Source organism: Pyrus communis, chromosome 1 (assembly GCF_963583255.1).
Source record: "Pyrus communis chromosome 1, drPyrComm1.1, whole genome shotgun sequence".
In the NCBI taxonomy this organism is placed as follows: Eukaryota; Viridiplantae; Streptophyta; class Magnoliopsida; order Rosales; family Rosaceae; genus Pyrus; species Pyrus communis.
Window position 1 is genome coordinate 16,862,213 of NC_084803.1, and position 139,840 is coordinate 17,002,052.

Genomic DNA, 139,840 nt, shown 5'->3' on the forward strand with positions numbered 1-139,840 from the left:
ATTTTAAATAAAAAATATCAAATGATTTCTGACTGCATGATGAATGACTAAGATGTGAGGATCTCTAGGATCCCCACAATTTGAATCTGGATGAGACCCAAATCCCTAATAAAAAATAGCCCTTCAGCCTGATGATTTCCTTGGAATCGGATGCTCTCCGGACCTAAAGGAACTGAGCCCACTCATCAAATGATTCGGACCACTAAAATTTGATCCACGACTACAAACATGGAGCTCCTCTAAAAGTTATAATAATTATAGTTGTTTGATCAAATTTCAATGATCCAGATCATTTGATTCTTGGGCTCAGTTCCTTTGGATCCGAAGGAGATTTGGTTCCGAGTTCCTTAAGCCACAAGTCTGTCTCCACCGACATAATAATAAATAATGCACGTCTCTATGAAAATTTATGAGTCCGCACTTGATTATTCTTAGTCTGCATAAGAGCTATTAGTTCAAGTGGTAGACCATTTTTTTATGACACTAGCTTGATTCTTGTCCTTAATTATTTTGAAAGAAAAAGAACGACATTTCAGTACTATGACGTTAAATGTTGAGTATTGATAAATTCCATATTTTTGTACAGACCTTGTAGCTCAAAATTTTAAGAGCATTTGCTCTTTTAGAGGAGAAATTTTGGGAAGATCTTGGAGACTTGGTGCAAGGAATTGCTCAGACGGAGAAGGTATTTATAGGAGGAGATTTAAATGGACACTTGGGCAAGGAGATAGGCAACTATGGAGGTTTTCATGGTGGCCATGGTTTTGGGGAGAAAAACGAGAATGGGGAAGCCATCTTGGATTTTGCAATGGCATATGATCTTTTCTTAGCCAACATCTTCTTTAAGAAGAGAGAAGAACATGTGATCACCTACAAGAGTGGGTCGTCAAAAACACAAATAGATTTTCTTCTAATGAGGAAAAGGGATCGTATAACTTGTAAGGATTGCAAAGTTATACCAGGAGAGAGCTTGGCTAATCAACATCGCTTGTTGGTGATGGATGTACATATCAAAAGAGAGAGAAAAAAGAATAAGACTTGAAGTGCCCAAGGACTAGATGGTGAAATCTAAAAGGAGAAAAACAAGCCATTTTCAAAGAGAAAGTAATCACCCAATGCGTGTGGGATAGAGAGGGGGAAGCTAGCCAAATGTGGGATTCCATGGCTAGTTGTATTCGAAAAATAGCAAAAAAGGTATTAGGAGAGTCCAAGGGCTTTGCTCCACACCAAAAGGAATCTCGGTGGAGGAATAAGGAGGTACAAACAAAGGTAAAGGCTAAGAAGGAATGTTGTAAAGCCTTATACAATGATATGATCGATGAAAATGGTGAAAGGTATAGAATAGCGAAGCAGAAGGCGAAGAAAGCTGTGAGAGAAGCTAAGCTAGCGGCTTATGACGATATGTATAAGCGACTAGATACTAAATAAGGAGAGTTGAATATCTATAAACTAGCTACAACAAGGGAAAAGAAGACAAGGGGCCTAAACCAAGTGAGGTGCATCAAGGATGAGGATGGAAAGGTTCTTGCTACAGAGAACGCGGTCAAAGATAGATGGAGAGGTTATTTTCATAATCTTTTCAATGAAGGACATGAAACGAGTACTTCTTTGGGGGAGTTGAGTAACTCAGAAGAGTGTAGAAACTACTTATTTTACCGCCGAATCAGGAAGGAAGAAGTGGTTGTAGCTTTGAAAAAGATGAAGCATAGAAAAGCAGTGGGCCCAGATGATATATCGATCGAAGTGTGGAAAGTCTTGGGAGAGACGGGTATAACATGTCTCACGTACCTTTTCAATAGGATTTTGAAAACGAAGAAGATGCCAAATGAGTGGCGAAAGAGCACTCTGGTGCCTATCTACAAGAATAAGGGTGACGTACAAAATTACATGAATTATAGGGGTATTAAGCTAATGAGTCATACAATGAAGCTCTGGGAGAGAGTCATTGAGCATAGATTGAGGCAAGAGACATGGGTTTCGGACAACCAATTCGGATTCATGCCAGGGCGCTCAACCATGGAGGCAATTTATCTCTTACGAAGATTGATGGAAAGATATAGAGATAGGAAAAATGATTTACACATGGTCTTTATAGATTTGGAAAAAGCATATGATAGGGTCCCAAGAGACATCCTTTGGAGGATTTTAGAGAAGAAAATAGTACGAATAACATATATCCAAGCTATAAAGGATATGTATGATGGAGCAAAGACTGCTGTAAGAACTCATGAAGGACAAACTGAAAGCTTCCCCATAATTGTAGGGTTACATCAAGGCTCATCCTTAAGTCTTTACCTTTTTGCATTGGTAATTGATGAGTTAACGAGACATATTCAAGATAATATTCCTTGGTGTATGCTTTTCGCAGACGATATAGATGAAACTCATGAAGGGGTAAATATGAAGCTTAACCTTTGGAAAGAAGTGTTGGAATCTAAAGGTCTTCTAAAGGTCTTCACCTAAGCCAATCAAAGACATAATATATGGAGTGCAAGTTCAGTGCAAATGAAGGCCAAAATGAGTTAGGGGTGAAGATCAGAGATCGGGAAGTCCCAAAGAGCGACCGCTTTTGCTACCTAGGATCTATCTTGAAAAAGAATAGAGAATTAGATGGAGACCTCAACCATAGAATACAAGTTGGATAGATGAAGTGGAAGAGTGCATCCGGCGTGTTGTGTGACCGTTGTATGCCACTGAAGCTCAAGGGAAAATTTTATAGGATGACAATAAGGCCGGCGATGTTGTATGGCACGGAATGCTGGGTGGTGAAGCATCAACACGTACATAAAATGGGTATAGCGGAGATGAGGATGCTTCGTTGGATGTGTGGGCACACGAGAAAGGATAAGATTAGGAATGAGGATATCCGAAGTAAAGTAGGAGTAGCCGAAATTGAAGGAAAGATGAGAGAAAATCGGTTACAGTGGTTTGGACATGTACAAAGAAGGCCTACTGACACTCCAGTTAGAAGATGCAACTATAGAACAAAGGTCCAGGGCTGAAGGGGTAGAGGAAGACCTATGAAAACTTTGGAAGAGACTTTAAGAAAAGACTTAGAGTACTTGGATCTAATGGAGGACATGACACAGAACCAAGCGCAATGGCGTTCTAGGATTCATATAGCCGACCCCACTTAGTGAGAAAAAGGCTTTGTTGTTGTTGTTTGCTCTTTTAGAGAAATTTTTCAGTGTGATCGGTATATAGAGTGGTACAGTATATGTCACTATACAAATAGTGGGATATATGTGTTAAAAATTTAATAACTTAAAAAAAAGAAATTTCTTACTACTTATAAAAACACGTGCTGTACCACCTGCTCAATACAGTTGGAAAGAAAGGGAAAAAAATGAATTCGATATTTTGAAAGCCAATTACGTGAGCCTGGGTCTCATTGGGATAAATTGCCTGTTTGACCCGGCCCGTTATTAGGCCTGCTCTCGAAGCTAGAGCGGGTAAGAACTTTCACCATCCCCGTCTCCCAGAGCTTTATGAACAAAAGAGATCACGAGAGCCAATCGTGGAGCGGCAAGAGTCGTAAATCCATCGGCTTCACGAAACCCTAACTCCCTCGCCAGGTAATTTTCTCTCTCGCTGATCCTACATTCTTTTTTGCTTGATTTAGCTTAGTCCGCAGTTAATTTATTCAATTCGTTCACTCATTTATGCACAAGGACAATCTGTAGCTTCCTATTTGTTTACCGAGAAAATGGCGATAGCAAATTTCGATTCATACATTTTTTCTCAATTCTGATGTTCTATGTTGAGCAAACAAAAGTTAGTTTCTAAAAATGAAAAAGCAATCATTTTTGTTGCAATTTTTTGGTAGAATCCGGATTTGATGGAGGGAATTGGAAGTGAGGGCGGAGCAGCGGCGGCGCCACTGGCCCAATGGCGGAGCGATTTTGCGAGAGCATTCCAGTACTATTTGGATCGGTCAACGCCTCACACTGTGAATAGATGGCTTGGAACCCTAGTTTTGGCTATGATTTACATTCTGCGTGTGTACTATGTTCAGGGGTTCTATGTTGTCTCCTATGGCCTGGGGATCTACGTCTTGAATCTCTTGATTGGTTTCTTCTCGCCGAAGGTTGACCCGGAGCTTGAGTCCGTGGATGGGCCTTCATTGCCAACAAGTGGTTCTGATGAGTTTAAGCCTTTTGTTCGCCGCCTTCCCGAGTTTAAGTTCTGGTAAATTTCTTTCATCCTTTTGCTTCTTATGTGCAGTGATGGTGTTAAAACAATAGTATTGCGTGGTTCAGTGTGATTTCTTATGTTCGGGGTTATTCTCGTTTTGATGGAAAACCCCCTTTCCATATGCTGTGTATGTTAAAGGATGTGTGAATGTATCTTGTAGTTGTAATAAATGCTTCAAATGTCATCTAGTTATGTCCGCATGCTATTTTTCCTTTGTGTAGTTGGTTCAACTTACGTAGAAATGTATGAAAGCCATATATTTCCAGCTTTGCAGAAGGGTTTTCATGGGTTTTACTCTAGTGGTAGAAAACTGTTTCTGAATAATGACGGGAGTAGTTCTTTAACTACTAAAGGATGGTTTTGCTGTTGAAGTATCGGCACAGTTTATAGGAATTTGGATATAGAAGTTATTGAATGCTTGAGTAACTGAGTCAACTGGGTGTTTATCCGATGGCGTATCAGGTAACATAAATCAGTAAGTGAATTTCAGATTTCGTGCTCCCATCTGATTCATGTGTATTGGAATTATACCAGTGGACTGGTTCAATACCTAGTTTCATGACTAAACTGGCTCACCTCACAAAATGAAGAGCAGCAAGGAAGTTGAATTATCTCTAATATTAATATCACACTTCTTTAAAATCGCGAGGAGTTTTAATGTACTGATGTTGTATTGATAACGAAGTTTTTATTGTCATGGAAAATGAATGTGTTCATTGTTTTTCAGGTATTCCATCACAAAGGCATTTGTTGTTGCATTCATCATGACCTTTATTTCTCTGCTGGATGTACCTGTTTTCTGGCCAATACTGCTATGCTACTGGATTGTTCTGTTTGTCCTCACAATGAAACGGCAGATCCTACACATGATCAAATACAAATATGTTCCATTTGATATCGGGAAGAGGGTGAGTAAACATTTCTCATTCTTTCTCCCCATCTTTGTTGTAGGCCCTTGTATGTAGGTCGGTGAGTCATTCCTTATCATGAATGGAAACTAATTACATACTATCTCCGTCTGTTTCTGCAGCGATACACTGGAAAAAAGTAGTCTGAATGGGAGCGGCTTTTCTACAAATCTGAAATCAAATTCTGCTGATTTGTAGAACCTTGAGTGAAAGCAAAATGATAAATTTGGGCTTTTAAGTATGTTTGAAGGTAATGTTCACTCACTATACTTGAACATGTGTTAGACTCTAGTTTAGAAGTGGATGCCCTAATAGTTAATCATAGTTCAAGTTGCACTCATTTTTCTTGAAAACATTTCCTAGCAAATTAAAATATACATTGTTGAAGACACAGCTAACAGCAGTCTATGTTATATTGTTCAGTGTATTTGTTGCAAGTAAAGCATGAGAAGATGTTCCATGTTCAGATGGGTGTGTTTACGCTCTTTTCATACTAAAATATTGTTCACATGCTTTTCGTTGTTCATTTTAAAAGATATACGTAAAGACCGAACCGAGAATGTGTAAGCTTGTTTTATTCCTTTTTGTCTAAACAAAGATAATCATGGCTTTGTACCATATCTAAAGCTTAATGATCATCTTGAACCTAGGAAAAAAGCTTCAGGGCTGTTTGTCTCTGTCTCGTTCTGTTTTTTCCCGAGTATTAGACTGCAGTAACACAATGTTGAAAAAAAACATATACATAGGCGGAAAGTAACGATCAACTCTCAACGAGGGCATATAAACTACACGTACTCCCGGTGGTTGGAACTCTTCCGGTGTATGCTCATGAACTTGGCCACAAATTCTGCATAAAAAGTGCATGATTAACCTGTAAGCTGACTACAGAAGTGGATTTGTGCCAAATTATTGAATGCTTATATAATTGGATGCAGAATTTTAGTGGTTTGCATATGTTACCTTCTAGTTTCAGTAATGCACTTGCCCCTGCGGGGAGTCTTTTCTCCTGCGAGGACAAGATTTGAGTCAGTTTATCATCCATCTCTGAGAGCGAAAGAAGAAATGAGGGAGAGAACTTACGTAGTAAGCATGCCAGTAATAGAGTTCCCTCTTAGAACTAGATGCTACTCCCTTTAGGAACTGTTCCACGAGCTTCTGCATTTCGGAAAATGCGAACTCCATCACAAAATTATACTTTGGTGACTAACTAGATATGAACAAATTCGAGGTATCGATGCAGTACCAGTAGAATCAGTTTCGGATGGACAAAATCTATAAGAAGCTTTTGAAACTTTCCCCGGATGAAAAATAATCTGGCAAAAGATTAATGCGGAAAATCAATTCAAGCATAGGGGGATGCTGTTAGATGAACGGTGTAACTGAGTTAGGTGTGACAACTCTCGTGGGTTTCACATCGGTGAATGACTTTGAGATTCACATCATTCAACGGATGCCAATAAAATGATTACCTCTCTCACAGTCATTCACCGGATGCCAATAAAATGATTACAATGATTACCTCTTGGGTGACGGATCGGCTAGGATTTCTGAAGCGAGTTCAAGCAGCACCTCTTCCCATCCAAGTGGAATTGGTTGTTCATCTTCAAAAGGATAGCTGCATGGGCAAAGCTCTTTGTAAGTTGACTTTACAATAAACTCAAAATTCCCAACATTTGTATTGCCATATGTTCTCACTTGTGTGCTTTGCATGCTTCAAGACCCATGACTGCTTCTCTCAGATTCTGCTTTGATTCATTTGCAATCTTACTAGCAAAGCTCATAGGTAGGTCAAAGTCCTCCTTGCTGGCTATCTGAATAAGAACTTCCATAATCTGGCAAAGAAAACCACGTTGGCTGAAAACGTTGTGTTTTCTCCATGCACGCGAGTTTGAATCTCCCTCTCCGCAGTTTATATTAGTTTAAGGTAAAATTAAAATAACATCTCAGGAACTCTACGGTCCATGTAATACTTACTTCATGAGTCGCAGGAGCATCAACCTTGATGACCATGCACCGGTTTTTCACCAATTCAATGACGCGGGTGTCATTTTGGCAGCAGAGTATGAGCTTCCACGATTCCGAGTAACAGTCCATGATCCATTTGATCAAATGCTGAATGTGCGCTGTTGCTTTGTCAACACCGTACAGAACCATCACTGGAACAAAAAGGAAAAACATGTTGGGGTTTTGAGAGAAATAGTTCAAAAGTGTTTGGAAGGGATTTGTGGGTGTGTTGAGAGAATTTTGACCTCTATGATTTGCCTTGGAATTTATAGAGCTGACTTCATGAGCAATTTCGTTGTTATTGTTTATTTCCTTGACTAAACCCATTAGGGCATATCTGGCATTTGGTTCCAGTTGTACATTGAGTTCTACATGGTGAGGACTGGATGTCAATGGAACCACTACTTGCATTGGCCTTTGTTCCTGTCACCATTGGGTTATGTAAGAGAGATTGGAAAACGCTCGTTCACCCATACAGATGAATCACAGTCTGACACATGCACATAAGTTTTTTCCTTTGTGCTTTTGGTAAGTTATTTACGCATATGTGTCAGCATGTGATTTCTAAGTAAGAAGAAACGACTCGTTTAACTGTAAGAACATTATGAGCATTTCACAAAATGTAAAGCATTATTTCAATATCTCAAATGTCTACTCAAATGTCTAATTCACAACAGAATACCTGAACCCGGAAGTATCTTAAATCATGAGAAATCTGCAGAGAGGAAAACAAAAGTAAAAAAACCAAAAACAGATCATTTTAATCCATCTTCAAGGAAAAAGATTCGAACTTTATTGTATTTGATGTAAAGAAACATACTTCCCAGCTCGCATCGCCGTATGTTTCCCGTAGATATGCCATTGTTAGAGCTTTCTTCCCAGAACCAGTTGGTCCAGTAAGCAAAATAGGGGGACGGACGTTATCAATCACCTACATATTCAACAGAGCATGAGTAAGAAAGCATGAAGGAAACCGAAAACAAACATGCACAAGGCCTGCAGATGTTACGTATTTGCGTATGCAGCTAGAAAAAATACGCAGAACAAACGATCAAAATGGGTGAAATACGCACAAATGGAAATTGTTATAAAACAAAAAACAAAACCGGAGGGACGCCAATACAATAAACGGCTGTATTGTCTGTTTAGTGTCTTGCAGTTTTATTTTCAACTGGAACTTTGTTATCAGTTCTGTCTGCGCATATTTAATCAGAAAATTACTCACAAGTTGCTTGAGAACTTGAGCTTCTTGTTTGTGGCAAGTGAATCCGTTCAATGAACTAGGGCGATGCTTATCAGCCCATAACTGCCTGAGACTTTCCACCACGAACGCTTTCTCGATGAATGCAGCTTCATTGAACGCGCTATGCTCAGGTGATAATTTTTTGTTCTTGCAAGAACTCTTTCTCATACACGAAAACCACGCCTGACTTTCGCTCTTCCTCCTGTTGTCTGTGAACTTCCTCATGCTGGCTGTTGTCGTCCTGCTTGCATCACTCGTCTTGCTGCTAGCCATGCTCAGCTTCCCACTGCTCTGCCTGCTCACCGCAGAGCTGGAAGTGGTGGTGGTTGTCTGTGACAGACCATACGGGGACAAAAGTCCGCGGACGTTCACATCCTGATCAAAGTTACTGTTTGATCGAGTGGTACTTCTCTGTTGAGAGGCAGCAGAGGAAACCACTTTCGGATTTTGTAAGTGATTTCGAGGCAATGCCATGACATCGCACTCTCTAGAGAAGAAGATATCACCTGCTGCAATAGAATCCGAGCTTTCGTAAACCGGAGCAGCTTTGTTATTCAACATCGAGTTTGGAGAAGTTCTAGCAAGCTTTGCATGGGCAAGCATTTCGTTAATTTCGCCAACAGACGGCGTGCTCACTTGCCTTTGCTTCTGATGAGCCATGCTTTTGGATAACGGGGATGGAGTCCTCTCCCCTTTCGTAGGCGTGATCGAACGATTCCTCTGCTGGTTAGTTTCTCTCGGTGATCTATGCTGCGGAGCAGCTGTTGATCTTCTGCTGTTCCTTCGCTGATGTTGTTGGTTTCTGTTTGAGCCTACAATCTCATCACCATCGTCGTTCATATTGCGCTCTTCTCGGTCTGTTTGAAAAGGTGAAACGTGTCTCCTGCGCTCGGACTTTCCCAAGGGGCTGATGTTCCTATGAATATCAGAACCCGCCATTGGCAAAGTTCGAGCATTGCTGTCATCTCTTCTGGGCTTGTAGGGCGACTTGCTGCTGGTTCTTCTTCGAACCGGACTTACCACGGAGGTAGTTCTTGGAGTAGGGCCGTCATATTCAAGCCTCGAAGATCTCCTGCTCTGCTTCAAAGGGCTGATCGTTCTTCCCAAATACAACTCAGGTTTTGCCCCTTCAGACTGCCATTCTCCACTTGGCCATTTGTTTCTGCCGTGCCAAGGGCTATCTGGGATGTCTGTCTCGGCATAAGATGGCTCATATCCACTCTTCCTTTGCTTCACCGGCGTCAGAGAATTCCTACTGGGCCTTGACCAATTATTCTCCATTTTTAACTAACCAAGTTGATGCAATGGTTAGAAAGTGACTCAACTCCTTACAAGTTCTTGCAAGGTTTCTTAACTTTCAGATGAAGTGGCCAGGCTTGGCCAGTAAGGCATCGGCGAGAGGGAAAACAGCGCGGATCACCAGCTAAGCCCCCTAAACGACTGCTAATTTGAGCACCACGAGCTTACAAAAAACCCAATTGAACACCAAGGCAGGCATCAAAGGGTTGATTTAGAAGGAGAAGAAATTCGAGAAGCGAATTACATAAATTTAATGTAACGAAGGAGACAATGAGAAGAACAAGGAAAAGGGTATCTGAAGGAAGTGAGGAGGAAAATCCGATGCTTACAAAGAACAGAAGACATTGATGATGTTAACTTTGTCGATGTTATGCTCCGAGTGTTAAGTTTACAGCTGTAATAAGAACAGAGAGACAAATAAACCTTGTTTTCTGTAATTTCTAAGCTCATGTTTTTGTCTTCATCTTGTCTCTGTTTTATCGGACTGGAAGGTTACAGCGTACCGACAAGGATAGGGAAATTTAAATGGAATAACTTCGCCGCATCGGCATGGCGGCTATATCGGCACATGTCCAGAGGCTGTCATCTGCAATGGAAGTTCGTTTGGATTCTTTGGAAATAGGATTCATATTAGCAGATAATATGTCACTGGTATCTTATTACACGTCGCAAACAAATTACAGTTTGACAAACAAGGTGGTGATTTGTCAATATTATTATGTTCACGTCTCGTCGTCTGAAGCCTTAGGAGTCTCGTCTGCATAACAAGTTGTCACCTTGTCTACTACTAAATGAACAATAACACTGTTATGTATGTGTTATAGCATGAATGGACGACGAGTTTATACTTTTAAGATATAATGTTAATAAATGTACGGCGTGTTATAGTCAATGTATTTTCTTGAGCTACAAGTCAATGTATTCTCTGGTTTCTCTTACTCTGTTGAGGAATTAAGTAGGGTTTTATGGGTACATGGAAGACGTTGGAACTCTTTAAGCAGTTTAAAAAGCTTCTTGCTTGTAGCTCAAGCAATGCACAGAACTTATCACTCTCTCATTGTTTTCCTCTTCCACCAAAAGAAGCTTCAAAACTCTTTTATGCAACGGAGAAATTCTTCTGTGAACTCAAAAGCTCAGAAACGAACACGAAGGAAAGCTGACATTAAGTAGTAATTTGATAAATGAATTTACAATTGTACATTCGAATTGAAAGTATGCTCCTCATATCAAACATGAGGGGTGGGCGCTACAGATTTCTATTCGTTCAGACTGTTTGGAGAGAGGCTTTGAGTGGCGAAGTTGATAACCAATCTAATAAAGCCGTATTGACAAGCTCTGGAACTTCATCGTGTGGACAGTGCCCGGCCTGCAGATTTACCAAAGTTGTGTTCGGATAAAACGCTTTGATGCTGTTAGCCTTGGCAGGACCTACCCACGGATCCAAGTCACCCCAGACCAACAACAGTGGACAAGACATCTTGCTTAAGACGCTGTCCAGAGTGTACTTGGTCTGGTTTGTCATGAACCGGGTCATCAATCTGCACAAAACAATCAAGAAACGTCATACTTACTAATGAATCAGACATCAGTTTTCATAACCAAATCTTCAAGATATCACTAATCTACGTCACTCGTTTTCAGGGGATCTTTATTATAGAACAGATCTACACCTACCTGTAATACACTTCTCCAGCGTTTGGGTCAGCGGCTGGCATTATTATGGACTCCACCAGATAGTCATCCACATTGGCAGTGTTTTTATACACCTGCGCCAGCAAAATTAAGTATTTAAAACATATCGTAGTAAAATTTTGTTACGAATTTGGGAGACTATTGTATAATGATTGGAATATCAAGGTTGACCTTACACTCAGACTTCACGGAGAAGCTTTAGAAAGTAACTTACGCTCTTTAAGACGGATTCAACACGTGCTGGTTGCTTTGCTTGCCAGAACAGAAATCCAAGTACCACTCGCTGGAACACTTCCTTCAGAGGCTTTAGGATGAACTTCTGCAGGGCTGTTTCCTCCTCAGACTCCTTGGCTACACTATTAGGATTTCCAAACTGTCCCGCAGAATTCAGAAGTGCAACTCCAACTACTTGCTCAGGCAACCCAGCTGCTGCAACCAAAGCAGTAAAACCTCCGAGGCTGAAAATTTACAGTGAGTCAAATAGTCATTATCTCAAAAGCCATCTGAAGAGAAAACATGAGATACACACAATTTCCGTTTGCAATGATCAACTCAAAGAAAATTACCCCTCTTAATTGAAAAAGTTAAAAAGACCTCAACTCAAGGTTTATGCCTGTAGAAACACTGTTTGATGTTTAGAAAACACAATTTTCCACATTTTACAAACCTTAAGTTATGTAATGTTATACATGAAATATTACAGATTCCATAAGTAACTAATTAAAGTTTAGATTACCTGTTTCCAACTAAAACTGTCGGTTCTTTCACTATCTCCTTTAAGAAATCCTCCACTTGATCTCTCCAAACCATGGCATCATAATCAATAAGTGCTTTCTCACTCCACCCGAACCCCAGCAAGTCTATAGCGTAAACCTTATATTTTTTAGCCAACTCTGGAATATTGTACCTGTAACACGGGGAGCAAATAAAAACTTACCAACTTTAAAAGTATGCTAAACTTACAGCCAACAGAAGCATGAATGTTTACTTCAAATAAAAGTTCACATAGGAAACTTGAAATCGAAGGGTTAAAAGAAACCCAAAACCCCTAAGGCATGTCGACAACAACTGGGTTTTAATCACAAAAGCAAAAGAAACAAAAAGGAAATCAGCCTCAGTTTCTTCAAATTTCGTACTTGATCAGATTTCAAAACCTCTCACTCTCAGTTTAGATTTTCTCCGCCACGGAGCTTATAGGAATTTGCGAACAACCATGCCATTGCCAATGCATACGCAAGTAAATGTAAACTCTCATAAAAACTGAAGGGAAAAATAGAAGGTGATGGGCACAAAGTAGCAAACCTCCAGTGAAACGCAGAAGCACCAAAACCATGAATAAGAACAACAGGAGGCCCTTCTCCTTGTACCACATAATGAATTTTGTGACCCCTCCATGTCCAAAAATTGTACCCCTCCGGCTTAAATTCCAGTCTTTCAACACCTACAGAGTAAAATAAAATAAAATCCCACACAATCCAAAACCCCTTTGCCTAAAAGCAGGAAAATTTGCAAAGACATTATGAACTAAGATGGTAAGTAAAGAGATTAACCCTGAACTGGCTGAGCAGTCAACGAAGAACCCATGACTGAGAGTCCTGCAGCTGCAACTCCTCTGAAAGCAAAACTCCTCCTGTTCATCACACATTTGCTTCCTTCCAAGTAAATGCAACACACACTAGTCAGTACCCAGAAAAAGAAATTTGAAACGTTTCATTTTCCGAAATTCTAAACAACTCTAATCTACGCTAAGTTAAAACTTGGCCGCACAAGGCGGGCTCACTAGCCAACTAGCCTAACCCACGTCAGTAAAATCGAAACTTTAGTAAATTAAATGCAAAGATAGAGTGGATGAGCTTACTGTTGCAATTAAATGGTCTTGTGAGGCCAATGAGCCTGGTTTCATGAATTGGGTTGAAGAGCTCTGTTCTCGCTGAAGGCAGTACGGACGACGACATCGCAATGGCTGTGAATACCTCTCAAATCTTTGGGTGTAAAATGGGAAAGTTCTCGACTTTTCTGTGGCTGGTGTAAGTTATGCGTCGTGGAGGGAGGAGATCCCGCATGATTATACGGTCTGTCGTTTCTCGTGCTTGGATATACGATGTCGTTTTGTTTGATAATCTCTAGGTGATCACGGTCGTGCGCTCTTCCTCTTCGTCTACAACCCAACTGCTCCAACCGAAAATTTTCATTTGCTCCATGGAAGCTCCGGCGAGAATTCTCAGTCTCAATCGCCAGCTCTTTGCCAGAACGACGCCGTTCGCCTTCGCTTTCTCCCCAAAACTCCGTCGGCCCGCAAATTCGTCGCTTATATTTCACACTCTCGCTCCAAACGGCGTCGGCAAAAGAACCCCCTTTTCTCTTTCGCTCGCGCAGTCGCACTCCTCGTTCTGCTTCAATCCGAACCCCTTCAAATCCCTCCCCCTTTCTCTCTCCTCTCAGTCGCCGTTCATCAGCTTCAACCACTCTCTCTCACCCTCAAACGACGACGTTTCCACCTCGGATCGGGCGTTCCACGGTGACGTTGACGGAAATGTGGGTTCTTTCGGGACCCACAGCCGTGAAGTGAGAGTGGTGTTGCTCGGCTGGCTCGGCGCCAAGACAAAGCATCTGAAGAGGTACGTGGAATGGTACAACTCCAGAGGCATTCACGCGGTGACCTTCGTCGTTGCTCCGAGAGAGGTGCTCTGGTTTGATTTGGGCCGCCGGGTCGAAAATCGGGTTTCAGACTTGGCCCGGGAGCTGGCTTCGTGGGTGGAGGATGGCGGAGAAAGGTCTTTGCTTTTTCACACTTTCAGCAATACGGGTTGGTTTGTGTAGGTACTCTTTGTTTGAATGTGATTGCTTTGTGTTCCTGCTTTCATGGGTTGCCAATTTCAGGTTTTTAGAGGTTGCTTATGGCAGTTAGTTTGTTGCAGGTATGGTGCCATTCTTGAAATTCTGCAGAGGAGGCAAAACCTGATGGAGAAGATTAAAGGGTGTGTGGTTGATTCAGGAGCAGCTGAACCTTTTAATCCTAAGGTTTTTTTGACATGGTTTAATCGGATTTTTAAGTATCGATTGATTGCTATCGAATAACATAAGAACTGTTTTTTGACATGGTTTAATTGGATGGATTTGTTTGCTTAGATTGAATTTAGGATCTGCTTTTGATTGGATTACCTATTTTTTGGAATCTGAAATGACTTACTGCTTATTAGAATGCAACAAAGCACCCTGCAATGCAAATTCGCTTTGGTTTCTCTGCATTTTGATTGAATCTGCAATGTAATCTGAGGAATGTTTTTGAATCTAATTCGCCAAATATTTCAAATATGTTGGTTTTATATATTTGTTTTTGTTTTATGGTTATACATCAATGTGAGTTCAACTTGAGCTATATGTTATGGATTCAGAAGGGCATCGTTGTGCTTTGCATTTATGGTGCTGTGTGCAAATGATAACCTTCTCTAACCTTAACAGGTGTGGGCATCGGGATTTTCTGCTGCGATTTTGAAAAAACGCAGCTCTTTAACAAGCGCTGCAATTGAGGCTGGAGAATTAAATGAGTCGGAAGATGCAGCAAGCTTGTCAAAGCTGCAAGAAGAGAAGCCTCCACTAGTCGAAGCCGTGGTTTTACTGATATTAGAGAAGCTGTTTTCAGTTGTTCTAAAGTTTCCTGATGTGGATAAGTAAGCAATGTTTGTTTTTGATTTAAATGCTTGTAAATCATAGATGATATATAACTTGATGTTCAAGATAATGTGCAGAACTTTTCAATTAAAAGGTATATGATTGACTTTTGTATTGTTTTCGTGCAGGAGGTTAACGAAGGTAGTTTCTATTCTTTCAGAAAACAGTCCTGATTGCCCACAGCTTTACCTATACAGTACTGCTGATAAAGTCGTTCCACACCAGTCAATTGAGTCGTTCATGGCTGAGCAAAAGAGGAAGGGTAGAATTGTACGGTCCTTCAATTTCAGCACAACACCTCATGTGGATCACTTCAGGAATTTCCCTGACATATACTCTTCAGAGCTCGACGGTTTCTTGAAAGATTGTTTAACTACAGTCAAGACGATGTAAACTCTGCAAATGCAGATTATTGTGTAGAAGTCATTCTATTTAAACATCGGCTGGTGTGTTGTCAATAGGAACACGTCCGAGGTTATAAAGTGTCGATGCGTTCAGTTCTAATGCAGCAAATGCCAATAATTTTGCAGTCTATTAGTTCACAGCAAAGATCTGCTGGGCTGGAAGGACAGTCTAACATACTGTGTTTAACTACCGATGGGAGATAGAGAGCTTGTTTAAAGAACTCAAATGTCCTTGTTGGAAAGAAAAGTTATCTAACGCTTCTTTTGAACTTTGCAGATCTTACCGGTTCTTCATGCTTGCATTGTTAGAGTAGTAGATATATTTTTTACAACCCGATATTATTATCTACTCAATTTACGAGTAAAATGATCCGATTGGGTCAAGGAGGCATGCGCACTAGCACAAACAACTAATTTAACTCACGTCTACGTAGTAGACTAGAAGTAAATTTGGAATGATGATTCAACCGTTTGCTACCAATTTATTGATGTAAGGTTGGGGCATGTAACACTATAGATGCCAATAAATGAGCGCTCTGAGGTCATGTTTTCAAATAACTCTGTTTCTGTAATTTTTGTATTCAATTGTCACTTAATACTACGGTTTAGTGGTATGTTTTCTTCACTTGTAAGTGAGAGGTTTTAGATTCGAGTTAAAGACGAATTTGAACCACATTATTGTTAGCTCATTATAAGACTAAACTCACTTCCTCTCTAGATAGGGTAGACAATATTGTTTGTTAAAAAATAAAAATAAAAACTCTCTTCAGCAGCTCAAGGAGCAAGAACACATGGCCCTACTAACCAAGATTTGAAAACCCGACCCGGCAAATACATAAGCAAGATGTCCAGGTTCTTTATCTTCCTTAGCCGACAACCAAAAACATCAACGCTTTCAGGCTTTTTCTGAAAAAAAGGATTCTAAAAAATAAGAGATACGGAAAGAGATAGACTTTTGCTTCTGCTGTTCGGAGTTGCGCATCAAAAATGGCGATTTTGGAGGATTCGCTGGTGAGCTCCAAGCTCTCTCCGCCCAATACATACGGAGCCGTCGTTCTCGGCGGCACCTTCGACCGATTACACAACGGTCATCGCCTGTTTCTCAAGGTATGTTTCTTCATCTTTTCCCTTATATATACTTCTTGCATGTGAATTTTAAGATTAATGGTTTGATGGAAATGGAAGCAGGCGGCGGCGGAGCTGGCAAGGGATCGGATTGTGGTCGGAATTTGCGACGGACCCATGTTGACTAACAAGCAGGTTCTTAGCTTTCATCCATCATTCATTCATATTTTACGAATTTTGTGGATTAATTCGAAGTGGTTTAGTTGGTGTTAGCATTGATTTTCCCGAAAGGCTTTAAAATTTTAACTATTGTCTTGATAAGGTAGATTTCGATGTTAATGTTGCGGTTTATGTTCCGAATATGGCAGTTTGCTGATTTGATACAACCCATTGAGGAAAGGAGCAATAGTGTTGAGAATTACATCAAGGTATTATGCTCCATGAATTTGTTTGTATTGCGATTTAATTGGTGTGTATTGCAAGAAGAGATAGAAATGGTTTGATGACCTTTCGGAAGCATAAAATTTGGAAAGTATGGAGGATTTCAAATACTCAAAGGAAAATACGGTGTTATAGTTCACGTGGAAAAACTTTCTTCTCAATCCGTAATAAAAAAAAGTATCGGAATGTTCTATTTTTATGTTTTTTAACATTTGATCCAACACAATTAAGAATAAGTTGCAATGCAGCTCATTCTGTTGTAGCTGTTGTTGTGGGTTTGAACAGGTTCATGTGTTTGGCCACCGTATGTATGTCCATACCGCTTTCATCTCTTTATATCTCAATTTTCAGGGTGACATTTGCTAGTATTTCAATTTTGGTAAAGGTTACAGAAAGTAGACTGCGTGGCGGTATTTATGGACCATCAACCCTGCTATCTCAGGAGGATAATGCATTCAATAATTTCTGTGTTGTTTTCCTGCGCCGTTGTTGTGTCGTAGAAAATGCATACTTCTCTTATGTTCTATAATGATAATTTCAGTTCTCAGTTTCTTACGAATATTTGCAGTCTATCAAGCAGGGGCTGGTAGTGCAAGTTGAACCTATTACGGACCCCTATGGTCCCTCAATAGTCGATGAGAATTTAGAGGCAATTGTTGTCAGGTTTGTTTCAGATTTCCATCTTTTTCTTTTGGTCTTTGCTTCAGTCTTGAGGTCCGGTAGGTTTCAAGGACAAATTCCATGTGACCATGAATTGTAGATCATCACCCGCTTTAAAATTCAAAATGTTGGTAGAGGTATTTCTTCACTAATTATGTAGATTTAATTTCTGGCAGCAAGGAGACTTTACCGGGGGGACTGTCTGTTAATAAGAAGAGAGTTGACCGAGGTCTCTCACAGCTTAAGGTAGTTGGTCGCTGCAAATTCGATATCTTCCCGACATTAACATATTAAAAGTAGACTATTTTCTATTACTTTGAAAACCTTTGTGGCGGTTAGGCCTCAATTTAGTCTGTTTCGTGCAGATTGAAGTTGTAGATCTAGTGTCCGAAGGATCTAGTGGAGATAAGCTTAGTTCAACATCATTAAGGAAGCTTGAGGCGGAGAAGGCCAAGATCCGACCGCTATGATAAGTTGTTATTTACCGAAAAGTGTACGTGAAACTATGCAAGTGCAATCCGTCCCGTTCGAAGACTTGAGGCGGAAAAATTGTACGAAAATAAGATTTAGAAGAGTGTATCTGTGCCGAAAACAATCAAACTGGATCGTGCAGTGATCCATAAGCCAATTGAGCTGTTCGTTGCAGAGCGAAGAAGATGAGTGAAATGGTAACGTCCTTCAATTTCGGCTTATCAACGCATGTGGATCGCTTCGGGACATTCCCCCAACATACACTCTTCAAAGTTAGACCGTTTCTTATGTAAAAATTCTGCAAATGCAGATTGTGTTGTTTGATTTACTGCTGGTGTTTTATCAATAGGAACATGTCTGAGGTTTTAACCGAGTCCTCAGTGCAGTAAATGTCAATAAAATGTCTGCTTTTTTTTTTTTGGGTCTCCGTAAAAGTTTCAGAAGTCAATGTCCATATCCATATGTTCTCCCATGACAAGGGAAGAGCATAAACAAAGGATCCAAGGCCAGGGGTTCTGTAATGTGCTTACCAAACAAGGTAATGCATTTAATATCGTTTGCTATGTAAGACCCTGATTTTATTATTATTTATAATTAGATATTTATAGAGTGATTTTGTTTACATTTAGAACTCGTGTTTATAGATAGAATCTCTTGTATTTATATAAAGTCGTCTCATTACTAAGTGGTCCAGCTTGAGAACGAACCGAATCTTTGATGGGCTGATTTTAAACGGGTCAATGAGGTTGAGTCGACCTGTTTAATATTTTGAATCTGTATACTCTCTCTTTTTATTAGTAGAAAATTTCCAAAATTCGAATCTCCTTTTAGATAATATATTTTTTATTTTGCAGGATTGAACAGAACCTAGGTCTAATTGGTACTTGAGATGTCACAATTTTTTCTGTTGGTCTCCTTTTCTCAAGGTTTCAAGCCCCATTTTTCACCCTACACAATTCTAGATGCTGTGCCTTGAAAGGATATGCATGGCCGAACACCGATACAAATCCAATTGAGACATTGCCACTTGGTATGTGTCATCTCATCATGCCTGCAATTCTAGCCATGTGACACATCATCTGCCCACTCACCACTTGTTGCCGACTCTGCTCCCATATAAGGGGTTTAGGGTAACCTAGAGTCTTGCTATAGCTTCGGGATCCAGGTATTTTTTTCGTGTTCTATTGTATATTTTTACCGTGATTTTTTTGTTTATGATTCAATGTTTACATTCATTCCAACTGTGAATTGGTAATGTTTACTGTTGAAAATGTATTAGCACTCTAAGTCCGCACTTCACCTTTATAAATACACAAGGGAAAAAACTGTATTAGTAAAATGGTATTTTTGAAGCGTCAACTTTCCGTTGAAAATTGTTCTTGGGTTTTCTTGGTTTGCACATTTGATAACCTTTTGTTGTTGAAAGATGCTCTCTCCTAATCCTCAATAAGGAGCGAGGAAAGTCCTTATTCCTCCCTTTCATCGTGCAAACATCATAATCATAATCGTTTAATCACTCCCTAAGCTGTTGATAACTGTTCTGAAGATTGTAGATCTTGTGAATTTGTTTGTTTGACAGTGTTTATATATATATATATATATATATATATATATATATATGAGCATGGGCTCAACTGCTGGTTATATTGGTTGGTTATCATGCATGCATCCTTCTGGAGTTTTTTTTGTTCAGTTTTCCACTTCTATTTGCTTGTGATTTCGCTTAAACATGCGCAGTTTTGAAACTGGCTTTATATTATCGTAGGCATTTTATTTAACTTCGAACCTAGTCGAAGTGAGACGTGAGGAAAGTAGTGGTGTAAGTGTTGCTGACCCCTTAAAGGTTTTTGCATGCAAGTTATCTTGAGGAGCTGCTGCAGTGAAGATGGCGACTTCTGATGTTATGGCGAATTACAAGCTCTCTCCGCCGAATACTTATGGAGCCGTGGTTCTTGGCGGCACCTTCGACCGCTTACACAACGGCCATCGATATTTTCTCAAGGTCTCTTCTCCGTTTTAGTTTTTGTGTTTTCACTTTTTGGGTTTGTGGATTTTGAGATGATGAAAAATAATGGTGGTGGTGGAAATGGAACCAGGCCGCGACGGACTTGGCTAGGGATCGAGTTGTGGTTGGAATTTGCGACGGACCTATGTTGGCCAACAAACAGGTTTATATTAATCATCCTTCAGCTTTTCTGTGATTTCATGTATTTACAGTTTAATTCCAATCTTAATCATAATTTGTTTTCAGTGTGTTTAATGTATCCATTATTTATTTTTAAATTTTGGCAGTTTGCTGAGTTGATACAACCCGTTGAGGAAAGGATGAATAATGTTGAAAATTACCTCAAGGTATGTACTTGGAATTTTTTAATATTTATATTGGATTTAATGTACAAGTACTTACAAAAGAGATTTTGGGTTTGAATTTTAAGTAGAAATTAAGTGTTGAATGAGAAGATATAAACATTTGATGTAGTTAGAGAATATAGTCAAAGAAAAATGCTTATTTACAACAATACATCTGAAATTCAACTCAAGTATTACTTAACCTCTTGAAAACATCAAATCTTTTTACTTAACCTCTTAAAACTCAATTTGTGGCTCAGTTGTGCTATGCCGTTAAAGTTTGTCAAAACTGTTTACGTGGCACAGATCTGACCCCCATTGTTAAGAAAAATTTATGTATAGATTTTGAGATTAAGGACAAAGTGAGACGTGAGTTGATGAGTTGAATCTTAGCGGAGTTAAGTAACAACTAGCAATATTTGAGTTTGAAGGAGTTAAACAAGCTCGAGTTAAATTTCAAGGAATGTAATTGTAATTAACCTTTCAACTTCAGTTCACAAAGCTATAAAAGTAAACTCACTACTTTCATGTCTTTAATCTGTTCTCATTTTTTTCAGAAATTTTGTTTTTTGTTTTGTTTAATGTCGTGGAATGACACTCTTAGTCCTCAAATTTTTGCCAAAAATTGCAGTCTATCACGCCGTCGCTTGAAGTGCAAGTTCAACCTATTACGGATCCCTATGGCCCTGCAATAGTTGATGAGAATCTGGAGGCAATTGTTGTCAGGTTCGTTGCAGATTGATTACATCCCTGTGTTAACATTTCAATTCAGTTACAATGTCCCCGAGTAGCGGTTTATCGAAAAAATGTACTGTAACCCTCATCACGCTCGCCTTTGCTACACTCTTGAAGTCTATAAGGTGGCATAATGTGCATTTTCGGGTCTCCGTCTTACTGTTGGCAGGCGTTATTTCTTCCCTAGCTAATTTTGTAGATTTGATTTCTGGCAGCAAGGAGGCGCTAGACGGCGGACTGTCTGTTAATAAGAAGAGAGCTGAGGAAGGCCTTCCGCAGCTTAAGGTTTGAGTTGGCTGCCGTGAACTTATCATTTTATGATATACTAATCGTAAAAATGTAGACTTCAATTTCTTTGAAAAATATTCTTTTTTAGGCCTTGATTTTTTGGGTATTCTGCAGATTGAAGCTGTAGATCTGTATTCTGGATCCGGCGGAGATAGGCCGAGTTCATCATCGTTGAGGAAGCGTGAGGCGGAGAAGGCCAAGAACTACCAGCCAGCATAATTAAACCAAGTTCTTATTTCTAAAAAAAATAAAACTACTCAAGTCTCACATTAGAAGGGTTGAGGGTGGAAAATGTATTAAATAAAATGTGTAAAAGTGTATCTGTGCAGAAAATAGGTCGCACTTCTTCAAGAAGTTGTCTTTCTAGCAATCTTGAGTTATGATCTCCACTTGAGAAATTAATAAAATGCTTTCAGACGAATACTTTGCACTTCTTTCTAGCAATATTAAGTAGAGAAATGATTTCTACCCATTTTTACACGCTCCAGTTTATTTCTATATTTCAGATTCTAATAGACCAAAATTCGTAGCTATAACTATAAGCAACTTCTTTTGGAGGATGACATCTAACCCAACTGAAGAAGCATAGCAGGTGGTGAAGCATTTGAATTGCCCATATGATACTCTGCAAAGACCCTTAACTCCCCATCATAGCAGCTAGTGAAGCATTTGAGGCCATCACAGGAGGGCTAAAAGGTCATGTTTAGCTCTATAGTCTTGCAAGAAATTATTTTATAATGAACAGTGTCATACTATATTTTATATCATATTCAACTGAGGAGGCCAAAGAGTTATAGATCAAAACATAGCCTTTTGACAAAAAAATCCATCTCCAACCGAAGGGGCTATTTTTAAGTCTCCTCAATAATTTATTATTTTAATTGAATTAATATGGTTAATTAAACTAAACAACCATATTAAAATAAGGTTTCAGACATATTTTGAGTGCCACTTGTCGCTAAATTAATAAGCATCCAGATTTCTTATCTTTATATAATGAAAAGGATGTGAAAAATTGGTAAATAATTGAAATAAAATGAAGTAAGATAGTATGAAATGGTGAAAAAGATGTGAGAAATGTGGTAGAAATGACTTAGGTATTTATAGAAAAAAATTTCGTCTAAAAAAAATCTAGCAATAACATGATGTCAGGTTGCATCTATTTGGGGTGGGTTATAAGACTGGCTGCTCTTGGCCAACTCTTTGGCCGGTTCTCCAATTTTTAGCATGGTGGGGCTCACGAGCCTTTTGGCCTAGCCATCGGTTGGAGATGACCTGAGTTGCCCATTTGACACTCTGCAAAGACCTTTAACTCCTCATGATGATAAGTGTGACTCTATAATATGAATGGTAACAGTTCGGCACTGAGACGGAAATGTGTGCTCAGAAATGAAATGTTCCAAATGTTCCTGTAAATTCTTGGTCCAATGGCCATTCTCATAACCACGAAAATTAATCATATTCATAACTGCAAATTTATTAACCATTGGAGATCATCCATAACCATACTCATGGGGTAACAGATTCCTCATCAGTTAAGGGTAACAGATTCCCCATCAATTAAAGGTTATATCTATCTTCGTCAATACAAAAAATATATTAGTTCAGTTGACGCACTATAATTTTGTAGAGACTAATTTTGTCATTAAATATTCACCAACTTCTTGATTGTGAGACTCTTGAAGAGAGACAATAAACTTGGAACATTTTATGTGAAATGATTTAATGAACGGATCTTGTAGAGTATAATTATTAAAGTATTGAATTTAAAGCATTGATGATGTTGGCTAATCTTCTATATCTCTCATAAGTATCATTGAATTCTCATTGATTTTGATTCAAAACTTTGAACTTTCTCACAAAATGAAACTTCCAGAAAGCAACTTTTGTATTCCCAAGATGAAGGGTTCCACGAATAATGAATATAAATAATATATATATATATTACTATTATATTTTATACAAATTATGTTACATACAATATAATATTTGGGTCGTATTTGGTGACAAATATATGGATCGGAAGCTCTTATACCATATCCAAAACCATAACAGAATGATATTCACAGTATTTCATCATATCCAAAATATAACCGATTTTTATCTCAAAATCCATTTCATTCGGACGAATATCTACGGTTATCGAGTTTAATGGTTTGAATTGCCACCCCATCATTTGGTATCACTAATTCATGTGTTACAATGATGTAGACGACATGATTGATCATGGACCTAGGTTACAATATCAATAAAATGTACGTGTCAAACATGAGTTCATAGTAATAATATATAGCAATGTTATTACACTGAAAAATTGCTTATGGCAAATAATTAAGAGAGTAATTAACTAGTCTATCGCATCAGTGCCTCAAGTTAATCACATTGTATGCAGTGCCACGTGAGCTATTTACGATTGCATGAGAGAATTCAAATGTTTAATTTATAAAAATGACACATAATGGTAAGTGATTAATTTAAGCAGACATGACATGTCATGTGCATGCCCGTGAGTCTCCCTCATCAAGAACCCTTTAGCAGTACCATTACCATATTCATTAAGCTATGCCTTTCCCTTAACAGTAAAGATTAGCACTGCATTTAGGGTTTTGGTTGGCGTACACTGTACATGTATTAAAAAAAAAAAATGTTCCTGTCAAAATACATCCTTTATCCATTTTACAAATCTGAAGTTTCTGAAATCTGAAATCTTGTCCCTGGTTTTAGCAATCCCAACCTTAAAGTCAATCAAGGACAATCCGAGTCCCCTTCAGAATTTTGCTTACAAGGTTTCATGTCCAGCACAATTCCTACCTAATTATTAGTTAATTAAGCCAGAAGCCCCTTAACAAACTTGAAAAAACAAATGCAAATTTTGCCTCAACACATTCATATAAATATTTGGCATCTTAGTCTCCATGCCTCAGTGCCTCTTCACATAAACATTTAAGAAGCTGTGATCAAACGAGAGAATCGAAATGGCTAGCAGCTGCCTCCGGAAAAGATTTTTATGCGCGTTCTTTTTTGTTTTTTGCGGTTTTCTTGGCTTAATCACTTCTCCAGCTGAAGCTGCTATAAAGAAATACCAGTTTGATGTGAGTTGTTTCCATGCATTACAAGAAACAAAGAAAAAAGAAGAAGAAAAAGTATTACTCCGTGCATTGTTTTTGATTCAATAAATTAAATCCTCATCTGTGTGCTTTTACAGGTTCAAGTAAAGAAAGTGAGCAGATTGTGCCATGCAAAACCGATTGTTACTGTAAATGGCGGATTTCCGGGGCCTACGATCTATGTCCAGGAAGGTGACAGACTTCAAATCAATGTCACAAACCATGCTCAATACAATATGTCAATTCACTGGTAAGAATTAACCTATACTAACCAGCCATTTTTTTTTTATCACAACCTTTTTTCGTATCAAAGTACTAATTACCGGTTCTCCAAGAAAAATATGTTGGTTTAGCAGAAACATTTAGAGGGTTTAATTTGATCTTTTCTTTGCAGGCATGGATTGAAGCAGTACCGAAATGGTTGGGCAGATGGACCAGCTTATGTGACCCAATGTTCGATCCAGACCAGAAGTAGCTACACATACGTCTTCAATGTGACAGGGCAAAGAGGAACTTTGTGGTGGCATGCACATATTCTTTGGCTAAGGGCTACTGTCTATGGAGCAATTGTGATCATGCCTAAACAAGGAACTTCATTCCCATTCCCACAGCCGTATAGGGAAACTGAGATTTTACTTGGAGAATGGTGAAATGTGGATGTGGAAACCTTTGTCAACAAGGCAAACAGATTGGGATTGCCACCAAACTTCTCAGATGCTCACACCATCAATGGCAAGCCAGGGCCACTGTTTCCTTGCTCTGAGAAACGTAAGCAAGCCTACTTTTAAAAACTACACCAAGACTAAACCTAATCTCTAAGCTTGAAATGACGATTTTACAACTAAAATGTTCAACCGTTTCAATAAATGGAATTATAATTGAAGAGTATAAGTGAGGTTTTCTCAGCATATCCTGTCTTTAAAAAGGACAGAACGTTCTGTACATAGTCGAAATGCTAAAATTAAACCCTATAAAGCCAAAATGTTTAACTCCAAACCCCCAAAAAAAAAACAAATTTATAAACACAATCACACTTTCAGCTTCAACATAAGCACAATTGCAAAAAATTGTAATTTAATTTTGTTCCATTTTCTTTGGTTTAGATACTTTTGCAATGGAGGTTGAGCAAGGGAAGACCTATCTCCTCAGAATCATCAACGCTGCTCTCAATGACGAACTTTTCTTCGGCATTGCTGGACACAACTTGACAGTGGTGGAGGTCGATGCAGTTTACACCAAACCCTTCACTACTCAAGCCATACTAATTGCACCAGGCCAGACCACAAACGTTTTGGTCCAAGCCAATCAAGCTCCAGGCAGATACTTCATGGCTGCCAGGCCTTTCATGGATGCTCCAGTTCCCGTAGACAACAAGACAGCCACTGCCATTCTCCAATACCGAGGAGTTCTGAACACCATCCTGCCAAGCCTTCCTCAATTGCCTAACCCTAACGACACGCCCTTCGCTTTAAGCTACAACAAGAAGCTCAGAAGCCTAAACACTCCAAACTTTCCGGCCAATGTGCCTCTCAAAGTCAACCGGAAACTCTTCTACACCATTGGTTTCGGGAAAGAATCGTGCCCTAGTTGCATCAACGGAACAAGATTTGTTGCTTCCTTGAACAACATCTCTTTCGAAATGCCTCAGGTCGGTCTTCTTCAAGCACATTACTTCAATCTCAAAGGGGTGTTCAAAACCGACTTCCCCGATACGCCTTCAACTCCTTTCAACTACACTGGTGCACCACTCACAGCCAATCTTGGGACATCAACTGGAACTAGACTGAGCAAGATTGCCTTCAATTTGACCGTTGAGCTTGTTTTGCAAGACACAAATCTCCTAACAGTGGAGTCGCATCCGTTCCATCTCCACGGATACAACTTCTTTGTTGTTGGAACTGGGATTGGGAAATTTGATCCTGCCAAGGACCCTGCTAAGTACAACTTAGTTGATCCTGTTGAGAGAAATACAGTCGGTGTTCCCACAGGTGGTTGGACTGCCATTCGGTTTAGAGCTGATAATCCAGGTACAATAATAGCAAACTTTAATTTACATGTACCACAGGACATATAGACTTGTTGGTTATTTACTACTATAATCTTTGGTTCATTTGTATGAATTTTTAGGTGTTTGGTTCATGCACTGTCATTTGGAGCTTCAAACCGGGTGGGGATTGAAGATGGCGTTTGTTGTAGAAGATGGACCGGGATCAGATCTATCGGTCCTGCCTCCGCCTAAGGATCTTCCACCGTGCTGATGACGCTTGGACCGGGTTCAGATCAAACTGGTGACATTGGTGTACCACCTACTTACACTTTTTGCCAAAGTTGCAGAAGTTTCTTCAGAGTTGCAAACAATTATCAATTTACGAAAATCAATTTGTGCGATACTGATGAAAATGCAACAAATTACACCGTACTATGTAACAATTGTTTTCTTTCATTATATATTGTCAAAATGATACTATTGTTTTCTTTCATTAATATTTTTAAAATGATACTAGAATCATTTATACTAGTCTCTTGCCACACGCTTATACCGATTGCAATTAAAATCTTGGTTATTGTTTTACTTTTTTTAATTGTACTTTTTTTTTGTCAACTTTTTTAATTGTACTTATTTTAGATATTATTGTTTTTTTTATTAAAATATATTTTAAAATAATGAATTGTTTTTTTTTTGTTTTTGTTTTGTGATTTTTTTTTTGAAATCCTGAAGGCAGAAGGATAATTTGGGTATTAGAAAGCTTGGTCCTCTTTATCTTCTCTTTTTATATACTAGTAACTAGCAGAGATACACCCACATAGTGTGCGAACAATTTCTTTTTATTTATTTATTTTATTATGAAGTGTGATTAATTTTTAAAATTAAAACAAAAAAAATGTTTACGAATTGGGATAATAAGCCTTTTTTCTATTATTTAATTTTATTCTAAATTTTTAAATAGAGCATGCTATACTAACTTGGCTGTGAGGGTGCTGTAAAAAAAAAAAGAAAAAAGAAAACTTTACATTCATATAATTACTAAATTGCCCATATGAGTTAAAATAGTAATTTCATAGAATCTTAGTTGACAACCACGATTCTATTAATAATTAGTTTAGATATAGATAAACAATAAAATGTGCCCACTACATGGGATTCTTTTAGTTTTCATAATTCTTAATTAATTTATTTTAACTCAATATTGACACACCCCAACCCGAAAAGTCCACCTGGACTTCGAATCAAGTTGTGCTAGCTGACAACAGAAGGGTAACGAAGCCATAAAGTGAAGTGATGTGGAAAATGTGAATAAATTTAAACCTAAAAGTGCCTAAATATAAGAGTGCGCTTGTGAGCGGAAATGAACCCATTTCACACGTATAGTATGAAAGTAATTACCGTAGCTTGCAATATCTCAAGAATTCAATACATTACAATATATTTTGTAAAGAACCATCTAACGTTCGACAGTCACATAATCTCACATAAACAAATGTATCATATTGAGTGCTCATCGACATATGCTGACACAGGAGTTCATGCAGAGGTATTCTGACATGAACATGATTGGGTGTAATAATGATTTACGCTCTAGTACTACAATCACGTGAAGACTGGTGCTATGTGTAGCACATACGAGTCCTAATTGCCTATAACAATCTTGGACAGGACTTCACCTACAATGGATCCAAAGCGAGCGTACGGTGTGATGTGCACATACACGTGAAAGACTGGCCCTGGCCTTGGCCGAGTACTAACACTGGTGCAACAACGATGAACATATAATGTAAATATCATCATGCCACATCAATTCAACAATTCTAGTCAATATAATACCATTCATGGTCATAAATATAATTAAGGCATCCCCTTATAGTAAGCTTACATGTGCATCCCGTAGAATTATTTCATAATTTCTCAACAATAAGACATTTCTTATAAACATTAATTTAATTATGGCAATCATGTAGAAAATTCATTAATATATATATATATATATATATATATATATATATATATATATGTACACACACACACACACACACACACACACATACAGGCCTTTTAAGGGAAGAGATCCCCATTTAAAAAAAAAAAAAAATAGGGACACCCTCTTGACTATTAGATTTGACTTTAATGAAATTCTGTGGCTAAGAGTAAATCATAGGCCACAGAATCTAAACCACAAGATTTCATTAAAGCCAAATCTAACAGTTAAGAGGATGTCCCCATTTTTTTTGAAAAATGGGGATCCCTTTCCTTAAAGGCTTCCTATATATATATATATATACGGAAACTAACCAATATATATACACTACATAAAAGAAAAGACCCACTCATAAGTCATGTTGTCGAGTCGAACTCACTTCACAGGCATCAAAGATCTTTGCGATGCTTTTCACCTAGAAGTGAGACCATTTACGTAAATATAACGTATTAACGTAATTACGCATTTTCGTACAAAGTACGGCTAATAAAGGAACTATTTTAAAATGATCGAACTTTGAAAAATGGATGACGGATTCAGATTTGGCACGTCGAGAAACCTAAGGAGGGTCATCGGGTTCCTCCATGCGCCACTGCACGTGCCGCCACAAGACTGCGGCCTGGAAGGCCACGCGCCACCACACGCGCCTAGTTGGGTCGCTGAAAAGTTCACCAAAAAAGTTGTCGATGCCGTCATAAACGGCGGTGGAGCATAGTACCTTTGATGGAGGCGTGTGTGCTCTACGTGCCGACCATGATTCGCACCCATGCGCGGGCCCAGGAAACTGGAACTGGGTCCAGGTCATATCTGGGCTTGGGTTGCTCAGTTGGGTCTAGCCTACATGGGTTGGATGGGGTTGATGGGCCAAGGGTCATTGGATTGGGCCCAATAACTGGGTTAGGCCAGTTTTGGGTTGCGGATCGGGTCGACCAGGTTTCAAGCTATGGGTTAGTCAGATTCCATGAAGAAGAAAGTTGGAGCTTTCCAAGCTTCGATCATCACCAAATCTTAACAAAAACTAATCATTCTATATACCAAAATGAAGCCCAAGGAACAAGGATTTGAAATGTACCATTAGTTTCCTTGATAGTGGTCGGAGTTGGCCGAAAAACGGCTCGAAGCTGCCGAAAATCTGGGATGTTTTCCCCGCAGAGGTTTTGTACCAAAACCCATATCAAGACCCTTAAGAAAGCTAGGAACATATACTAAAACATGATCCAAGACGTTTTGGGTGGTTTTTGGAACTTACCTTGTTAGAACTCGAGATCTCATTGGAGAAAATATAAACAGTGATGGTGTCATGGAGTAAAAGGTTTCTGCCAGTAGGAGATCACGGCTGAGGGAGTTTGGGTGTTGCGGTGCTTGTCGGAACTGTGATGGTATGGTGATGGTGGTGCTCCGGTCTTGGTGCTAGTGGTTATATAGAGAGAGGAAAATGCTAGAGTGAGAGAAACGGGAGAGAATGGAGAGGAGAAAGAAAGTCCTGGTTTGTGGTGGAAGAGAGCAAACATGGCAAGGAGGGAGTAGGGAGTTTTTGGGATGTGTGGGTCCCACGACCCCAATATAAATTAATAAAATATTCAAAATATCTAATAAAAAAATATTAAAATAATAATATAATAATATAATAATTTTTCACGAAAGTATTTCTCGGATTCGTAGTTCTGTAAAATCTTCATCGTAGCTCCAATTTCGATTACCCTTACGCCTATGCGTTCATACCATCGAGTACTTCGAAAATACGTAAAGTAATAGCTCAAAAGCGTCACGAGCTAACGGTCAATGAAAGTCAATAATCTCACCTTTAGGGTATTTTCATCAATTCACTCTTCTAAAATTAATAAAATCTTAAAAGTAGGGATGAGTTGTCACGATCTACCCACCTTAAAAAAATTTTGTCCCCAAAATTTGGAATAAGTTGATATACATAAAATACTCAAAGATAGAAAGAAATATATGTAAAGAAGAATTCAAGCCAGAGTGGTTGCATAAAAGAGAATGCCATTCCGTCGCGATCGGATTGCAATAATTCCTCTTTCATGCCTCCAAACTCAAACTTTCCTTCTCCTTCAGTACATTACTAAAATATACTACTTTTGATAAAAACATAAAGTTGAAAATATTTATATATGTATAATAACATCATGTCAAAATACATACATACATACATACATACATACATACATACATAAAATAACATAAAGTTAGAATAATTTTACTGAAAATAGAAAATTTTCCACCTACACATTCGTAACGTCACGTACTCCGAGAATAAGAGCGTAGTATCTAAAAATGCTAATGTACTCCGACAATAAATAAATAAATAACTAAAATGCCAACGTAAAAGGACCTACTTGTCCACTTGCTTAACAAACCCAATGAATAAGTTATTAATATTACGGTCTGTAGCCCGTTATATCGACAGCTCACTGTTGTCTTGATAAGCAAGCAATAAATTTCTGAGGGTGCAATATTACCATTTTGCCCCTCATTGGGAAATACATATAAATCGTCTTATTAGCGACTCGACCGCTATGTGAGCGACAATGCTAATAGCACACAATTTCCTAAATTGTAATCTTGATTATTCAAATACTTGTTTGTAATACTCCTATGTCAATCATGTGCTATGCATAAAATCTCCATACTACATCTAAGCGATGTCATACCTAAAACCAAAAATTGTAACCGTAGTTACATGCAACTAAAATAAAGATAACCATATGTTACAACCATGCTAATTGTAGAACGGACAAAATGCGACACGTCCACTAAGGTCTGGATAGTTCGTTCAAACTGGCCGTTTGTCTGAGGGTGAAAATGTGGTACTGGACAAAAACTTAGTACTCATAACCTTTAAAAAGGCTTCCCAAGACTTGGAAATGAAACGTGTATCACAGGGAGATACAGTAGTGACATGCACACCAAGTAGCCAAGCAATGTAGTTCACAATGCTTTAGCGAGCGGCTTCATATTGAATTTCCCTCAGATTTAGCGAAAACTATGTCGAGAAAGATAAAAGAACAATTAAGAATTTAAGGGTCAAAACAAGTCCATCAAATCTAGAATACAAGGTAACTGAAATTAATGCATGATATCTTGCTACAACTGTAGCTTATGGAATATTCAATCACCAATGGTAAAGATTCGTTCAGCAGAGTATTTGTTGGGTGATTGAGAAATTAGTGGTCACAATTATAATTTCAATGTCAACGGTCCTTCTAGACAGTCTACTTGCCTTAGAAATAATACGAAGTGCAATAGGGTAGACATGTACCCAAGGTCGACTGGAATACCTTTCGGCACATAGGGGTGAATATGGAATCATGTTAGAGTAAATACTGATCGAAACGTCAGAAAATTTGATAAATTCAAGAATGAGTGATTTTACCAAGTGGTAAAAAACGTAGTCTCTCTAGACCAACATAAACTAGGTTTGTGAGACCTTGAAATTTTAGAAGTGTTTTTATGAACTTTGGAGTGTCTTCGAGTTTTACAATTTACAATTCCTTTTGAATGGGTGACAATTTTACATGAGATCAAGGGTTATTTTGAGGTGATAGGTTGAAAGTAGGCGAGATCACGAGTTTTTAGCATTTTGCAAATTAATTTTCGGAGCTTGAATAAATTTTTTATGAGATTTCAAGTTGGATAAATGTTGGAATGCCATGTTGCGGCCAAGGTATGGCTGACTTACCATGTGGATAGCAGCTGGAACGACCAGCAATGAGGGACTAATGGTGGTGTCAATACACCATGACAACACATATGTATGTAAGGACTGAAAGAAGAGAACAAAGCAAAAGAAAAAGAGACTAGATATCCATCTTGCTTGACACATGGCAAGCACCTATTGGACCTTTGAAATTGAAGAGGTGAGGCGGCAAGCTTGGAAGATTGTAAATATACTTCCTCATTTAGTGTTCCAAGCTAAAACGAAAACAAAAAAAAAGGAAAAAATTTCCTTTCAATCTTTCTAAATTCATAACTTTCAATCCGGGAGTCCGATTGAGGAACGGTTTTCGCCTACATGCTCAGTGAATCGAACCCAACGTTCAAAGGTAAATTTTGAGGATTATTACTTAAGTTTGAATAATTCATTCAAATTGGGATTCGTGACTAATTAGACCCAAATCTTCTATTTCAAGCTTGTTCTTCCACGGTTTGAGGGCTCTAAAGCCTATTGGATGATTGGAGGACAATTTCTAAGACATTAAGGTAAAGATTTACACAAGATCAGATTTCTGGGGTTTTATACAAGTTTCATATGAATGAGATATAGAGAAATATGATGATTGATTCGAAATATTTCAAATTTGGACTTTAAAGGACGTTTGTATCGAACAAATGAGTTGTACTATTGATGGATTGTGTTTTGGCTTGAAGGATATGTTGAATTTCTGGGAAAACAGACCTCAAAGCCGTTGGTTTCATACTAGGGACTAAACTACAAAAATTGTTTCACTTTTGGGATATTTTTATAAATTACCAAAAGTTCAAGGGCCAAAGTGTAATTATCAAAAGTTTGGGGACATATTTGAAATAATAAAAAGTTCAAATACATAATTTTTGTTCCGGTTAAGTAAAGGTCCCTATTGGATATAATTGTTGTTATGGGAATAAAGTTGAGTCATTATATATGGACATATAGTGACATATTGTAATTGTTGAACTAGTGACTCCAAGTACTCGCGGTGCTTGCGTTTAATTGAGGTATTGGTGAGGAATATTGCTTGCGTGGATTGAAGACCAGGTAGGGGGATCCTCACTTACCCTAGTTATGGAATTTTGCGAATGTACGTATATGTAAATATACAAATGCCTGTGAAATCTGCATATATTTTGCTATGATAGAACCATGAGGAAAAATGGTTTTGTTTTATATCATGATATGCATGTTGTTTTATGCTACAAATTAAAGTGATGACTTGAGAGTGAAGGGGGCATAGCGACCACCTTATGTTTCGATCCCCTAAACCTCTAGAGGGGCTACTACGAAAGGATTAGTATCGCTACTTTTCTAGGAGAGGTACTAGGATATCTAAGGGTAGAGCATTAAAGGACACTCTCACTATACCTTACCATAAATATGTTCGTTCGGAGTTGGTCCAAGTAAGGTGGTAGTTGGTCATTAGATCGGTCATCAGGCATGTAGCGATTTATTAGGATCCCTGTTTTCTTTTTAAAAGGAAATTGTGTGAACATACAATCTATTTTCAAAACTAAACAAAGCTTTTGTTGTGCATCAATCATTTTCCTATAGTATATATAGTGTCGTATACTATTTTCAAACCTAGCTGGGGTGGATTCCCTGAGGGGGAGCGATGAGCGTTTATGATGCTCACCCCTACTTTATTACAAGACCGAAGGACCTACAAATAGATGATCTGAACTAAAGTCGGGACAAGCGTTGTTTATTACTTGTCAACTTCTTAGTCGCTCATTGACTTTCCATAGGTTTTTGGTTCGCACATATGCTTGATTTCCTTACCTTCTTGAAGGAATCTTTTGTAGCCAAACTTAGCGCTTTGTACTTTCCAAATCGTACTAAAGAGTTGGTTTAGTATGATAATTACCTTAAACTCTTTAGTTCTATTGTAGATTGTGAAGTTCTTTTCCCATGTAAAAATTTTATCCAAATTCAGTTGCCTTTTTATTCTTCATTTTATCAAAATGATTTCCTTTTCCATATTGCTTAAAAATAAATTATTTTATTCCCCTCAAATAGTCTTACGTTCTATTAGGAATGTAGTGCTATATTGTTGGATTTTAACACTATAATATTGCGGTACTAATAGAGCGTGACATTGTTACATGTCCCTTTTTGGGGCGTGACAGGGTTGATTGATCAAGTCAGTTGATAATCACCGAAGCATCATCATAATCTCCACATGCACAATATACCTCTCACATGGAGCTCATGGTGATATTTCCCAACTACATTTGAATATAGGAAGTGATTATACTTGAACGATTTCTTGATGATTTGTAGGTAACGTCATATCAATACTCATGAATTCCAATTGAAATGAGGTGAGGTAGGCTGAAAGGGTTCAAGGGTAAATATAACTTTTGTTGCGGTAAACCGTAACTACGTTTGTACAATTGAGGTGATACATGATATTGTAATCATAGGCGTTAATTTGGTTCTTTTTTTGCCATTGTCAGAAATCTAATTCTTTTCAAATGAAGATGTAATTGAGAGGTTTAAGGTTGATAAAGATTTTGGACACGTTTCTCCACAGAGTAGTGTTATTCGGTTTACAAGTAAAGATGGTAACTATTGACTCTAAGTCATGCATAAGGTGGTTCATTTCATACGGTTCCAACCGTTGGGAAATATAAGCTATACCTCGTCATGCTGCATCTACCCAGCCAAATCATCCAGATAAAATGTCATTGTGGATTTCTAAATTATCGATGTTGTCGAAAAATGTAAGCATAATGCTTGGGAAGAGACAACACTTATGTTGTTAGAAATTTTATTCATATCCAACATCCTAAACCAAACTAACTTTCCTCAGTCGATGAGTGAGGAAAAATAGTATAGTCGAAAAATCGCTACAAATTGTCGATACGTTGTGAGAATTTCAATTTTCTTCCATTGCAACCTTTTGGGAAAGAGAAAAGAATATCGTCTAATGAGATCACATCTCCTAAGAAAAGTACCAATTTAATCAAAGTTAATAGTTAATGAATTTGGTATAAAGCTGACTGACGGTTGTGGATGCAAATTTCCGCTGTCTTCTCCTTTGACGAAAATGCACCGGCAAAATAATAACACCTAAGATTAAGGCCAAAAGCCTCATGCATTCACGATGAATGGGGGGAGGTTTTGGCCGAAGAATCTTCGATGCCAAAGTTAGAATTTGAGAGAGAAAGTGTTTAGGAATTTTCGGGGAGAGAAATGGCCTATCATTTTAGTGGGAAAACATGGCTATTTATAGGGGAGTGACCATCCCTTTTTGCAGAATAGGGGCCGACCACATATGGTCAAATTGTGAGTGTGATTGCAAGATATTATGTGAAATAATATCTTGCAATTAACTTGGCAATTAATCCCAAATTGAATAGGAAAATTAGGAGTTACTTTTTGAGTGAGGATTTGATAAGGAGTGAGAGGGTTTTGAATAAATACCATTTTTATCAGCTTTGACTTTTCCCAAAAGTACATGTGTTGCCTTCATAATTTTCTTGATTATTTTTGGCTCCACAATTGTGTTTAGAAAATTTGCTCTCGTTGCTAGGGTAGGTGAGAAAGTCATCGGTAAGACCACTACGAGTTTGACAAGCTACGGAAGAAAACTCAAGCTCAAAGGTTAGTTGGGCTGACCATCAACTTGAAGTAGAGCTAACAGTTTTTCGTCATCACCTGATAGAGTTGCTAAAATCTAGGTATGATCCTAAGATTTGGCCTTTCTCCTTCACAGATATGTTTGAGATTCCCTAGATAAGGTGTTTGGTTGGATAAATTCCTAATCGGTAAACTTTAGTAACTCAGTTCTCTCGATGATGTAGGACTTGTTCGAGAAGATGCAAGGAAAACTGGTGTAGTACAAAAAAGTGGATCGAGGGTGTACTTTACTTCACCATTTGGTGATATCCCAGGTAAAATTTTGAGAAATGACGCCAAAGGTATACGCCATTGGAACGTACAATACTACTTCCTTTCTCTATGACACGTATTACAATTCTAATTTTGCCTGTGGAAGTGATCTGAAAGGTGATTGGTCAAGAATGTTCTGGTTACCTAGATAGGTAAAATAGTTAACACAACTGCAAGTTTACGGTCCTCCTACAAGGCTTGCTCCTAATTTCCACGATTTTGTTTCTTCGGCTCAGATAGTCATTATTAATCAATCTATCAATCGCAACACTAAGTAACGCATATATGATAACTTGGTATTGTTCGTTACCCTGAAACTGTGATCTGGTGTTTTGGCACAAAGGTATCATTCCTAGATAGTAGCATGTGTTTGGTATCAGAAATCATACCGCCTGAATACCGGTTGACAGTTCTTGGATATCAGACAATATCGTCAATTAGTAGCACCATCATAGGTTGATTACAAATTAGAGCCCGCTCATATGGATAGTTTCAGATGACTGGTAAGGAATTGGTCCTATGAGTTGGTTTTGTTGATTCTAGGGAAAATTGATTACTGCTTTTAGGATTTCTGCTACCCGAATGTATAACAACTCGTACTCTTCTGCCTATACTCATCGAAATGATGAGTACAACATCTAAAGGAAATCTGGGAACTAGTGTTGGTTGGAATGTCCTAAGGCTGCAAAAAAAAAAAAAAAAAAAAAAAAAAAAGAATTTGCTAATAACTCACCTTAGAAAGAACTTAAAGAGATTCAATCTTCCTCCTGAAGATTCGGAACTGTACTAGTACATTTGAAGGGTAAATGCCATCAGGGACCAAGAATGATTGTCCCCCAGAAGTTCTTTCATTGAGTGCTACCACTTTAGCACTAGGTTGTTGCTTAAGACATTTCTGGAATCTTGACGAAAGTAAACTTCCTAGGAATTCTAATAGATGGTATACTAACGAATACTGCCAAGGAATCAAAACTGTTATTGGTTTCCTAACTTGAAAGGGTTGGTAAAGATGACAAGATAATAGTAGTGGAATTGATGAGTAAAGTATTCGGTGGTACACAATTTTCGACACAATAGCCCAGCTTCAGGGCCACAAACTCGTCTCCGAATAGGGATTTTCCTTGGCATGAAGGTTTTTGTAAAAAAAAAAAAAATTTACGTTCATATAATTACTAAATTGCCCATATTTTTTTTATTTTGTTCAGTTTTATTGAGGGAGTTAAAATAGTAATTTCATAGAATCTTAGTTGACAACCACAGTTCTATTAATAAATAGTTTAGATATAGATAAACAATAAAATGTGCCCATTACATGTGATTCTTTTAGTTTTCAGATTTTTTTTAATTAATTTCTTTTAACTCAATATTGACACACCCCGACCTGAAAAGTCCACCTAGACTCTGGATCAAGCTATGCTGGCCGACACCAGGAAAGTGATGAAGCCATAAAGTGAAGTGATGTGGAAAATGTGAATAAATTTAAATCAAGTGCCTAAATATAAGAGTGTGTTTGTGAGTGGGAATCAACCCATTTCACACGTGATGTCAGAGCATAAGTAAAGTACAGTAAAGTAGGATGAGAATTATACAGTCGGAAGTATACACACAACAATGTTTTGCTAAAAATCCTCGTCGACACGAAAGCTTTGCCACTAATACCTGGAGGGGTGAAAAACAAGGGTGAGTGGGCCTCAAAATAAAGTTTTATAAAAACCTTTTTGAAAACATAATAACCCCTCACCTTAAAATAAGTATAGTTTCCAAAATATACATACTACGTATAGTATGAAAGTACTTACCATAGCTTGCAATATCTCAAGAATTCAATACATCACAATATATTTCGTAAATAACCATCTAACGTTCAACAGTCACATAATCTCACATAAACAAACTTATCATATCGAGTGCTCATCGACATACGCTAACACACAAGTTCATGCAGAGGTATTTAGGCACAATTTGAATTATGTATGTCATTCATGCCCTTTAGACAAAAGCAAGAAATTGCCATTTCCTAAATCAAATTCAATTTCGCATTTTCCTTTACAACTTATTCATTCAGACGTATGGACATCCCCAACTTTGTCAATTTCCGGATTTCATTATTATGTGATTTTCATTGATGATTATTTGCGATATACTTGGCTATATCCATTAAAATTAAAATCCGATGTGTTTCGTACTTTTATTAAATTTCAAATTGAAATGGATAATAAATTTCAAAGGAAAATTCAAACCTTTCAAACGGATGGCAAGGTGAATACATCAACAAAATTTTCAAAACTTGTAAAAACATGGAATTCACCATCAATATACATGTCCTCACCATTCTGACAAAACGGTATGGCAGAACGAAAAACATCATTGTTTGGTGGAAATTAGACTCACTCTTCTTACTCATGCATCCATGTCTCAAAATTATTGGGATGAGGTTCTCCATACAACTAATTTTCTAATAAACCAACTGCCAACCAAAGTTTTAAACTTAATTTCTCCATACACAAAATTATTTCAATGTGAACCATCATATAAATTTTTCAAAGTCTTTGGGTGTGCCTGCTTTCCTTATTTACGTTCATACACGTCTAATAAGTTACAATTTCATTCCAAGAAATGCATATGGTTATTCTCAAAATCAACTTGGGTATAGGTGTCTTGATCCGTCAACGGGTCATGTTTTCATGTCTAAGCATGTCATTTTTGATGAAACTTGTTTTCCATTTAATGAACAGTCCAGTGCTACTTCTCACACCTCCTCCTTGCATGATAGTACTCCCACTGCAATTGGGACTCCTGAATTACTCTTCCCCTCACCATCCGACCCCACAATCAACCCTCTCCATCCACCACTTCCCATCTGCACTTAAAGACTATCTCTGACTCAAATTCCTTTTTTTTTTTTTTTTTTTCAGCACCTTTATCTCATCCCTCACTTTTCTTACCCCACACATCACCCACTAGTTCGCATCTAACCCTTCCTAACCATAACCTACAATCTTTAGTTTCCACCCCCATGTATCCCATGGTAACCCGTGCAAAAGATGGTATTCACAAGCCAAATCCTAAGTATGCCTATACATCCACCACTAACGTTTTATCTAAGCCTACTTGTTATAGTCAGGCACATAAATTTCAGGAATGAAGAACTGTAATGGTAGATGAATTTAACGCCCTCCAGCGGGCTGGCACCTGGTCTTTGGTCCCTTACCATCCTTCCATGAATGTGTTTCCCAAGGTTTTCAGACTTAAATGAAAACCAGATGCGTCTATAGTTAGATTTAAAGCTTAGCTTGTTGCGAATGGATATCATCAACAATCTGGACTTGATTATGGAGAAACATTTAGTCTCATGGTTACTCATTCCACCATTCCAATAATCATTGCACTTGCCGTTCAGTTTTCTTAGCCCATACGGCAACTGGATGTTCAAAATGCCTTTCTCTATGGCTCCTTGTGTGACGAAATATATATGAAACAACCAATAGGCTTTGTTGATCCTCAATTTCCAACCTCCTTGTGTGATGAAATGTATATGAAACAACCAACAGGCTTCGTTGATCCTTAATTTCCAACGTATGTTTGTAAATTGAAACATTCTCTCTACAGTCTCAAACAAGCTCCAAGGGCATGGTTTCAATGTTTTTCCAACCACCTTGAACATCTCGGTTTTGTGGCTTCTCAGGAAAATTCATCACTCTTTGTTTACTGCCATGGTTAGTTCGAATTTATTTACTAATCTATGTTGACGAAATCCTTATCACAGATAATAACATCCAGTGCATTAACACTTTGATCAAAGACATGGGCACATCTTTCTCCATAAAGGATCTTGGTCCTTTGAATTTTTTTCTGGGCATAGAGGTTCACCGTTCTAGCAATGGGGTTCATTTATCACAGTCCAAGTACATCATGGACTTACTGAAATGGACAAATATGATTGATTGCAAGCCCGTTTCCACACCTACAATTAGTGGCAAATGGCTGAGTCTTTACGATGGCAAACCATTGTCTGACATCAATGAATTCTGAAGCATGGTATGTGCTTTTCAATATCTCACATTCACAAGTCCACATATTGCATTCTCTATTAACCAAGTTTTCCAATTCATGCACAAACCTACCACTACAAACTGGATTATCGTTAAGAAAATTCTACGTTATTTAAAATCCACACCTGATCATGGTCTTGTGTATAAACTTGGCCCTCTCACTCTTACTGCCTTTGCTGATTCTGACTATGTTGGAGACCTCGATGATCGCATATCAACATGAGGATATTGCATTTTTCTTGGTTCTAATCTTATGCCCTGGAGTTCCAAGAAACAAAAAGGTGTTTCTTGTTCTAGCACCGAGTCCATGTATCATCAACTTGCCATTACTGCTGCCACAATTTCATGGTTTTGAAAGTTATTCCATGACCTTCATCTCTAGCTTACTCCTCCAAAGATGTGGTGTGACAATATTTCTGCAATCTCCATGGCTTCCAACCCAATTTTCCATGCTCGGACACGCCATGTTGAAGTGGACTACCATCGTATTCGAGAGAAGGTAACTCGACGTGAAACCCAAGTGGGCTACGTAGCTACCCAAGATCAAGTTGCAGATTTTTTTAACAAAAGGTCTATCCACTTATCGGTTCAACTATCTTTTGTCCAAGCTTCCCGTTTGCCGACGATCACTCAACTTGCGGGGGCGTGATAAACCAAGTTTGAAATCCAAGCTTCCTGCCACAAAACTCCCTGAAGATCACAATGGAATCAGTCAATAGGAAGGCTTAGCTACAACTTATCAACAGTCCAATCCTTTGGCTGTTAAATGATTTTGAATTCAAATAGATTATTTGTTAATTATGTTATCTGTAAATTATCTTTGGTTTGTTTTGAAGAGTTTGTTCTTCACTCAAACTCTCTATCTGTAATCACTATAAAAACATTAATACAATACACTCAAACTATCAAGCACAATTCTTATACTGAATACTCTCTTCTACAAGTATGTGGTTGATTTTCAACCATAGATCATGAGTAGTAGAGACTAAATTAGAAAAAAATATGATCGTTAAGGTCAGTCACATGTGGATGTGTAGTAAATTCTCAACTGTAGATCTATATGAGTTTGCACATCGAAGTCCATACACATCAATGGCCATGGATTCAATTGCGCGCCCACTAACCCTAGCATTCTCCTCCTAAGAATTTTTAGATTCTCCTCGCGGCCGTCTTTCTTGATTGAATATTTTAGTCCAGAATCAATTAGGTCAGCCATCATATTCTTCGGAACTTTTAACTTTTTTGATTCCATCAATATTTTAAAAGAGATCACTATCTTTTAATTAACATTATATGTTGATGCTGACGATGTAATTATGCCAATAGTCATATCTTATGTTCCTTTTCAAACTCGCATCGGTTTGCATGGTTTGATTGCCGTATTGCTCAAGTTTTTTGTACCATGCAGTGTAAACATACTGTTTGGGGCACGGATCTCATTTTCATCCTAAACGACGAAAGCATTTGTCTTGTAACTGGTTGTGTAATATTTGCATTTAAAGTATTTATTGCGAACTATAACAGCAAAGGGACATACAACCGTGTAGATTCTCGCCTAAGGATGGGGAATTCAAGCTGGACAACAATGGGGAAGGGATGAGATCGGGAAAGGGATAAGACTATCCCATCTGTCTCCCCATTTATAGATAACCAGATTATAAAACGAATATGCTTTTTGCAAACGTCATATATAATTGTACGTAGTAGTATTGAATTTCATAGACCCAATAGATGATACTTCGTACACTGATCGAAATCCACATCAATGGTTAATTTAGCTGCATAAAACCCAACTGCTTTCTTTACATACATACATACACATTTGCATTTGCTAATGTTTACAACTTTGCTTCTCGAACTTCATGGAGACGCTAGATATCATAAACTTCAAGAGCTTGCTTGGTGGAAGAATAGAGAAACAGAAAGTTTTAGTATGCAGAGAAAACTTAAACGGTCTGCAAAAACTGTGAAGAATGCAGTATTGTTTAAATGCAAGACTTTCATATCTAATATCATAAAATATTGAGTTGGGTTTGCGAGAGAATCCTCGTGAGGCCAATGTATCTCACATTGCATTTGTTTCAAGTGGGGAGTATTAGGTCCATATAGGACGAAATGGCATATGAGGGGTGGGATTAGATCACATGTGGGCATTTCTTTGTCCTAGAGAGAGGATAAGAGGTTGAATACAGTGTGGTCACGTATTTCCATTTTGCATTAAATACTACATTATATAATGATAAGTAGTTAATTGAGTATATAATATAAGGGTAATGCTAGGAAGACTAAATTTGTTGACAAAATTTTACAAATTAAAGGATATGGAAGTTAATGATTGATTTATTACTTAAGTGTTGATAAACATGCTCATTCCTATTGTTAACACATCATTTAGTTTGCAAATTTTATTTCCCTAACATTATCCTTAAAATAAATATATAAGTTGCAGAAACTGATGTCCACACACTGAAGTAGCCCTTCACAAGTACTTCTCAGTTTCACTTTCCCCGACTTTTCTATTGTCCCCACAAAAGAAGTTTTTGGGGGATTATGAAATGATATGGAGGCAGTATTAGATACACACAACTAACCTATCTCAAAAATGGTGATGCCCACCTTGTTCATGCTAACTGGAAACTACCAGCGTTCTCTGATTAGATTCAAAAGTCATGGTACAACATCTCAAAAGTCATGGTATTTGCTCTTCCTTTCTCTCTCCTAATGTGATTCGCTCTTCATATAGTATAATATCATCTAAATTCAATTCAGTATTGGTACCAAATTACCAATGAAGATGATTTGGTAAAGCAAAATGCTTTAAAGAAAAATATGAACAAAAGTAGAAGGGGAACTATGAATTAGTACCTTTGTCATTCAAACTCCAAAAGAAGACTTAATATTATTCCCTTCTATAATCAGGAAACGGAACTCTGCCAGACTCAATGTGTTTGACATCTTCAATGAGGATCTCATAGTGCCTCTTCACCTCCTCAGCAGACTTCCCACCGACCGCTCTCGCAACCTTCTGCCAGCGGTCAGGGGTGTCCTTGTCGTACAAAGCCAGGGCATTTTCAAACTCTTTGTTTTGCTCAGGAGTCCAGGAGGAGCTAGAGCTTCTCGAGGAAGTGAGTGAGTTGGATGCCATCATAAGGACTTCTAAAAAAAAAAAAAAGCCTAAAAACACTTCTTAAGAAAGGAAAGGAAGGGCTGTGTTTATCTCAGTCAAGGAAGACTAAGGTCGAGGAATGGCTTGAGAAATAGATAAGCAAATAAGCTCCTTATAAGCAGGAGGAGAAGCACCAAAAAAGAGTGGTGGGGTTAAGCCAGTTGGCCGAATATATCATCAAAACGGGCGTAATTTGAAGTGACTTGTTCCCTCAAGAGCCACAAAATGAAGATGCAAATGGTAGAAGAGAATCCAGTACGAAAGGGCTGGCCCTTTATTTATTTAGTTTTTTTCCTTCTACCACAACTATATTCCTTGATCGATTGACCACCAAGTTGGACCTCCTTTTGTTGCAATTACTCTTCTTAATTATGCAGTGCTGGTAACTTTGCAGCAACTGAAAACACATAATGTATCAATACTTGCTTGGCTGGCATAAACAACTAAACAGGAGAACTTCCGTGTAATCTGTTGTATCCTTTCTGTCTCTCTCTCATCAAATCTTCGTCATGTGATGAGAGGAAGATATGGGTATACAACATAGAATATGTAAATTTTTCTTCCATGCAAATAGATGTTTCTTTTTCAATTTCTTTTGGGAAATTGAAAGAATGCCATATATATTATGTTTTACTTTGTAGTTTAGGCTTAATTTTCGCTTTTAAGTAACTGTTTTCTCTATATATGTGATAAGGTCTTAGCCACCTAGGGCGAATTGCCTTTCTGTGTTTTTACCTTTATGTTCTCCATCATGATCCCATGTCTGAAAATGGGCAAGGCAGGATATTTGAGATTGTGTTAGTATAAAGGGTCCATATCTTCCCCTTTAGGGTTTTGGATTCCAATGTTGTTCGATAAGCTCATGTACAAAATGGTAGTGAACAGCTGTTATACATGGTACGTTAAAATTAAGCTCAAATGCATGCCGATAGCAACTCAATATTTTAGGTCAATGTGCATTCATTTGGACCACATTCGAATCTTAATTAGACGATCTATCCTTTCTGATGTTTCCTTTCGGAAATAATTACACATTTTTTCTCTTCATCCATTCCCTTGTTTATAGCATTTGAATCGAATAAAATAAAGAAAAAGGGTAGTTTTGATATAGGCTATTCTTTTTTTAATTTCTTGGATTAAACATTTACTCCTTTTAAGAATTTGATTAAACATTCTTCCTACAATTAAGGTGCCACTTATTTTATAAGTAACATTTGTTTAATGCCATATTACATGATTTGCCATTATAATGTACCTTTAATTAATTAATAATTATCATGTTAATATCCCAAATCTCCTAAAATGTAACGTATTAGTTTTAAAAATCTTAACACATCAAACCTATCAAACCTAATCTAATTATGCTTCTAATGTGCATTTTATTCCTAACTCCACACCATACAAGTAATTAACGTGTTATCTTCTTCTACAACCATTAGCAATTTTTTCATGTCATTGCTTTCCTCGATCGGCTGATCAAACCCTCTTTCGTTCTCCCTTGTTGGTCATATTCATTTCCTTCATATTTCATTTTATGCACACCTCTTGATCTGAGTATCCATATCAAAGGGTATGCTTTTTGTTTTAGCGCACTTTTTATCCATCTTTCCATCTTTTTCACGTACCATGGTACATTTGGGAAATAGAATTTAGTGGTACATTTTCTTTTAAAGGATAATTTGGTACGTTTCAAACCGGTATATTGGTATATTTTAGGTTAGAATGGGTATGTTTCAATTTAGCATCAGTACGTTTCAAGTTGTTATTGAATGTTTCAAGGTGAAATGGGTACATTTCAATTTAGCATAGGTATGTTTCAAGTTGTTATTGGTACGTTTCAAATTGATTTCAATTTAAAATTCACATTTATATATGGGTACGTTTCAATTTAGCATTGGTATTTTTCAAGTTGTTATTGAACGTTTCAAGGTGAAATGGGTACGTTTCAATTTAGCATCGGTACGTTTCAAGTTGTTATTGGTATGTTTCAAATTGACTTGAATACGTTTCAAATTGATTTCAATTTAAAATTCACATTATATATTTCATGCTGAATAGCATTAATCTCAGTCCAAAGACTCCAAACTCATCCTTTTTATCAACAACTTTTATATTTCAATAATAATTTTATGATGTGAACGAGCTAACAAAAGGGGTATAAACCCTGACGCCAAAAAAAAAATTTCAAAATTCAAAGTTTATAGATAATATTGGTGATTTAGTTAATAGCCATTAATAATAAGGAAAACTAATGAAAATTGCTTAAAATTTTTGAGTTTTAACAATAAGGACAAAATAAAGGGTAAAGTGAATAGTACCAGGTTTGACTTTTTAGTGTAAAAATGTGATTTTTCGTTAAAGTGAACAGTACCGTGAACTTTTCGTTAAAACTCCCTTAATAATATCCCTAAAAGAAAGGTATAAATCCTGACAAGACAAAAAAATTCCCCTTATCAACTAAAAGGATAAAGTGGGAAATCAACTTATAGCATTTTTATTTTAAAAAATAAACTAATGACATGTAAATAAAATAAATTTAAAAATGATTAGGTGGACACTAGTTAAAGCGTCTTAATCAAAATTTTAAAAGAAACAAATGTTTAATAAAAATTATGTAAAAAAAAGTGGGGGATTCTAATTTTCTCAAAGAAAAACTAACGAACGGAAAAGCATGAGTGTGCAAAAGGGAAAAAAAAAAGATAAAGTGTGCAAAAATGATTTTTCTTTGTTTTTTATCATGTATTGTTGTGCTTATTATCTTAATTTTCTCTTCTCTAGTAAAACATATATTTGGTGATGATCTTGATTCTTCCATTCCACTTGCTATATATTCTTCCAAACAAAACAAGAGATATGGATTCATTTTCTTGGACCAAATAAATCTATGGTTGCTTGGAACGTTTGGGATATTCTTGAGATAGAAACGCAATTGGCAGATTACCAAGAATTCACTTCCCTAGCTAGTTATATACCAAGCAAGTTGGTTCAATCGACCGCCCCCTGTTTGTATGCAAGTGGCATATATTTTAGGTCCATTGCTAAAAAGCTTAGAATCTGTGATTGTTTAAGTTTTGGCTTACAAAACTGAGGCTAGGAATAAGAGTCTCAAATTTCAACTTTCTCAACGAATCATTGATATATAGCTATATATCCTAAATTAATTACTTTTACAAGGAATTATTTTTGTGGTTTGTTGGTTGATGATGCATGCATAATGTACATTTTTGGAATTTGACCATGTAAACAACAATTATGAAATATTCATCGAACACAAGCTTGTTATACTTAAATAGTTTGCACTAGTAAAAAAAAATTACTTGGGCGACATAATTTTAGGAGACGAAGAAAATTTCATCTACCAAAAAACATTTGCACGACCAAAAGTACCTTTCATTGTGCAAAATGTCTATGACACAAAAAAAAAAAAAAAAAAAAAACAAAACAAAACCTTTGCGTGACGAAGAGTTTCATCGTGCAAACTATAGTTGCTCAATGACTGTTTGTGTTTGTTGCACAAGACCTAGAAAAATTCACAGTAAATGAGAATTTGGCATCAATTTTGTGCAGTAAACGAATTTATTGCACAACGAAACATTTCATCGTCTAGAAAAAATGGAATGACAAATATCTTGAAGGCTTTGTAGCGGAACACCCAAGAATCTTAGATGGCACAACAATGGCAGACATTTATTGGGGCACGAAGAAGGCACTTAGGGAGACGAAGAGCTTCGTCGCGCAAGGATTCATGAGATTCTAGGTTAAAATTCCAAATCCGCACCCTTGTCCTCATTTCCTATCTTCCTCTTCTTCTTCACTAAATTCGCAAATTTCTTTCAACCCCAAATCTCAAAACCTATTTCCTTTAATAATAAGAGCGACACTAGGCTATTGCCAACAAAACTTTATTGAGCATAGTAATGTCCACACTTTGATAATAAGATCGATTAATCACAACAATGTGGCCATATAGATTAACGTTTCTTTTCAATTTTGTAAATGTGAGGGAACTATTATATGATGTTAAAATTAAGGTATCACTATTATATTATCAATGAGGTTTTATTATACATATTAAAGCTCATACTTTGACCATGAGATTGCTTAATCATATGGCCATTGAAGATGTACCTTTGACATTTGCAAATGTTACGACACTATTAAATGATTTTCAAACTGCATAAGTGATATAATGTGATTGACATTTTAGAAAAGTCAATTTTAAAATCCGAACCGTTCAATATTTAGAGCTCTCCTTCAAGATTATCCTTGAAAAAATTACTTTATTTAGAAATGAATAAGTTTTGGAAGCTCAAAAGAAGAACATCTTAGAATTAATTAAAAACTTTATACAACAAAATCAGGATATTTATTGCTTTAGGTATGTTTAGGCGACAAAATGTTTTTAGTTCGTCGCCTAAATAATCTTAAAGCGACGATTGGGAATTCGTCAGCTCCTAATCACCTAAAATACGAGCGGGTTTTTAATTTTTTTAATGCTTGTTGTGCTACGAAACTTTTAGTTTGTTGCCTCAGGTCTTCTTAAGCAACGAATAATTTTGTCGTCACCTGAAAAGTATTTAGTCGATGAACTTTATTTAGGCTTTCATCACGCAAACTGTGGAAATTTTGGCAGTGCACGAAAAATAGGCTGAGTTTTTAATTTTTAATGATTGTTGCGCGGCGAAGCTTTTGTCCTAAATTAAAACCGGGGCCCCATTTTCTTCTTTCTTTTCCTCTCCTCTACTCTCCGCCCCTGTCTCCATCTGACCTTAGCTCACTCTCTTTCCGATCCTATCTCCCACAGTCTCTCATTGTCTCTTCAACCTTCTCTCCCTAAGGTAATTTCTCCTAAACCCTTGATTTTTTTTTGTTTATTAATTTTCAATTTTGGGTTTATTGGGTTCGAGATTAGGTGAGTTGTTGGGGTTCGGGACTGGGGGGTGGGTTGTGGTAGGTTGGAGATCGTGGGTTGTAGGTGGTGGAGAAGGGTGGTCATGGGTTGAAGGTGGCGAAGGAGGGTGGGTGTTGGTTGAAGGTGCCGGGGAAGGGTGGGTGGGGTTGTAGCTGGCGGGGGAAGGCGCGGGTTGTAGGTGGCAGATTAAGGTTTAGGATGTTTTGCAAATTTTAGGTTTTTTTTTTTTTTTTTTTTGGCATATTAGGATTAGGATTTTATATTTATTTCTTAATTTTTTCCTGATTTGGGTTTTTTGTTTTTATTTTATTTTTAATTTTAGGTTTAGATTATAGTTTTATATCTTAACTTTTTGCATATTAGGTTTTTAGATTTAGGAACATTTTTTTTTTAAATTTAGGATTAGAATTTTTTTTTTATGATTAACTTTTTTTTTTTTTTTTTTTTTTTCAAATTATGGTTTTAGTTTAATTTTTTTTTAATTTTAGGATCAAAATTTTAGTTTTATGAATACTTTTTTAATTGTAGAAATTCAATTGATATTTTTGTTGTCGACAAATTTTACAAATGTCATGTTTGATTTCTTCTCATCGTCGTTCATGTGCTAGTGCATCTCCCACACCTCCTGTTCTGGCCAGTAGTGCTCAACTTATTGTGAGGCCTACACCAGTTATACCAGTTATTTCTGAGGTGCTCGCATCGTTCAATACCTCGGTGACGCATCCATAGTTAAGCATACGTCGAACTCACCGACGACGTCGTGCAGTTGACCATCCATCTCAGATTCCCTCAACATCCATAACTAAGGAAGAAGGATCGTAATGTGGGACAAGATTGGGGTGAATTTCCACGAGGATATGTAAAGAAAATGAAGCGTTTTAAAATTGACAAAACGAAGGGACGTAACATGAAGTAACAAATTTCATGTCTGCTCTCTGATTTGGGCCCATTTTACCTTTCTAAAAAGAAAACGACGTCGTGGTCCAAGCTCAGTGATTTGCATAGATATATGACGGATTTTAGCCCTCCGGGGCTGTTTAGGCTTCCAAAAGTTTCGTAATAAAATCGTACCTTTTGGTTTTCATCAATTAATGATGATTACTTTTTTTTTTTTTTTTTTTTTTTATTTTATTTTATTTTTTTTTTAAATATCAAAGTCTTTTGAGCTATTCCAAACGGTTGTAATTTTTTTATTTAAATCATTATATGTAACAATTGTAATCATTCAATTATTAATCAATTTTAACCCTTTGGAATTTCTCTTAAACTTCTGGTGGACTCCAGACCTTATTCTTCAAGGGACTATGTTGGTAACCCTTTTGATTAATTCGTGTTACGTCAATTGGTACTCAAGTAGACCTAGATGCTCGGAATGCATTTTGCAAACTGAATCACTCAATTCAAAGAGCTTCATGAGGTGTTACTCCAAGCACTCGAGCCAAATAATAGAAGGGATGCCAAAAGCAATAAACAAAGAGGTTAGAGGCCTTGTGTTCAAGAAAGTGAATTAGAGGAAGCTGCGCAGCCGCCCCTGGATAATAATCCAAATCATCAAAATCACAAAAACTTTGATGATTTTCAAATTAAGGAAAACTTGCTGGAGGCTGACGGGAAAAATGAAGAAAAAGAAGTTAATGATGACGACCATGTAGGAAAAGAAAGTGATGTACCTGTTGAAATTCCAAATTTGAAAGATGAAACTGGGAATTAATGGAGCACATATAATCAAAGTAGAGGTGTCTCAAATAAAAGAGAACTTGTGGTCGAGTTCATCTCAAATGGAGAAGAATACGAGAAAAAAATAACCAAGCCAATTTAGCAACAATCAACCAAGAGAAATTAATGGACAAACTTGACCATTAGAGGGAGTTTGTAATGCAAGAAACATTATGTTGAAATATCTCACATCGACCATATCTCTGAGTAATAAGAGTTTAAATATCCTAACCCCACTCCAACTAATATCGAGGCCTATTATGATAAAACCTCACACCTGACTATGTAGGTGGTAATTAACAAGTTAAGGGCAATATCGATGTTGTTGGATGCAATTCTTCGGCCTGTCTCTCTAATAATTCAACATGGTATCAAACCTAAAAAGCGGGCATGTATTGCCACGTGATAGGTGAGTCCCTTTGGCCCGTCGTGATGATGTTCGGTCCCTTGGCCCCTTGTGTAGGGTGAGTCGCATTGGCTCCACATAGTTGTCGATATGTGGATCTCCCATGTATGACCTACTAATTGGGTCCCACATGAGGGGTCATGCTAAAATATCACACATCAACTAACCTCACTCCAACTAATATCGAGGCTTTTGTGATAAAACCCCACATCTGTCGACTTGTGCATATGGTAATTAACAAATTGGGGGCAATATTGGTGTTGTTGGAAGTTGGCCTTTTGGCCCGTTTATTTGATAATTTGACAAATTATGCCGACTTGAAGTGTGAATACTAAGTTGCTAGCTGTGAAGTCAAGATTCTTGGGTTTGGTTTTCCTTGTCAAATATTGTAATTGAACCTCACACATGCTCAATTTAGCCTTAGGATATACTCTGATTATGGGTTTTTGCTGCAAGAGTAAATGTTCAAGATATGGCACATTTTACCTCAAAAGGTTTGTTCATGCATGTACATTTCATATTTATATATGTGTTGCATTGTATCTAGTTTGATTGTTTAGTCAGCTTTGCACGCTGACTTCTAGCTGTATAGGCACACAAATTAAGATAGCCTACATGGGCTGACTAACACCTTTTTGCTGGTGGTCAGTTTCTGGCCATTGAGCTGCCTATATCTCTTTTGCAGCCGACAAGTGTCCTTGACACAAGTTGGCTAATGGAAATCAAATTTCCTTGGGTATAATTGTTCCCTAGGGTTTCAATTTGTTGCTCATGGGTTTAGAATTTATTTTAGAGTGAGAGAGTTGCCTTAAAAGCTTTAAGCTTGCCTTTTCTCCATTTATGAAACCCTAATTGCCAAACCTTCTTCATGCATTAAACACCAATCATTAGGAAGTAGGTTTGCATTTTTTTCATGGTCTTGCATTAAGTTTCAAATCGTTATATAGACTTGTTTTAGGATTCTCATCAGTTTCTTCCTTCAAATGTTTGACTAGAGAAACTGAATGGTCATTGAATCCAGATTTCACATAACCTTCATTGTCATATCATTAGCATTGGTTGTGTTAGTTATCAATGCCACAAGGTGATGAGCTTAGAAAGAGCTGTCACTTCGTGAAGACCGTAAGAGTTCATCTCGTGTAAGCAATGTTGCACAAAGGTAAAACTGCTTCATAGATAGGGTTCTAAGAATTGAGCTTTGTGTGGATTTTTGTATGAACCTTTGTTTACACTAGTGGATTAGACTCAGTGGTGAGTCCCTGGTTTTTTAACCTAGATGTGGGTTTTTCTTGCCAAAAACTCCTTGTGTTGATTATTATTATTATTCTTGCTCACATATCTTGTTAATTTGCATGTAGCACATTGACTCTAAGGTTTACAAACAGATATGTGCTTTCAGCTAGGTTTAACAAAGTTTAAATTTCAGCTAGGTTTAACAAAGTTTAAATGTACACTGAATTGGACCTTTGTTAACTAGAGTTAAGTTTGTAAACTAGGTATAATTGTTTATTATCAGTTTTGGTAAACTAACAAATTTGATCTTAGTTAACTTGTGATGTTGACTAGTCAGTCAAGCATATATCGAATTTTAAATTACAAGATATTCTATCTAGTACCAATTTCACTAGCTAAAATCATATGTGACATAGGGTTTAGAATCGTTCTGTCAAGGTATGATGAAACCAAGGCCCATATTGACCAAGAGATGCAAGAGTCATCACTTAAGAAAGAATTCAAATATTAAGTTGCATGTTCTAATCTTGTGTATGGTATTAGCTCCATTGTAAGTCCAACCATATATCAAGAACATTGGGCTATTTGGGTTGAAGAATTTATTTACACATCAAGATCCTTACCATTACTGGTTCGATTAAAGATGAACTCGAGGTTGAGTTTTTTCCAAGTGAAGTTAACTGATGTAGAAGAAGATTGTTGTGAATTTATATGAGGAAAGGTAAAGAGCAAGAAGCGCTTTAAGATTGACAAAGCGAATGGATGCAATATAAATTCAGAAATTTGGCATCTGAGCTCTGTTTGGGCATGTGATACCTTTCTCAAAAGAAAACGACGTCGTGGTTCAAATATAATACTTTGCAAGGATATATGACAGACTTTTAGCTATTCAAGGCCGTTTAGGCTTCCAAAATGCAATTTAAAGTTTCGTAAGAAAATTAGGCCTTTTGGTTTCCATTGGATTAATGACGATTAATGTTGTTTTTAATTCTCAAAGTCTTTTGAGTTGTTCCAAGTCGTTGTAATCTTTTATTAAGTCATTGGATGTAACAATTGTAATTATTCAATCATTAACCAATTTTATACCTTTGAGATGTCTCACAAACTTCTAATAGACTTCATACCTTGGTCTTCAAATCTAATATGCACTCCTTACAACTATATTTTTATAGAAAGGATGAAGTGCAAAATGAGATTTTTGGACTACCAACAACAATTCCCTAAAAATATTTGATGATGATTATGTTTTGTTGCATGCTACAAATATTGGTTGGATATGGATAATAGATGAATATAATTGTTGAAAATGTTGGTTGGATGTGAATATATGTTGTATTATGTTTGCAGGTTATGGAAAATGTTTTACTTTTAAGGGAAGCTCTTTGATTTTTCAGTAGAATTCTAGGTTGATATTTTACCATAAATGTCTTTTTTTTTTTTTTTTTTTTTTTTTTTTTTTTTTTTTTGTAGTTAAAAAAAAAAAAAACCAAAAGGTCACATGTCTACAAAGTCTGTGAAGGTCACATGTGTGTCGAATGCACATCACCATTACTTATGATCTCCGACATTGTGATGCTTTTACGTTTGACCATCACAACATGCTAGTCCATGACATATGATCAATAGTGGAAACTCATTGCCATCTGCAATGGTAAACCTGGGCAAAAGTGTTGAAGGACATGAAGAAGGTGATGTGGCATGAGCTATAAGCAAGTGTATTCAAATTTTAATAGTACTTTCTAAATTAAGACTATTATTATTAATATTTTAATACTATTTGATTTTTGCAGCTGAACTTTAATGTTGAAAACCTTGATCCTGACCATACAACCTACATAGAAGAGCTCTTCACGAAGTGGTACACAGAGTGGAAGAGCGACCTCCACCACCATTTTGAGGCTTTTCCAAACATAGAGTCTGCTTTCGCCAAAGGCTGCCTAAGGAATTGGTGAAGTGGCCAACGGATTGAGCGTGGCTGTGCAAACATTTTCAGAACCCTAAGTCTTTGGTATGTATAATAATATTTTAATAATTATATTCAAGTATTTGCATTAATAAATTTTGTGTTTAACATAAGAGATCTCAAGCCAACAAAATCAATATGTTGTAAAAGAAAATTTTCCACCACTCTGGTTCGAAGCCCTTCTCCTATAGGTTGAGAAGCTACAAGAGGTAAAAGTATATTATTTTCAAAATTTAATATATAGTGATTTTTATTAAGATTATTTGATTATTTTTTTAACATTTTTTTCTAAGACGGTTGTACGTTTCTAGAGGTCGACATGTAGTTTATATTCGACCAAGGCCCAAGACAGCTGAGCAGCTCCATAGAAGTTCTTTAACTTTGCTTTTCTTTCATTTATAAATATTAAAAATATTAATATGTATTTTCTTATATTAGGTTGTTGTGGTGGAGAAAATGTGGCATCTTAGCTTCCCTTAAACACCCATTGTGGATGCAAATTTCCGCCATCCTTTGACAAAAATGCACCTGCAAAATAGTAACACTTAAGATTAAGGCCAAAAGCCTCATGTTCCCATGATGAATAAGGGTTTTGGCTGAAGAATCTCCAATGCCAAAGTTAGAATTTTGAAAAGAATGTATTTATGGAGTTTATGGGTAGCCAATGGCTAATTTTTTAGTGGGATAATAAGGCTATTTATAGGGGAGTGGTTGGCCTTATTTGGAGAATAGTGACCAGCCGTATATGGTGTAATTGGAGAATAATTGCATGATATTACGTGAAATAATATCTTGCAATTAACATGGTAATTAATTCCAAATTAAATAGGAAGTTTTGGGAGTTAACTTTTGAATAAGGATTTGATGAGGAGTGATAAGAGGGATTTGAATAAATACCATTTTGATCACTTTTGACTCTTCCTTGATTGAGTCGTTATTGTCTGTTGCACGAGCGTGGGAATCCTGGTGTGCCTCAAGGGTAATTTTGTCCTTTTAACGCAAAAGTTCTCGTGTCACCTCCATAATTTTCTTGATTATTTTTTGCTCCACAAATGCATCCACACCTACTGGGCTACTCACAGGAAAGGGCAGCAGGTGTAGTGATCTCCAACTTTGATGCAGATTCTTACTTGGACTTGGAATTAGATTCTTCTAGGAAAGGGAAATAAATCACCTCTAAAGCTTATTTAAGCTTACCTTAAGTATGAGATTAAATCAACTTCGGAGGGCAACTATTTATCCCTACAAGAAAGAGAGAAAGCTAGAGGATATTTGTTCCCCCTCCCCTAGCATTCTTCTTCTCTTGCCCGTGCAAAGAACCGTTTTCCGTTAATTTCTTTGTCTTTTTCGCGCTGCACCAATGTAAGAAAAACTTCATTTTTTTGTCTTCTTCTTAAGTTGTGCTGTCGCGGGGTAACTGTGCGGTGGTGCATCATGTCAGCTGACAAAGGCCAAGAGTTGGCTCGGTATAGGTTGAGGAGGTGGTGTGGCAACGGCCACCGCTTGGGTTGCTCGGCATAGGCCGATGAAGTGGCGTGGCAGAAGCCATGGTTTGGGCTACCACGGTTGTGCTGCTTGTTAAGAAGGAAGAAACTGCATGAGTTTGATTTACCAGCTATTGTAGATGGAGTAATCGAAAATGGTGCTGCCAAGATCGGAGCTGCTGAAATGAAGAGTCGGGTGAGGAAATTACTGAGTGCGAAGTGGCTGATGAAGGCAGGATGACTGCTAGAGAACCTAAGGTCATCCAAGCTGCTAAATGAGTAGTCTGCTATGTTTAGCTTGTGTCAGATTTCGGTGACCTTCATATAAGTTTATCAATTTGCTAAAATTTAATAAACTGCTTTACTCCATCTTTGTTTTTCTTCAAACTTTGCTTGTTTGAAGCGTCTGTCAAAACTTTTAGCCATAAAACCGTAGGTTGAGCACGCTGCTTCAAAAAATGCTAACGATCCCATGTAGTCACTATGGCCTTGAGTTTTGTCTTCTTAGGACGTTGAGCTGTTAAGTTCGTTGTCGACCGCTGCCCCCTGACCATTTGCTGCTTAACTGGAATTCGAGTATTTGATCCTTTGAGTTGTGTGGCCTGGATGGGTGTGGGTAATTGGTTTTCCCTTACACTAGAGAGTTTACCTAGTGTCAGCGAATTGGTTTATCATCTCGCATTGGAAAGCTTACCCAGATAGGTGTTAGGGAATTAGTTTACCCTCTCGCATTGGAGAGCAATTAGTTTTACCCTCTCGTACTAGATAGCTTACCCATATGGGTGTTAGAGAATTGGTTTACCCTCTCGCACTAGAGAGTAATTAGTTTACCCTCTCGCACTAAAGAGCTTACCCAAATGGGTGTTGGGGAATTGGTTTACTCTCTCACATTGGAAAGCTGACCTATATCGGTGTCAGGGAATAGGTTTATGTTTTCGCTCTGCAAAGCTAACCCATATGGGTGTTGAAGAATTGGTTTACCCTCTCACACTAAAGAGCAGACCCATATGAATGTCGAAAAATTAGTTTACCCTCTCTCACTAAAGAGCAGACCTAGATGGGTATCGAGGAATTAGTTTACCTTATCGTACTAAAGAGCAATTAATTTATCCTCTCGCACTGGAAAGCGGACCCAAATGGGTTTTGGGGAATTAGTTTACCCTCTTACACTGAAGAGCTTAACCAGATAGGTGTCGAGGGATTGATTTACCTTTTCGCACTAAAGAGTATGTAAGTTGTTGTTGTGAGCGTAGCTGAGGAAAACTGAACTGCTAGACAATTGAAATAATCCTCAGCTTGTGAGGTCTTGTTCGGCGATCTACTTGAGACTTCGAGCTACTTGTGGAACCCGCATAAGGGTGTAAGTGGGAATGCAATGAGATGCTCCTGAACCTTCTCCAAGTACTGTTCATCCTTAGATGTTTCATCATGTGTTCCTCTAAGGTTTAATTAGTGGTCAGCTAAGAATCTGAACGGATTGCAAGCTTATTCACCACTAAGTTTTTCGCTAGCAGGGGCTGTTAGTAAAGCCTCATATTTTACTCCATCATTGGATGCTTCGAAGTTTGAAGTACCGTGGGCTTGGTCGGCGCGGTTAGGAGCTGCGTGGCAAGATTGGCAAGGTTGGGAACAGTGGCGCAAAATCAGCACAGCTGGAAGTCATGGTGATAGATTGAGGGAGGCTGGGAGTCGTGAAACAGGCAAGCATAGCTGTGAGCGTGGAGCCGGAGGTCAACTTGGGCTAGGTTGTGCGTAGTAGGCGGAATTGGACCATTAAGTCTGTGATGCTTAGCTACCGGTGATGTGCTGCTCCAGTATTGAATCGTCTGGAGTGATGAAAACAAAACTTGCCCCTGGTTCTTGGTGGTTGGGTTGGTGTGTCCTTCTAGTAACCGTTTGCCCCTAACGCGCCATTAGGTTGAATTGCTTCATTTCGAAACAAAAGTAATATTTGTATCCTCCAGTGTATGTGGGATGGTTCTGTTTGCTCAATCTTGTCAATGAAATATGACCTACTCATGTTGGTCATGTCTCGTCGGAGCACCTCATCAGTAACTTCATTGTGCTGGAAATCGCGCAATTGTTTGGTCGGGAGTTTCTTAACTTCTTCTTGAATTTGTCTCTGCTGGGGCAGTGAAGTTTCCGACTACCCTCGGTTGTGACATGTTGATCTAATATGTTCTTCCCTGTGTTATTCCTAGCAGGCGAGCGGGTTACTTGTAGGCTGCCTGTTGAACTTGAGCTAAATTGAGTGATTACTTCTCTCAGTTCGCTGTGCTACCTACTCCAATGTAAGGTGGAAGATGTTCCTTGTGGGCCTAGCCACAAATGAACACTTCACCTGGAAGATTGTCCATGTTGATAATCGGAATGTGCCTCAATCGTGAATGTATGCTTGTCTATGGGCTTAATCGGGAGTGCACACTGATTCGCCCACTAAAATGAATGTATACGCTATCTCGAGGGCTCGGGTGAAACACTCGGTTCATAGCTGGTTGAAAGGTTGCTTGTCGGGACGCTGCTGGAGAAGTTCATCGTCTACCTTTGTCCTACTTTGAGACACCTCGTCTGGGGCGCGCTTCACCTTGGTACGCTGCAAAAGCTGATTCACCAAAGTTATCTACTGGGCGAAGGCGCTTGTCAACTCTATGACTTGTCGGGACAATTGCTGTTCACCATGAGGGATGTAAGAGCTTGGATGGTAAGTTTCTCCATAGGTGGTAGAAGAGTAGTGGACTCTGTGTGCAAAATTTTGAGCCATGATAGTTAAACCCATAGAAACTCAAGGTGAAAATACCCCAGGTTCAATCGTCGATCCAAAAATCTAAAGCCAAGACAGTTGAACCGGTCAGGATCGCCAAATGGACCACGGGAGCATGTCAGGTTGCAGAAATAGGTCGAGCCATGTGTAAGGTGTATGGGCGCGATGCGGCGCTGAGAGCATGTTGAATCTGTACTGCTGGGGCTACAGCTTGGGCCGAGAAGATTGTTGGCGTGACTCGGTCATGCGCTACTGAGCAGCGCCTTGGGCTGACTCGTGACGGGCCTGGCTCAGCTGCCTTGCAGTATGGGCTACTTGGGCCGCCTCCTAAGCTGCTAAAGTAGCTGCTCCTTACTCTCAGTAGGCTTGCTGCCATAAAGCTGGCCCACTCCCTATTGCCAAGGTGGTCCCCATGGCTGCCATGGTGGTTGTTTTCCATGGTGGCAAAGTTGCTCATCTTGCCATCGCGTTGAGCCTCATGGATCGTCATGGTGGGGCTACATCTCGTCCTCCATCATTCGATCTAGATCTTTAAATGTAGGAAGTTCGGTTCGTCGTGGTTCCCGAATTTCCCTTCATTGTATTTTTCCCTTACCTCTATTCAATGAATTAAAAAATTCTAGGAATAAGAAAGTACGAAAAAATTTACATATGAATGAGAAATGAGAAACTTTGAATGCGAGAGTCTTTTTCGAGCATGTGAATCACACTCTTAATGAAAGCACCAATTTATGGATGCAATATATGGTGTAATAGGGCTATTTATAGGGGAGTGGCCGACCCTATTTGGAGATTAGTGGCTGGCCATATATGGTGTAATTGGAGAATAATTGCAAGATATTATGTGAAATAATTTCTTGCAATCAACATGGTAATTAATCCCAAATTAAATAGGAAGTTTTGGGAGTTACCTTTTGAATAATGATTTGATGAGGAGTGATGAAAGGGATTTGAATAAATACCATTTTGATCACCTTTAACTCTTCCTTGATTGAGCCGTTATTATTCGTTGCATGCGCGTGGGAATCCCAGTGTACCTTGAAGGTAATTTTCCTTTTAACCCAAAAGTCCATGTGTCACCTCCATAATTTTCTTGATTATTTTTGGCTCCACACCCATCAAGGAGGTGACTTCGACCTATGATACGGGACTTCAAACCTTGACTGAGACGCTAAACTAGTCGTAGGCCTATTAGGGTTTATTGGGGATGGGAAATGTGCAATTATGTGACACTGGTGCTTTCATCTTCCAGATAAGCTAGATCTTACACGCCCTTCAATTGTCAAACATTAGATTTCTAATGTCATCATCTGATTGCCAGCCACCTCAGCCATCGGGTTCCCAGCTGCCCCACCTAGCAGATTCCCAATCGCCACCTCTATAGTCATTTTGTATTAGCATAGTACAATATTTTATTATTATTATTTATATGTATATTTCTATATATAATATTAATAGCTTTTGTACATCGTTTATTATTTTTATTGTGTTTAAATATAAAATAATTAAATAAATTAAAATATCCAATTTAATTAAAAATAAATAGAATTATTTTTTTTTTAAGAAAAAGTTTGCACGACGAAAGTATTTCATCACCTAAAACTTAAAGCTAGTACATGTTTCGTCGCTCAAAAGTACGTGTGATGAATTAATAAAAAAAACTCGAAAAGCAAATATGTGAGGAAAGATTTCGTGCGGTGATGCGAGAATTATACGCACACAAATTAAACCCTCTTTTTGTCAAATTGTAGTAAGTATGTAAGTAGGGATTGTTCTGGACCGGGGATTAGGAGGGATTGTTAATCACTTGGATTTGACTCAAAAACGTAAAAACACAATATAAAACACTATACTAGACTCAAAGAATGCAAAATTAAACTTTAAAACACCAAAACAAACCAAAAGACTCAAAACAGCACCAAAACACAAACTAAATTGATTTCTAACTAAATTGGACAATAAAGTAAAGGGGGATTTAGATTTTTACGAAATTAAACTAAATGTACAGATTGTAAATTAAAGCAAAATGTAAATGTGAATGTGTGATAGAATTGAATGGAATGAAGGCTAGCTAAGGGGTTCATCTCCATACATGTTATACTTGCATAATAAAACGATTTCCAATTGCATTTCAATAAACCATTAATTCTCAACACCCCAAGTTAACCGTGATGCACTAATTAACCTTTAAATCTTCCTAACGTTATTGAATTGGATGATTGCATACGACAACCCAAAACATTCCCCACAAGTCCCCTACATGATTGCATAATAGAGATACAAGCAAGAATCATTACGCTCTATGAAAATTATAAGTGTTGACGAGGCATTCGTTACTATGATTGCATGAAACTTATGCCAAGAATTCGTTTAACGCGATTGTTTATAAGCAACCTCCACTACTTGTGAATATAAGTTCGTAACTATTAGGTGAAACTCACTTATATTCTAGCGTCATATTCATGCATGAAAATTAAGCGTGCACTCTCAATAAACATACATAAATAAGTTCTTAATCAAACAGTTAAACAAATTGAATCCACAACTTATGAAACGCAATTAGAAGTAATCAAATCAAAATGCAAGCATAAACATATATTTCGAATCCCCCCCTAGCCAAGGGGGGTTTAGTTCCTCATGGTACAAAACAAAGAGAATTGAAATTAAACATTGAATTCGAAGGAAAAGAAACACCTAAACATTCCAACAACTCAAACTTGAATTGTATGAACGTTTAGGCCCGCTTCTCTTCCTCTTTGTTGTAGCACAAGGTCTAAGGTGAGTTTTGGGGATTATGGATGATGTAGAATGGAGTGGGGTGTTGTGGAAATGGTGAAGGAAGTGATGGTGTGAAGTGTTGGAATGGTGTTTGGATTAGTAGGGAAGTCACGGCCAAAGGGGAGTTTGTTGGTGTGTGAATGAATGGATTTCTGAATATGGAAGAATGAATGAATTGTGGCTGCAATGGATGCTTATTTATAGGTGAAAAAGAGGGAATATGGCAGCTAGAAGGGTGGTGGAAATCTGGAATGGTGATGGGAGATGCATGTGGCTGATTTATGCATGTGATTAAAGGATGGGAGTGCATGTGCTTTGACAGAAATGAAAGGGAATGCACGGCATGGTTGGAGAATTCTGTGAATGATGGCGTGATTGAATATGTGGCTGCATGTGGATTAAAGGGGTGTGAATGATTATGGGATGCTGGAAATCTGGAGTGGAGATGGGTTATGCACGGCATTAAGTGGAGTGAAATGATTGAATGTTTAATGGTTGCATGTGAATGAATTGGTGGTGCATGTGTTGGCTCAATTATATTGTTGGGAAAGCATGTGGATTAGGTGGAATGTAGGGGGAATATGCACGGCAATGATGGAGAAAGAATGCATGTGGCTGATTTAAAGAATAGGAATGCATGTGTTTAAAGAGTGGGAGATGGAATGGGATGCACGGCAAGGAACTTTGTTTGTGTGCATGTGGCTGAAATTGGTACAATGATGAAAGGCAAAGTGCATGTGGCTTAAAGGGGGAATGCTAGGTTGCATGTGGGTGAATGTGTGGCTGATTTGTGGTGCAATGATGAAGGAATAATCTGGAAATGCAAGGTGAAATGAAGTGGAATGACAATGAGTGCATGTGAGTTGAATATGTGGCTGATTGTTTATGTTGAGAAGTGAATGAATGCACGGGTTGATGAATGGGAAAAATTGTTGAATGATGAAGAGTGTCACGGCTTGGGGAGTGCATGATGATGGGTGCATGTGATTGAATTGTTTGTAGGGAAAGAATGGGAGTGACACTAGGTTGAATGATGATGAGTGCATGTGAGTTGAAATGCATGTGGAATGAATGAAATGCATTGATATGCACGGCAAAGGAAGTGGATTTTCTACAATGGTTGAATGGAATGAATGATTAAGGAAGTGTTTAAGTGTTTAAAATAGGGAACAAAGCCCTTCCTTGCATGGCAAGGAAGGGAGACACAAGGAAACACACGGCATTGTCCTAAGGTTGCAAGGAATGTTGTTTTTGTTTCTAAAATGCGTAGGAGTCTTCAATGTTGCTCAAACATGAGGTCTTTTATGATTTAACTTTCCTACTTCAAGTCTTCAATTTCGTCCATCCTCTTGGCTCCAAGCATATGATATCCAGTACAATCTCTAATTTGCTCCAAAAGGCTCCAAAAGGCATCATTTTGCATACTTTGCCCTTAGAACCTGAAAACACACAAAAGAAGCATAAAGGACTAAAATAACTAAAGAAACATAACGTAAATGCACGAGAACAAGCCATTTAAGTCGCATGAATATGCTCCTATCATGCGGATTAGTTTACACGACGACATATCTAGTTATGGAATGTTTTCTGAGACGAAGACCTTTTGTTGCCTAAATTTAGTACAATGAAGATGTGTCATCGCGTTAAACTTTCACAATGGAGAAGTTTCGTTGCCTAAATTTTAGTGCAACGAAATATTTTTTCGCGATAAGTTTGCGTGACAAAATTTTTGTCATGTTTCTGACCTAAATTTCGGCGGATAAACACTATTGCACAACGAAGCTTGATATTTCGTCGCGAAAATGTTTACGCTTGAATTTTGCCTAAGTACACAAGAGTGACAAAATTTCTGCCGCCTAAAGTTTTACATGAAGGATTTTCACTTTGTGCAACAAATGGTCTTTCGTCGGGAAAACACCTTTTTTATGATAATGGTGCTAGAGAAATGTTTATGCTACTGCGAATTTAGCATAAGTAATTTAATCGATAATTTAAATTCACACATAAGTAATTTGTATATATATGTTGCATCTGAAAAGAACATTTCTTCGCAGGCATAGCTTACACTGAATCTTTATATATAAAGCCAACAACCCCTTTTGGGGTCATAAGCTTCACCAAAATGTTTTGGACAAAAATGCCTCCAAAACAAAAAATGTCAAAAGCAACCCAAAATAATGCATAGGTATTTTCGTCATTTTAAAAGTATTTTTTAATAATTAATTCTTTTTGTACATTTTTTTAATTAGTATCTCACAATAGGCTAGTAATAATGTGATTCAATCAATTGTTTATTAAATATTATTTTCTCTATTTTTAAATACATTCAAAACATCTTAATAGGCGTGTAATGCCGGTTATAAAAATGTCTTTCACACGCGCATAATAATATGATTAAATTAGTTGTTAAATGATTGTTATTATTTGTTTTTTAACAATTGATATTATCTACACTAAGAGGGATGAGGTGGGCTTAGCCTCACAATGGGCTAGCAATAATGTGATTCAGTTAGTTGTTTATTAAATATTATTTTCTCTATTTTAATGTAAATTCAATATAATGTAAATGAAAATTGAAAGACCGATTTTATTATATGAATTCAGCTGCTTTAATTGATTTGTGAGGAGTTTTTTTCTAGCATGATCTAAGATTATTCATTTACTTCAAATATTTGATTTTTTTATTATTAATTTACGCATATAAATATATTTAAAACGTGTAAATCGCGTGTAAAATATATAATTAGCTGATCAAGTCCCTCAGATGATAACCTCATAAATGCCACAAAAATCTAGATATTATGTTCGACTTGATTTTGTTGAGATCAGTTGATAAATATATGTATTATATTATATATATGATTGGTTGAGAGAGACTTTTGGAAAAGTGGCGATGGAATCTGTACTCATGTAGAGTACCAGCACTGGTCCTTGCATTCAAAATTTAATTAAATCATAATTTGCAGATAGATATATATTTGGAATCTTTATCACCTTATCTCAAGTCTACGTCCATCAAAGCAATATGCACGCCTGTGGATTCCTTTTTCTTTGACCCTTGGATTGTTGCATCTCCATCAGCTTTTTTTAGAGCATATTCAAAGAAGATGTCAAAATGTCTAAATCAGTAATAACGTTAATAAAAAATATCATTAATATTTTCCAACCGGGAAGTTAAATCTGATGTAGCATGACATAAAATGACATATCTCTCATTTGCTGCCAAATTTGACAGCACCTTCAGATTTTTTTAATTAATTATTAAAGGATTTTTATTAGTTTTTTTTATTGGTTTCAAGCATTATCCTTTTATTTCTTTTCATTCCCAATGCAAAGAAAATACAAATGAATTTTTATTTTATGTTTAAAATTTGGTATATCAGTTGGAGAGTAAAACTTATTTAAAAGATGTCAAAGTACCACGTAAGCCTTCAAATTTAAATTTTAGGTTTAAAATTTAACATCTCCTTTGTAGATGGTCTTAGTATGACATCCCACATCGCCCAGGGGAGTAATCCTTAAATATATATTCTCATCCCTACCTAACACGAGGCCTTTTGAGAGCTCACTGGCTTCGGGTTCCGTAGGAACTTCGAAGTTAAGCGAGAAGGGGGCTAGAGCAATCCCATGATGGGTGATCCACTGGGAAGTTGCTCGTGAGTTCCCAAAAACAAAACCATGAGGGAATGGTAAGCCCAAAGCGGACAATATCGTGCTACGGTGGTGGAGCGGGTCCGGGAAGTGATCTGCCCTGGGCCGGGATGTGACAATTTGGTATCAGAGCCTAACCCTGGTCGGGTGTGTGCCGACAAGGACGTCGGGCCCCTAAGAGGGGTGGATTATGACATCCCACATCGCCCAGGGGAGTGATCCTTAAATATATATTCTCATCCCTACCTAGCACAAGGCATTTTGAGAGCTCACTGGCTTCAGGTTCCGTAGGAACTCCGAAGTTAAGCGAGAAGGGGGCTAGAGCAATCCCATGATGGGTGACCCACTGGGAAGTTGCTCGTGAGTTCCCAAAAACAAAACCGTGAGGGAATGGTAAGCCCAAAGCGGACAATATCGTGCTACGGTGGTGGAGCGGGCTTGGGAAGTGATCCGCCCCAGGCCGGGATGTGACACTTAGTGCTCCATGAATTTTGATGGTGGTTAAATGTTTAATCAGTATATAGAATATAAATGAATATATCTCCATAAACCCTAGATTAGTCAATTTGATTTATTTTTTTTGCTTTAAGCTGTGCAAGTTGCTCATTAAGGCATCTTATGCTAAGCAAAGCGTAAACATGAAAATTAACAACTTTTTAAGGGGATAAAATTACATAAAAATAATCCACTAGGAATTTTTCCAGTGAATTTAGGTTAGCAATTGGTTTCCTAATCATATCAGCAGATTCGTTGAAAAGTATGTGTGTTAGCATATATTAGTCCCATCATTTCGTCTTTATGACGTGAGGGGCACACTATTTTTCCGTAAGCTAATTAATTTTTCGGCTATGAGTTTAACATGTATGGTACCAAAACAAATGTATCATAGGGGGTCTCTACAGTACATTTGTCGATACATTTGTTTGATACATGTACAATGATCATGCCATGGTTCGGCATCCGCAAGTATCGCTTGCTGATCACATGTTCTATATACATACCCTTGGAGACCACTGTGTATATTTGCATGATATTGTACTACATAATGTGTATTATTATGCTGCTGCATACACGATATGTAATATGTATTTCTAGATATATAAGAGTGTGTGTGTGTGTGTATTTATATATAGTGAAAGTTTGACGCGACAAAAGTTTTGTGGTTTGAATAAGTTGACCAAGATACTACATAATTATTGTGAGGATATATGTTGAGAGGCCTGACTTGATTCATCATGATGCAGCTCATGCTGAGAACTAAGCCGAAAGCTCTTCTAAGTGACTCCATATATATATTATCAAAATTTGCTTCTGCAATGGTAGTGTTTGTCGAACCATGCATATATTGGCTTTTTGGAGTTGCTGATTTTGGTTCTGAGGTGAACCGAGGTTTGATTTCCTCCTGTAGCCAGCCTGCGTGCATGTGTTGATTTGTGGAACCATGAAATTTTTGCTACGACATTGCCGATCGAGTCGGTCGACTAGACAACCAGATAGATTCTTTTAATTAGGTATAGAAGCTTTGTTCTGCTAAGCATTAAAAAGATAATAAAGAACGGATTTAGTTATCAACAAATAAAAAACGAATTTAGTTAAATCTCAACAGTTTTTATAAAAATTAATGTGCGGGAAAATCATTCTTAGGTAAAGTCCGTTTAATGTGGGGTCCTACATTTTTCTTCAATTTTTATTTTTCTTTGATATTTTCTTCAGAAAACTTTATAAACATGAACTGAAAATCAAAACGTCATTTTCTTGGGCCTCAAAAAGGCCCAAACCCATTTATTTATCTTGCACAATCGATGCCTCATTGCTTCAGAGTTCAGAGCATATTTCTGTTTTTGTGGTGTAATATCTACACATTTTGTTTTATTTTTTACGTACTTTTATTAATTTTTGTTATTTAATTTTTTGTAATTCAGTCAATTAGATAGCCATAAATTAAGATAGTATGTATGAAATAAAAAAAAAAATGTGTAAATAACACACTCTAACTGTTTTATACCCAAATCATGAAATTGAAGGGTGAGGTTGACCTCTGTCTTAAAGATAATGCTAGAAACTGTTGCATTTTAATCTTCTGATTTAAGCTGTTAGACTTGGTTTGTTTTTTTTTTTTTTTTAGTACAATACTTGGTTTAGTCTTTCGAGAAAAACTAAAATATGCAATGGCTTTTGTTACAAGTAAACATTTTGGAAATTTGCTGATTCTTTAAAACTAATTTATGTGGCACGTAACATTTATGTAAATTGTAAATAAATTAAGAATACTGTTAGGCACATCAAATTTTTACACCAAATAATATGTCATCACTTAAATATTTATTTTAATTCAAGTTGAAATTTACATTTATATTATGTAGAATGTATCACATTATTTAGTACACAAATTTGATACATGAATTTGATGTATGTCACACCACCCATAAATTAATGATGTTGCCTCCAGACATAATGAAACCAAAAAGCTTGGCTACACACACCAAATTCATGCATCCAATCTATATACCAAATAGTGTGCCACATTCTACATCATATAAATTTTTATTATAATTATTAATCAAATCCAACTGTAATTAAAGTACAATTTAATTGATGTCACATTAGTTAGTGCAAAAATTTAATGTGACAAGCATTATTCTTATTTTGTCACATCAACTGAGATTCAAAATATTATAGTAATAAAAAAATTACAACTCAAATAGTAAAGAGTATTTACTGTTGCATTTGAGATGTTATATTGAATTATATATGCCCTTATCAACTACCATTGTATGTACATGAAGAAGAAAAAAGCATTCTTTACATGAATTTGTTTCAACTTCAAAAGCATACGTCTGAAAAGAAAGTAAAAATGTAAGTAATGTGAAACCTCGTTAGGATTAGATGAAGAAGATTTATAAGCTTTTCAAGACTTGACTGGTGTAGAACAACGATGGCATGAGGTTTGTCTCTCACGTAGGGCTCTAGCCAGTTAATTAGTCATTTAACGAGTGAGTGATGTAAATGCAAAACATTTAATCCTAATCATATGGTAAATTTTCTTTATTTTTATTTTACGTGTACTTCACTCACTTGTCAAGTAGTAACGAGAAACACATAAAAAGGTTCACGATGTTATATAAAAGTTCTTCTATATTGTTTCTCGTATATTCCATATTGTTTCTCGTATAAAACAAACAGTAATGTCAGTCCGTATTTAGTGTTGATCCACCAGATTAAGAAGATTGGGAAGATTTACCTAAGATAAATATCTAGATAAGAACATTATTAGAAGACTTTTTTTAACACATCAGGCTCAAATGAGACCGAGTGATTCGAAAAATATAGGTTGGCTTCACATGCTTTTTCCAAGAAGCGGCATATGCATCATCAAATGTCGTATCGCCCGCAAATCTTGACCATAAATAACTTAATGCATACCAAACTTTCCTACATCAAATGATTGAAAATAATTTACCAACGACTGATCGGAGCACTATTTTATTTACTAATTTATGATGCTTCTTTGTGTTGTGATTGTTATAATTCCTTTATCCTATATCGGCCAGAAGGTTTGAGAATAAGTCTTTTAAATAGAATTACCTCACTTTAACTAACATCGAATCCTTTTATATTAAAACCTCACACCTGATGGCTTGAACAGGTGACCAAGTGGGGACAGTATCAGTGTTGTTGGAGTGGGCCCATGGCCCATCTACCTAAAATTTAAGATGGTATCAGAGCCAGGGGACGGGCCCGTACTGCCGCGTGAACGGGTGGGTCCCCTTTGACCCCGCGTGAATGGGTGGCTCCACTTAGGTCAAGAGATGTCATGTGAATGGGTGGGTCCCCATTGGCCCCGCGCTAACAGATGAGCCCCGGCTTGGTTCCACGTGGTTGCCGATGCGTGGAACTTCACATGTGACCCATAAAATGGGATCTCACATGCGGGGGAATGTTAGAATTCCTTTGTCCCACATCGGCCAGAAGACTTGAGAACAAGCCCTTTAAATAGAATTATCCCACTCTAACTAACACCGAGGCTTTTTGTATTAAACCCCACACCTAACGGATTGAGCATGTGGTCAAGTGAGGACAGTATCAGTGTTGTTAAAGTGAGCCCATGGCCACCTACCTACCTGAAATTTAAAAGTGATGAGCCATAAATGTTTCTTAATAAAATTTGGAGTTGAAGGCTGATCGTAACAATATTATATATCTTCTATAAACTCTTCTACGCACGCTTCTTTGTGTCGTGATGGGCATAGATGTTCTTAATAAGGACTAGGGTTCAAATTTTCTTCTCCTTAATTAAGCTTTCAAGTAGATCCTACACGTCCATATTAAAAAAAAAAAAGACCCTACATGTCATTACTAACTTATTCACTTTTAGAGCTTCCTTTTGCTTTTAGTATAGCTACCCAAATCCAAAGGCCAAAAGCCAAGGAAATCAAAACAAAAATTTGGAGCCAAATCCCTAAGGCATTAAATATATTACATCCTCTTTGGATCTTCTCACTGGAGTTCCGAAGAATCAATTAATACCAACCATTCATCAAAGATCATGTAGCTACAATTGAATGCTTTTTATATTTTTAAAAGTAAAGCAGCTTTGTTTTGCATTAAAAATAAAAAATAAAAAATAAAAATTATGACCACACGATCTTTGATGAACGGTTGTTATTAATTGATTCTGGAGATCCCCAATAAGAAGATCCGAAGATGATCTAATTCCTAAATATATATCTTTACTCTGTACGACAACATGGCCATTGGCCGGTCCGGAGATTTGGAGGCAGGAGTGAGAATTCAAGATGGGGCCCTTCATATATATATTAAGCATTTTTTTATCATACACTAAGGGCTGGTTTGGTATTGTTGTACTTTGAAAAAAAATTGTTTCTGCTGTGCTATGAGAATAAGCAGCTGTGAAATAAAGCAGCAGAGTGTTTGGTAAACTTTTTGTAAAAGTGCTTTTGGAAAAAAAAAAAAAAAAAAAAAAAAAAAAAAAAAAGCAATATTATAGACCTCATTTGGATGTGTTTTCAAAATGACTGAAAGCGTTTTCGGTGACAATGTTTTTGGAACCAATCCTTAGTAAAAATGCAAATAAATCCTGGAAAATCACTTAAAGTGTTTCCCAGAAGAAGCACATAACTGGTGCTTCTTGCAGAAAGCACTTAAAGTGCTTTTGGAACCCAAAAACATTTTCTCTAAAAGTGCTTTCATCCATTTTATAAGCACATCCAAACGAGCCCATAGTGTTTGGTAAACTTTTATGTAAAACAGTTGTGACTGTGTGAAATGACCTCCAGAATTCATTAACAAGTCGTCTTCTCCAAAAGCTGTGAAAGTTAACCTCCACCAAACCAGCGTCTGCAACTCCACCCAAAGACTCAACCTTTAATCCTAACTTTTCACTCCAACCCCCCACTTTCTCTTTCTAAACGCTTCACCATCAATACCCATATCTTAAATTCTTCAGTTCTCTGACTCATCTAAGAAAAAGCCATAATCAATCACCTGGTTTCTTTAGATGGGTTCAGATTTGCCACCCATGAAATCCACTCTGATCCCCGCCCATGACGAAGACTCGCCAGACCAATCAGCGGCACTGCTTTCTTTCAACACTGACTCATCCGCCTCTTCGATCTCATCGTCTTCCCCTTCTCATAAACCGAACACCACTGTCATCTTCATCTCTCTCATCCTCACCACCTACGTTGCTCTCTTCGCCGTTGCCGCATTCGCCTTCCTTTTCTTCTCCAACTCACCAAAATCTGCCCCTGTTTACGACTCCTCATCAGCAAAATCCAAGGCTCGACCTTTGAGATAACTCAATCATCCGGTTGTTCTGTTGGTTTGCTCATATGGGTTTCGATTCGAGTACCAATTCAAGGCTCTGATACCAAATATTCGCCGCCTCATCACTAATGGGACAGAGGCGGAAGAGGGTCTGATTCCAGTGTTTCCAACTCTAATAGCACATCTAGTATTATACCCTTTTTGATTGGGTCAAGAGGGAAGTTGGGGTTCGAAAATGGGTTGGAATCAAATAGTATAGGAGTTTTATGTGGCAGGAGGTGGAGGCTTGAGCTAGGATTGAAGTTTCAAGTCTGGTTCTGCAAGGGTTTTGCGAGAGGGCGTGCAAGAGTGGAAGTGTGAGGAATGCAGGAGAAAGGAGGGCAATGTTGGCAAATTGAAAAATTCATTAATGAATTTACTGTTCACCCATGTTTTTCAAATAAGCTGGTTTTTGCAACTTCAGGTTTTCAGCATTTTTTTCATCCTAAACTTTGAAATAAAGCTAGTTTGGGGTGTTTACCAAACACCAAAAACTCTCCCAACTTTTTTTGATACCCACCTTTTAAAAAAAAAAAAAAATTAACTCAGTACCAAACCAAGGCTAACTCTAAAAAGTAAAATTTCAATAAAAAATCATCACGAATAAAAATTAATAGTTTCTAGTAGCAAAACTATCAGTTTACAACATTGTAATCAACTAAAAACCGAAGGAAGCCGTAAAGAAGCTTTGTTGAACATTATTCCTAAATTAGTCAATTAAAGGGGTGTGGATTTCGCATCTTTACTCAAATTAAATTCGATTTAGGTCTAAGCTATAAAATTTCAAGAGGAATTGAAAAAAAATTTATGAGAAAAATAATCATATTTTAGATCAATTTATATTGATTGACTGTCTTCATTATGTTGTTACTAGAGTAACGACTGTGATTTGATATGGAGCTAGCGCTTCTAATTATAATGAATGCGCTAATTATGGATATACATCTTTCTTGGTATATCCAGATATTAGGTAGGAGCATAAACTAAAACATTATAGAGTTACAAAGATAGTTATTAAACACTATCGGATTTCAAAGTAGCACGATCTAATTAAAAAATCTCACCCAATTGAGCACATTTATCATGTTTTTTTTTGCAATAACGAAATCGCTATAATTAACTGTGTTGAGTTTGCAGCCGTAGAACTCGACAGTTACACCTACTTGTTCGGATCAACCGACCCGATCTGCGAATATATTCTACCCATCAACAAATTCCTAGAATTTTAGGCGAAATGGAGAGGCTGGACCTGAAAAAAGAGTGAACGCGAAACCCGAAAAGGAAAAAATGTTTATCGTGGAAGAGTCCCAGTGTGAAAAAAAAAAATAAAAAAAGTAAAGATCGCGGGCTCCAAGCATGTTCTCTCCCTTTTTTTTTATTTTTTTATTTTTTTTTTTGGAGGGCCCGGCATTGTACGAGAAAGGATAAAAACATGGGACCGTCACAAACGTGAACAATTTATTTGAAATAAATTTATTATCATAATGACAATTCGTACCATATTGAATATGTGTAAAAAATAAGAGGGTGTTAAAAAGCTACCACATAGCGACGACCAAATCTTTTTTGCTCAATTGACCGCAATAGAAAAACCAAGGAAAATGGCGGGGGAGTAAACCTCACAAAAGTTGGTGGGAGCGGTAACGTTATTTGTTATACAATTATTATTATTATTATTTTGTCAAAAAATATATTTTCTTAAATTAAATGTTAAATTAGTTATTGATGGAATATGAATCTACACCGTAATGCAAAGATTCAACTCTTTTTCACTGCTGTAATAAAGTCCCTTACTTTGTTATACAATTAATAAGGTTTGAGACCTTTTCTTATTTGGACTTTTTCATTTTACTAAAAAAAAAAAACATTAGACTTTTCCGTTCTTGTATTGAAGACAGCCCTTTGAAGCCTTCTTAATATGATCTGCGCATTTGAAATTGTCAGCTTCCTTTACTGCTCACAGCCTTACTGGCTACTATACTTCACAAAGTATGAGAGATATTCTCTCGTACGACCAGTATTCTTATGTCTTTCTAGTCACGTAACGAGAGAGACTCTTCATTTACTCGCCCATTCAGAGACAAAGACTCTTTCTCTCTCGCTCTGTCACTGTTAGTGGACGACCGAGAACGCCTGATGCTCGTTGACCGGTATTTTGCTGCTCTCCCGAGTCTCCTCCCCAGGCTCTACATTATACAAAAACACCACATTATTCCAATTCCAAAACTAGCAGACAAAAGTTGGGGTTTTTTTAATTAAAGTATTTTCGTTTTCTAGGGCAAAGACTTGGTTGCCCTTCTTGTGGGGGCATGCAGCAATGCTTTACTTTCTGCAAATTGTAATATTTTATTATTTCTTTTGATTATTATTATTATTATTTCATTTTCTTTTTTTTTTTCTGGGTCATTTTTGGATATAAAAGCTACTTAATTTGATTGGTGTTAGTTTGGTTGGTGTGGTTTACCCAAAAGGAATCCAATTCTGGGTTTTGTTTATCTGAATAGTTTGTGCAGACCAAGCGTATGCTATTTTGCTTTCAATTTCTGGGAAGGCTTCTTAACACTGAAAGAAGCTGAATTCTGCTGGAAATTGGACAACTTTGTGGGGATTTCAAGGTGTTCCTCAGAGGTGAACGGTTTGAAGGTAATATTTGGTGTGGTATGTGAATTGGGTTGTAGGATTTTCAAAATTTAGCCTTTCTGTCTGGCTGAAGACTGAGGAGGAAGCTTGTCAGCATACTTCTATTTCTGCTTCACTGGGTGAGTCCCTTTTTTTATTTCTTCTTTTTGAAGTTAATATTTTGTGTCATATATATATATATATATATATATATGTATCTATGTATGTATGCAAGTTAAATGATTTGTGAGAATTTAGCAATTTAGGCGAGAAAAGGAAATTTTTGGTACAGCAGGTGACTGAGAATGATTGGCCCAATCAAGATTGTTAGTATGTGAATCTCTGTCGCAGAAATGAATCCAAACATGAACATTCCAGTTGAATTAATCAAATTTGGTCTTCTGTGATGATTGTTTTGCACCCGAATTCCGTTACTGGTACGCAATTCTTTTATGGTGGACACAATTGAAATGGTTTTGTGTGAAGAGCTCCCCTAGACTATTCATATGGTTCTTGATATGGAAATGTTATAACCTTTATAACCTAATTTTATGTTGAGTGTTACTTTTTGATGAATTCAACTTTTCTTGTTTAGCATCTACGACGAATACTGTAAAGTGTTGAATTTGGGGTTTGCTCAGAACTTGTGCCCGAAGTCACATAGTTTTGCAGATGGATTGATGTTTGCTGAATATTGAAATGTGACTCTAGCATAATATTAGATTGTTTTCATAATATGTTAGAAACACATGAAAATAACTGTCTTTTTCTTATTGAATGCCCAGATATGAGATAATTTCTCTCGAATGGGTACCGATGCTGCTGAAGTGGCGGAGGCAACGAGGAAACCTCATTCCTTTAAGGTATCATATGCTAAATCAATCTCTTATTTTAGGTCATATCGGATGTTTAACTTTGAAGATGCATTCGTTTTGTAGTTATGAATCAATGCCTGATCAACTTTTGTCACTTACAACAAGAGACAACTCTTCTCATCCAAACTAATGATATTGTGAATTGTTCTAGTTTGTATTTGATGTGTGAAATATGAAGTCCAAAATTATACACAGCGTGTCGTTTTTTCGGTATCTGGTCCCGTTGGTAAAGGCATGACTCTATTTTTACAACCAATAGCTGATTTTTGGAAGGAAGATAATATGGTGCTGTTAGCAGATGTAAAAAGTGGGGCAAGAAAAACCACGAGATTACTGATCTTTCTGCAAGATGACTGAATCCCTTATGCTATCTCTGCAATTGTGTGGAAAAACAAAAAGAGATGTTAGGATGTATTTAATTGAGACATACATTTCGGAAAGTGACAGTGATCATGTTTCCTTGTAATTCTAATGGATACTCTGGGGAACCTCAGACTTGAGATTATGTGTCCTTAAATTTTTCTAGTGTATTTATTTAATTGTTTAGTCATAGTAGTTAGATTTTTCACATAATTGTTATTCATGATAACAGGTTCACCGTTTAATGTGCACGGAACTCCTGAGGTTGGTTGATAGAATATCCAGGATACTTCCAGAAATAGAAGCAGCTCGACCTCGGTGCTCAACAGGAATACAGGCTTTATGCTTGTTAAATCGTGGAATGGAGAAAGCCAAGCTACTTCTTCAGCATTGCAGCGAGTCTAGTAAACTCTACCTGGTTTGTACCTTTGAGAAACTCTCTCTATGAAGCTTTGTCCAACTCCCAACGCCTATGGGTTAGCTGTGTTGAAATGCATAATCAAAAAGTTCTTTTGATGTCAAATACTCGGTGCGGTTTGTCCAATATGAACTGTGTACCTACCTGCCATTCTATGGTTGACTTGCAGGCAGTTACTGGGGATGTGATGGTCTCAAGATGTCAAAGATCAAGGAACTTGTTAGAGCAAAGTTTACGAGAAATTCAGAACTGGGTTCCAGTGATGTTGGTGATGCAGGTTTGTTAACTTACATGCCCTTTTTCCTACTAAAAGTTTTCATCATCTTTTTGTATTTCCTTTTTCCACAACCCCACTTCCCTTCGATGGGGTGCTGGGCATAGACCTGCATGGATCAGTACAACAATCATTTTTTGATTGATCTTTGCTCACATCAAACCTTTATAGATATTATCCATCAATCAAAACAATGTTGAAGGTTGATGTCCTAGGCTTATTCTTCTTTCTTTTTTTTTTTTTTTTTTTTTTTTTCTTTTTTTCTCTGGCAGCATATTTTGTTAATGATCTGGGTTTTATTTTTTAAAAGTAAAGTTAGCTTGGCTCAAAGTCACTAATTTTTTCATTTAATTTCTAATCTTCTATGTTGGTTTATACTAATTAAGTCACAGTTATTTGGTTGAGATGATGATGAAATGTCATTTGCAGCTGTCTCAAATAGCTGAGGATCTTAAAGGTTCAACATTTATACTGGACCCGTATGAAGAAGAAGCTGGGAGGGTTGTCCGAGAATTGCTCCATGATGTCTCTTCTCAGTCAGACCCAAGGGAGGATTCTGAAATCAAGGCTCTTCAAATTGCGTCCTTGAGGCTCCATATCACATCATCAAAGGCAATCTTAATTGAGAAAAGATCGATTAGGAAGTTGCTAGAAAAAGTTGGTGACAGTGACCCTCAGAAAAAGCAAATTTTGATTTATTTCATGCATCTATTGAAGAAGTATGGAAGCTTGATAACGGGAAAGCAAACAGATAGTGCCTTAGAGCTGCAACAAGGAACGTTTGCTTCTGAGAATTCTGGAAATGGTTTTGAATCTAATCAACATGCTGAAGTTGAACCTCACATTGGTTATGGCGAGTCCAAGGCACAAAGTAACTTGTTTCGTGGAGCTGTACCTCCTGAGGAATTTATGTGCGGAATATCTTCCAGAATAATGTACGATCCTGTTGTCATTGATTCTGGTCAAACATATGAAAAAATGTGGATACAGAAGTGGTTTGATGAGGGTCACGATACATGCCCAAAAACTAATATGAAACTAACCAACCTGTCATTGACTCCGAACATTAACATGAAGGAGTTAATATCAAGGTGGTGTACACAGTATGGAGTTGTCCTTCCCGACCCAAGTATGCAACCAGAAGTCCTCTCATGGGAAACCTCTTCCACTTCCATTCGTAGTTTAGGCAGTTCTATGAATGATCTACACCTACAAATGGATTTCAGCAGTATATCGTTTGGGTCCTTAGATACCAGTTACAATTCGGATTCATCACGCAATAAGATTGAAAATGGCTTGAGTTTGGTGCAGAACGACAACGATTCTCTGAAACACCAGTATGCTAAAAAATGCGAGACAGGTGCTCAATTTCTATCTGAACTTGGTGAAGTCCAATGGGAATCCCAATGCAAGGTTGTCGAAGATGTCAAAAACCATTTGAAATGCAATCCTCAAGCTTCCTTTGCTATGTCATCTAAGAATTTTGTTGAACCTCTCATCAAATTTTTGAGGGATGCACATGACCTGGATGATGCAAAAGCGCAGAGGGATGGATTTAAATTATTACTGACCTTTGTGAGAAAAAACAGGTAAATTTTTATTTTGTAGCTGGGAATTTGTTACTCTTGCATGACTAAGTTGTGGCCTAGTGAACTGTTTTATGCATCAAACTGTTATGCAATAACGTCCACATCCATACTGCAGTTGTTTTTAGATTCTTTTAATTTCGTTTTTGCTGCCTACTGTAGAAACGGAATACCTTATCTATGTGAAGAGGCGTATAGTCTGCTGGCACGTTATCTTGATTCAAAGGTAACAGAAGAAGTTCTTGCCATAATGGAAGTTGTGTCTGGCCACCAGTATTGCAGGCCTAAGGTCTCAGAATCTGGTGCACTTACATCCATTCTAAAACTTCTCGACTCCCAGAGCAAAGATTTACAAGGACAAGCCATTAAGATTTTACGTAATTTGTCCTTAGATAAGGACATTTGCTCAAAAATTGTATCTTCGGAGTGCATACCAAAATTGGTTTCTTTCTTTAAAGATGACGTTCTTTCAGGAGTCTGCATTTCTATATTGAAAAATTTGTGTGATACTGAAGAGGCCAGGATTTCAATTGCTGCAAGTAATGGATGCATTGCTTCTATTGCTGAACTCCTGGAGAGAGGCAGCAGTGAGGACAAAGAACATGCTGTTGATATCCTCCTTTCTTTATGCTCTCAACGTGATGAGTACTGTCAGTTGGTCATGCACGAGGGTGTTATCCCATCACTTGTCTATTTATCTAACAATGGGACAGAGAGAGCAATGACAAGCGCATTGGAAGTGCTACGGCTCTTAAGAGATATCAAATATGTCGATGAGCACGAGTGCTCTGGATCTGCTGACCTTAATGCATCCGGAGACCATGTAAATCGTTCTACTGAAAGGAAATCACCAAAGACTTCAGGATTCTTTGGAAAGAAAATGTCCATGTTCTCAAAACCCAGTTCCCTTATACCGAAAAAGAAGAAATGAAGCCTCTGGTGGTTTGCTTCTTATGCCACAGCGTCTCCAAATCTCTTCGCCCGGTAAGACTCATTGCTTCTAGGCCGGAGCGCTTTGTGGGTTTTAAAAAGTGTGGAAAAGTATCCTCATGTTATAGGTAAATATGGTAGGGAGTGACTGGTTTTCGTAATCATGTACTAATTTTGATATAGTTTTTTTTATCAGATTTCTAGATTTCAGCAAAGTCGTGAGCTTTTTTCATCATTCATAATATATCTTCTTCTATTTTGCAGCTGTATACATACTCAATGAAAATATATAATATGAATGTAATTTGATGTGCTTCAGAAAATTGAATCCCTTTTCTCATTGTACTTTGCCTGGTTCTGTAAAGTTTCATTAAACCAATGAGCAACGTGCATCCGAACGAATTATTAGGAGCCGGGAAATCAATCCTGCTACGCTCTTGTAGCCGTATCAGGACGGCTTCAGAAACCAGAGCTTCTATGTGCGGGCACGGGTGCTGGATCAGAATTTTATCCTCTTTGTTTGTTATAAGCAGTTGATGGTAAGTTGAAACTTGGAGATGCATAAGTCAGGTGGTTGCCTGGTTTAAGTGCTATAAAATGGCAGTGTTGGTGAAGTTCAATGGGAACAGATAGGTTTTGAGAAGGACGATGTTGAAAATCCAATGTATTGCCCGTTGCCCAGCTCCCTGATATGACCTATTCCATGCCCAGCATCCCCAGGGTGGGTATTCCAAGCTTTATATGGGTTTATGTATTTATTTATGTAGTGATCTAAACTTCTTTTTTTTAATGTTTCAACCTAAAGATAAGAAAAAACATTTCCACCTAAATGTTTCAGATTTTTTAATAAGCTTTTTTTTTCTTTTTTTTTTTCAAAAGCTCAAAAAGTTATTACAGATAATTCAAGTCCTAGGGACAACCATTATCTCATCAAATAATTGAGTTCCAATTTAATCAGGAGGATTATCAAAATAATGGTACCCAAGATTCATATTATAACTCTAATTGGTAATGTCATTTGCCACCGTGTTTTTCTCCTAATAGACATGCACCAACCTAAAGAAATTTCATATTCTAACAAGGTTATATTTCATCACTTATCAACTGTTTGAAACACAAACAAAAAATTTGACAAGGTAAGATTTCATTTCACAAGTATGTATTGGATTATATTCTCTTGTCTTAATCTCGTGCATTGGTTTATTTATCTAATTAACACATTTTGCCAAATCAAACAAGATTATTTCATTTTCTAATAACCTTTGGATTTGATTTTCTCATCGCAATCTAACTCAGATCATTATCTCTAATCTCATTCACTTTCTAAATGGCAAGTCCTCAACCATTATAGTTGTTATTGATTTCAGCCTGCTCCGGCACACTTATAGTAAGGAACGAGTTTATGAAAGCTTTTTTTGTAGTGTCAGCGACCTGCAGTGATAAGTAGTTTATTGATTTTGGTTGAAGAAAAATTGTTTCATTAGACTTTTGTTAGAAAATAAAATAGTCATCTACTTATGCTGAAATATGAAATTATTTATTATTTGAAAATGAACCGTAATAAATTAAAGTGTAACTTACACTATACCACATCAGGTTTAGGATCGATTTCAATTCCTTACAGCATCATTAAAACATTTCACTTTCATACCTCAAGTACTATTTTATTTCAATATAATACATCCGTTACATTTTCCATCCATTTGTCCGTTAAAAGTTGACGTGGCTGCCACGTGGCAAAAAAAAAATTATGTATTAAAAAATAATAATTAACCCTATTAATAAATAATAAAAAATAAAAAAAACCCTAAACATCTTCCCCGTCCCCGTCTCCTTCCCCACATCCGTTACATTTTCCATCCATTTGTCCATTAAGAGCTGACATGGCTGACACGTGGCAAAAAAAAAAATTTATGCATTAAAAAATAATAATTTACCCTATTAAAACAAAAAAATAAAAAAACCCTAAATATCTTCCCCGTCCCCTTCCTCACAACCCAACCCTCCCATCCCACTCCACACCCACCCTCCCCCGCAACCCCTCCCCACCCCACCCCACCAACCCGATAAAGCAAACCAGCCGACGGAGATTTTAATTTGTTAAGTTAAAGAGACAAAGAGGAGGAGCCAGACGAGGAGTTTAGGGGTGGCTCGAGTTTGGGAGCCGGGTCCAGGAATTGGGGTCCCTGTGGAGCTCCGCATCTGATCCCAAATCACTTTCTCTTAATCTTTCTAGCCCTTTCGTTTTTCTCTCTAAGTCCCTCTTTCCCTCAAAGCTCAACGCTTTTCGCTGCACTCTGTTGATTGAAGAAAAAAATCAGAGGTTTTGCAGCATAGGGATTTCAAAAGGTGTTAGATTGTGGGGGATATTTGGTTCCTTTGGGAGCCCAATTGGGGCGGTTCAAATCTCTCTGGAATTTTCAATCAGTGGTGGAGAAAGATTGGAACTTTTTGGGGGAGAATTGGGGATTGAATGGGAATGGGGAGACCCAGTTGGGGGATTTGTGGGGTTAGGAGGTTTGGAATTGAAGAAAATGGGAGTCAAAGGGAGGAAGAAGATGAGGATGGTGTTGGTGTTGCAGAAGAGAGGTAAAGATGAGAGCTTGTAAAGAGGTGGGTGATGGGGAAGACGAATGGGATTAGGGGTTTTTTTTTTTTTTTTAATTTTTTTTATAACTTTTCTTTAAATAATTATTTTTAATTTTTTATTAAGTGTTTAGCCACGTGGCACAAATGTGGCAGCCACATCAGTATAAATGTGACAGCCACATCAGCTCTTAATGGACAAATGGATGGAAAATGTAACGGATGTATTATATTGAAATAAAATAGTACTTGATGTATGAAAGTGAAATATTTTAAAGATATTGTAAGGAATTAAAATCGATTCAAACCTGAAGTGGTAAAGTTTAATTTACCCTAAATTAAAACAACAAAAGTTGGAGTAGCTCAGTTGAGCGTGTAGCCCTTAACCACAAGGTCAAGCCCTTCCTCTAACGCCATATTTTATTTCATTTTTCTCCCATTTAAAACCGCCAATTCAACCAGCGCCATTAAACCTTCTTTTATTTTTTTCATTCATACCCCTGAAACGCCGCGGAAGCCACAATTCAAATTCCTCAGAGGCAAACACCTTACTTTTGCAGGTTTTAAATTTAGGGTTTTGCTTTGATTGCTTTCTGCTCTCCAGCTAGGGTTTTGTGGGTTTTTGGGAACTCGATCAAATTAGGGTCTTTTTTATTCTTGTACTTGTTCATAAAACCAATCATAGGAGAAGAGGCAACGGTGACGGAGATGGAGATGGAGATGGAGTCGATCAGATTATGGTTTTTTTTTTCTTCTTGTTTCTTATTGTCCTTTCACAAATCATTTTTCACTAAAAGTTTATCACCATTGTATCTCACCCTCTTTGAGTTGAACTAGGATTCTGAATCTAGTAATTTTATATAATTAATTCATTCTTTATCTAGACACGAATGTTCCTTAAGCAATTTAATTCAAATCTTATCAAAACCTATCATGACCCTCCAACATGTCCTACTTTGTTTGGGACTTGACCGAGCCACAATCCAATCCTAATCTTTTAAGCAATTCCAACTCACTATCATTCAGTACTACGGAATGATGTTCTTCTTCACTTGTAAGTGTGAAAAGTATTAGATTCGAATTTCATAGATGGTGAATTAAGTTGTTCATTATGTAGCTTAGTCGAAACTTGCAACCTAATTTCTAAACTTTCTACCAACTCGTTAATTCATTCAACGGCCTCAATTGCACATTGATCGAGCGTGTAATATTGGATCCAAACAATAGTTCAAAGACATGGCGATGAGATAAGCTTGCATCCGATTTGATTGATTTGTTTGATGAATGATGATGATATGCTTAAAGAAACGTTTGGAATAGTAGATCAATTGTTAAAACCTTTTTGTTAGTTTTTCAATTGATAGATATGGTGGTGATGTACAATTTATTAAACAATTTTTGAGTTTTGAAATTTTATGTGCATTAATGTTTGTTAGGGAAACTTTTGTCAACACTTTGACTTGATCAATAAGTAATTAGCTTTTACATAATACTACTTATGAGATGCCAAAACCTTGTAATAAAGCAAGAATCCATGTCGTTTACAAAACGAAGCATGTGTCACCTAAAGTGCCGCGCATGGCTCGTATTACCCAATCTCTTTTCTCATCCTTTTCAACTGCGAATTTACTTTAGATCTCCTACTTTTTAAGCATATCGTTTTGCTAGATTTCCCTCATCATTAGTTGAAAATCCGTCACTCAATTATTACATTTAAAATCCATCATATAAGCATGAAAAATCAAAGATACTTGTATCATTTTGTATCTACAGCTCTCATCATGTGATGTAATGGGTACACATGTCGTTACTGTTTCACAAGGACCAGAATGTAGAAATTTCAAAATGGTTCGTCAGCTTCTTACACAAAATGGCTAGATATACCAAATTCTTTTACCCTGTTTTGATACAACATGATGTGGCAAGTGATGGGCTCCCCTCTATGGAGTACGGATGCTTGGCCCATGGATCGTATTGCAACCCCTATATACGGGTAACATTCATTCAACTTCATGTTAATTTAGATTCAGTTGCACCACAAAAAAGAGCTTACAAGACAAATTCTGGACTGGCAGCCATGCGAAAAGTGAATTCATTGAAATAGCTGTGATTTTCAGAATTACATGATCGAGCATGAAGATCTTGTACGTAGAACATGCATATGGTTTGAAATTAAAGAACAAAATTCAGCAAATATTGATCATGTTCTACAACCAAGTGTTTCATTCACAAGCTGGCTTGGTGTCGAAGCTGCTTAAGCAGATCGCAAATGCTTGGAAACAGGACAGCGGGTAGCGATAATCCAAGGTGAAGATGTCTTTTCCAATCTTTCCAAACTGTAGGATTACCCTCTCTTGCTCTTCAGCCGAAACGTTGTGGGACGGATCAACAGATGCCACAAGCTGGAAATTTTTAACGGAAGGCACTGTAACACGCCCTCTAAAGTTAAGGCACCAGCATTGTAGCTGCTCATGCCACCGAGGAGACTTGTTTTTCAAAACCAGTGGCTCTGCACCTGGGGCTGAGACATTTGGCTCCGAGAGGGTTGTAGAGCTGAACTCTCTGATCAGATCCTTTTCTTTTGAACTTGGTGAGAGAGCAAATTGCTCGTCATAGGCTTGTGGGAAAGATGTTGGTGTTGGGGCGGTGCCCCCGTCCTGAATGGAAGAGACAGGAATGGAGTGCATAGCACAATGCATTCTCCTTGGACCTCTTGTGCGAAGAATATTGAGCTCGTAAGAGATGGTGCCAACGCTGTAGTTACACGCTGGTACTCTTGGAGACACCTGCTTAGAATGGAACCTTTGAGATGATCGATTATTTGGTGGGGGTACTGCATCACATGGAAGCTGGCTGTCATATACGGTGAACTTGGTACCCAAAAAGTTGGACCTGGCAAAACAATTGTTGAATGAGTTGCGGGAACATAAACAAGAATAACTTGATTGAAATATTTGCAAGCATAGTAGAGCACACTTACCTCAATTTTCCAACATATGTACTGCTGGCTCGAGAAAAATCATCTGAAACCAAAGATATAACGAACTCCGTTCTTGTTGCCCTTCTGATCCTTTTGGCTGCTAACAATAATTTATCTTTCTCACCCTCAGCTGTCAATTCAATAATATAAGTGAACACCAGGTAGCATCTGATACATTTTCTTTTCATCAAATAATCTAAAATGAGAATGTTACAGAAGCAAAATAAGATATCTCTAGAAATGCTATATTCATCTCCTAAGATTGACAGAAACTTACAATATAACTAACCCAATGTGCAGTGCAATAAAAAAAACAGAGTTACATTTTCCATAATAAGAACATGACTTACACGGCACCAGACCGTAGTAAAGATAATATGTGGAAGTTTCTCTATCCCTTCGAATGAAGCACTGTATTGGAGATTGGCGAGGTCCCGGCTACACAAAGCACACCACAAATAACACTATTTCAGAGGAGGCACTCAGTACAAGTAAACACAAACTTAAGAGGAATTAGGATAAAGCAACACCTGCTTCAATGAGATTGGAAATGTGAGCCTTCCACATTGCTCGGGAGTTTTGACTATATCCCTCGTAATGCCCCTCCATGACTTACAAACTGAACCACAAAAAACAACGACAGCTCGAGCAGGCCACGATGTTTCACTTTCTTCTACCCTCTGAATTATGTCCAGAAGCAATTCCGGAGGCAAGTTAGCCCACTGACCCTGCTGAATCACACTAGTTGGCGGGGTTGGAGCCATATCAGGAGCAATATGCGACAAAGTCCGATTACGCCAATGCTTCCGTTCACCAACTCGCCTTGACATGCTCCCAATCCCATCTTTCATCTCCCGCAGCTCACGAACAATGCCTTTGAACGACATCTACACGTAGCATATCAATCATAACACCAAACCAACGAGTCAAAGACCTTTAAAAGGATTTTCAGACCACAATCTTAACAAGCACGCAAATTCGATACCGGAAAGTAACCACCGAGTACATGAATATAAACCCATTATCCTTAATTCGATTCAAATTCAAAATGTGAGCAAATCGGCCACAGTTTTGGCACTAAAAGTCGCTACATTCAAGAGAAATCTTATGATAAACAACATAATTCCTCTTCACACCCAAATTTTTAAATCTTTTCGATTCCAAACACATTTCTCTCCTCTATTTCCTAACTTCTTCAAACCCCATAAAAAATGTCTACACATAAAAATCTGCAATTTTTAGAAGAAAGTAAAACCCATCAATTTTGTCAAACAAATAATTGAAAAAATAATCTAATTTTTATATTTTGCCACCGAAAGTGTCAAACTTTCGGCGATCTGTAAATTCAATAATAAAAAAATTGGGGAAAAGCAAAGAGCCAGCCAACCTGTTGAACCAGCTCGAAAGCTCACAGCAGCTATTTCACGAGGCGAAGGCAGGCGGCAGGCGGAAGAGAAGCTTCTAGAACGTCCCGGTATCGCAAATCGGAGAACAACGGCCAAGCTCTCAGCAGCAGCCGACCATGCCGTTCTCCGACTTGGGGTCTCTACTTCGAGGCCCTCCAAGATCGGCTTCTCATCGCCGCCACCGCCTTCTCCTTTCCCACGTCAGCACCTCCACCGCGGAGCTCCGATCGGGGCCGGCCCAGCAGAGCAGAGCAAAAGATTTTCGGTTTTTTGCTCGCTCGAAACGGATCCGATGCGCTTTTTTGGCGCTTTACACGTTTCGGGGGTGGTTTTTAATAGTCCGTAAAAACAAAGAACATTGAAATTGTGAGCTGTAAATTTTAATGGAGGGAATCAGGTGTGTCGTAACTCGTTACTGCTGGAGCAACAGATTTCGTACACGTGGCGATTATGTTCGACCTTTTTTAATTGATTTAATTTTATATAATTTGTTCGGACAAAGATTGTCTACCCTCCCATTTCAGGTGTCTTTCTGTTTTGTGTAGTTACGGTTAAGTCATGTCAAGATTTTATATTGTTTTTTTTTATAGAGATAATAAAACAAAAATGAATAGTAATATAAAATGTTAACGTGGTTTAACCATGACCATACAAACAGAAAGGCATCAGAAGTGGGATGATAGACAATCCTTGTCCAATTTGTTCTGTATTGTTAGGATTTAGTGGGGAATTAGGAATGTTTACAGCCAAGAAAGAAAATGTCCAACCAAAAAATAAAAATTTCCATAACCCTTTTATGCTGTGCGTATATCCACTAATCCAACAAGCATTTGTCATAATCTAATTGGAAAAAACCCTAATGAGAAACTTAATTATTCTTAAACTATCTAATGCTTCATCTTTATCATATAAAAAGGGTACAATCTTGTCAAGTTCAAGTTAATCAATGTTTGGTATTATCTAATGAGATGCTGGCAACCTTTTGAAGTTCCCCTTCTACTTTTTCCGCTCTCTTTTTTATCATGTAATGTCGGATGATCCGGACAGTTTATGTTTTAGGTCACTCTTTAAAAATCATTTAGCAACCCACCACCAATAGTGGATAGCAATTCTCCTTGACAAAGATCATTTCTTCAAACAATTAACTAAATCCAAAATGATTTAGTCATCTAATATTGAAAATTTTACAACATTAATCGAGTCGTTAAACATTTTTCTAATTTGATTGGTTTTTTATCTAGTTGATATTAAAAGGATGATTTAAAAATGGGAAAACTAATGGAAACACTCTAGAAAACTTTCATTTAACCTTAAGGACAAATAATTTCAAAAATGGCAATGTTGCCCTTGAAAACCTTCTGACAGAAAAAACCAAAAGTATCCCAATCTCCTACATCTATCAGAAATCATATGCTCTTCATCAAAGCAAATATAAGAGTTCCAAGAGAAAAACCTGTGCAGCAGGTTTACATGCAAAACAAAAGGAGACAAGCAAGTTCACATGCAAAGCAAAAGGAGACAAGCAAATTTACATGCATTTATCAAACAAAGCAAAAGTCAGACACGTTTTTAGAAACAGTCTTGATATTTTCATTAACAGTAGAAGCAAAGTGACAAATACCAAGGAGATGTCCACACCATCCATTTGTAAAATTTTATACCGTTATATTCTCATTCAGTATATATAAGTGGAGTTCTATTCATTGTAAATACACCTCAACATAAAAAGAGCTCAACATCAAAATACCTCATCATCTCAACACATGAACACCCTACTCTCACCATATACTTACACCATCTTCATACTCTTAAGCATCCGTAGTCTTCATAGAATCATTGTAAACACTTTCTTGTAAACAACTATCTTTGTAAACATTCTATATATCAATAAAAGTTCAAGTGTACATATTCAAGCAATCTCCAAGTCTTAAGTAAGTTTTCTTTTCTTTCTTTAGCGTGTTTGTTTAATTAGACTTCTAGTCCAAAACAAGGAAATACTATTGTAGTTATATTATTAACATGCTAAACTGACAATCATACTTTGTTCGAGCACTCTGTTATAGTTGAATGATTGCCATACAAATAACTGGACATTAACCAGGGTACCTCTGAGTTCAGCCGTTAAGGCCTTATACTTGTACTAAGAGTAGTTGTCATGCTGAAACATGTCGAGTTCCATGTGCAAGGTTTTATGTCTAGTTGTTATAATGGTCATCCGACTATTTAACTGCGCCTGCTATGCGAATCTGGTATCAAAACCAAGTTTAGCATTTTAATAGTATAATTAGAATAGTAAAGTACCTTGAGGATGGAAGTCATTGATACAACTGATATCATATTTGTTTATTTTGTATGAACAACAGATATTATTGTCCTTATAGACCTTTTCAACCACAACCACCAGATATTTATTATCTCAGACACGCAACTATAATTAGCATAAATAGAAGATTAGCATATATATCCAATAGAATTAACAGGACTTTGAAAAAGCAAAAGTTTTATCTTAATTATCTTGAACATCCTTCATTTATTTGTAAATATAATAACACAGAAGTGTAGCATAAAGTTTTAGAAGCAAAAAGAGTAATAGATCAAACTTTAGAGACCCTGAGAGAAGAAAGAGAGTTTCTAAGAAGCCGTAACTTTAGAGAAATGTAGACTGTAGTTTATGATAAATTACCTTAATTTAGAAATTAGTGAACCTCAAAAAAGAAAAATAACCTTAAACCAAACTAGTTTAGTTTGTTATTTTCCATTGAGAAAGCTTAATCATATTTTGCATAGTGAAGAAAATCCAGAAGCCAATAGTATTATAGATCTTATTATTAGTCAAGTAGAAAATATAAAATTAGAAAATAATAAGCATAATCATTTGTTAAACCAGTTGTTAGAGTATTTTCAGAAAAATTCCATAAAACCAATTAGACAAAATTTAGACTATATTACATCTTAGTTAGAAAATAATAATACAAATATTCAAAAATTTCCTAGCAAAAGAGAGATAAAAGAGCTTGTTGACTCATAGATAGTAAGCCAAAGCAAGTAGAACTTAGATCATTAGAAATAGTTGAACAGTTAAAATTAGAAGTCCAAAAAAAATTCAATTAGTGCAAAGAGAGTTAAGTGAACAAGTAGATAAGTTGCATAATAAAAGAGATAAATTATTAGTTTTATTATTAATTTAATGACCGATTCTAGAACCAGCAGAAAATATATCCAAGCTTTGAAAGAAATTAGTAAGTTAGACAAAGAACCAGTAGGTTTAATAGATTTTTCAACATAAGTAGCCAGTAGCAATATTCCCATTAGGCAAAATAATTTAATTAGTCAATTAGTTTTAAGTTTGGCTGAAAAATTAGATCAAGTTGAAAAACAAATAGCAGAAATAAACCAAGTTTTACATAACGCATCTTCATCACTTCCACCATCTTTGCTAGATAAATTAGAAAATTTAACTTTAAGTGCAAATAATAATATTAGAAGACCTAAGCTAAATCATTTTGATAATAGAAAATGGAACTCTTTAGGGAAAAAGGAAAAGAAATAGTTAGAGTTGAAGATATTTATTCAAATGAAGAAGAAGCACAAGAATTTATTCGAAGAGGTTTTGAGAGAACACAGAAAAATAAATATATATTTGTATCAATTAGGTTCATTTGAAAATAGAAGTAGAATTGTAAGTAGCATCAGTTAACATGAAGTTAGTTGTATCGATAAAGAAGTTACACTTAATTTAATTAGTAAGGAAGCAGTTATGCATTTGAGAAAATCACATTTCAGTCAGATTCATAAAGGAACAATATTAATTGGAATAGTAGGATTAACCAAGTAAAAGTAGGCACAAAAGCATTAGTATACATACATGACGATAGATGGGATAATCATCAACAAACAGTAATAGCAACAGCTGAAGTAGATTTCAGTTCAAACTTAGCAGTCATAGATTGTATTCCAAATTATGTTATGACAATTAATGAATTTGGTAAATATATTAAAGTAAGTATAAGAACAAAAAATTATAATATGAAAGGAGAATATAAAAATTTATGTATTAGCTTAATGTATATTGGTAAAATGTCTGATAAATACAATCATAAGTTTAATTTAGAATTTCAAAATTTAGTTCAAACATTTGGTAGTAAACATGTATATATGATAGAAGCAAAACCCGTAGATAATAGCTTTTTAGAAGGAACTCAGTGGACATTATCTAATTTACAAGTAGCAAGAAATAGACAACTAGATAAAATACAAATATATGAAACTAGTACAGGTCAAGCACCAATTAGGTTTAGTAATTACAAGCAACTAGAAAAAATAGAAAATGATGAAAGTGAAATCGAAAATGAGAGTATACATATGGCTTTTGATAATTTAGATATTAATTTAGTTGAGAAAAAATTTGATCATATTGTAGATAAGCTTATAGAAAATATTGATCATTTAGATGAAGAAGAGTACTTAGAAAAATATAGGACATATGATTTAGAACTACATAGAATTTCAGATGAAGAGATGAAAAAATTAATTTTAGAAATGGGAATAGAGCATATTTTAGGATCAAAAGAATATAATAATTTATTAGAATTGAAAGAAGAATGTAATCCAGCAGAATAAAATAGTACATCAGGAGTAGAAAACCGAGGACACGCAAGTAGAATTGATCAACAATTTTTGAGACCAACAAATGAACAATATAATGAAAAAGCAAAAATAGATTACATAGAAGAAAGTATGATAAAACAACCTAGAAAGAATAGGATTCCCTATTTGAGAGGGTTAGAACAAATTAATAGAGCTAGAAATATAGTAAATTTAGATAATGTATATCCACAAGATTGGGAAAGAACGATTGAGAGATGAGAAAAGAGTTGCGTACATGCATCATCAAGCAGCTAAAACACATTTTAATATAGATGGTTTTGTTACTTTGATTAAACAAGAATTTTTAGATCATAACAGGTTAGATGGCAGAAGTGAACAAGAACAAATAAGGGCAATTAGAAATTTAGAACAATTACAAATTTGTGATTTACAGTATATAGCTGAGTATACAACAAATTTCTTTAAATATTTAGGAAGAACATGTAGAATTAGTGATATTAATTTATTAGATACTTATATGACAAAAATAAAAGACCAATAGGAGAAAAGATTTAGAATAAATGACAAAAGCATCCACAGAAAAATGATATTGCAATAGGACCTAGAATTCAGTATGTATATGACATACTTAGACAGGAGTGTACCAAATAAAAATTAAGAGGCAGATTAGGAAACAATTTTACATGAGCTGTAAAAATATAAATTTACCACAACAGTATGGTTGTCATAAGAAGAATAAGCATAAGAAAACATACAAAATGAAATATAAATCATATAAATCATACAAACAACATAAAAATTTCAGTATAAGACCTTCAAGAACATATAAGAAGAGAAAATATATTCCAAAACAATTTAGGAAAAGAAGTGGCAGACCTTGGATTATAAAATATAAAGCGCCAAAAGATAAGAGTAGTTATAAATGTTATTCATGTGGAGAGATTGGACATATTAGGCCTAAATGTCCAAAATTAGGTAAACAGTCGAGAGAAAAAATACATTTAATGGAGTTGTTTAAGTTAGAAGATGATGGAGATATATAGTCAATATACAGTTTAGATGATTTAAGTGATAATGAGAGTATTTATAGAGAGTATTAACGTGATAGATTCAGATTTCGAAGATTCAAGTAGCACAAATAGTGATTTAGAAGAGTATATGTAACATCCCATATCGCCCAGGGGAGTGGATCATATAAGCCTTATATGTATATTCTCATCTTTACCTAGCACAAGACCTTTTGAGAACTCATTGGCTTCAGGTTCCATCGAAACTTCGAAGTTAAGTGAGTTCGGGCGAGAGCATTCCTAGGATGGATGACCCACTAGGAAGTTCTCGCGTGAGTTCCCAAAAACAAAACCGTGAGGGCGTGGCTGGGTCCCAAAGCAGATAATATCATGCTACAGTGGAGTCGAGCCCGGGATGTGGTGGGGGCCTGGACCGGGATGTAACAATTTGGTATCATAGCCAATTCCTAAATGGATGTGTGCCAACAAGGACGTTGGGCCCCTAAGAGAGGTGGATTGTAACATCCCACATCGCCTAGGGGAATATATCTTATAAGCCTTATATGTATATTCTCATCTCTACCTAGCACAATGCCTTTTGGGAACTCATTGGCTTCATGTTCCATCGGAACTCTGAAGTTAAGCGAGTTCAGGCGAGAGCATTCCTAGGATGGGTGACCCATTAGGAAGTTCTCACGTGAGTTCCTAAAAACAAAACCGTAACAATATCGTGCTACAGTGGAGTCGAGCCTGGAATATGGTGGGGGCCCGGACTGGGATGTGACATTATATGTGTGCATTTATAGAGGAACAACATGAAAAAGAATATAAATACATTAATTTAGGTTAGCCAGAAAAGTGTCATAAGTATAGTAAATTAGTTGCAAATAAATATTATAATACATATTCAATATTGTGCGAAAAGTATTATAAAAATAAGTTATTAGAAATTAATTCAGCATAATCACAAGAAAATACTGAAATATTAGGAAATATTGTTTATGGTATAGAAAAGCCAAAAAATAGTTCCTTAATTACCATAAATTGTGAAATAGAATTAGCAAAAGAACATAAGATACAAACAACAGCTATGATAGATACAGGGAGTACAAAGAGTGTCATAAGAGAAGAATTAATATCAGAAAAATATAGACAAAAATTAGCAAAACCAGTAAGAATAACACAATTTGATGAGAAACCAATTTACTTAACACATTGCATTAACAATGAGTCTATTAAAGTAGAAAAACAATAATTTAATTTACCATTAACATTTGTTTCACCAGTAGGATCATACCCATTCATTTTAGGTTTAAATTTTTTGAAAAGTTTACAAGGTTTTTTTATTTATGAATCCTAACATAACATTTTTCAAAAGAGATATTACAATAACTGATCAAAATAATACTGTAGAAGCATACAAAAGTATAAGTATAGAAGAATCTAGCAGTCAAGATAATTATTATTTGGAAAACTCAAAAGAAAATGATGAGCATAATTACATAGAAGGGTTCGATGAATAAATATTTGAACATGAATATCCGATTTTAGAAGAAGGAACCCGTATAGAAATATTACAGTTAGATAGACCAAAGAGTTTAGAAGAATTGTTACAATTAGCAGAACAAACTAGGATTATAGGAGAAGACCCACAATTACATTGGAATAAAAATAAAATATTTACAAAATTAAATATAATTAACCCAGATTTAACCATAAAAACAACTGATATGTCTTTTAGTTTATTAGATAAACAAGAGTTTAAGCACCAGATAAAAGGGTTGTTAAATTTAAAAGTAATTACACCCTCTAAGTCTAGACATAGATCAGCAGCATTTATAGTGAGAAAACATTCAGAGCTTAAGAAAGGTAAGGCTATAATAGTTTATAATTACAAGAGATTAAATGATAATACATATGAAGATAGCTATAACTTACCAATTAAGGATAAACTTATAAATAAAATTCAAGAGAGTAAATATTTTAGCAAATTTAATTGTAAATTAAGATTTTGGCAAATACAATTAGCAAAAGAATCAATTGAGTGAACAACTTTTACTTGTCCAAAAAGACATTTTGAGTGGCTTGTTATACCATTTGGACTTAAAAATGCTCCATCAATCTTTCAAAGAAAGATGGACCAAATTTTGTAGAGTTTATATAGATGATATTTTAGTACATAGTAAAACTAGAAATGAACATACAAAGCATTTAGAGATAGTTTTACAATAATTTATCGAAAATGGAGTTATAATTAGCAAAAATAAAATAGCATTAGAAAAGTAAGATATAGAATTTCTAGGAATGTATATCAAGTCAGGTACAATACAATTACAAGATCATATAGCTAAAAAGGTCTTAGAATTTCCAGATAAGTTAGAAGACAAAAAACAGTTACAAACATTTTTAGGATTGTTAAATTATGCAATAAATTTTATCCCTGATTTAGGAAGAAAACTAGAGTATTACACAGTAAAACTAGCAAAACTGGACAAAAATATTTTAATAGTGAAGATATTAAATTAGTTAAAAATATAAAGGAAGAAATTACTAAATTTAAGCCATTAACATTACCATTATATGATAGTTACAAAATAGTTGAAACATATGTTTCATCATTAGGATGGGTATGTATATTTTATCAGAAAAAGCATAAGAAGTCTTCAAAGTCTGACGAACAAGTTTGTACATATTCATTAGGAAAATTTAGTAATGTATAGTCAAGATTACCGTTAACGGATTTAGGAATATTAGGAATAATTAATTCACTTGAAGCATTTTCTTTATTTTTACATAATGAAATATTTACGATTAGAACTGATTGTCAAAATATAGTTTCTCATTATAACAAAAACACATGCGAATAAACAAGCAGCCTGAAGATGAGTTAATTTTGTTGATTCAATCATAGTAAATGGTTTTAAACCAATGGTTTAGTAGCCCTCCAGATTAATACGTACATATGCATAAGGAGAAAACTAGGCATATAGCCATGATTAATGAAGAGTCCTTTAAATTATCCCCTATCTCTTCACATAGGACTCCTTCATACAAAAGTATTCTAAAATTTCGAGGGATCCAAATGTTTGCCTTAGATGAGTTTGAAGATTTCAGGTATGATATGATATTAATAGCAGAAGAAGAAGAAATGCATATTTATAGCAAGTTAAAAGTCCATCATCAGCCATACTGGAAACCTCAAAATTTCAAAGGAGAAATAGAAGATATATATTACAAGGTGAAAGAAGATAGAGAAAGAGATGCAGAGCTAGTAGAAGGTGATAAACAGTACTGAAATAATTTGACAGAAGAAGAGCTGCATAACATCGACAACATGATGAAAGCATATACAGCTAGCACCAAATTAGCATAAGTTGAATAGCATCATGTAAAATAATGTATTTCCAGACAGAAATGTTAACATCATTGTGGACCCCACTGTAATAATAAAATAATGGCATACGAGTAAATAAAGAAAAGAGTTTTATCCATTATGGACTTTTCATCCACAAAATGTTATTTTGATTAAGAATGAATAGTGTCAAGCCATTTTCGTTAAAACTCCCTTTAAAAATTGGATGGCTCCTACCACCAAGTAATATTATAGGATTTTGAAAAACAAATGACTGAGAAGGTAAAGCAAGAAGGTCAACGTGAGAGGGCTGTTAACATCACCCTTATCTAATTCTCAGAATCATAGTCAAAATGTTAAAATTATTAAAGTAAAAAAATAAACAACGTATAATGTTGGATTTTTCTTTTTGTCAAACAAAAAAGTTTTTTATAATTAAATAATAGCATATGGGCACACACAAAGTGTGTGAGAATTTTTTTTTTTCAATTAGAGATATGTTAGGATTACATGTAGGTGAGGCTTTGAAAAAAAAAAGTAAAATTTGGTTGTGTGAAATTACATTTCTGCCCCATTTTCTTATTCATTTTCTGTTTTGATTAGAGGGTTAAACTGGTAATTTCATAGGGTTTTGGTTGACAATGAGTGTTTTATTAATTAGTAGAGAAGAGAAAAACACAAACATTTACATAAGTTGCTAGAGTATTCAAAAGATGAATACAATCACTATTTAGTACTACGATTTAGTGGTATTCATTTTCACTTGTAAGTGAGAGGTCTTAAGTTCGATTATTGTCAAAGGTGAATTTGAACCATATTATTGCTAGCCCATTGTAAGGCTAAACCCACCCACTCCTTTTAGTGTAAATAATATCGTTTTAAAAAAAATGAATACAATAAAACTTCTTTAAAGTAAAATTCTATAAAAGAATAAACTCCATATTATAAAAAGGTATAATTTTTCTTGGTCTCATCTTAAAGAAACACACCACCACATATTAATAATTGCCAATAGTACGAAAAAATACCTCACAAAAAAAAAAAAATCAAATGAACTAAAATATTTTTCTAAAGTTGTTTGGGATAATACTTTAGTTTTTAAAGTTGATGGTACGTCTTTGAACTTGCGGGTACGTAATTCTTCGTCAATATTGACACCTTCTTGTTGAAACCAAAATGTTTATAACTTCTCAAGCATATTTACAACTTATTGGCATGGAACTTTTGGTACTTTCATAATGTCATCCTCAAGAATCTTATTTATGAAATACAACATTCATTAAGGATTAAATAACATCAATAAAAATTTTGTTTAACTATGCCTCTATTAAGTAATAATCTCTTTAAAGTCACAAAATAATTTGGTTCCAATTTTATTACTTTAAAGAGATTTTACTATATGTTTCAGTTGGATTTGAAAATCCCATTAGCGAAAAGCTCATGGTCAATGATACGATTAACCTGCATTAAGACTTAATTAACTTGGAAGTAATTTCTAAGAACTAGTTGCACTTGAATTTGGACTTTTTTTGGGACAAAAAGATTCAATCGCTTGAACTTGATAAACACAATTTCATGAGACTTTTTCCAACCTTCACATTGGATGGGACAATAGTGGTAGGTAAGGTCTAACTCAATGGGTCCGGATCCTCTTTGCGATGATCACAAAGATCTATGAATTATATCCGTTCATTGTACATCGTGCGGTTAGAAATTATTTTAAATATTTGTATTTAAATACAAACAGTACCTAACAAAAACTAATCGCACCATGTATGATGAATGGACACGTTTTACGGATCCCTAGTGTCACATCCCGGCCCAGGGTGGATCACTTCCCGGGCCCACTCCACCACCGTAGCACGATATTGTTCGCTTTGGGCTTACCATTCCTTCACGGTTTTGTTTTTGGGAACTCACGAGCAACTTCCCAGCGGGTCACCCATCATGGGATTGTTTTAGCCCCCTTCTCGCTTAACTTCGGAGTTCCGATGGAATCCGAAGCCAGTGAGTTCCCAAAAGGCCTCGTGCTAGGTAGATATGGGAATATATATATAAGGATCACTCCCCTGGGCGATGTGGGATATCACAATCCACCCCCCTTAGGGGCCTGACGTCCTCGTCGGCACACATACGACTAGGGTTAGGCTCTGATACCAATTGTCGCATCCCGGCCCGGGGCGAATCACTTCCCGGGCCCGCTCTACTACCGTAGCACAATATTGTCCGCTTTGGGCTTACCATTCCCTCACGGTTTTGTTTTTGGGAACTCACGAGCAACTTCCCAGTGGGTCACCCATCATGAGATTGCTCTAGCCCCCTTCTCGCTTAACTTCGGAGTTCCGATGGAATCCGAAGCCAGTGAGTTCCCAAAAGGCCTCGTGCTAGGTAGATATGGGAATATACATATAAGGATCACTCCTCTGGGCGATGTGGGATGTCACACCTAGGATCCTCACTAAAAGGATCTGGAGAGGATCCTGTTGGTAACTCAATATGCTTAGAAATATCTTACAAGTTGAATGAATTGATAATTATTATTTTAATTATTACTCATTTATATTCACCACAATTTGACCAACATGTACTTGAATTAATTATTTGATGAAAAAATTAGGAGGTTTTCATCCTATTTTTCCTACTTTATTGATTAAAACCTTATTATTTTTCAAATTTTTATCAAGATCTTTAGGTTTTAATAAACACCATTAATTATTTCAATAATAAAATATATTTATTTATAAATATATTCATTTAGTGTTAGAAAAGTTACATTTGGTATATTTATATTTATGGTTAAATTTTTTATTATATATTTTTATTTTAGTTTGTACCCATTTTTAATTTGCAACCCTTTTTTTAATTGTACCAATTTTCTTTTCAGTTTTAATTTGTACCCATATATTAATTCCTTTTTGTGCTCATATTTTTTAAAACTTTTATTTGCATTTGTACCCATATTTTTTTAATTTATATGTACCCTTTTTTAATTTTTGTGACGACCCATCCCTAATTTTTCATGTAATTTCTTCCCGAGGGTGTAAATTGACATTTATGCCCTTGTTGGCAGAGTGACGTCGAAATGGTTATTCGACTTTAAATTATTTTTCTCCTTATCTTAATTAAATAGTACTTGTTGTTACGAACGCATGAGTGCGACTTGGACCCGAATTGGATCTGTAACGAAAAAGTTACGCACAGTTAAAGTACGTTAACATCGGGTAGATTTGTACATGCGTGTGTGCTAATTTATTTAGTGTTGGAAACACTGTTTTTGATGAGGGGATAGATTTTCTGAGTACTTTTTACAATGCCAAATCTGAAAACCTTATCACTTTTCCCTTTAAAAATGGGATTCGTGTCCTTTTTCTTCACACATTCACCAATCACAATCCCTAAAACCCTCACATTCACTTGTTTTTTTTCCCTAAATCCCTCCTCACCAATCGAACTCAACCTCACTCTCACTCAACTAATCAGAAACACTGTCTCTTACTTATCTTCCCCAATCAGAACACACTCGTTCTCTCTCTCACCGAACTTCTCTTTTCTCTGCAACAACAAAAATCCTAGATCGGACCTAAAACTACCACCATCGGGTTCCTCTCGAGTTCACAAACCCAACCGTACTAGCCGATGGTGAAATGACCGAGTTTTGATCCGTCAACTCGATGGGTTTTACTCCGATGAGTTTCAGACTGAGTTACAAAGTTTTAGGACGTGGGGAAGCTTCTACACAACTCCCTAGGGTCCCTAGACTAAGTTTGGAGTCGAGTTGACGTCGAAACAAGCAAGTTCGAGGAGTCAAAGTTTAGGCCAAACCTTTAGAGGATTTTTCAAGCCATTTCCCGTCCATTTTTGGACTTTTGGAAGGTAAAATCTTGTTCTCCTCATGATCTTCAATTCCATATAAATTTCGTTAGAAATGGTTGAGAAATGAGCAAGTTATGCGATTTTGAAAATTTTCCCAAAAAGCAGTGAAAATTTCCATAAACCGGTGAACCAGACGGTGGCGGCGAACGATGAGGCTCACCAGAGAAGATGAAGAATATTCCGTCAAAGTTGACGGAATATTCTAATGGCGTCAGGTAACACCGTTACTATTTAACGGAATATTCCTAACGTCCGTCAGTCTTTACCAAGCGCGTGCCTACGTGTGGTCGCGCATGTGGCCGTGGGCTAAGTGGCGTGTAAGGGCTCGTTCGGCCACTTGCCAACGAGTGGTTGACACGTACAGGTCCGTGACATCGAGTAAAGTGTTTCCGTATATTTAAACCTTCTGTTTGAGTAAACTGTGGGGGATTTTTCCTAGCTTTTTCTATATGTCTTTATTAGCTAATTATTAATAGTTGTTTCGCATATAGGGTAAACTTACCCTCAGGACGTACGAGGACAAGAGAGGCTAGAGGGCTACGATCCATCGACGTATCAGTGATGGGCATTTGTTTTTGTATATATTATAAACTTTATAGTTTCCACAAATGCTTTTGAATTGATTTATGCATATCATGCCATGATTACATAATGTTATAAGAAAAGTTGCACTATTGTGAAATGCCAAAATAATCTTACGGGATGTGTAGGTAAGTTTATTGTTAGGTAAGGTTATTATGTTAACTGGAATTATTGAATTGTTATGGCATGCTTATATTTATATAGTCTGCTTATCATTGCTGCACCCCGGTATTAGTGCTCGCCTCGGGCCAAGACCAGTCTTTCACGTGTATGTTCACCTCCACACCGCATGCTCGCCTTGGGTCCAAGTAGGTGCTAGTCCTGTTATACAAGTTGCATTAGGCAACTCCGACTTGTAGGTGACCACGATTAACACCAGTCTTCACGTGATTGTAGCACTAGAGCGTATATTGTGATTACACCCAATCCTATCGTACAGGTCGCATTAGGCGACTCCAACTCGTGTGCTAACATAGATTGATAAGCATCAGGGCCAGTCGTACAAGTCGCACTAGGCGACTCTGACTTGTGTGCTAGTATAAATTAATTGAACACCTGATTTTATTTATATTACTGTTGAGATGTTGTGATGTGGTATACTACTTGATTTATAGTTGATTTGCATTGATTTCATGCCTATACGTAGTATGATTTTCTGGAAACTATACAGTTTTTACGGCGAATGGTTAGTATATTCTAAAAATAAAGGGATTTTATAAACTTCTGTTTTTGCCCACTCACCCTTCTGTTTTTCGCCCCTCCAAGTCTTAGATAGCTGAATTACTCTGTGGCGTACGAGGATTAGCCGGTGATTCTAACATATCCCTGTTTAAATGTAGGAACTATTCCCGTTGTGTATTAAGTACTTAACTAGTTTCGACTGCACTATTTATCATCTATGCTCTGAATATTTGTATGCTATGGGTTCTATCCACTACTGTTCACTCACTTTATTAGTTTAAATAAGTTCTATTTCGGTTTTAATTCATTCACATTTTTACATCACTCACACTTTTGGTCATGTCACCTTCGGGTGACGGCCAACATGCCTCGACTCCGGTCGGGGTGTGTCAATTTTGCTAAATGTATTATTGTTTAAAAATGTTAATAATTATGTGGGTGCATTATTTTTTTTGCTATATTTTTTTGTGAAGAACAATATTACTCTAAAATTGATTTTTAAGTATTTATTATATTTTAAAAATATTATTTGAATTTTTTTAAATTTCATAATTTTTGGAACATTAAATACATAAATGCATGAGTTAAATCTCTTAAATGATACTAAGGACCGTGATCAAAATATTTAAACAAACAAGGTTTCAGTGTAACAACTAGGTTGATTAGGGACCGGAACCAAAATGACCCTTATTTAATTTATCTTAATATGTTACAGACATTTTTACTGAAGGATCATAGAGGAGGAGGGAGGCCGACGACAAGAGAGAGAGAATTGGTGAATTATGTGGTGTGTTATTTCTCACCCTCATTGTTCCTTTATTTATAGTAATAAGGGAAGAAGAATACTTGCCTTTCAAGTAATACATTATAACTAAGAAACTATCTAAAAGATACTATAGTTTTAAGGATTTACACAATTACATTCTTAATTAATTTAGGATTGCAACACACCCCTTTATTGTGTAAATACTCAAACAAAGTGTCACATTATGTCTTCAGTGATTTATCAAGAATAGCTTATGAAGTCGTTAAGGCACAATGAGTAAATGCGAGTCTCAAAAACAACAGAAGAATGCATAAGTAGTAGAACTCACAAAACCTTGCTATGGTAAAACTCATGGTAGGATAAAAACTCAATCTAAGGAGAAAAATGAGAACTTACATTAAGTCAAAACTAAACATATTTAGGAGTAGAACGCACACAAAGGTATGACTAGAGTAGAATGAGCGCCTCTGCCTCAATAAAACCTCGTCAAGTAGCAAAAACCCAAAAGGATAAATGCTCCTAATCGTAGGGAAAAAGAGACTAATATCAAGTGAGTATACTTATGGATACTCTCCTAAGTTTGACAAAACTCCCACATGAGAACGACAAACAATTCAAATCAGATAATTTACGCATACTGATTCCTTGAACAAGCTTCTGGAAAGTAGACTTTGGCAGTGATTTCGTAAAGAGGTCAGCTAGGTTGTCCCGGGAATGAATTTGCTTGACTTTAATATTCTGATGTTTTTGTTGCTGAATGCAAAAAAAAGAATTTCGGCGCAATATGCTTGGTGTTGTCTTCCTTAATGTATCACTTCTTAATATGGTCGATATAGGCGAAGTTGTCTTCATCAATTGTTGTAGAGACGTCAATGACAGGATGAAAGAAAGTCTGTAAGTGCTAAGAGACTAAAAGGTAAGCACCATTACATATGAGAGTAATCTGCGCAGGTTATGTGTCGATCGACTTGGACCATTTGCAATGAATTGGGTACGAGGACTTGTTGCTCATGGCCTTCTAAGGCCTTTGTAGAGAATGTTGCATGTTAGTCCATTAGGGTTTGACTAACAGTCTGTGTATTCTGTCAAGGGCAAAGTAGTCATATTTGATAAGATGTACATGTGGCGTGTTCCCATTGGTCGATATATCTTATGTTCCCACATGGTGACCATGACAAAGTGGTCTTATGATGTGGTAGCGGTAGTGAAAATTGTGGAAGTTTCACGTGGTGATTGTGGTGGCAAGATGGTGTTGGAGTGGTAGAGGAGAAGGGATGGGGGTGGTGGTGATAGGGTGGTGATGATGGTGGTAGAGGTGGTAGTCATGGTTATGGTGGTGCATGTGGTGGTCATTGTCGGGCTGGTGATGCTCTTGGTAATGACGATGGTGGTGACGATGGTGACAATGGTGGGGGTGGGGGTGGAGGAGATGGTCATGGTAAGGTGGTGGTGGCAACATGGTAGTAATGATTGTCATTACATTATGATAGGTGGTAAAGTGTATCTTTAGAGAATTGAGAAAAATGAAATTCATCAAAATCTTAAAGGGAGAGAGGTTGAACTTGTTATGACAAAAAAATTTCCTTATAAGCACTCTCAAAGTCCATACACTTGAATTTTTGTAAACTCACAAAAAGAAATAAATGAATGCCACAAGATTTTGATTGACTTTTTAGAAATCATAAAAAGTCTTTATCCATACATGATGACTTTTGTTGACTTCTTAAAAGTCTATATTTACACTTGAATTTGAGTTTCGAGCAAAGCTTTCATATGCAATGCACGCCCCTTAATTTTGTTGTAGTGTAAATTTGATTGCAACTCTACAAAGTTTCAATATTTTATTTTTCCGTTATGAAAGCGAACACCCTGTTAAATCTAATCCAATGCCTATTAGATCACATTACAGATTCTAATCTTTGATCGACTTGAATTGAATTGAAAATTCTAGAAACCAATCTAAATTGAATAGGATACAAACTATATTATCGGTTTCGGAGTGATGAACACCTAAAAAATTCATAGTTACATTACACAAACACTTAGTGGATACCCTTGGTAAAAAAAAAAGGGTGTAGTAAATACCGACTGTTAGAGCAGTTCCACCGTGTCTAAGGCCCCATAGGGCTATCCACTTAATGAATAGTAACTGCTCTTAATGAACAGTAACTGTCTTTTGCATCTCCCCTCCTACACTAAATAACCCTGGCAATAAACAATAAAATATTAGTTTTTTGTAAATAATACAAAATAATTTTATTTATAATTTCGGATAGGATTTTTAATCAGTCTTGTTGTACCACTTTCTATTAAAAAATTAATTAATTAAATATTAAAAAAAACAAAAAATAAAAAACCAAAATGAACACCCACACCCAGATTTTCAACCCGTGTCCCCCCCCCCCTAACGCACCCAAACCCTTCTTGCCTTTCTTCCTCCATCTTCACCATCCCACCCACCTCAGCCCCCATCAACGGTCTCGATCTTCCCCGCTCCCTAACCAAACTTCCTCTCTCTCTCTCTCTCCCAAAAACAAATCCCAAATCGTGCAATCTAGGCGCACCAGTGGAAGGAGAGGGATCGCAAGTGCGTGGGGACGAAGGCGGTGTAGGGTGCAGCAACAACTGTGGAGGAGGAGGAACTGGATCTTTGCCATTTGTCTATGGGTATTCATCAGCCTCGACGACGAACTCCGACGAGAGTCGTTGAGTTCAAAGCCTGCTAGGTTTTACAATTTTTATTTATTTATTAATATTTTTTTTTTTATTAATTTTATATTGTGGCTGACGTCTATGTCACGTTGCCTTCGGGCTCTCAGGCTGACAACTCGTGCCGGGCCTCTCCCTTGGGCCCGCTTGGACTCCATTGCTAGCACACGCTGGACCAAGTCCCTCGGGCTATCTGATCCTGTTCCAATGCCAATCCACCGGGCAATAGCCCACGGTGAAACTGCTCTTAGAACAAACTGACGAATTAGTGCATTGAACTTTGAATTGGTAATGGTGGGTTGATGGAAGTGGAGCCCCAGAGTGGGACGTCCACTAAAGAAACCCATGTTCTCGACAGGTTGTTTCTCTGAATTATTTGGAGTCTGGTTTTTCAGTTGGATACATGCGTAATATATATGTATGTATGTATGTATGTATGTGGAGATGACAGGGACTGCATGAGCAGAAGTATCTCGATCGTGTTAGGCATGCATTGCATGCAACGAGTCAGAATTTGATTGACGCGTACACAGTCCATTCGATAAGGCTTTGTGACTTGAGACGTATTCCTGCTTATCTGCCGTTTGCCCACTGATGATCACGATCATAAACTACATTATCAACCAAATAAAAACAGGATTGTTCTATACTTATTAGTTGTGCACGGACGTGCACGGACTGATCTTGACCATTGATACTTTATGTGGCATGAAATATCAATGATAGTCAAAATTAAATGCGTGACTCTTTGTAGATATGAGTTTGTTCAAACTAATTAAAGCAGTGTGTTTTTCTTTCTATATTTAATTTTAGATTTAAATAAAAAAGGACCGGCGATATATTTCTTCAATTTGTCATAGATTGTTGTTTATGGTTTCAAGTTATAGTAATTTTCACTCATGTTTTCTCGTTAGGCAGGCACTCATTCGCAAGTAAAGGAGAGTTAGATTGGTAGAATATTTCCATTTGATAATCTAGCACTCCATTATTCATTCGCGAGTGGATTTTTGTTCATTCAAATTTCGCCTCTAGACACCCTTGTTTCTTTGGATACCCAATTTATTCTAACACATTTTCTTGAACGCCCAAAATAATTTACTAGACTTGTACCCTTCTTTTACTTTTTATAAATTTATTTTTCTCTGGACACTCATACGATCCTGTTGAATACGCCGTCATCCCTGTTGCCCTCACGAACGTCATCGGCCTTTTCGTCTTCCTATACTCCATCCACAACAGTGTGTCCGTGTCATCCAGAAGTCCTGCTTTGGAAACCTGACCACCACGAAGACCTTATTGAGGTGGTCCAAGTTCAGCTCCGCGATCGCGCGTTGGAGGTTGAAGCCTCGAGAGTCAAGGTCTTGGTCGGAGATTGAGTATTGGTTGGTAGTTAGAGAGCTGTGGTACGGGGGGGTTGGGAACGGGGAGATAGTGGAGGATGATACGGTGATCGAATCGCTGAAGTCGCTGAAGTCGGACTTGTTGAGGACGACGATGGCGACGAAGTTGGTGGAAATGCTGAGCTCGAGGCAGGCGGTGAGGTTTTCGACCACGGTGACACGGTTTCAGCTGAAGATTAGGTTGGAGAGGGACACCGAGAAGCAGAGGGAAATGAGCGTAGGCGGTGGTGGTGGGAGTCCAGTTGGTCGGTAGAATTTTCGAGAAATTTGTGGCTTATTGTCAATTAGAGTTTCCTATTTTGGAGGTCTTGGTAATTTTATATATAGGTAAAAGAGTCTTTTTCTTTTAAATAAAATTGATGGATGTCCAGAAATAAAATTTGAGTGTACAAAAAACCTCTCTTTTTCACTCGGGCTCAAAATACATTGTATCAACAATCATCAATCGATCACCAGTGACTAATCATATCATTTTCGCATAATTTCAAATTGGCTACATGCTCCTCCTTGTTTGCGAAGCTTCATATGAAAGCATATTCTATAATGCATGGAACCTAAATGGCTGCAGATGAATATACTCTGTCATTCTTACTATTGTGGGGTCTATGTAGACATGATTCTAGTTAACAAAAATATGTTTAAACTTACAACATCCTCTTACAGGAGAGAAACTTCGGTAGGATTGTCTGACTAAAACAACTCTCATATTGAATGAGACCATCATTAATTTAAGCGGAACCAAACTACAAGAGGTTTGATACTATTATGAGAGATGCCTATAGATAATGTGATCGCCTATACCTAAATTTTTCTCCTGCCTAAGGGTTTTTTTTTTTTTTTTGAAAGTAAATCTTCGAACACACACAGAATTGAAGATGCAATATAGTTAAAAAAGAGAAGAGGATGTTCTTTTATGTGTGTGTATGTGTGTATTCCATTTGTTTTTCCCTTATGGAGTAGGCAAAATCAAAAGCAAGAGGAAGCTTCTATCCGAAGTACCTTAACGAAAAGAGCCCCAAAGTACGCACAACCATATCTCTGATACCAAAGAAATGCTAAGGGACGCTTAAAAGTAAGCTCTCAAATATTTATATATATTCCCCCATTCATATTTATATAAATGAATTAGATTCTGATTCACCATGGGCCCTTAGGATTAGTAGGCAGCACCCTACATAGCTGTAAGCAACTCCAGGGAGAATGACATCTGATCCAACAGAAGAATTGCATAGCAGCAGTGAAGCATTTGCATTGCCCAAATGGCACCTTGCAAAGAGCTTTTACATGGATGACGAGGACGAGATGCATCGAGAGATTGTTTAGTACGACATTGCATTGTTACATGGTATTATTAATTTATATATTCAAATATGAGTAGAAAAATAGATCATAATTAATATGTCATGAACTTAAAATATAATGTCATCTCATTAAAATACGTATGGATGGATAATAGTATATGACCATCCAATAGTCGAATTCATAGAGAACTTATAACTTCTCGTCCACTCCGTATGTCATGTTGCAAGTAATTAACCCAAGTTAATCATGATTTGCCACGTAAGTGATAAAATAAAACATAATAGTGCGTCGAAAACCGTGACTTTCCGAGTACACACGAGTTTTCCCCACCACGAGACTCTTTAGTGATACCATATTCTTCAAGCAATAGGCTATACCTTTCGCTTGACGGAAAAGCTTGGCACTGCATTTAGGGTTTTGGCTGGTGCACATAAAAATACAGATGTCCCTTTAAAATACATCCTTTATCCATTTTACAAAGCTGAGGTTTCTGAAAGCTGAAATTAGCAATCCCAGCCTTAAAGTCAGTCAAAGCCAATCCGAGTCCCTTTCAGAATTTTGCTTACAAGGTTTAATGTCCAGCACAATTCCTACCTAATCATTTGATCAAGCCAGAAGCTCCTTAACAAGCTTGAAAAGAAAAATGCAAATCTTTTGCCTCAACACATTCATATAAATATTTGGCATTTTGTCTTCATGCCTCATTGCCTCTTCACATAAACCATGAAGGCGTTGTGATCAAAAGAGAGAATTGAAATGGCTAGCAGCTGCCTCCGGAATAGATTTTTGTGTGCGTTCGTGTTTGTTTTCTGCGGGTTTCTTGGCTTAATCACTTCTCCAGCTGAAGCTGCTATAAAGAAATACCAGTTTGATGTGAGTTGTTTCCATGCAATAAAAAGTAGTACTTTATGCATGGTTTTCGATTCGATAACATCCTCCTCTGTGTGCTTTTACAGGTTCAAGTAAAGAATGTGAGCAGATTGTGCCATGCAAAATCGATTGTTACTGTAAATGGAAGGTTTCCGGGGCCTACGATCTATGTCCGGGAAGGTGACAGACTTCAAATCAATGTTACAAACCATGCTCAATACAACATATCAATTCACTGGTAAGAATTTAACTAAACCAACCAGCCTTTCTTATAACAACCTTTTTTCGTTGTGAAAGTGCTAATTACCGGTTCCCCAAGAAAAATATGTTAGTTTAGCAGAAACATTTAGAGGGTTGAATTTGATCCTTTCTTTACAGGCATGGATTGAAGCAGTACCGAAATGGTTGGGCAGATGGACCGGCTTATGTGACGCAATGTCCAATCCAGACCGGAAGTAGCTACACTTACGACTTCAATGTGACGGGGCAAAGAGGAACTTTGTGGTGGCATGCACATATTCTTTGGCTAAGGGCTACTGTCTATGGAGCAATTGTGATCGTGCCTAAACAAGGAACTCCATTCCCATTCCCACAGCCGTACCGGGAAACTAAGATTATACTTGGAGAATGGTGGAATGTGGATGTGGAAACATTTGTCAACAAAGCAAACAGCCTGGGATTGCCACCAAACTCCTCGGATGCTCACACCATCAATGGGAAGCCAGGGCCATTGTTTCCTTGCTCCGAGAAACGTAAGCAAGCCTACTTTCAAATACGTTAGATGGAATCAGAGGTGAAAAGTATAAGTGAAGTTTCCTCAGCGCGTCCTGTCTTTAAGAAAGATAGAACGTCGGACTGCTAAAGGAAACCCTAAAGCCAAAATGTTTCCCAAAACGAATTTCTTTAAACACAAGCAACAAATTGAGCTTGAACATAAGCACAACTCCAAAAGTTCTAATTTCAATTTTGTTCTATTTTATTTGGTTTTAGATACTTTTACAATGGTGGTTGAGCAAGGGAAGACCTATCTCCTTCGAATCATCAATGCCGCTCTCAACGACGAACTTTTCTTCGGCATTGCTGGACACAACCTGACAGTGGTGGAGGTTGACGCAGTTTACACCAAACCCTTCACTACTCAAGCCATACTAATTGCACCAGGCCAGACCACAAACGTTTTGGTCAAAGCCAATCAAGCTTCAGGCAGATACTTCATGGCTGCTAGGCCTTTCATGGATGCTCCAGTTCCCGTAGACAACAAGATAGCCACTGGAATTCTCCAATACAGAGGAGTTCCGAACACTGTCCTGCCAAGCCTTCCTCAATTGCCTAACCCTAACGACACGTCCTTCGCTTTAAGCTACAACAATAAGCTCAGGAGCCTAAACGCTCCAAACTTTCCGGCCAATGTGCCTCTCAAAGTCGACCGGAAACTCTTCTACACCATTGGTTTCGGGAAAGAATCATGCCCTAGTTGCCTCAACGGAACAAGATTTGTTGCTTCCTTGAACAACATCTCTTTCGAGATGCCGCAGGTGGGGCTTCTGCAAGCACATTACTTTAATCTCAAAGGCGTGTTCAAAACCGACTTCCCCGATAGGCCATCAACTCCTTTCAACTACACTGGTGCACCACTCACAGCCAGTCTTCGCACATCAACTGGAACTAGGCTAAGCAAGATTGCTTTCAATTCGACAGTTGAGCTGGTTTTACAAGACACGAATCTCCTAACCGTGGAATCGCATCCGTTCCATCTCCACGGATACAACTTCTTTGTTGTGGGAACTGGGATTGGGAATTTTGATCCTGCCAAGGACCCTGCTAAGTATAACTTGGTTGATCCTGTTGAGAGAAATACAGTTGGAGTCCCCACAGGTGGTTGGACTGCCATTCGGTTTAGAGCTGATAATCCAGGTACGATGATCACTTTAATTTACATGTACCACATTTACTGACCACGTATACAATGAGAGACTTATTGGTTATTTACTTACTATAACCCTTTGCTTCTTGTTTGAACGTCTAGGCGTTTGGTTCATGCACTGTCATTTGGAGCTTCATACTGGCTGGGGACTGAAAACAGCATTCGTCGTAGAAGATGGACCAGGATCGGATAATTCTGTTCTGCCTCCGCCTAAGGATCTTCCGCCTTGCTGATGACCCGGTTCATATCAATCTGGTGATACTGGAGTACCACCTACTTGCGCTTCTTGCAAAAAGTTGCAGAAGGTTTCTTGAGGGTTCACAAACAATAACCAATCTACAAAAATCACTTTGTGTGAGACTGTAAATGTAACAAATTATACCATACTACGTATTAATTGTGTTCTTTCACTGTAATTCTTCTAAATCATACAGGAATCATTTTATACAACCACATCTTTACATTGTCACAACACAGATATTTGCAAAAAACAAAACAAAAATCTCATGGTCCGTCGAATCAAGAAATCTGGAGATGCAGGCGTAAGTAGCAACATTCTAAAGAACCGAAGGATCGAAGTTGAAAGATACGCATTCACCAACCCTTGTGATAAAGGAAAACAAGATAAAATGTTAAGTTCTATGTTATTCGTGATGTGGAAACCCACGATCTCTCTACTATAGAACGTAGTATTCGACAATCTACATTTTTGTTTCTCTTTGATCTGAAACTCAATATCCTAAGAAGCTTCGATAAACTAACAGATACATTGGAGCATAGAATCCATAAAACGGACAATTACTAAGCAAAACCACAGAACAAAACGCAATTACAATCGTTATGTCATGCACATCACTCCGCAATCAGGACAAGATTATGATCAAATCCAGACACAGCTTGTAAAACTTGACAACCCTCTACAGAGTCGAGCAAAATCGGTTCTGCTTCATCACAGGAGCTTCCTAACCCTAATCTTCCATTCTTACCACAACCCCAAACCCACACTTCTCCCTTGGATGTGAGAGCAATGGAATGCACACGCCCTCCTGACACTGAGACAGGAATTTCCCCTTCCAATCCTTCAACCACCAATGGAATATTCTCCGATCCACCTCTTCCAAGCTGAGAACTTTGATTCCACCCCCATGTAACAATGTCTTCGGCTCCTTTTATAACATTCGACGATGGAACCTGGCAAATTGCCAAAGAATGGCCAAGTCCTGATGCTATAGATGTGGGACGGAAGCTTATGTCAACAGGGAACAATCCCAAATCCTGTTTTTCTCTGCCCAACTGACCATATACGTTGCTCCCACAACTTAGTAGTGTTCCATCACCTGAAACAAGCATCCGCACATGAATATTTATATGTATGTTGTTCTGGAATATAATATATATTTCCGTGCAAGCATACCAATGCACACAACACCACCTACCGCAAAGAATTAATGAATGATCAAAACCACATGAAATGTCTACAACTTCAACAGAATGTAGTTCTCTCACTAAACTAGGTTCCCAAACTATCGGCATGTCATTCTCCTTAGCCATTCCTTCTAAAACCAGCTTCTCCGCAGCTTCCACAGTTGAACTTGATAGTTCCTTATCACTCAAACCTGCCCGTGATTCCAGTAGAGACGTCTCCAAGGATTCTGTAATGCTTCCTAACCTACCATCGGCTGAATAACCCCAACCAAACAATTTTCCATCCTCAGTCAGTGCAAGAGCATGCCCCCAACCGAATGATACCTGCAAAGAACATGTGTGCCCCAGAAACTTCCTTCTTATTAAGTAAACAAGCATCCTAGACAAAGCATTTATTTTCTATTTTCTACCGCGTATAACAAATTCATACCTTAAGCTTTAAACCGCACCTTAATTATTTTCTCTCCCGATAGTGCTTCAACTGTGGAAGGTACCACAGCCTCAGTGACTTGATTTCCAAGACCAAGCTGGCCGCGCTTCGACTTTCCCCAAACCCACAAAGAACCATCATCTCCAATGGCTGCAGAAACAACACCAGACGCAAATGCAGCACAAACGTTTACTTGATCCAACCCAGTTACTCTCTTTGGTTCATTCCATGAATCTCTGCCACCAACAACAAAGCCTTATTATGCAGTAACTTACAATTCCATAATTCACAGTAAAATGTGGTAGCAACCAGTCGAATGAAAATTCTCAGAAATCCAATGAAAATTCTCAGAAAATTCTCAGAAATCCAATGAAGATCCAACAACTCAATTCAAAAGAGGGGCCTCAAGAAGAACAACAACAAAAAAGCACTTTCATTTCATGGTTAATCACTTTATCTTGACCAACAACAAAAAAAAGCACTGTCATGGTTAGTCACTTAATCTTGACCATCAACAGAAAAAAAAACAAAGCACTTCCATGATGAATCATAAAATCTTGACCAACAACAAAATAAAAGCACTTTCATGGTTAATCACATAAAATCTTGACCAACAACCAAGAAAAGCACTTTCATAGTTATTCTTCACCAATTGATGCAAAACCACAAGAAATAAACTCATCTTCTTTCTTTTATCACTTAGGGCCTTCGAAAAATGGTTAAAAGGGTAAGCTTATGTTGAATCTTAGAGCTCAGTTAAGCTGAAAAGCTGAAGGCTTTTACCTGGGAGAAGGCAGTCCGCGGCCGAGTTGGGCTTCAAGGTCTCGGCCCCAAGCCCAGAGCTGCCCTTGGGAAGTGACGGCGAGGGAGTGGTAGTGCCCGGCGGCGACGCTGGTGACATCAGGAGGCAGAGAAGGGACCCGGATGGGCTCGTAAGCGTCAACGCCGAGTCCCATGAGGGAAGTCGGCAGGCCCAGAGCACCGTGGTTTCCGTCGCCAAAGCTCATGACTGCGGCGGTTCCGCTGCTCATACATCTCTGCAGCTTTTGAATGATCGCGTTAACCGCACAAGGCCCCTTCACCAGGGATCCCAGTCCTCCTTTCATCGGAGAATTCAAAGTTCATTCCTCGAACTCGACTAGCCGCTGATTTTGATCTGCGCTTCTGTTGGGGCCAAAGTTGGGCTGTTGCTGCCGTGATACTTGTTCTCCATGGCCCATGGGCCTTGCAACATTGAACAGCGGGCTCCGGACATTATTTGGGGTTGGTTCGACCTGTCAAAACCGGGTTGCAACAACTCCAATTAGACCGTTTCTCCGATACAACGATATTGAGGATTAGAACTTAAAATAGTAAAAATTACAGTATCATTAAATTAATAGTTAACTTCTGTTGTTTAATTGCAATATAATCTTTTTGTTGATATATACATGAAGATAATTGCTAAAGGAAAATGATTTTAACACTCCAGCTTAAGCACAATCATGTTTATATACGGTTTTTAGATCAAATAAAGCAAGAGAGCATCCATGTAAAAAATAAACAGTGTGTAAGAAGAGAAGAAAAAAGTATGCAGAAATTATTTCCTTTGCATCTTTGTGTTTGTTTACTAGTTTTGCTTAAATCGATGACGTGAGAATAAATGATTCTGTACATGAAACGGAACGTGTAAATAAGAGGATCGAACCGGTCCAACCCACTAAAAGAATATCCGAATTTCTATTGTTTGATCACTGGGCTTGGCGGGTGGTAGCACACCCAACAGTCACAGAAGAAGATTTGAGCATATGGAGTGGAACCACACACTGCCACAAAACAACCCACTCGACGAAGAAGATGGCGATGGTGACGGTTTCTATGCTCGTTTCGCTCCCCACCCTCACTTCTCCGAACCCCCGCCGAGTCAACCGGTGAGTTCATTTCTCTCTCTCTGTCTCTTTCTTTCAACTCGGTCATTCATCAGCTCGCCTCCCTGTAAAATTCACGTCACACAAACACCAGGTTTTGGCAAACAACGCCAAAAACGTCGTCGTCCGTGATGGCTGTTGCAAGCGGCCCCGCCAGCAAAGAGCTCGCCACTGCGGGGGTGAAATTTGCAGAGGGAGAAGAGAAATTGCCAAAGGTTGTTTTGACCAGCGCCGGCGGCAGGTACATTGTGTTGACTTTGTGGGTTGTGGTTGAATTTGCATTTGGAAACGGAAATTTGAAATTTTTTTTGTTAATATAATGGGTTGATGAGTTTTGATGCTTGCAGTGAGGCAGATGTATATTTATATGGTGGTGTTATTACTTCATGGAAAGTCCCAAATGGGAGAGACCTCCTTTTTATTAGACCTGATGCGGTGTTCAACAAGAAGAAACCAATCAGGTTGTTTTCGAATTCGTGGGTTCATTTCAAACATAAATTGTTATTCGTGTCTGTTTAAATTTGAGTCATTGAAGGCAATAAGCTTAAGTTCTTGATGTATCTTTTGGGTTTGAGCCACCTATTGACTTTGTTATGTTTGCTAAAATGAGAAAAATGGAAATGATCATTCACAAGTTACTTGGTTTACTTTAGAAATATCAAATGTGGTTTCATCTCGTTGTGTTTTGTATGTTCCAAAGGGGTCTGAAATTCCTTTGATTTGTTTGTTAAGCATGTGCCCTTGAATAATCATTTTGCCTGAAAGCTTGGAATTTTCGTTGAGATACTGACTATTCTCTCTTGGGATAGTGGAGGCGTTCCACATTGTTTTCCACAGTTTGGGCCAGGCCCTATGCAGCAGGTACACTCTAATTCTGTTTCTATACTATTGTCTTCTTTCAGTCTTTAATGTTACAAGTTAAATTGATATTAGGGAGCTAGCAGATACTTCGTTCTGATAAGTGCCAGAGTTAGAAACCTAAACACTTAAAACCCAGGAAATGGCAGTTGATGGATGTTTTTGTATATAGGCTACTAGGATTTGAAGTTAAATGGTGGTTGATTGATTTCTTGATAAATTTTACAAACCATATTGCCTGATGTGATATTGTAGTTTAAGTCTAGTGACATTGTTGCTTCCATCAAAGATTCTCGTATGGAGATCCAGATCTTTGTTCTGGCTATACGTGACTGCATTATTTGGTTTTTGCTATTGTTCTGAGGCTTTCAATTAACAGCACGGATTTGCAAGAAATCTGGACTGGTCCATCATTGATTCTGAAAATGTGCAAGGAGATCCTACCATAACTTTAGAACTAAAGGATGGTGAATACAGTCGCTTCATGTGGAATTTCAGCTTTCAAGCTTTGTACAAGGTCAGTTGCACGTATCCCTCTATGAAAATGATAATTGTCTAGCTCCCTTGGCATGCACATTTACTACACAACAATACTATGTTACACCACATGCATAAAATGGTACTTGTGGTCATAATTTTATTGACTCCATATGATATTGCATTTTCCATAACCTGGATTGGACAAAACTTCTAATGTGTTTCAATGGTTGCAGGTCACTTTGCAAACAAAGAGCCTTTCCACTGAGCTTGCAATTAAAAATACAGACAGCAAGCCATTTTCATTCAGCACCGCATTGCATACATACTTCCGCGTAAGTACAATTATTTTATCCTCAGGGGTTCAGTTATCATTCTGGCATAACTAAATTAGCAGTGTGGTGTAGAGGAATAATTTGAGGTGGAAATGATTCATCTATTCATATATTTCTTCTAATGACTTCAAAAGTCTGAAAATACTAGGATCCTCAGCAAAGATTATGAAATTGATAATGTAAAATGGGATTGTATAAATGATTGTATCAGTAACATTTAACCTTTATCATGCAGGCCGCTGTACAAGGGGCATCAGTTAACGGTTTGAAAGGATGCAAAACACTAAATAAAGATCCTGATCCCAAGAATCCACTGGAGGGCAAGGAAGAAAGGCGTGTATCATTTTCGTTACATGCTTTTATCACATGAAAAAAGTGAAATGAGTTCAATGCTTTCCTCAGTTTATTGGCTGGGTGAATAAGGTTTGATTAGGGCAGTAGGTTTTAATAAATAAAATGCTTTTGTCATAACTTAGTCACTTTTCAGCACTATTTTTTGAAATCTTGCGGCACAGACTGCTAGGCATTTCTGATTGGTATCTTAATGACACAGGGATGTGATCACTTTTCCTGGATTCGTGGATTGCATATACCTGGATGCCCCTAATGAGTTACATCTTGATAATGGCTTAGGTGATGTAATATCTATCAAGAACACAAAGTAAGTCTAAATCTTAATTTGATTTGTTTGGTAAAAAATTTTCTCTGTTCCACTTGTTTGACGCCCCTATCCTTTTTCTCTATGTAGTTGGACGGATGCTGTTTTGTGGAACCCATATCTGACAATGGAAGCATGCTACAGAGATTTTGTTTGTGTCGAAAATGCAAAGGTAATAACTTCCCTGTTTGTTCGATACTGACTCTGTGAACTTGATCAAAATTGGAATTGTCTATGTGTCGACTAACTACTGAGTGGTTCTATTTCTCTTTAAGATTAAGATGTCCATAAATCGATATACGTTGCCATCATTAGTCAGCAATGAGATGCTATTTGTATTGAACAATCTTTAGATATTCTTCCTCATGTACTATGAACTGTATACCAATTATATATATATATATATATATATATTTTTTTTATCTAATGAATGTACCGATTCTAACTCAAACATAATCTCTGTCTCCCTCTTCATGTCCATATCAGATTGGAAACGTACAACTAGAGCCTGGTAATACGTGGACTGCTACGCAACATCTTAGCATTAATTGAAGAGTGCCTGGTCCCCGTTATTCAATTTTGTAAAAATAATATATCATCTTTGTTTTCAAGTCTTTTATTGTTGTTACACAAAGCTTTTAAGCTACAAAACAAGCAAAGCTCATCAATAATGGATGATCGATCCTGGATATTCCTTCAATTCTGAATATAAGGTTTCCTTTTCAGTTGGTGATCCTGTTGTATCCCCCCCCCCCTCTCTCTCTCTCTCTCTCTCTCTCTCTCTCTCGCTTTCTCTCTCTCTCTCTAGAAAAATCTGGCATTGCACTACAAAAAAGTGTGAGATTAAGCCTGATTTTCTTAAACAAATTCACTAGAATAAAGCAAAAACTGAATTAACCAAAGTGAAAAAAAATATCACCAGAACAGAGTTTCAAATGCTAAAATCAATAAATCAAATCTAGTTCTCATTAAAATTTCTGTCGATTAACAGAACCACGAATCGCGTCAAGAAAAGTAGTCTATGAGCTCAGAAAGCTCACTAAAGACATGCTTTCACAGGACTAAACCCTAAATTGTACCGACTCCGTTCTAATCATGAGGCGAACATCGAAATAATGCAAACCATAAGTATAATCAGTCCCACAGCCCACACCCAGTAAACCCACTTCTTGTTCTTCTTCATCTGGCTGGCATAATGAAGACTATTTGTGCCTCCACTGATGAAATAACCAGCATTCGCCACATTCTCTTCGATATTTTCAATGTCTTTCCCTTGTGCCTCAACCAAAACAGCCATGTCGAGAAACACCTGATGAAGCTTAGTCAGACTTCTTTGGATATCCATCACCGCCTCGTGTCGGACCTTGTTCCCCATATCCAGTTCTGTCTTCCCTTCGAACAACTCAACTTTCAAGCTTCCAGAAATAATCTTTTCAGTCATCTCATCGGATGGCAAATCACCCGTTGCGCTGTAGTATCTCCTCTTGAGATCTTCCTTATGATCCGAAACTATCTTCTCTCTCAGATATTGAAAATTGTCCATCAGGTCCCTTAACTTGACTCTCAAGCCACCGGTGATGGACATTCTAGTTCGATCCGCAGTGCTTCCTTCCTTGTACTCATTGGACTTTTTTCTGTTGATCGCATTAGACTGATCAAGCGCTTCGAGCCTCGCCTTGATAATCTTCGCTTTCCGAAGCACTGTAACCATGTCAGACTCCATCCGGTCTCTAAGCCCGCGCAGAATCTTGGCGCTGTGTGTGGACTTTGCCTCTTCGTTCAGGCACTGGAGATCGTGCAAGAGATTGGTGATCTCTTCCATGTCGGCCTTGATTGCTCCGACTTCTTGGAAGAACTGAGAGAGGTTTTCTTGGCCGGACGGGTTGAGTTTGCCTGCGCCTGCTTCGACATCAAGATCCACTTCGAGGTCCTTCTGCGCCTGTTTCTTCAGTTCCACATAACTTAAGAACGATTTGGTCATCAAATCATTCATCTTTGCAAAGAATCTGCAAAAGCCACCTGAAAATGTCCAGAAAATTTAACATTCGCTTAGAAATCGAAGAAATGAAAACGAAAAATGAAAACCCAGTGAAGGAATTGAAGAAAAGTTAACTGAAGTTTAATTTTACCCTCTCAAATTCAAGAATCGAAATCTTCTTCTCAAGATTACAGTGCTTCTTCTTCTGTGTTACTCTGCTCCAAGAGATCTGAATTTCACAGAAAATTAACAAACTTCATCAGTGAGAACCGAACCCCATGAAGAAATCAGGAAAACAAACAAAACCCATTTGATTAAACTTTCAAATTTCCAAGATTAAGGCCTACCCAGAAAAAAGAATTGAGAAAGAGGAACGAAAAATTTACAGAAAGTGGGGGAAAAAACATAGAAGAAATAGGAGTGCTCTGTTTCGGTTTCTACCGCCGCAGAGTCGCCGACTATCTTTCTTGTCACTGTCACTGCGATTTTGACAGTGGGGGTTTCTGTTTTCCTTTTGTTTAGGGTTAGGGGGAGGGGATGAGTGAGAGGAGAACAGACAACTGAGACGAGAAGGAAGTCTTCCGATGCACGAGAGAGAGAGAGAGAGAGAGAGAGGAGGGATCGCTCTTTTGGGTTGGGTTTCATTGTGTAACCGCTTAAATTTCAAATTGCCGTGGATGATGTAGCCGTTAATTTCTCTTTAACCGGTCGATGGTAACGCCGTTATTGATGTGTTAGTTAAACGGTTTTAATGATTTCTTTGGGATTTGGGAGAAAAACAGTTAACGATTTGATTTTTTTTTTTTTTTTTTCAACAAACCATATTATTTTGCTAAAGAGGTGGGAGTGGCTAAGGGTAATTATCATTGATAGCCAAAAATTAATCCTTAATTTCAAAAATGTTAATTTTTATGAAAGCTTTCAAATATATCAAAAAATTCACTTAAATAGATACAAACACCCTTATAATTTAATCTAATTACACCCAAAATCAAAACCCAGGGAGGACGAGAAAACAGTGGAGCCGCACACCAATTGCCAAGCAAACTTCCAAATTCAAAGGTTGTCTTCTCAAAATTACCATGGATACAATTTTATCAAGCGATGTTTTGCCCACATTTATTGAATTGTCTTCAACTTCTTTGTCTCAAAATTCCTATTTATTTGTGTTATCGCCCGAGAGGGTAATACGTGAGCGCGTTCGAGGCGCTAATCAAACAATTTATATGTATTTCCCAATGAGGGGCAAAATGGTAATATTGCATTCTCAGGAATTTGTTGCTTGCTTATCGAGACAATATTGAGTTATCGATATCGCAGGCTGTAGACCGTAATATCAATAACTTATTCGTTGGGTTCGTTAAGTAAGTGGACAAGTAAATCCTTTTATGTTAGCATTTTTAGATACTACACGCTTATTCTCGGAGTACGTGACGTTACGAATGTGTAGGTGAAAATTTTTCTATTTTTAGTTTTAATTTCAGTACAATTATTCTAACTTTATGTTATATATATATATATATATATCTATGTATTTTGACGTAATGTTATTAAACATATATAAATATTTTCGACTTTATGTTTTCATCAAAAGTAGTATATTTTAGTATTGTATTGAAGGAGAACGAAAGTTTGAGTTTGGAGGTATGGAAGAGGAATCATTGCAATCCGATCGTGACAGAATGACATTCTCTTTTATGCAACCGCTCTAGCTTGAATTCTTCTTTATATATATTTCTTTCTATCTTAGAGTATTTTATGTATAGCAACATATTTCAAATTTCGGGGATGAAATTTTTTTAAGGTAGGTAGATCGTGACAACCCGTCCCTACTTCTACGATTTTATTAATTTTAGAAGAGTAAATTGATGAAAATACCCTAGAGGCGAGATTATTGACTTTCATTGACCGTTAGTTCATGACGCGTTTGAGCTATTACTTTACTGTATTCTCGAATTACTTGACGATACAAATGCATAGGCGCAAGCGGAATCAAAATTGGAGCTACGATGAAGATTTTGAGGAACTACGAGTCCGAGAAATACTTTTGTGAAAAATTACCATTTTATATTTTATATATTTTTTGAAATTATTATATTATTCTATTATCTTTTTAATATTTTCTTATTGGATATTTTGAATATTTATTAATTTATATTTGGCTCGTGGGACCCACACATCCCAAAAACTCCCCACTCTCTCCTTACTACGTTTGCTCTCTTCCACCACAAATCGGGGCTCTCTCTCTCCTTTCTATTCTCTCCCGTCTCTCTCACTCTAGCACTCTCATCTCTTTATACAATCACCGGCGCCGAGACCGAAGCACTTTAACCCCCAGACTCCCTCAGTCGCGATCTCTTACTGGCAGAAACCTCTTACTCATTCTTTCTTGCTCTGCCCAGTGACACCATCACTATTTATATTTTCTCCGGTGAGATCTTGAGTTCCGATGATGGTAAGTTCCAAAAACCATCCAAAACGTCTTGGATCATGTTTTAGTATATGTTCCTAGCTTTCTTAAAGGTCTTAATGTGGGTTTTGGTACATAATTGCTACGGGGAAGACATCCCAGATTTTCCCAAGGGCTTCGAGCCATTTGCCGATCAAATCCGACCACGGTCGAGGAAATTAATGGTACATTTCAAATCTTTCAACCCAATTCAACCCAGTTCAAGATCAAAGCTGTGGAAAGTCAACAAGCGCAACAAAATACGTGCCGATTCATCTACTACCAAAACCAAAGATCATCTACCACATTAAATTCCTTGTGGTCCAATTTCATTCAAGATCAAGCCTTGACGGCCTTTGAAGAAATTTCAAACAAAAGTCAAGATCAAGCCTCGACGGCCCTTAAAGACATTTCCAGCCCAATTCAAGATCAAGCCTTGACGGCCCTTGGATCAACATCTACATCAAGAAACTTCAAAACGCATCCCCTACAAGTGACAAACGCATGTATAAGAGACGCCTTGAAGTGGGGGCATTTTTAGACATCGAAATTTCGGTAAAATAAATGTTAACCAATACATTAAAATTATAACCTCCACTCATTTCACCTATATCATTCACTTACTTCACCTATATCATTCACTTATTTCACCTACATCATCCACTTACTTCACCTACAACCTTCACTCACTTCACCAAGAAAATTTGTGGTGGTGATTCATTCTCAAAGCCTATAAATAGGCTTCTCCATCAAGGTATCAAGGTATTTCACTTACTTCACCTATATCATTCACTTACTTCACCTACAACATCCACTTATTTCACCTACATCATCCACTTACTTCACCTACAACATCCACTTACTTCACCTACAACCTTCACTCACTTCACCAAGAACATTTGTGGTGGTGATTCATTCTCAAAGCCTATAAATAGGCTTCTCCATCAAGGTATCAAGGTATCAAGGATCCTACCAATTCACAAATACATTTCTCTACTCCCAAAATGGAAGAGAATACTCCCCACACATCCAAATCCTTGAAGCTTTGAAACTCTAAAGCTCTCAAGCTGGGGGGTTTCTTCTGCTAGAGTTGCACCAAATGTCTGAATTTACTCCTTTTATCTGGAGCTGAACTTGATTCAAGGGTGGTGGAGACACTTTGGGTCCATTGTAGGTGCCAGTAGAAACTAAATGCTTCAAAATAAATGATGATGAATGACCAAGTTTGGAATGCCAAACGCAATCATCGACTCTAACTCCCATGCATGCAAAAAATCCATGGCTTTTATTTGAATTCAAACTCGCATATGGATATAGGCCAATGTTACTCCGGCCTGATAAAAGGATCTTCCCCCGAGCGGATATCCTAAACACGAAAGAAATTTGGGTAAAGTGCAAAGAAGTAGTCATTATCGTAAGAAAATTGATTGATAGAGAGGATATTTTGAGAAGCACTTTGACAATATAAGGTATTAGAAAGGGTATAAGATTTAGTGGGAGAGTGTATGTAGGATGTTCCTATGTGAGATATTTGCAAACCTTGGCAACCATTAACGCCATTGACATTATTTGTGCTTATGTACTCTTGTGCATTGGTGAGTTGACCAGGATCGTTGGTGATGTGAGCATTGACTTTGGAATCCATAAACTAACTTGTTGGAGCAGTGGGTGCTTAACCTGCACGATGAGACTGAGCAGTAAGAGTCGTGAGGTGAGCACTGGGAACATGACTTTTGTAGGAAGTGTTGATGCAATTGTAGCAATCGATCGCATAATACCCATTTCGGCAGCATATTTGACACTTGAGTAGTGGACGGTCAACAAAGGAGGGACCTGCACCAAGAACACCTACAACATTTCCATTAAGGCGAGGAGGACCTACATTGTTACCATTAGGGCGAAGAGCAAAACCACCACGATGAGGGACACCAGCACATCCTCTGCCGCATGCAAAACCAGCAGGTACATGAACCCTGTGGCCTCGGTTGGTAGCCATGGAAGTCATGGCAAGAATAGGAGTATCTCCAGACAAAGTGAAAGTGAGATGTTGAGTTTCAGCACTAAGGAGCAGTGCTTCCAAAGCTGCATAAGAAATAGGGGTTTTTTAGGCTTGTATGGATGCCATGGTATTTTCATACAACGGTCCGACATTATTCATGATCGTAGCAATTAAATCAGCATCAGACATAAGAGAACTAGATAACACTAATTGATTAGCCAAAGTATTAATTTTATCAAAAAAAATCAGCAATGCAAAGATCACCACAACGAAGATTGAGAAGTTAGCCAAAAAGTTGAATAACTCAATTGTGAGAAGAAGGTGCGTATTCTTCCAGCAAAGCTATCCAAGCCTTAGCAGCACTAACACACTTGACAACAACATGCATGATGGGAAGAGAAAGGGAACTGGTGAGCCACGAGAACACCATCTGGTCTTGCTGAATCTAGGGCTTAAGAAAAGGATTGATGTCATCAGTAAGATGACCTTCATCATCCAACAGAAAGGTAGGTGGACACTTGGACATTCCATTAACAAAAGGCATCAAACTTCGACTTCGAAGCAACAGAACAAACTGTGCTCGCCACAAGGGGTAGTTGTGACGATCCAGTTTCAAAGGAAGGAAGGTAGAAACATTGGTGAGATGAGTGGTAGCGGAAGAGGCCATTGTGTTTGAGGAAGAAATGGTGTCGTTAGACTAGGAAGAAGGTTGATACCATATAAGAATTGTGCTCGATAGTTTGAGCGTATTGTATTAATGTTTATATAGTGATTACAGATAAAGAGTTTGAATGAAGAACAAACTCTTCAAAACAAACCAAAGATAATTTACAGATAATACAATTAACAAATAATCTATTTGAATTCAAAATCATTTAACAGCTAAAGGATTGGATTGTTGAGAAGTTTTAGCTAAGCCTTCCTATTAACTGATTCTGTTAAGATCTTCAGGGAGTTTCGTGGCGGGAAGCTTGGATTTCAAACTTAGTTTATCATTCAGTACAATTGTTGATAGCAAAGACATAGGTTGGGAGCTTCAGGCCAGTGGAGTGACACATGATGCAAAAGGTGGAAGTGTGTTTTGTGTGTGCCACTAAACCAAATGCGTGGTTTGGATGGCTACACAAAAGTTTTTTTGTGTCCAAAATCATAACATCTATCTTGTTTGGAACATAACCACCAACACGACTAAATTTTTCATAACAAGGTAAGAGAGGGATATGATCACGAACATGAGATAAATGATAGATGTTCTCAACCAACTCAATCACATGTCACAACTTATGGATTTTTTTTCTTTACATTCATGTCATGTTAATGAATCGTATTTGGCAGACCTCAATTTAACTAAATTAACTAAAGCAATGTGCACTATCAATTTTATTAAAGTTCACAATTCCCTTTCTATAATTTAGATGAATTTATTGTAATTTATATTTTTTATTATTATTTAAATTTACCCTCATATGCCTTAATTGAGAAAAATTGGGCCTAGAAGTCTCAACTTTGTTTTCCACATCATATTTCCCCAAATTGGGCCCTCCTTGTAAATCATTTTGGACCAAATCCAGCCCACAATGTATAATGGAGCAAACCAGGGACCCACATATACGCTCCAGTTGGTTAATTGGTTTACTCTCCACGCCAAACGTCCAGGAAGCGAGGAGCGAGCCTCCCTCCCAATGTTCCCGTTTAAAGTTAAACCCTAGAATTTTCAGGGTTTAAGCTCCCACAGAAAATCTGAGAATTTTCAGTTTTTACACGCCCATGATTTCTCTACCTTGAAAGAAAATCCGACCAAATCTCCAAACTTTTACCATGGTTGCTGCCTCGAAGCTGTCTTCGTGCATAGCAATGGCGGTCGCGGCGGCCTCCATGCCCGCGCTCTCCAACCGCGCCTACGCCGATTCTCCCTTCCGATTCAATCCGTTCTCGTATTCTTCTCCTTCTCCTCCTCCTCCTCCGCCTTCCGCCGTGCCGGCGGACCAGATCCCCAATGCGAAATCGGAACCGCAAGCTGAAGAGCCCAGAGGGTCGGGGTTCGATCCCGAGGCTCTCGAACGAGGTGCCAAAGCTCTCCGCGAAATCAATTCCTCTAAGTTATCCAAGCAGGTCGCTTTTCTGCTCCTGAATTTGATATATATTTTTTTGTTGGTGGTTTTTTTCCGTAGAAAAAGGTTGGTAAATTGTAGAAAAAAAATCAATTTTGTTTTCTTTTTAGTCTTAAGGATCTTTTGCATCTTTAAGGTTGGAAATGAGGACTAAATCGGAATGCTGTAGTCTCAATTTTTCCTTTCCTTTTGTTCCGATACTTTCGTTTTGAATGTTTTTATTATTCGTTTGAATATAAATTGAATAGGACACTGAGTTTTATTTCTACGTGCTTCAATGATTACTATGCCCATGATTTTATTCCCTGCCCCTGTTTAAGCTTAAGTACCGACCTTTGTTATTGTGGGAACCGAATTGGCTTGAAGTTAGGTACCGCTTGCTACGTGAGACGGGACGGAACAGAGTGGGACAAGGCGTTCTGTCCCATGTTTGGTGCGCTAAAAACGGGTGGAACGAGCTGTTCCACATGACGAGTTTTGGGTGAATTTTTGTTCCACCTCACCCCCTGGAACGACTTGTTCCACATTCGTGGAACACAAAATTATAACCTCTCCGTCTCCTTCTTCTTCCTCCTTGTTTCCATCCGAGGGCATCTCCCGTTCCGTTCCGTCCTGTCCCATCCCGTCCCATTCCGTTCCGTCCTGTCCATACCAAACGATACCTTAAAGCAACTAATTGAAATGTGTTTTGTCTTTTATTATGCTGAGGTTTCAATCCAACTGAATTAAAGGTGTTAATTTGGTCAACTGGTCTTGTTTTCCAGGTTTTTAGTCTGATGAGGAGCCAAGAAAAAAGTCGTCTCACTGAGTTGGATGCGGAGAAGGCTCATTTTGAAGCAATACAAGGTCAAAATGATCTTGTAAGTTACAGACATACAATCCATATTAAAACTGCAGTTGGTTGTAAAATGTGGTTTTCGGCAGTCTATTCGTCAAACATTTCAAACAGCTCATCTCAATCGTTTGGCTACAATTTATCTTTTCGATGTACCGCATATTTTTTTTTTATAACTGCCTTGTCGCAATATTTTCTTCTAATAAGGTTTAGGTGGTATTCTCACTGTATAGATTTTCACTGAAAAGGCTTTGCGTATATGAGGAATTTTATTTGAATGTGCAATAACTTCGTTTGATTTTGGTTCATGGTCCTTTTCTTTTTTGTGACATGGGTTAGGTCTTTTTTGTCAATAGTGAAACAGATAATGTTCTAGGTTTGTGCCATTTAGGTTTAGCAAATTGCAAATTTGTTTTGTTCTCTTTTATCTGCCTCAGTGCATTTGAAGTTATACTGTGAAATCTTTTGATGGCAGGAAAGGAGTAAGAACATGGCTGAGGAACAACTAAATATACTGCAACAAGAAGCACAGGCAAAGGCTCAAATGCTTCGTATGGAAGATGAACATGCTAGGAATAGAATGAAGGTGCAAGCAGTCGAATAAATTATGTCTTCTTTTTTTTTTTCTAAAAATTATGCGCCTATTTGATATTCTTCTTGGATCCAATTTCTTGTTTTTAAAAGCAAAAATTTGGATCCGAGAAGGAGACCAAACAACCTCTACACTATATAGGAAAAAGAGCTTGTATGTGCCTCAAATTTTACTTGCAATCTAAATACTGGATTAGTGAAACCATGGTCAAGTCTAGTGTTTTAAAAAATGCGCCTTGAGGTGCGCTCAGGCAGCTTTGGATGCGGGGTGGTGATAACACCTCTGCCCCGCGGGACTAGGCGTAAACTCACATTGACGACATGTTCAAGGCATGCCTAGGCGGCTAAGGCACGCCTGAGGTGTTTGAATGGGCGTTCCCAGGATCCATCAGTGATCTGAAATCCTTGCTTGAAATTTTCTGGGGACCCCTCGAAGTTGGAAGGCTGGGCCTCTCAGGCTCTGCCCACTGGTTTAAAATTGTCACAGTGGAGGCGACGTCTTCGCAAAGAAGAATTTTTTTTAGACTTGTCCCAGAAAGATGTCGTTTTGGCCAAGTCTTTAATTTTTTTTAAATGACTTGGCCAGAAAACGACGTTGTTTTGGCCAAGGCTATTTTTTTTAATAACCCACAGCATACCCCAATTATTTTGGTCCTGTAAGGCATCGCCTCACGCCTCAAGGCTTTCGCCTAGGTGGGTCTATCCATGAATTGCCTCGCCTTCGCCTTCGCCTTCTCCTTTTAAAACATTGGTCAAGTCTAACATTTTATTGTCTTCTTGAGTGCAGATGGATCATGAAAAGCAGAGGCAGAATAATGCTGAAATGCTTAGGATGCAAGAGGAGTCAAATATCCGAAAAGAGAAAGCAAGACTAGCTACTGAGGCACAGAACCAAGAGCAGCAGCGCCAAACTGAAAGAGAGAAACATGAATTAGAACTAAAAAACATAGAAGCGGAGGCCATTGCAAAGGCTAAAGGTCGGGCCCATGAAGAAAAACTGAATGCGGAACTTAACAGGAATATGCTTATAGATCAGATGAATGGTGAAAAAGAAAAATGGCTTGCTGCAATCAATACAACTTTTGGTCACATTGAAGGTATGCAAAACTGAGTAGATGCGTTTAAGTTATAAGAAGAATTATTGATAATCACAGTACATACATGAATAAGCAACTTTTGCATAAGACAGATTCTCCTGGTTTCTTTTCTGTCCAATCAGATTCCTGTTATTAATTTTTGTTTTTTTGTTTTTTGCGTACTGTTCCAGAATGGTGCAATTGTCACTTGCCAAAGTGGTTCCCAATATCCCAATTATTATCCTCTAATAAAAGTGCTGTAAGGAGAAGTTTTGAATTAAAAAAATAAGTAAACCAAGTAGAGTCGACATCCAGTTAATGACCACCTTTGCTGGGTTACTACCCCTGTTCATGTAGGGTTAGGGTTACTGGATTAAGGGTATTTTAAAATGTGGGTGGTTAAGGGGTGAGTAAAATGTTGTCTCTTTTAATTTCTCTGGTGCATGGCAATAGTGCCAATTTTAGCTTGAGGTCAATGGAGCAGAATATTAGTTTGATCTCTTTATTCTGATTTTTGTGAAATGCTGATGATGATATAATTGTTTCTCATCTGCAAACTGCAGGGGGCATTAGAACTTTGCTGACTGATAGGAATAAGTTGGTTATGACCGTTGGAGGTGCTACAGCAGTGGCTGCAGGTGTTTATACAACTAGGTTTGTATGCTCTTCCTTTCGTTTCATTTCACCTATTTCAAGTTTTTTAAACAAGGATTCAGGTTGCAATTCCCTATGCATGCGATATTAATTTATTTCCCTATATATTCTTCTTGGCATATTTCACCTTTATTAGGATGAAAATGAGTTTAATATTGTAGGAACAGAGTGTATAAGTCAATACGCTACTTTTATAACCTCCCCACTTAAACTGAAAAGGGAAAAAAGTGGATAGCCTGGAAAGTGCTACCCTTTTACTTGGTGTACTGAAGACCTAGTCTACACAGAGAAGGAGCCCTTTTCCATGCAATGAAACTCATTTAACCTTGTTAAAGACTAGACTTGATCCCACACCTCTTGTGGTACGCTTCTAACTGAACAGGTGATACCTTCCGGACTTGTTACTGTATTTCTACTTCTGTAGTCTGCGGCTGAAGCTTTGCATGGGGAAATCGACAATATCGTTTTTCCTTTAGTCCCTTTTGAATGATTTGACTATAAGCAGAGTATTCATTACATAGGTTGATAGATAATAAGTTTTAATCTCTCTTAATTATGATGTCAATTTTGTCATAATGCCTTTTGCTTTATTGATCTGATGGGCTTTTAATGGAATTATGGTATTGAGTTCCTCATCCATTTTTAGTGATGATTGTATTGTTTAGTAGTGATGTGCCAACCAATTGCCTTTAACTTTCTTTTTACAGAGAAGGTTCTAGAGTTATATGGGGATATGTCAACCGGCTGCTAGGGCAGCCATCTCTGATTCGAGAATCATCCATTGCAAGATTTCCAGGTTCAGGGATGATTTCACTAGCAAAGAATAAAGTTTTAAATTACAGTACTGGATCTTCGCAAGGCAAGAATGGTCTTTCAAATATCATTCTCCATCCTTCGTTGCGGAGCAGAATAGAGCACCTTGCTCGAGCTACAGAAAACACTAAGGCTCACCAAGCCCCCTTTCGCAACATGATGTTTTATGGCCCCCCTGGCACTGGTAAAACCATGGTTGCAAGAGAAATAGCTCGAAAATCGGTATTACACTGATTCATGCGCGTAATAATTTATTTACCATCGGTGCTCATTTATCTGTCTTACTCAACCTTTTATATGGTCTACCACCTAGCTGGTAGTGCACGTGTGTCTTCGTGACTAGTTGTCATGACCTTTGGTTTTTTGATGGGGAGATCTTTATAGGTCAAATGAATGGAACTTGTTTGAACAATTTGGAGATTCAGTTTGTTATCTGTTAAAATGGGATGTTTATTCACATCAATTTTTGTTTTTGTTTTAGAAGTTGAATTACCTTGATACTAGGATCCAAGGTCCGATTACAAATTACCATATGTTTGTACCCATAAATGTGTTTGTGTGTGTGTGTGTGTGTGTATGAGTTATTCTGGGAAAAAAAACTGTAAATTCTCAATGAGTTTTTTATCCTTTTGAATACAGGGTTTGGATTATGCTATGATGACTGGAGGAGATGTTGCACCCTTGGGTGCACAGGCTGTTACTAAGATTCATCAGATATTTGATTGGGCTAAAAAATCAAACAAAGGTCTACTGCTTTTTATTGACGAGGCAGATGCTTTCCTATGCGAGTAAGTTCAGTTTTTTCTTCAGTGGTTTATGGTTATATTTGTGTTGTACTTATTATTGTTATCAGAGTATCTGTTCATCTAAAACTTTTCTTTGACAAAATTTGGGAGTTAACGTCCATTAGTTTATAATTTTGGAGTCTGCAACCGAGATGTTCATCGTCTCCACTCATATATATGTATATAAGCTCAGCCTCTTGTGAATTGTTTTATCCCTTGGCAGGCGAAACAGTACACACATGAGTGAAGCTCAACGTAGTGCTCTAAATGCATTGCTCTTCCGAACTGGAGATCAGTCAAGAGACGTAGTTCTAGTACTTGCCACAAACAGGCCAGGAGATCTTGACAGCGCTATCACTGACCGGATGGATGAAGTGATTGAGTTCCCAATTCCTGGGGAGGAGGAACGATTCAAACTTTTGAAGCTTTATTTGAACAAATATCTTGGTGATGAAGGCGAAAGCTCCAGATCAGGCATTTTCCTGAAGAAGAAACCGCAAAAGATTGTGATAGAGGATGTGTCTGATGATCTGATTCGAGAGGCTGCACATAAGACAGAAGGGTTCTCTGGCCGTGAGATAGCAAAACTCATGGCCAGCGTCCAAGCAGCCGTGTATGGACGTGAAGACTGTGTACTGGATTCGCAATTGTTGGAGGAAATTGTAGATTACAAAGTTACAGAACACCACCAAAGAATGAAACTAGCCGCTGAAGGTGGTCATCCGGCTTAAGCTATGGCTATGGAATTTTTTACCCCGGCTCAGTTGATAGAGAAGTAGGAATCCTGCATCTATCAAAATCCCATGCGGTAGAGATTTTTGACGTGTGTAACTTATTTTTTGCATTCGCTGTATTGAAATATGTCATTTTAGTCACTAGTCTTTTAATTAGTAGAAGCATGTTTCCCAACAGAGTTAAACAGTACTCACTCTCTCATTTTCCTTCAACTCGATATAATTCATCCCCCAATAAGAAAAAGATAAATAACATTATGTTTGTACGAGGAAATTTAAAAATTTTAAGAAATTTTTAAATGATGGAATTTAAAATTATGAAAACTATTATAAGCCTAATTTACTGAATAATATACAAGAGAGAGAGGGGGCCGGAGGCATAGAGAGTGAGGTGCTACAACAAAAAATTATTTGTTGAAATTTTCTATTATTTGTTTGTTTGGCTAATCCTAAAAGAATGACAAAATTTAAATTCGAAATTTAATGTGTATCTAGAGTTATAAATATATATGTGAGAGGTGACAATTAGGAAATGTACTAGTGGAGGTGGTGGCAGCGGTGACAGCGATGGTGATAATATGTGGTGGTGGTAGTAGTATGGTGGTGGTGGTGGCGGCATTAGTACAGCAGCAACGTTTATGATGGTAAGTGGTGGTGGTGGTGGCAACGGTGATGTTGGTGGAGGTAGCGGCAATTACGGTGATGATGGTGGTTAGAGGTGGCAGTGGTAGCAGTGTTGATGTTGATGATAGGTGGTAATGGCGGCGATGGTGGGTGGTGGTTGCAGTGATAGTAATGATGGTATGTGGTGGTGGCGGCAGCGGCAATGATCATGGTGGGTGGAGGTGGCGATGGCGAGGTGGTGGCTGGTAGCGGCTACATTATGGTGGTGGCTGGTGGCCGCATTGGTGGCGAAGGTGATGATTGTATGTGGTGACGGTTGTGGCGATGATGATTGTGAGTGGCGGTGACGGCATGAATGATGATTGTCGGTGGTGGAGATGGCGGTAGTGATGATAGGAAGTAACAATTATGGCTGGTGGTGGTGGGAGTGACAATGATGGCTACTCATGGTTGAGTTTTTTGTTTTTTAAACTTACTCATAGAAATTCAGAAATGATAACTATTTACATGGAAGTTAAACTTAGAAATTGGAGTTCCCGAATTCTAAGTTTTTTGTCCACGTGGAAATTATAAAATTTTATGAATTTAAACAAGGACATTGATGCATGTTAATTTATAAATTCTAACTTTTGTCCAAATTTCAAGTTTATTCTTCTCGTCCAAAGATAAAAGAATGGGTATACTATCATACTAAAAGGTTGGAGGCCTGCGTTTGATATGGAATTTTCCATGTCTTTAAGTGGGGGAAGTGAAATGCAAAATTTATTTTCCATGTTTGGTAACATTAGGAAAGTAAGTAGGAAACATAACCTTTTTGTAGGATAAATGGGCATTTTCAATTTTCATTGGGAACATGTTTTTCATAAAAGATACCAATTAATGTTTTCATTGTAACTTAACATTCATACTTTATTGCCACTCAGTACTACGGTCTGATGATATTCTTTTTCACTTGAAAATAAGAGGTCTTGGGTTCAAATCTCGTAGATGGCGAATTCGATACCAAATTAGGCTTCCCATTGTGTGGCTTAGCCGAACTTCCTCTTATCTTAGTGTAAAAATATCAATGTACTAAAAAAAAAACATTCATACTTTATTTATCTAGTTTTTTTTTTGTCAAATATCATTCATACTTTATTGGGAATGCTATTTGTATAAGAAAAAGTGACGGAAAAATTAGTGTTCGGTCTCTAGTTACTAATATTCATTGACTGTGACTTTAATTTTTTTTTTATTTTTTTATTTTTTTATTTTTTTTGACAAATGTTATCTACACAAAAAGGGAGGGGGTAGACTTAGTCTCACAATAGACTAGCAATAATGTTGTTCAAATTCGCCTTTAGTGAGAATCGAACCTTAAGTCCTCTCACTTAATTACAAGTGACTACTGAGAATTTATTAGTTTTTAGATTTTGATGAAGTCCTTAGCATTAATATTGTCAGTTACATAATTTTTTAAAATAAAAATTACTAATTGATTTATGGTTTTAATACTCACACATTTATTAAACTCCTAACTAATTTTCAATTCAAAACATTTTCAAAATAAAAAATTAAAATTAAAATAAGCTTGTACTCATTAATTTTTTTTTATAAAAAGATTTCAAAATTTTAATCTTAAATGTACCAATTCATATAATTTTTCATTTTTTAATTCTTAAATGTATCATTCTTAAATATACCACTTTAATATATGTAAAATGCACCATTTAAAAAAAAAAAAAAACAAAATCCACGTTTTATTTTTTTTTATTTTTATATATATGTATAAAATCCATTCAATTTTTTTCTAATCCATATCTAGTCTTATATGGGTACATTCTTTTTCATTGATTCGAGAATGTATCCATATCAAATTTAATGGAAGAAATTTGCTAATATTATTAAGCTTAATATCTATTATATTTTCCTGTGTGTGGTTTTGAAGAATGTACCCATGTTTATATATATATATATATATATATATATATGACAATATATTGAATAGTATAATTTATCTTTTAATATTATTCAATCAATCATGAGTTTTATTTCAAATATCATTAATATAAACAGCTACAGTATCATTTTTTAATTTAAAAAAATATATAATAACCTACATAGAAATACATTATTTAAATTACCTATTAATAGAACCATATTTGTCAACCAGAATAGGGCGAAAATATTATTTAGTCTTCTATAACAAAAAGAAAATAATGGGTAATAATGTAATTTCACAAAACCAAATTTTGCTGTTTTTTTATTGAAGACTCATATGTATGTGATTTTAGCATATATCTAATATCAAAAAATAAAAAATAAATAAAAAACGTTTTCACACACAAAGTGTGTAGACATATACTAATTACATTAATGTTAGTATTTCGATAAAAAATTGAAAATCAACAAGGTTATGATCAAAGAACATTGATAGTTAGGAATCGCACCAAAGTCTCCCAAAAGTGAAACAGTAGTTGACACTCTAATATATAAGTGGGTCACATATATCATGGTAGGGTCTATTTGTGCCATTTAAATAGTATGTGTTCACTACCGCTATGACATCATGGATTCATGTTCACTGCCGCTATGACATCATGTGTTCAATGATACAACATCATGGATATTTTATCATTAACCACGGAACATCATGGTAACTTACCTTGTATTCATACCATGCAAATTACTCTCCTCAAAAACGCCTATATGTTCTGACAATGTGATAGTTTCTTATTGAGTGATTACACAAACTTTACCACATGGCGCCCCCAAGAACAGTGGCTAAGCCAAGAATTTACAGCAATAGGGTCAAAAAATAGCTTTCAAAAATTGATCATACTTTCATTTAAAAATAGATTTCAAACTCAAATCCCAAATCCCACATAAACCTATAGCTCTCACTCAAACAAAGAACAAGTAGATACGAAAATATATAACAAATTTCTCTAGCACTAATATGAGTGATTGCTCAAAGGAGAGCAAAAAATGAAGCAATCCACTGCTGCCTTCTCTAAATAGTGCCCCATGTTTTTTTCTAACTCTCTGTGTCTGTTTCTCTCTCAAAATGGTAGACCCGACCGCACTCTTTTTCAAATGGAAGAGTCGAATGCTCTCCCTGGTGTGCCTCTCATCTCTCTCTTCTGCTCACAAATTGGAGTTGTCGACAGACAACTTTTCTCTCTTTTGCTGCTGCTCAAAACCAAAAGGCATTACATTACAAATGCCTTAATATATATTGGATGCTGCCAAAACAAAAGGCTCTGCCTTCTCTCCCATTATAAAACCAAAGTCATCAACCTTTTTTTTTTTTTTTTTATTCTTCAAAAAACCAACGCAATGCCTCTTCCCATTTTTTCTCTTCTTTGCACCAAAATAAAAATAGTGACCCAACAAACTTATTGGGTCAATGAATCCCATTGCACCCACCTTGGCTCCGCTAGCACCCAAGAATAAATTTTTTCACGTATATACAAGTCGATACTTCGCGTGTATACAAATCAATACAAGTGGAGACAGGATATACCTTTCCACGTCCACCATTTGTGTTCCATTTTCCAAACCAATTGAAGTAAGACTCGCGGACAACGAAGTCGTCAATTCTCTTATCTATAAAAAAAAGGGTCATTCACAAATGTGACACTCTCATATTTTCTTGTCACAAATACTGAAAATCCTGTCACTTTTGACCCTTTAAGCCCTTGGTCTTTTGTATTCACAGCTGCTTTTGCGGCCATCCTCTTCTCAGACTGCAAATTAAGACAATGCGAGAAGGATGCGGCGACGCGCAGCGTATGGTAAAACCAACAGGTGAGGGAAGGCAGCAAATTCCATACGTTGGCGCCCTTTTCTATCGGTATGAATATCTGCCAGTATGACCCGATTATACTATATTCAGACAGACATTTCATCTAACATTTCTTGGCGCCAAAAATAAAACTGTGTCCCGAGACAGAAAGAGGGCAACAGAAACTGAAAGATGAGGAAGAGAGCGGCGTTGCTGCTGGTGCTATGGCTGGCTATGTCGATGGGGTCTTGGGGCCAAAATAAACTGAAGGGGTAAATTTCGTATATTTTTTAGAAAACTTCTTCCTTTGTTGAATCACCTGCTCCTTTAATTTCTTGAAGCATTAATCCATCATGCATTTGCGTTTATGGAAATATTGTTCGGTAACGAAGAATACCAATCTACAGAGTTTGGTACATTGTCAAATTTTTGGTCTATGCTGTGTTGATGTGGAATGAATCGGTTGCTTTTGTACTATAATTTTTACCTATTGGAAGTGAAGCTTAGATTTTTAGATATATTGAATCAAAAGTAGCCCGCATTTTTTATGTGAAATGTACTAAGTATTGTAGATTGGTACGTAAGGAACCACTTTTGTTTGTTCATAGGAAATCTTATATGAAAACAACGAATACCAATATATAGAATCCGGTGCAATGTTGATGTTAATTATGTCAATTCCGTGTTTGTGTGGTAGCATCAACCAAATATGGACAATGTACTAGTATTGTAGTTTGGTACACGTTGCGTATTTATTTGTGTATTTTTGTGCCCTCTATGCGTTTGATTTCTTTCGTTGTTTATACTTACTTAGTAGTGTTACACATCCTACGGCACTAATAGTCTAATAGTTGAAGATCTGCTATTTTTAACCACTTATCTTTGCCTTCCAATTCACTATATCTTAAAATTTATAGCTTATGAAAATATTGGTTGTTTTATTTTGTTCTTTTATATGTTGTGTTCGAGTATATATGTGTGTTTGCAAATGTGAATAATTGTATGATTATTTCCGTCGTGCGAGGTTCTCTTTAGGGGACTTGGACTCAAAGGTGGGGGTGCAGCCTCTAAGCCTACGGAAAGAGCAAAAAAAGTAGCCTTAGTTCAAAAGTTTATGGACGGGGCTTTATACTCTCTCGCAAAACATCAAACAGCCAAAGCTGAAGAGTTGATGAAAGGAGCTATGGAGTACCTTTATAATGGTAACACAATTAAAGATAAAGCACCCAAACTTGAAGAGTTCATGAAAGAAGCTATCAAGTTCCTTGAACAAGATATGATTGAAAAATCTGAAGAGATGATCAAAGGAGCTACGGTGTATCTTGAAAGCGATGACGAAGCCAAAGATGAAAAGAGCGGGAAAAGAGTGAAGTATCTTGAAAATGATAAAGTAGCAGCAGGAGTAAATAAAGTACGCCTGGTTGATGACTTTCTAAAAGAAGCTTTGCAATATCTTGATGCAGAACAAGAAGTCAAAGCTAAAGAGATCATTCAAGGAATTCGACTGTATGTTTCTCAATGTGACGAAATAGAAGATAAAGCAGCCTCAGTTGAGGAGATGATCCAAGCAGCTTTGACATTTATTGAACAAGACAATTTAGACGAAGCTGAAGATGTGATCTATGGAGCAATGACGTATCTTGACAACGACGATGATGTGAAACAATTATCGAAAGCGGGTCATGCCCAAGGAGTGAAGTATCTTGAACAAGTTAAAGCAGAAAGAGGAATAGAAAAAGCAATTTTTGTTGATGAGGTTTTGAAGGGAGCTCTGAGTTATATTGACAAGAAACAAGTATTGCAAGCCAAAGAGATTGTTCAAGCAACCGTAAAGTACGTTGCTCAAGATGACACAATGAAAGACAAAGCGGCCACATCTATGGAGATGATGGATGGAGCTTTGACATTTCTTCAACAAGACCAAATGAACAAAGCTAAAGAGATGATCCAAGGTGCTATGGCATATCTTGAAGGCGATGAAGATGTCAAAGAAGCAGATAAGCTACTCAGAGGCATGGATGTCAAAGAGCAAGATAAGTTAGTCAAGGACGTGAAAGATAAGGCTAAAGCGAAAACGAAAAGAGTGAAGTATCTTGAAAATAATAAAGTAGCAGCAGGAGTAAATAAAGGGCGCTTGGTTGATGACTTTCTGGAAGAAGCTTTGACGTATCTTGATTCAGATCAAGCAGCCAAAGCTAAAGAGATTATTCAAGGAATTTGACTGTATGTTTCTCAGTGTGACGAAATAAAAGATAAGGCAGCCGCAGTTGAGGAGATGATCCAAGGAGCTTTGACATTTATTGAACAAGACAGTTTAGACGAAGCTGAAGAGGTGATCCATGGAGCAATGACATATCTTGACAACGATGATGATGTGAAACAATTATCGAAAGCGGATCAAGCCAAAGGAGTAAAGTATCTTGAACAAGATAAAGCAGAAAGAGGTATAGAAAAAGCACTTTTTGTTGATGAGGTTTTGAAAGGAGCTCTGAGTTATATTGACAAGAAACAAGTAGAGCAAGCTAAAGAGATTGTTCAAGCAATCGTAATGTACGTTGCTCAAGATGACACAATGAAAGACAAAGCGGCCACATCTATGGACATGATGGATGGAGCTTTGACGTTTCTTCAACAAGACCAAATGGATAAAGCTAAAGAGATGATCCAAGGTGCTATGACATATCTTAAAGGCGATGAAGATGTCAAAGAAGCAGATAAGCTACTCAGAGGCATGGATGTCAAAGAACAAGATAAGCTAGTCAAGGACGTGAAAGAAAAGGCAGAAGCGAAAGCGAAAAGAGTCAAATTTCTTGAAACTGAGCTATAACAGCAGTAGTTAGATTTACTTTAGCATTTTCCCTGTTTTTGTCTTTCTTGGATATTAAGTTTTGTGCGATGTGAATGAAGTGTTCTAGTTAATTTGTTTTGGGCTAATAGCATTTTATTCCATCCATAATTAGTATACATTTCAAAATAGGTCATGTTTAAGAGTTTTTGAAGTCATTTTATTTAGGGAAATACCTAAAAATAGGACAATTTTTCAATCTTGGGACAGAAATAGGACATTTCGAATGTGCACACGCCATGCACAACAATCGGACAGAAATGTGATTCATGGTGCTCGACTTGTACGACGATGCTTGCAATGATTCACGTTTGCAGCTTTTTGTCTCGTGGCCTCCTCCTTTACGCGATGCATAAGATTCAAAAGGGTGTTGGCTTGTAGTTGTAATTAGATATTATTTTCTAGGGCAATTGGGTCTATTTAAGTGTCTTTTTGGTCGCCACTCAGTACTATGGTCTGGTAAGATTCTTCTTCACCTAAAAGTAATAGGTTTTAGGTTCGAATCTCGTGAATGGCGAATTCGATACCAAATTAGGCTGTCTATTGTGTGGCTTAACTGAACTCTCAAATATCAATATACTAAAAAAAAAGTGTCTTTTTAGCCACATTTGAAATTTTTTTATAAAAGTTGACATTTATAAATACATGCGTTACATTTTGCCTATAAATGGTAGAGCACATCACTTGCTAACCTAAAATCGTAATATCAGTGTCATCTCTAACTACTCAAAACTTTTGAGACCTATCCAACTCAAACTAATGATTTTTAGGTCTCAGTTTGAGACCCCACAAATTTATATTGTTTAGAAGTTAGTTGGTAGACTGGATTGAAGAGTTGTGTAATTTTACTGTTTAGAAGGTACCAAACTAGGAAGGGCTCTTTGCATTTTTATCTGAGTCCTTAATTAATTTTACTGTTTAGAAGGTAGGAAATTAGGAAGGGCTCTTTGCATTTTTATCTCAATCCTTAATTTGTATTTGGATGACTCTGAATAAAGATAAAGGCGGCTAGTACTATGCCAAGACCCGCAAAGACTAATGATCAATGAAAATGATAATACGGACAAAACGAAATGTCATGAGCATGAGTAGAGTCTACAAAATTTGGAATCGTAGACCACCAGTAATAAGCATAACTATTTGTCCAAATGAAGCTAAAACATCTGCAACCTGAATTGCTTCTCTATAAATATGTGTACACAATCGCATTTGATGAAGTAGCCAAAGACAATTCTTCCAATCCACCATAAAAAACCACAAGACCGCATTAAGAGTCTTAAAAGGATAGTGAATAAAAAAATGGAGTCTGCTTCAACTGATAAATGTTTCAAATCTCTGACCCAAGCTATAAGCACAACCTCAATGGAAGCAAGAATTTATGAAACAACTGAGCTTGCAAATTTTGCATTTGATTCAAAAGTACCAAGTGCCCCACCTACGATAAGCGAAAAATTACCCCAAAACATAGCACGTTCGTTTGGCACAATACACAATCAATGTTAACCTTGAGCCACCAACCATTAACAACTTCCAAATGACTGGAATAAAGGATGGAGCTACAATAGAAAACGGCGAGCTATCCAATAAAAAGAGTTGAGACTGAGCCATTGGCATAAAGGATGACCTCCAATAGAAAGGGTTGAAACCTAGCCACATCGATGAGCTTTTATAAGGGGAAAAACGAACCAATCCTCTATGCGAAAAGCGAGCACACATGAAGATAGCCACTAGAGTGGAAGAAGTGACTAATTTTTCATAAATGATAACCTCCAATAGAAAGAGTGACTACTTATATAGTTAAACTTAGTGTATATATATACACACACACATACATACACGCACACACTTGTATTGGGAACCATAAATGCAAAATAGAAGGATTTATACATTAGAAAGTAGTACAATTGATTGAATACATTAAATAAAATATGTATTCAGAGTTATTTTACAAGAAAATTATCTTTGAATTCTTAATATTAAAAAAAAAAAAAATTAAAAAGGAACTGTATAGCCACCTAACGACTTCACTGATTTTCTAAACATGTAAACCTTAATTGTGGCAAGTAGCCTGCGCCTAGCGCCTAGGCCCTGCTTAGGCAGCCGCCTAGACCACTTTTTCGAATAGTGCTCCAACCTGACTTAGGGTTGAACATCATACATCGTGTTTTCAAATGTACAAATCTTGCATTTTAGGCCTTCAACCGATCGATAAGCCGGGTCTCAATCTAACCATAACCACCAATACAAGCCATCCTCAGATTCCATCTCTATTGAAATTGTAGCAATCAATTAGGTGCTACACTTTAGTGACATTTCTATTTACTTGTAAATGAGAGAATTCAAATTTATAATTATGCTGAGTTTGATACTTAGTAACTATGTGACATCCCACATCGCCCAGGGGAGTGATCCTTATATGTATATTCTCATCTCTACCTAGCACGAGGCCTTTTGGGAGTTCACAGGCTTCGGGTTCCATTAGAACTCTGAAGTTAAGCGAGTAGCGTGCGAGAGCATTCCTAGGATGGGTGACCCACTGGGAAGTTCTCGTGTGAGTTCCCAGAAACAAAACCGTGAGGGTGTGCTGGGGGGCCAAAGCAGACAATATCGTGTTACAGTGGAGTCGGGCCGGGAAGTGGTCCCGCCCGGGCGTGGATGTGACAATCTGGTATCAGAGCCTAACCTTGGCCGCGTGTGTGCCGATGAGGACGTCGAGCACCTAAGGGGGGTGGATTGTGACATCCCGCATCGCTTAGGGGAGTGATCCTTAAATGTATATTCCCATATCTACCTAGCACGAGGCTTTTTGGGAGCTCACTAGCTTCGGGTTCCATCGGAACTCCAAAGTTAAGCGAGTAGCGCGCGAGAGCATTCCCAGGATGGGTGACCTACTGGGAAGTTCTCGTGTGAGTTCCCAGAAACAAAACCGTGAGGGTGTGCTGGGGGCCCAAAGCGGACAATATCGTGCTATGGTGGAGTCAGGCTGGGAAGTGGTCCCGCCCGGGCCAGGATGTGACAATTTGGTATCAGAGCACAAAAGACCTAGTGCAGTCCAGAGGAACAAACACTAACGAAACACACCCAAAGGTGGTCATACACTGGTGATAATCTGTTAGATATGCTGAGAATTCCTCGTGAGCCACCAAAAGAGCAATCCAAACTAGAACCTGGAGGGGCGCAAAACAGAAAGTGTGAGTGGGCAAAAACAAAGGTTTTCAAAATCATTTCATTATCAAAGTTCTAACCCCTCGCCGTAAAACCCGTATAGTTTCCCAGAAAAATAGAATATATACACATATAGGAAACATGCTCAAAAATATGCCATGCTGAATATCTTCCCATCTTTACCTATCACGAGGCCTTTTGGGAGCTCACTGGCTTCGGGTTTCATCGGAACTCCGAAGTTAAGCGAGTAACGCATGAGAGCATTCCTAGGATGGGTGACCCACTGGGAAGTTCTCGTGTGAGTTCCCAGAAACAAAACCGTGAGGGTGTGCTGGGGACCCAAAGCGGACAATATCGTGCTACGGTGGAGTCGGGCTGAGAAATGGTCCCGCCTGGGCAGGGATGTGACAAACTAGCTGGTTGTTTTGCTTAACCAAATTCCTGTCTCTATAATAAAATAGGGGTTTTTGAATTTTAATCCTTGAAAAAAATTAAAATTCAATAAAAACCTTGTGTTAGATTGGATATTGATTTTAGTCCTCTAATGTGTACTTAATTCAAATTCAAATTCATATTATATTTTTGTTTACTATTTAATAGATATTACCTTAAAATTAAAATTTATTATTATACACATTTTAATTCATTAATTTTATTTTACTTCCTCTAATTATTGTACCTAAACGTCGGTATTATAATATATTTTAATAAATTAGTGTACCGAAATGTCCATAACTAAATATATTATAGGGAATTAGTGGCACATAAGAAAATATGCAAAAAACATAAGTGTACCAAAAAATTTTGTATCTAAATATATGATACTAAACTAGTATACCGAAATGTTGGTACCTAAATATATTATAATAAACAGTGTACTGAAATGATCATACCTAAACATATTATACTAACCTAGTGTACCGAAATGTTCGTACTTAAATATATTGTAATGAATTTGTGGCACATAAGAAAATTTGCAAAAATATAAGTGTACCAAAAAATCTATACGAAAATATTTTCTTACAAAAGATATTTACCATAATGAGAATTAAAATTTATAATATTTTCATACAATTTGTTATAGCCTATTTTATCTGGCAAGGGGAAGGGGGCCGGCGGCAAGGAGAAGAGAGATTTGAGAGAGATGTATTTGTAGAATTGTAGGGGAATGTGTGTGTTATCCCTCATACATAGTGCCTTTATTTATAGTAGAAAAGGAGAGAAGAAATTCCTTCATCCCCAAGGAATACAAGTTGTAATAAGAAAGGATAACTAGAATCAAATCTAATCTAGGATTTACACAATCACGCTTAAACTAGGAAAGTTTACAACACTCCCCTTTGAGTGTGTAAATACTCAAGGTAGATTTAGCATCATGCAGAAGTTGAGGAAGTCGACTTGTTGGCACTGATTCTTAAGGAACAATGCTTATTCTCAATAAGGTAGGAACTTGCATAAGTAAGTGAGTCTCACTAAAAAAACCCTACGGCTATAGCAAAAACCCAAGGAGGGACAAAATCCATAGTCTAAGGAAAAATGTGTAGAAATGCAAAGCCAAAAGAAACGTCTACGAGACGTCATCAAGGATATGAACAGCCCAAGGTGGGTGCCTCATTAAAGCCTAGTTAGGTAGCAAAAATCCAGTGAGAAAAATGATCCTAATCGTAGGGAAAAAGAGTATATTAAGATCAAGCAAGTATCTTCAAGATACTCCCCCTGAGTCTGACACAATTCCAAAGAGAAATAACATTGTTACAACTTAGAAAGTTTACGTATACCAATTCCATGAACAAGCTTCTGAAACGTTTTCTTTGGCAGTGATTTGGTGAAGAGGTTGGCCAGATTGTCTTGTGAACGGATTTGCGTGACTTCAATCTTCTGATGCTCTTGTTGTTGATGTGAAAAGAAGAACTTTGACGCAATATGCTTGGTGTTGTCTCATTTGATCTAACCCTTCTTGAGTTGTTCGATGCATGCTGCGTTGTCTTCAAAGATCGTCGTCAGGACATCAACGGTGAGGTAAAGATCGCAAGAGCTTCGAATATGGCCCACAACTGCTCTCAACCAAAAGCATTCCCGAGTTGCTTCATGTAAGGCGAGAATTTCAGCATAGTTAGATGAAGTGGCAACTAAGGTCAATTTAGTTGACCTCCAGGA

The 139,840-nt window shown here is 37.3% G+C and overlaps 15 protein-coding genes and 1 pseudogene across 19 annotated transcripts; 10 read left to right on the top strand and 6 right to left on the bottom strand.

The window, feature by feature from the left end:
• The first annotated feature begins 3,417 nt into the window (after positions 1-3,417).
• LOC137734856 (protein RER1B-like) lies at positions 3,418-5,781 on the top strand. 2 transcript variants are annotated; one of them, XR_011068585.1, is made up of 5 exons: positions 3,418-3,575; positions 3,827-4,188; positions 4,922-5,102; positions 5,225-5,352; positions 5,526-5,781. XR_011068585.1 is itself a non-coding variant. In XM_068474167.1 (4 exons), the coding sequence occupies exons 2-4, from the start codon at positions 3,839-3,841 to the stop codon at positions 5,243-5,245; spliced, it is 552 nt and encodes a 183-aa protein (XP_068330268.1). In that variant the 5' UTR covers positions 3,418-3,575; positions 3,827-3,838; the 3' UTR covers positions 5,246-5,519. The 2 variants fall into 2 exon arrangements, 1 of the variants encoding a protein (XP_068330268.1); XM_068474167.1 differs by lacking the exon at positions 5,526-5,781 and having other exon boundaries at positions 5,225-5,519.
• A 105-nt stretch (positions 5,782-5,886) lies between these two features.
• Positions 5,887-9,630, bottom strand: LOC137713671 (uncharacterized). The gene is made up of 10 exons (XM_068453038.1): positions 8,332-9,630; positions 7,927-8,037; positions 7,352-7,529; positions 7,077-7,258; positions 6,798-6,934; positions 6,622-6,717; positions 6,346-6,415; positions 6,183-6,257; positions 6,063-6,108; positions 5,887-5,949 (listed from the first exon to the last, which is right to left on the bottom strand). Exons 1-10 carry the CDS (start codon positions 9,628-9,630, stop codon positions 5,888-5,890), a joined length of 2,256 nt encoding a protein of 751 aa, XP_068309139.1. The 3' UTR covers position 5,887.
• A 1,136-nt stretch (positions 9,631-10,766) lies between these two features.
• LOC137731816 (pheophytinase, chloroplastic) lies at positions 10,767-13,403 on the bottom strand. The gene is made up of 7 exons (XM_068471049.1): positions 13,199-13,403; positions 12,891-12,992; positions 12,643-12,781; positions 12,077-12,247; positions 11,555-11,798; positions 11,323-11,414; positions 10,767-11,186 (listed from the first exon to the last, which is right to left on the bottom strand). The coding sequence occupies exons 1-7, from the start codon at positions 13,293-13,295 to the stop codon at positions 10,913-10,915; spliced, it is 1,119 nt and encodes a 372-aa protein (XP_068327150.1). The 5' UTR covers positions 13,296-13,403; the 3' UTR covers positions 10,767-10,912.
• A 114-nt stretch (positions 13,404-13,517) lies between these two features.
• On the top strand, positions 13,518-15,682 carry LOC137731808 (uncharacterized). The gene is made up of 4 exons (XM_068471037.1): positions 13,518-14,156; positions 14,259-14,361; positions 14,803-15,011; positions 15,141-15,682. Exons 1-4 carry the CDS (start codon positions 13,540-13,542, stop codon positions 15,403-15,405), a joined length of 1,194 nt encoding a protein of 397 aa, XP_068327138.1. The 5' UTR covers positions 13,518-13,539; the 3' UTR covers positions 15,406-15,682.
• A 618-nt stretch (positions 15,683-16,300) lies between these two features.
• LOC137731824 (phosphopantetheine adenylyltransferase-like) lies at positions 16,301-18,601 on the top strand. Of its 2 annotated transcripts, none has more exons than XM_068471068.1 (6): positions 16,301-16,523; positions 16,605-16,676; positions 16,850-16,909; positions 17,503-17,585; positions 17,759-17,828; positions 17,948-18,601. In XM_068471068.1, exons 1-6 carry the CDS (start codon positions 16,404-16,406, stop codon positions 18,050-18,052), a joined length of 510 nt encoding a protein of 169 aa, XP_068327169.1. In that variant the 5' UTR covers positions 16,301-16,403; the 3' UTR covers positions 18,053-18,601. The 2 variants fall into 2 exon arrangements, with proteins under 2 accessions (XP_068327169.1, XP_068327161.1); XM_068471060.1 differs by having other exon boundaries at positions 17,491-17,585; positions 17,948-18,588.
• A 488-nt stretch (positions 18,602-19,089) lies between these two features.
• LOC137731840 (phosphopantetheine adenylyltransferase-like) lies at positions 19,090-21,833 on the top strand. Of its 2 annotated transcripts, none has more exons than XM_068471080.1 (7): positions 19,090-19,218; positions 19,897-20,055; positions 20,150-20,221; positions 20,346-20,405; positions 21,034-21,128; positions 21,353-21,422; positions 21,540-21,833. In XM_068471080.1, the coding sequence occupies exons 2-7, from the start codon at positions 19,939-19,941 to the stop codon at positions 21,642-21,644; spliced, it is 519 nt and encodes a 172-aa protein (XP_068327181.1). In that variant the 5' UTR covers positions 19,090-19,218; positions 19,897-19,938; the 3' UTR covers positions 21,645-21,833. The 2 variants fall into 2 exon arrangements, with proteins under 2 accessions (XP_068327181.1, XP_068327190.1); XM_068471089.1 differs by having other exon boundaries at positions 19,106-19,218; positions 19,912-20,055.
• A 2,542-nt stretch (positions 21,834-24,375) lies between these two features.
• Positions 24,376-26,790, top strand: LOC137731799 (laccase-11-like; annotated as a pseudogene).
• Positions 26,791-41,941: 15,151 nt separating this feature from the next.
• On the bottom strand, positions 41,942-43,395 carry LOC137728499 (protein RADIALIS-like 4). The gene is made up of 2 exons (XM_068467273.1): positions 43,030-43,395; positions 41,942-42,062 (listed from the first exon to the last, which is right to left on the bottom strand). Exon 1 carries the CDS (start codon positions 43,310-43,312, stop codon positions 43,064-43,066), a length of 249 nt encoding a protein of 82 aa, XP_068323374.1. The 5' UTR covers positions 43,313-43,395; the 3' UTR covers positions 41,942-42,062; positions 43,030-43,063.
• Positions 43,396-72,214: 28,819 nt separating this feature from the next.
• On the top strand, positions 72,215-77,462 carry LOC137740242 (U-box domain-containing protein 5-like). 2 transcript variants are annotated; one of them, XM_068480092.1, is made up of 6 exons: positions 72,215-72,819; positions 73,465-73,542; positions 74,147-74,332; positions 74,502-74,609; positions 75,036-76,195; positions 76,355-77,462. In XM_068480092.1, exons 2-6 carry the CDS (start codon positions 73,486-73,488, stop codon positions 77,121-77,123), a joined length of 2,280 nt encoding a protein of 759 aa, XP_068336193.1. In that variant the 5' UTR covers positions 72,215-72,819; positions 73,465-73,485; the 3' UTR covers positions 77,124-77,462. The 2 variants fall into 2 exon arrangements, with proteins under 2 accessions (XP_068336193.1, XP_068336197.1); XM_068480096.1 differs by lacking the exon at positions 72,215-72,819 and adding an exon at positions 72,935-73,116.
• A 4,315-nt stretch (positions 77,463-81,777) lies between these two features.
• On the bottom strand, positions 81,778-84,216 carry LOC137734957 (tubby-like F-box protein 5). The gene is made up of 5 exons (XM_068474302.1): positions 84,076-84,216; positions 83,219-83,575; positions 83,039-83,126; positions 82,689-82,818; positions 81,778-82,600 (listed from the first exon to the last, which is right to left on the bottom strand). The coding sequence occupies exons 2-5, from the start codon at positions 83,573-83,575 to the stop codon at positions 81,931-81,933; spliced, it is 1,245 nt and encodes a 414-aa protein (XP_068330403.1). The 5' UTR covers positions 84,076-84,216; the 3' UTR covers positions 81,778-81,930.
• Positions 84,217-105,108: 20,892 nt separating this feature from the next.
• On the top strand, positions 105,109-107,654 carry LOC137736277 (laccase-11-like). Its single transcript, XM_068475576.1, has 5 exons — positions 105,109-105,254; positions 105,338-105,482; positions 105,623-105,996; positions 106,235-107,158; positions 107,271-107,654. The coding sequence occupies exons 1-5, from the start codon at positions 105,131-105,133 to the stop codon at positions 107,399-107,401; spliced, it is 1,698 nt and encodes a 565-aa protein (XP_068331677.1). The 5' UTR covers positions 105,109-105,130; the 3' UTR covers positions 107,402-107,654.
• A 148-nt stretch (positions 107,655-107,802) lies between these two features.
• LOC137736288 (ultraviolet-B receptor UVR8) lies at positions 107,803-110,180 on the bottom strand. Its single transcript, XM_068475585.1, has 4 exons — positions 109,807-110,180; positions 109,043-109,259; positions 108,605-108,917; positions 107,803-108,505 (listed from the first exon to the last, which is right to left on the bottom strand). Exons 1-4 carry the CDS (start codon positions 110,127-110,129, stop codon positions 108,021-108,023), a joined length of 1,338 nt encoding a protein of 445 aa, XP_068331686.1. The 5' UTR covers positions 110,130-110,180; the 3' UTR covers positions 107,803-108,020.
• Positions 110,181-110,738: 558 nt separating this feature from the next.
• Positions 110,739-113,983, top strand: LOC137715715 (putative glucose-6-phosphate 1-epimerase). Its single transcript, XM_068455059.1, has 10 exons — positions 110,739-110,933; positions 111,025-111,171; positions 111,278-111,391; positions 111,740-111,791; positions 112,168-112,305; positions 112,502-112,600; positions 112,836-112,933; positions 113,154-113,261; positions 113,349-113,430; positions 113,745-113,983. The coding sequence occupies exons 1-10, from the start codon at positions 110,860-110,862 to the stop codon at positions 113,808-113,810; spliced, it is 978 nt and encodes a 325-aa protein (XP_068311160.1). The 5' UTR covers positions 110,739-110,859; the 3' UTR covers positions 113,811-113,983.
• Positions 113,984-114,351: 368 nt separating this feature from the next.
• On the bottom strand, positions 114,352-115,251 carry LOC137730761 (syntaxin-112-like). Its single transcript, XM_068469724.1, has one exon. The coding sequence runs from the start codon at positions 115,249-115,251 to the stop codon at positions 114,352-114,354; it is 900 nt and encodes a 299-aa protein (XP_068325825.1).
• A 6,089-nt stretch (positions 115,252-121,340) lies between these two features.
• Positions 121,341-127,544, top strand: LOC137744788 (uncharacterized). The gene is made up of 8 exons (XM_068484589.1): positions 121,341-121,796; positions 122,560-122,655; positions 123,106-123,216; positions 124,009-124,318; positions 124,861-124,951; positions 125,659-125,986; positions 126,404-126,552; positions 126,773-127,544. Exons 1-8 carry the CDS (start codon positions 121,503-121,505, stop codon positions 127,278-127,280), a joined length of 1,887 nt encoding a protein of 628 aa, XP_068340690.1. The 5' UTR covers positions 121,341-121,502; the 3' UTR covers positions 127,281-127,544.
• A 5,312-nt stretch (positions 127,545-132,856) lies between these two features.
• LOC137713760 (uncharacterized) lies at positions 132,857-134,500 on the top strand. The gene is made up of 2 exons (XM_068453144.1): positions 132,857-133,792; positions 133,910-134,500. Exons 1-2 carry the CDS (start codon positions 132,857-132,859, stop codon positions 134,498-134,500), a joined length of 1,527 nt encoding a protein of 508 aa, XP_068309245.1.
• Positions 134,501-139,840: the final 5,340 nt, after the last annotated feature.

What these genes read in the sequence shown, in the direction of transcription:
- LOC137734856 (XM_068474167.1), top strand. Translation starts at nt 3,839, where the DNA reads ATGGAGGGAATTGGAAGTGAGGGCGGAGCAGCGGCGGCGCCACTGGCC. An exon ending in CTTCCCGAGTTTAAGTTCTG is followed by an intron (nt 4,189 to 4,921) that starts GTAAATTTCTTT and finishes ATTGTTTTTCAG; the next exon opens with GTATTCCATCACAAAGGCAT. An exon ending in CATTTGATATCGGGAAGAGG is followed by an intron (nt 5,103 to 5,224) that starts GTGAGTAAACAT and finishes CTGTTTCTGCAG; the next exon opens with CGATACACTGGAAAAAAGTA.
- LOC137713671 (XM_068453038.1), bottom strand. Translation starts at nt 9,630, where the DNA reads ATGGAGAATAATTGGTCAAGGCCCAGTAGGAATTCTCTGACGCCGGTG. An exon ending in TTCCAAGGCAAATCATAGAG is followed by an intron (nt 7,259 to 7,351) that starts GTCAAAATTCTC and finishes TTTTTGTTCCAG; the next exon opens with TGATGGTTCTGTACGGTGTT. An exon ending in ATGCTCCTGCGACTCATGAA is followed by an intron (nt 6,935 to 7,076) that starts GTAAGTATTACA and finishes TTTCTTTGCCAG; the next exon opens with ATTATGGAAGTTCTTATTCA.
- LOC137731816 (XM_068471049.1), bottom strand. Translation starts at nt 13,295, where the DNA reads ATGTCGTCGTCCGTACTGCCTTCAGCGAGAACAGAGCTCTTCAACCCA. An exon ending in ACAGTTTTAGTTGGAAACAG is followed by an intron (nt 11,799 to 12,076) that starts GTAATCTAAACT and finishes GTAAATTTTCAG; the next exon opens with CCTCGGAGGTTTTACTGCTT. An exon ending in GCTGGAGAAGTGTATTACAG is followed by an intron (nt 11,187 to 11,322) that starts GTAGGTGTAGAT and finishes TGTTTTGTGCAG; the next exon opens with ATTGATGACCCGGTTCATGA.
- LOC137731808 (XM_068471037.1), top strand. Translation starts at nt 13,540, where the DNA reads ATGGAAGCTCCGGCGAGAATTCTCAGTCTCAATCGCCAGCTCTTTGCC. An exon ending in AGCAATACGGGTTGGTTTGT is followed by an intron (nt 14,157 to 14,258) that starts GTAGGTACTCTT and finishes AGTTTGTTGCAG; the next exon opens with GTATGGTGCCATTCTTGAAA. An exon ending in AAGTTTCCTGATGTGGATAA is followed by an intron (nt 15,012 to 15,140) that starts GTAAGCAATGTT and finishes GTTTTCGTGCAG; the next exon opens with GAGGTTAACGAAGGTAGTTT.
- LOC137731824 (XM_068471060.1), top strand. Translation starts at nt 16,404, where the DNA reads ATGGCGATTTTGGAGGATTCGCTGGTGAGCTCCAAGCTCTCTCCGCCC. An exon ending in CCATGTTGACTAACAAGCAG is followed by an intron (nt 16,677 to 16,849) that starts GTTCTTAGCTTT and finishes CGAATATGGCAG; the next exon opens with TTTGCTGATTTGATACAACC. An exon ending in GAGGTCTCTCACAGCTTAAG is followed by an intron (nt 17,829 to 17,947) that starts GTAGTTGGTCGC and finishes TGTTTCGTGCAG; the next exon opens with ATTGAAGTTGTAGATCTAGT.
- LOC137731840 (XM_068471080.1), top strand. Translation starts at nt 19,939, where the DNA reads ATGGCGACTTCTGATGTTATGGCGAATTACAAGCTCTCTCCGCCGAAT. An exon ending in ATGTTGAAAATTACCTCAAG is followed by an intron (nt 20,406 to 21,033) that starts GTATGTACTTGG and finishes CAAAAATTGCAG; the next exon opens with TCTATCACGCCGTCGCTTGA. An exon ending in AAGGCCTTCCGCAGCTTAAG is followed by an intron (nt 21,423 to 21,539) that starts GTTTGAGTTGGC and finishes GGTATTCTGCAG; the next exon opens with ATTGAAGCTGTAGATCTGTA.
- LOC137728499 (XM_068467273.1), bottom strand. Translation starts at nt 43,312, where the DNA reads ATGATGGCATCCAACTCACTCACTTCCTCGAGAAGCTCTAGCTCCTCC.
- LOC137740242 (XM_068480092.1), top strand. Translation starts at nt 73,486, where the DNA reads ATGGGTACCGATGCTGCTGAAGTGGCGGAGGCAACGAGGAAACCTCAT. An exon ending in GGAAACCTCATTCCTTTAAG is followed by an intron (nt 73,543 to 74,146) that starts GTATCATATGCT and finishes TCATGATAACAG; the next exon opens with GTTCACCGTTTAATGTGCAC. An exon ending in CAGTGATGTTGGTGATGCAG is followed by an intron (nt 74,610 to 75,035) that starts GTTTGTTAACTT and finishes TGTCATTTGCAG; the next exon opens with CTGTCTCAAATAGCTGAGGA.
- LOC137734957 (XM_068474302.1), bottom strand. Translation starts at nt 83,575, where the DNA reads ATGTCGTTCAAAGGCATTGTTCGTGAGCTGCGGGAGATGAAAGATGGG. An exon ending in TTCCAATCTCATTGAAGCAG is followed by an intron (nt 83,127 to 83,218) that starts GTGTTGCTTTAT and finishes TGCTTTGTGTAG; the next exon opens with CCGGGACCTCGCCAATCTCC. An exon ending in ACATATGTTGGAAAATTGAG is followed by an intron (nt 82,601 to 82,688) that starts GTAAGTGTGCTC and finishes TTGTTTTGCCAG; the next exon opens with GTCCAACTTTTTGGGTACCA.
- LOC137736277 (XM_068475576.1), top strand. Translation starts at nt 105,131, where the DNA reads ATGGCTAGCAGCTGCCTCCGGAATAGATTTTTGTGTGCGTTCGTGTTT. An exon ending in TACAACATATCAATTCACTG is followed by an intron (nt 105,483 to 105,622) that starts GTAAGAATTTAA and finishes CTTTCTTTACAG; the next exon opens with GCATGGATTGAAGCAGTACC. An exon ending in GTTTAGAGCTGATAATCCAG is followed by an intron (nt 107,159 to 107,270) that starts GTACGATGATCA and finishes TTGAACGTCTAG; the next exon opens with GCGTTTGGTTCATGCACTGT.
- LOC137736288 (XM_068475585.1), bottom strand. Translation starts at nt 110,129, where the DNA reads ATGAAAGGAGGACTGGGATCCCTGGTGAAGGGGCCTTGTGCGGTTAAC. An exon ending in CGGGAGAGAAAATAATTAAG is followed by an intron (nt 108,918 to 109,042) that starts GTGCGGTTTAAA and finishes TGTTCTTTGCAG; the next exon opens with GTATCATTCGGTTGGGGGCA. An exon ending in TCATTCATTAATTCTTTGCG is followed by an intron (nt 108,506 to 108,604) that starts GTAGGTGGTGTT and finishes TGCTTGTTTCAG; the next exon opens with GTGATGGAACACTACTAAGT.
- LOC137715715 (XM_068455059.1), top strand. Translation starts at nt 110,860, where the DNA reads ATGGCGATGGTGACGGTTTCTATGCTCGTTTCGCTCCCCACCCTCACT. An exon ending in TTGACCAGCGCCGGCGGCAG is followed by an intron (nt 111,172 to 111,277) that starts GTACATTGTGTT and finishes TGATGCTTGCAG; the next exon opens with TGAGGCAGATGTATATTTAT. An exon ending in TTTGTGTCGAAAATGCAAAG is followed by an intron (nt 113,431 to 113,744) that starts GTAATAACTTCC and finishes TGTCCATATCAG; the next exon opens with ATTGGAAACGTACAACTAGA.
- LOC137730761 (XM_068469724.1), bottom strand. Translation starts at nt 115,251, where the DNA reads ATGAATGATTTGATGACCAAATCGTTCTTAAGTTATGTGGAACTGAAG.
- LOC137744788 (XM_068484589.1), top strand. Translation starts at nt 121,503, where the DNA reads ATGGTTGCTGCCTCGAAGCTGTCTTCGTGCATAGCAATGGCGGTCGCG. An exon ending in AACTTTTGGTCACATTGAAG is followed by an intron (nt 124,319 to 124,860) that starts GTATGCAAAACT and finishes TGCAAACTGCAG; the next exon opens with GGGGCATTAGAACTTTGCTG. An exon ending in GCAGGTGTTTATACAACTAG is followed by an intron (nt 124,952 to 125,658) that starts GTTTGTATGCTC and finishes TTCTTTTTACAG; the next exon opens with AGAAGGTTCTAGAGTTATAT.
- LOC137713760 (XM_068453144.1), top strand. Translation starts at nt 132,857, where the DNA reads ATGGAGTACCTTTATAATGGTAACACAATTAAAGATAAAGCACCCAAA. An exon ending in ATAATAAAGTAGCAGCAGGA is followed by an intron (nt 133,793 to 133,909) that starts GTAAATAAAGGG and finishes TATGTTTCTCAG; the next exon opens with TGTGACGAAATAAAAGATAA.